The 144,179-nt window shown below is 35.4% G+C and overlaps 7 protein-coding genes, 1 long non-coding RNA gene, 1 other non-coding gene and 1 pseudogene across 9 annotated transcripts; 7 read left to right on the top strand and 3 right to left on the bottom strand.

Moving 5' to 3' along the window:
- The first annotated feature begins 12,447 nt into the window (after positions 1-12,447).
- On the top strand, positions 12,448-14,888 carry LOC107614245 (uncharacterized). Its single transcript, XM_016316470.3, has 4 exons — positions 12,448-12,679; positions 13,508-13,578; positions 14,084-14,170; positions 14,674-14,888. The coding sequence occupies exons 1-4, from the start codon at positions 12,571-12,573 to the stop codon at positions 14,701-14,703; spliced, it is 297 nt and encodes a 98-aa protein (XP_016171956.1). The 5' UTR covers positions 12,448-12,570; the 3' UTR covers positions 14,704-14,888.
- Positions 14,889-15,230: 342 nt separating this feature from the next.
- LOC107613946 (uncharacterized) lies at positions 15,231-19,364 on the bottom strand. The gene is made up of 7 exons (XM_016316146.3): positions 18,720-19,364; positions 17,792-17,869; positions 17,245-17,279; positions 17,087-17,142; positions 16,052-16,147; positions 15,850-15,933; positions 15,231-15,693 (listed from the first exon to the last, which is right to left on the bottom strand). Exons 1-6 carry the CDS (start codon positions 19,173-19,175, stop codon positions 15,878-15,880), a joined length of 777 nt encoding a protein of 258 aa, XP_016171632.1. The 5' UTR covers positions 19,176-19,364; the 3' UTR covers positions 15,231-15,693; positions 15,850-15,877.
- A 29,347-nt stretch (positions 19,365-48,711) lies between these two features.
- Positions 48,712-55,517, top strand: AGD5 (ARF-GAP domain 5). The gene is made up of 10 exons (XM_016315010.2): positions 48,712-49,044; positions 49,894-49,952; positions 50,129-50,219; positions 52,432-52,486; positions 52,591-52,681; positions 52,802-53,027; positions 53,467-53,692; positions 53,820-53,998; positions 54,227-54,531; positions 55,106-55,517. Exons 1-10 carry the CDS (start codon positions 48,994-48,996, stop codon positions 55,260-55,262), a joined length of 1,440 nt encoding a protein of 479 aa, XP_016170496.1. The 5' UTR covers positions 48,712-48,993; the 3' UTR covers positions 55,263-55,517.
- Positions 55,518-56,932: 1,415 nt separating this feature from the next.
- LOC110265803 (uncharacterized) lies at positions 56,933-58,366 on the top strand (annotated as a pseudogene).
- Positions 58,367-64,334: 5,968 nt separating this feature from the next.
- On the top strand, positions 64,335-65,687 carry LOC148547445 (uncharacterized). Its single transcript, XM_088497673.1, has one exon. It carries the CDS (start codon positions 64,335-64,337, stop codon positions 65,685-65,687), a length of 1,353 nt encoding a protein of 450 aa, XP_088353799.1.
- A 5,122-nt stretch (positions 65,688-70,809) lies between these two features.
- On the top strand, positions 70,810-72,248 carry LOC107614198 (cotton fiber-like protein (DUF761)). Its single transcript, XM_016316429.3, has 2 exons — positions 70,810-71,511; positions 71,638-72,248. The coding sequence occupies exons 1-2, from the start codon at positions 70,992-70,994 to the stop codon at positions 72,060-72,062; spliced, it is 945 nt and encodes a 314-aa protein (XP_016171915.1). The 5' UTR covers positions 70,810-70,991; the 3' UTR covers positions 72,063-72,248.
- Positions 72,249-81,264: 9,016 nt separating this feature from the next.
- On the top strand, positions 81,265-81,372 carry LOC148547444 (small nucleolar RNA R71). Its single transcript, XR_015897219.1, has one exon. It is a non-coding gene; the product is annotated as a small nucleolar RNA R71 (small nucleolar RNA).
- Positions 81,373-84,276: 2,904 nt separating this feature from the next.
- On the bottom strand, positions 84,277-86,018 carry LOC148547443 (uncharacterized). The gene is made up of 2 exons (XR_015896708.1): positions 85,613-86,018; positions 84,277-84,932 (listed from the first exon to the last, which is right to left on the bottom strand). It is a non-coding gene; the product is annotated as an uncharacterized LOC148547443 (long non-coding RNA).
- Positions 86,019-93,533: 7,515 nt separating this feature from the next.
- On the bottom strand, positions 93,534-95,662 carry LOC148547442 (uncharacterized). Its single transcript, XM_088495442.1, has 4 exons — positions 95,534-95,662; positions 94,359-95,006; positions 93,948-94,096; positions 93,534-93,696 (listed from the first exon to the last, which is right to left on the bottom strand). Exons 1-4 carry the CDS (start codon positions 95,660-95,662, stop codon positions 93,534-93,536), a joined length of 1,089 nt encoding a protein of 362 aa, XP_088351568.1.
- Positions 95,663-101,818: 6,156 nt separating this feature from the next.
- Positions 101,819-108,586, top strand: LOC148547441 (uncharacterized). The gene is made up of 6 exons (XM_088495441.1): positions 101,819-103,559; positions 103,747-103,893; positions 104,341-104,612; positions 105,189-105,257; positions 105,399-105,819; positions 108,483-108,586. The coding sequence occupies exons 1-6, from the start codon at positions 101,819-101,821 to the stop codon at positions 108,584-108,586; spliced, it is 2,754 nt and encodes a 917-aa protein (XP_088351567.1).
- Positions 108,587-144,179: the final 35,593 nt, after the last annotated feature.

Genomic DNA, 144,179 nt, shown 5'->3' with positions numbered 1-144,179 from the left:
GAAAGGAGTAAGACTGATTGGATGAAGATAGCAGGAAAGCAGAGGTTCAGAGGAACGAAAGTATCTCTATTCACTTATCTGAAATTCTCACCAGTGATTTACATAAGTATTTCTATCCCTATCTTATTAATTATTTTTGAAAACCATATTACTATTTTATATCCGCCTGACTGAGATTTACAAGGTGACCATAGCTTGCTTCATACCAACAATCTCCGTGGGATCGACCCTTACTCACGTAAGGTTTTATTACTTGGACGACCCAGTGCACTTGCTGGTTAGTTGTATCGAAGTTGTGACAAATTATGAATTGAGATTAGAGCACCAAGCCTTTGGAGCCATTACCAGAGATCACAATTTCGTGCACCAGAGTTTCTACACACCATAGATTAAGGTGTGGAGCTCTGTTGTTCTTCATGAATTAATAAAAAGTACTATTGTTTTTCTATTCAACTCAAGTCTATTTCTTCTCCAAGATATTCATTCGCACCCAAGAACATGATGAATGTGATTATTATGTGACACTCATCACCATTCTCACCTATGAATGAGTGATTGACAACCACTTCCGTTCTACATGCAAACAAGCTTGAATGTATATTTCTTGGGTTTCTAATCTCAGATTGGAACCTTCGTGGTATAGGCTAGAATTATTGGCGGCCATTCCTGAGATCTAGAACGTCTAAACCTTGTCTGTGGTATTCTGAGTAGGATCTGGGAAGGAATGACTGTGATGAGCTTCAAACTCGCGATTGTTGGGCGTGTGACAGACGCAAAAGGATCAATGGATCCTATTCCAGCATGATCAAGAACCGACAGATGATTAGCCGTGCGGTGACAGCGCATTTGGAACGTTTTCACTGAGAGGATAGGAAGTAGCCATTGACAACGGTGATGCCCAACATAAAGCTTGCCATGGAAAGGAGTATGAATGATTGGAAGAAGGTAATAGGAAAGCAGAGGTTCAGGAGGAACAAAGCATCTTCATACGCTTATCTGAAATTCCAACCAAAGAATTACATAAGTATCTCTATCTTTATTTTATGTTTTATTTATCTTTTAATTATCAATTCTCCATCACCATCTGAATTTGCCTGACTGAGATTTACAAGGTGACCATAGCTTGCTTCAAGCTGACAGTCTCCGTGGGATCGACCTTTACTCACGTAAGGTTTATTACTTGGACGACCCAGTGCACTTGCTGGTTAGTTGTGCGGAATTGTGACAAAGTGTGATTCACGTTTGAGAGCTCCAAGTCCTTTGGCGCCATTGTTCATGATCACAATTTCGTGCACCACTGTGGTTGCTGCAAAGTGGTTTGGAACTGCGGTTGTGGCTGCCGCTGTGATGGGCCAAGGGAAAAAGGAATTCAATGCGTTTAGTTATGCGAGTCACGATTAATTGAGGTAGGGGCGCTTTCCTTAAACCCATTTTATTTTTGAGAATTGTTATAACTCGATATTAATGCGAAATGTATATTTTTGTGATTTTGTAAGTCTTATGAATTGGTTTGAGTTGTTTTAGACTATTGTAATTATTTGTGTGGTTGAATTATTGATTGTTTGAGGAGATTGAATAATTTGGGTTATTGATTGAATTTTGTTAAAGTGGCGGTTGCCGAAATTGATTTACTTGAGATTTGGAAATGTTTTGATATTGGAAATGAGTTTGATTTATTGAAAAGGATTTGAGACATTGGATTTGGATGGTTGATTTATCGGGAATGATTTTTGAGAATTGAAAATGATTTGATATATTAGAATTGGTTTGATTTTGGAAACAATTTAAAAGAGTTTGAAGAATGTTTGGATGGGACTTGAGAAGGATGGCAGAGTCTGAGTTTTAGAGGGGATGCTGTCGAAATTTTATAAAAATTAGAGATTTTTTTTGGATGGTTATTTAAAAAGACTTGGATTTATGGGTTATATGGTTTGATTTTGAGTTATTAAGAAAATGATTACGTTTTGAGTTTGATTTACTTAGAAAGGAATGAATTATGTTTTGAATTGGGATTGTTGATGAATAGAATGGGAGGATGGGTGATGATGATTGAATTTTGAATGAAGGATGATGAGGATTGATTTTAAAGTTTGATTTTTGAATGAATTTAGAAATGAGATATGAACTGATGATGATAATGAATTAAAAGTAAATGAGACTTGCAAAATTGAGACAAATTATTGACCCTTTGTACATAAGATGTGATCGGGAACTTTAACTCCCCGGGCTCCCCCATGGACATGCATATATATATGAATTTGAGTTTGGGGCTTTGTCTCTCCCCGTGGATGAGCTTGGGATTTTTCCCATGGATAATATTGAGCTTGGAGATGCGCATACAGAGGGACTGTCCAATGGTTAGCTACCAGGACACGTCGGATTGGTTGTATAACCGACAGATGAGCTCATTAGCCGTAGGGCATACATTCATCATATGCATCTATGCGACATTAGTTGGGTGTGATATTGTAATTGATTTGCCTATGTAAATAATTCTGTTTAATTACTAATTGCTATACTTGACATAACTGCTCTTGATTGTGTTTGAATCTCATTACTTGTGTTTGTGACTGAAATTGGTTGGGTTGTGGTGAATTGGATGTTGATTAAGCTATTTGGGCCTGAAGCCGTGATTGATTATGTCATGGGCCGGAGGTCAAGATTGGTTTGTGTTGTGGTTTAGTGAAGTATGAAATATCAAGCTGGTTCAGCATAGACTTAATGAACCTATGTTTGGAACAGGTTGGTCATTGATACTGTTAGAAAACTTTTAAGATTCTTTTATTTGAAAAGAGAGTTTGGATTTTTGGATAATTAACTGATTTCTTTTCAAGAGGTTTTGAACTTTTTATGGTTAAACCATCGATTTTCAAAGGATTCATAAGACAACGATAATTACTGAGCTTGAAAATAATTTTCTTATTAAATATCTTCTTATGACAATTCTGAAACTCCGTGGTGAGACCGTGTGGTTAGATTCTCACCCCCTACAGCTTTATCTTTTCAAGAGACGGATGACGAGGCTCACGAAGAGTTTTATTGCGTTTTACTTATTCGATATTGTTGTTTTAGTTATTATTTGTTTATCCCTCGCCATCAATATTATCTTATATAAGAGGGATAGGAATTGTATGATTTGTATGTATATTATATTCATAAGCTTCTTATGTAAGAACTTTTGTATATATATATATATATATATATATGCTTGTTTGTTTTCAAGATAGAGTATTTTTATGGCTTTTCAAAGAAAACAGCGATACAGTTTCGAGTCAAAGGCTCCTATTTTATTATTAAGTATATGAAGTCGTCGTAATACTTCTTACTATCAGAGTGGCACAGCCAGAAGCGTGACATTCTGATAGTGAGGGTGTTACAGAGGTCAAGTTTAATTGTGTTGTATATTCTTATTTATCATGATTATATTGGTTATAAATGCCTACCATGTATATTTTATTTCGTTAGGAAAGTGCATAGGTTTGGAGGTACGCATACCTAATTAGCCCCTACCATGTCTCAAGACATCGACAATTGGACAACAACATCATTTGTAGTGTCATGCTGCCATGATATAGTCCAATCCATGAGTTAGTATCCCTATTCTATAATGTGCAGTTAGGCAAAGCTATCACTTCAAAATCTCATACAAAAATATTTGGATGGTGAAGTAAAAGGCAATTGTGCAGATATACGGTGATTGGGAGGAGTCATACAATAAGGTGCCGAAGTTGCTGCAAGCATTGCAAAGTTGTTGGCCCAGAACAATATATGATTTCATGTCTGTACCGTGCTATGATGGGTACTTGTTGGTCTGCGACTGCAGCCAATTCGATAAGGTATTCTGGACCTTTTCTGCCTATGTGGAGACTTTCAAGCATTGCAAGCCCTTTGTCTCCATTGATGGCACACATCTGTATGGCAAATATGGTGGTGTGTTGCTTATGTGAGTGGCACAAGACGGTAACAATAATATCCTTCCTGCAACGTTTGCAATTGTTGAGTTTGAGACTACGACTCCTGGTTGTTCTTCCTTACTAACTTGAGACAATATGTGATCCCACAAGAAGACCTGTTGATTGTATCTGATAGATCCCACACGATTAAGGCTCCATTGAGAGCCGATGATAGTGGTTAGCACCCTCCTAGAGTGTTCCATGCTTATTGTGTCAGGCACATGGCTGCGAACTTCATGTCTCATTTCAAATTTGTCGAAGGCAAGCAATATCTCATAAATACTTCTTATATCCCAAGCAAGGTTGGGTACAAATGGTACATGGATTCCTTAAGATGTTTTTCATGTGGATGGCAGACTGGGCTGATAGATTTAACAAGGAAATATGGTTACAACACTGTGATGGCGGTCGCTGGTTTGGATACATGACAATGAACCTCTCCAAGTGCATGAATGCAGTACTTCAGGGTACGCATTATTTATCAATTTCAGCCATCATGCGATGCACTTATGAGAGGCTACAGAAGTTGTTCGTCAGAAAGGGTAGGGAGGCACAAGAACAGCTGGCAGCCGGGAATCAATTTTTCCAATGGCTGGTAGCTACTGTTGAGAAGAACAGGGAGAGAATCTTGAAAATGCGTGTTATGCATTGTGATAGAAGGGCCTCAGTGTTTGTGGTGGAGTAGTTAGAGCCTTTCGAGGATTGATCTCAAGGTTCATTCTGTGTTCGGTTGACGGTGGGCACGTATGACTGTGGCATTTTTCAGTCACTCCATTTTCCATGTCGTCATGCACTGGCCACTTGTGCCACTGCAAGCGTCGAGTGGGGGATATATGTTCATCTAGAGTACAAGCAAGAGGCTGTGTTTAAGGTGTATGATGTAGAGTTTTCGCTGATATCAGATAAGAAGCTATGGCCAAAGTGGTACGGGACACGATTGCGTCCTAATCCAATCATGTGCAGGAAAGCAACCGGCAGTTTCCATAAGGTTTCGTAATGAGATGGATGAGGGAGAGAGCCAAGAGAAACAGTGTGGGTTATGCAGGCAAACGGGGCATACCCGGAGAGGCTGTCCCAATCAACCCACAGACGAAACTTAGTAGTGTCGTATATGTTGCCATATATCGTATGCAATGTTAGTTTCCTACATTTGTTGGGTGTCATTTGCGATTGTTCTTTGTTTAGTTTATTTAAATGTACTTGAATGCAACATCATCCTTACTATTCGAGTTACTTTGTGAATGTAAACTTGAAATGACTTTATAAACTAATAGATGAATGTAGATAAAATTTAAATTCCAACAAGTCAAATAAAGTCTGGACATACAAACTAAATAACATAGATAATACAAGTTACATAAAACATGCATACAAACATAAATAAAGTACAAAATACTGACTGAATAATACAAGCAAGATAAGAACATCATCGGTGCTGATCAAGCGGGTAATGCAAGCGATGTCTGGTGCCACAGGGCAGAGGCTAAGCCTACCGAGGGGGTCTACTAGGTTGTGGGTCCAGAGGAGGCTGTGCATGCGGTGGAAGATCCCATGAGTGTGGTGGAGATGGTGGTGGCAGTGGATGATATAGGGCAAGGTAAGTGCCGTAGTACTACACATGAAAATATGATTGGGTCTGATATTGAGGCTGTCCAAGTGGATAACATGGTGGTGCAGGCATCGGCTGGGATGCTGTCATCAACCGCCTGTAGTCCACCGATGGGGGTGTCGCATACTGGGCACCAGGGCAGACAATCGAACATCTATGATGTATGAGGTGCTAGGCTTTGGTGACAAGTACGATACCCAAGCTGAGGTAGATACGGGAGTAGACGAATGATGATGACTCTGTCTGAGACTATGCTCTCTGCCCGTGCAGAACTGCTCTGCGATACACTACATTTTCTGCTGGTCAATGGTATGAATTTGGAATGCCTCCTCAAACTGTATCTCTTTGACCTTGGAGGCCTCCTGACGACTGCTCGACTCCCCGAGATCCACCAGCTAGGTGGGGAAGCATCCCAATCATCTCGAACTGCCTGTGATTGTGACCCCGGTGGTGGTGGTGGTGAAGGTGGGGGTGGAAGTGGTGACTTGTCGTAGTCGGCTAGTATATCACCGTGCTCATCTTGTCGGTGATACTCAGCCTCCTCCTTAGACTCCATATCCAACTTCTCCCTGCGAGGCCTGACCTTCTCCCTTCGGGGCTCTACAGCTCCTCCACACTCCCTGGCACCCTTCTCTATCCTGGTCGGCCTCTGGGTGTCTACTCGAACCTCCCTGGCACGCCGACAACGATCAGGGATGTCTCGGGCAATGTGAAGAACGTCCCTAGGCTGGCTGACAGTGGGCTGGACGTCATCTGGTAGTTCTAACAGTTTGGGATCATCAAGCATTTCCTAGCCAGATAGATGTCTAACGCGGCAAGCCTGCCAGAACCAAGCCCAATACTCCTGCGTAGGCCGGTAGTCTGTGAATGGCTAAATAGATATCCGATGGCCATCTTGAAATCAAGCCATGTAGCCATCATACCACTGCTGATGACGAGTAGGCCATCACACGTCCTCGCCCTATCCTGTGGTAGTCAGGAACCTGTTAACATTGACCGGGGCCCCAGGCACTGTCTGCTCGCCACCGAACTATGTTTTACCCGATTAACGTGTTGAAATAGACGAAGAGAACAACAGTCATCCATGTCCCCTGCTCTGCCTCCTCTCTCAGCCAGTCCGGGCACAGGGCTTGCAGTGTAAGGTCGTCGTATGGTGTCCACAGGAACTACAACATAAGGTGTAATATAATCATCAGTAATAGTTAATTACACCAAATATCTAATTTATTTAGTTGTAACTAAATAAAAGGCTATTGCTTACCCCATTTAACTATAATCGGTCCAACAATAGACACAATCAGAGGACTCTCTGTTCGTGCTGGTCCATACTCTACTAGGTCATACCTATTAATCTGTGGACATATGCAACAATAATAGTGTATCAATTTATGCAATAGGATCTTCAATTACATATATAAAGAAGAAAAAACCATAAGTAGTAATAGTTACCTCACAGCCATGGGATACGTTAGAACCTGTCTCTCAGGTGGAAACCACTGAGAAAACCTATGGTATATCCAAGAGACTACAAGCGAAATATATCCAGCAATGTCTGTGGTATCTCGATGTGCTGCAGAACATAGGAGTGGTACGTCTATGCAAGCACAGCGGATCCCCAAGACAGACCGTGGCACTTCTGGAAGTCATCCAATAGTGGCAGCCACCGGATATGGACCTGATTGTTTGACTTATCAGTTATCAGGTAACCCCCAATTAGCAACAGTATGTAACACCTCATGTATTGTCGGAGGGTAGCTGAATAAGTGATATCGAGAATATGCCGGAATCGATCCCAAAGCCATGTCAGCTTGATGCGCACTCTACTACTGAGCATGAGGGGGTCTGACACCAAGGAGCTCCTCTATCCACTCCCAGGTCAAGTGCACGTACTATATCTGAAAATCATGAAAGCACCTACCCAATGGCTCCCCATACATGTGTAACCCAAGGTGATATGCAACATCCTACAGGGTGATGGTGCACTCACCCCATGACAGGCGAAAAATGTGGGTCTCTGGACGCCAGCACTCCACGAATGCAGTTATCAGGGAATTGTCAAACACGAAGTCCTGAGCTGCACCGTGTCGCCAAACCAACCTCGATAATGGCGTTCAATGGTGCAAGCGTGTGACTCACTCGTCTAGGGAGAAGTAGGCAAGCAATACTTCTGATAAAAAAAATAAAAAAATGGAATAAGAAATCTATTTTAAAAGTAAACTTTTAAATGTTAAAATAAAAAGATAAAAAAATATACTGAACAAATATTTCACATTTTATAACTTCATTGGGAACATCATAATTAACCTTTAAAAATCAAACGTCAAAAAAACATATCGAACAATTGTAAGTCCCATTAAAACATTGAATAACAGTTAAAAAAAGTTATTTATCATAATCAAAATTAAAATTAAAAGTATATAAATCAAATTAAAGAAATAACAAAATACAATAAATATTTACTTAATAAATTAATTTAACTAATAAATTAAATCATACCTGTCAATTAACACTTACTAACAATACATTCAACCACTTAACAGATACTACATCTATGAAAGTACCGTAATCATTACTATAACTATATGCTTATTTAACTTAGACATAAAAAAAATAACATTAACCTGGAAGTCGATTGCGTCAGTGATATGCCACGTCGCGTTCAAGCGATTGATGTCCTCATCTTGTGCATCTGCGTGCACCGTAATCTCCGAGTACCTCGATAATATGAATAGAAATATCTAGCGGTGAGAGAAAATAAGTAGAAATGGTTCAAAAGTGACTTCAAGTCATGCTGTAAACAAGTTCAATATATAGGCGTGGTTATAACTTGTCTCGTTTACAGTGTAAACGAAATAACATTGTGTATATCTCGTTTATACTGTAAACGAGATAAACATGCATGTTACACATCACGTGTGCAAATGTAATACGTACATGTGATATCATATCTTATCTTGTTTACAGTGTAAATAAAATATATACAGTATTATTTCGTTTACACTGTAGACAAGACAAGTAATAGAGTGTAAATCTATAAAAATGTTATAAATTACCTATATTCTTAAATAATTTTTTTTATTTATTTAAAAAAATTCCGTTAATCTGGGAATGAAATAAAATGAACCAGAATTAGAAAGAATATATGAATTTAATTCTCATACGTATTTCGCATTAAAATATGCTAAATCTTATTATTTTTTGTTAAAAAGTGAAATTATTTAATATCGACGTAAACTAAATATGAAAAATATTAATTATCTGATATTTCTAAAAAGATAGCAATAATATATAAAATAAATGAATGAATATAATTGGAGCACAACACACAAAATTTTACACTGCAATCGCATAAATAATTAGAGGCAAAATGATTATTTTATATTTTTAATTTTGTTAAATTGCAATTTTAAAACAAAGAAAAAAATAGCATAATGTATTTTTGAAAAAAAAAATCCTAACAAAATTAGTATAATTTATTTAAAATAAATTAAAAAATTGTTGTAAAATAAATAAAAAAATAAATATAAAATAGAAAAGTGTAAGTAGAGAATTTTAATATTAATATTCTCTAGTATAAGTATCTCTATATAACTGAAATAATACATTAATATTATATTTACTCTTTTATAGACATATATTATTTATGTAAGTAAAAGTGTATGTAATATTTTACTGTGTTTTTTTTTTTCTGTGTCTCGTGTTATGTTGCTCTATTTATACACCTTGAAACCTTCTCTTTTCCTAACTTCATTAATGTTCAGTCTAACTTTAAAAATTTTGCATCGTCCACCGTTCAAAGTTTGAACTGCCCAAATAGTTTTGATTGGAAGAATAATTCATGGATGTTTAATTGATAGGCATTCATATTGCAACACTTTTCCTTAAATGTTCATTAAAAATATGCTTCGTTAAAATTTTATTAAAGAAAATCTCAATAAAAAAATTTTAGTGAAGAAAAAAGAGTACAATATCCTTGGTGATGAGAACTGCCTCGTTAAAAACTTTGTCAGAAAAAAAACCTAATAGGGACAAAAAAAAACTCGACCAAGAAAAAAAAAGTGCAGCCTTCTCTTGTTGTCGACATTATTTAATATCTTAAAATTGGCGTATCCCAATCTGATGTACGAATTTTTCAAAGGATGATTTTAGAAGTGACTTTGTAAATAAATCTACTAAATTATTACTCGAGCTGATCTATTAGACATCAATAGTCCATTATTTTGAAGGCCACGAGTGAAGAAGAATTTGGGAGAAATATGTTTTGCTTTATCACTTTTGATGTTTCCACCTTTAAGTTGAGCAATACATGTTTTATTATCTTCAAAAGAACTATTTTATGGTCAGTCAATCCACATGATAACAGAATATATTGGATTAAATTCCTCAACAAAAAACACTCGTGACTTGCTTCATGTATCGCTAGTAAGGGTTTAGCAATTAATTGAATGCGTTTAATAAGTGATTCTGTTAACCCATTTTGTGTGTGAACATGAGTTACTAGATGTTCAACACTTATTCCATTAGCCATACAATAAGCATCAAAAGTTTGGGAAGTGAATTCACCAACATTATTAAGGCGAATTGCTTTGATTGGATTTTCTAGAAAATGTGCTTTTAATTATATAATTTGAGCATGTAATCTTGCAAACGACAGGAAGACAATAAGTATATATGTGACCATCTCGGAGATGCATCTATTAGACCATAAAGTATCTAAAGAATTCACATGGTGGATGAATTAGTCCAAATAGAATTAAGCCTAAAAGTGGTCCCTGAAGTTACACTCAAGACTAATAATAGTCCCTGAAATTAATAGTTACCTATATTCATCCCTGAAGTTGTACTCCGAGATTCAGATTCATTTTTTCGGCACATTCGGTCCATCTGACGTCACTGGAAAACTGATCTGGACTCTTTCGTGTCACGCTGGTTAGGTAACAGCTAGCTAACGTGGATTAGTAAACTTTTATGTGCAATTTGGTCCCTAAATCAAAGTTGAAAATCCTAATCCCCCAATTTGATTTAAAAATAACTAGATGACCGATTGTTGGTAGTGTTTTTATTTGTATTGCTTATTTGTCTAAAACTCATTTTTCCTTCATTTAGGCTTCACAAGCTTCAGACCAGCATGATAGAAACAATGGAAATGTGTTAATTTGAAGGACAGTGCAATGAAACTTTAAAGTAGATGTGTATTTAAATTTAGATCACTTTCCACCACAAAATATTATCTATAGAATTATAATCTTTGTAGCTAGCATTGATAAAATGTTTAAATTTGTACATTAAAATTAGACCTACTGCTAATTACCACAAGAATTTTTATTTGAGTACTAATATTTTGATTTGAGTACTAATATTGTGTATGAAAGCTGATAAGAGCCAAATATCCTAAGATCTTATACCCTCTTTTGGTTTATAAATTTTTTCAAGTTGTTAGTTGGACTGAAATATAAAGCTAAATGAAGTTGATTAGTCCAATTCTTGAAGATGATGTGGCTGCAAGGGTAACTGATTTAGAATTAGAATTAGAATGTTGTATTAGAATTTAATCAACTAAATAGTGTGTTTTGCTTGAATTCATATATATATCATTTTTATCCCCCGAGTCATTCTTATCACTGGAAAACAATGCTGAATGAGTATTAACTACTAAATGTTTTGGACCAAGTTAAATAAGTGGCTGAACTAACGTTTTTTTTTTTTTTTTTTTTTTTTTGGTTTCCCACGGTATCCCCCAACCCGACAGGTCAAAGACTAATCCGTCGCGGTACTGAGCTCCATTTAAGGGTTTGCCGCTGGCCAATGGGTTGCTGCATGCACAAGGCGGGATTCGAACCCCCGACACTTACTTAAGCGGACTAGTGAGCTAACCACTAGACCAACCCAACTTGGTTGACTACCAACCCAACTTGGTTGACTACCAACCCAACTTGGTTGACTACCAACGTTTTGTACCCCTGTTTTGAACATCTATTAAAATCTTTTTATTACTTTTAGATGCATAAATATTTTGATCACTTTTGTTTATTTTTTCTTAGTATGGGTATCTTGAGAGAAAGTCTTTGTTATTTTATTTTTGTTGATCTTAATCTTATCATATATTTTTTTTTTAAATTGTTATAATCACTAACTTTTAGTTAGATAGTCTTTGGGTATTGACAGTTGTTTAACATTGATACTGATTTCTAAATCTATTTAATTATGTTAATGTTATAGATGTCTTTAGAAGGAGTTGAGTTTTGAAAGAAAAATTCTTAAAGTAAAGCACTCTATAATTGATGATAAAGTTACATAATTACAGGAAAAAGGTAAGCTTTGGAACTTTTCAACTAGTCTATATTTGATTTTTTCTCCTTTGAAGAGCTTGTCTTTAAATATTGTATATTTTATTATTTATAGTATGTATTTTTGAACAACTTTCTATATATCTCATTTAGTCTAATTTGAAGATGGAGAAAAAAAAGAGAAAAAAGAGAGGATACTGCAAGAATGGTAATCAAATTTGGGAATTAGAATTTTTAATTTTGATTTAGAGATTAAATTCTACCGTAAAAATTTACTAGTCTACGTCTGTTAGCAGTTAGCTGGCCAGCATGTCAAGAAGGAGTCTAGATTAATTTTGTAGTGGCGCTAGATAGATAAAATGTATCGAAAGGACGAATTTGATTTTGGAATATAATTTTAGAGACAAATATAAATAACTATTAATTTCAGAGACTACTATAAATCTTCAATATAATTTTAGGGACGAATGTAAAACTTAACTCACAAAAATATGACTAACATCTTAAAAATTGAAGAAAGCAAATATTCAATAAGCCTAAAATAAAAGTCCTTTGCCCTTAAAATTTTCAGGTCATTTAGCTTTTCTTTTTCTTTTTCCCTTTCCCTTATTTTTATAATAGAATTTCTTAACGGTGGCACCTTCTTGTATCTAGTAGACTCTGTCTCTCTCTCTCTCTCTCTCAGTGTCTGAAGAAGCGAATATTCGATCGGTGGTGAAGCATGGCGGCGTGGACTGCTGCGGCGGCTCGACAAGCCTCCAACATGACTCGCCTTTCCTCTATCAAACCCCATTCTCTCCTTCACCGCCGTGGCATGGCTGGCGGCGGCGGTAACTATTTCCTTTTCTTGAACAATTTTCTCTTGTCTCGTGGTTACAAATCTATTGTTCTATTGCATGTTGAAGAATTTGCTCTTATGTATTTATTTATGTTTGTTGCTGAAAAGTTTTAGTTTTTGTATGAAATCTTGCGTAGGATTTGCATTGTAGGCTTTTAGGTTATGTGCCAATCAATTATTCCAATTTCCAAACATGTTTTATGTATAACTGACTCAATTTTTATTGGATGGTTTATAATAATGTCGGAAAATAAATCACTGCATAAGGGAATGGGAATTCCTTCTATGAAAATAAATAAATGAATAGATACATAGATAGATAAAGTACTTTGTGTATGGATAGCAATCATAGCATCTATAATTTTGTGTTGACATGCAATGCTGCATCTTGATCTTAGTTCTGTCAATGGCATAGTGTCTTCGCACTAATTACTAAGAGTTGGTACCTGTCTTTTGACAAACACACATAAAATGAATCTAAATGAGCAGTGTTTGATTTTTCCAATTCTGTACTATGTTGATTGTTGAATTATATTCATGATGGGGCCCTAATAAGGAACTATGACTGTATGCTATATCTTGTGGGAAAGTGTCTTAATGTAGCAGGGATGTATTAATGTTATTATAACAAGAAGAGTCCACATATTCATGATTTTCATATTGATATTTTCTCAGCCATGGAGCTTAATGTCATAACGTGTTAGAAATGGGTTGATACTGAATATAAACCTCTGATCCAAGTGGAATGACAGATGAAATGAAATACATCCTCCCCATTTTATAATGAATCACTTTCCTATATTACCTTTATATATTGCAGATCCTCATGGGCCTCCAAAGGTGAATATTTGGGAGGACCCAACGAGTCCGTCTAGGTGGAAAGAAGAACATGTGAGTAACTTTCTGTGTTTTTGGATCTGTCTAATATATCTTGGTTAATGATTTTCCTGATTGACCATGTGTTTGATGGCAAATCATGTTATCTGCAAGAATATGCCACTGGAATTTTTTCTTCCTTGCATGTGTACTCTTGATCTGCTTTTTGAATTCGAGCTGAAGCATAAACACTAAGTCAAACATGCTTGACACTACATATATGTGGAGACATGCCAAACTCTTTCACATTGCACACTTTGAAGGGGGAGGAGGAAGAAAGATATATCACTAAGTTGTGTATCAGCCAATTAGCATGTGACGAGATCGGTCTCTCTGCATACAACTCATATTGACATTGAAATCTAAAAGAACTTCTCTCATTCGTATTAAAACACTACCGTTTACTCATGGGATAGAAAAGATCACAAGCTAATATTCAAAGGGGGACTTCATTGTCTCGTTTCCATGATATTTGTGTATGGTAATATTTTAAGTATTTCTGAATCTTCTGCCATTGCAGTTTGTGCTTGTTTCGTTGGCTGGGTGGGGCGCATTCATCTATGGGACTTACAAGTTCTTCACTAGAGGCAAGGGCAACAAAGAAGAGGTACATAATTTTACCTTCATTGGAAGTCCGAATTCAGTTTTGTGACTGCTTCTTACACACTGAATTTGCGGGGCAATTTATCTTCTTTTCATGATTTTACTTGATAAAGTTTCTATGTTTGCTTGTTACATTTAAATCTACAAAAACTTGATGAGAAATTATTATCCTTCTAATTTATAAACAAAGAAACTAATGAGTGCTTTTTATGTTCTCACTCTTTATTTAGAAATCAGGAGAATATTTAGGAAGATGTTCGGGAAGATATATCATTACTGAATTGTAATTGGCATGGCTTCTAAGTTTGGGTTCTCTTTCTTCAATTCATGAAATTACCAACCTAGTTCATGAGGTTCCGAATTTCAGTTAGATATGCTAAATGTGACACGCATGATTAGGCTAAATGCATATTCTACCATTCATATATCATTCACAAATTTTATTTTCGGATTTTCTGTGCATCATACCAACTTGCTTAGGACTCATCTTGTCATGTCTTGCTGCAGAAAGTTGGAGAAGCACCAAACAAGGCTTGAGGTTGTTACTCCATAGAAACGATATACCAATTGCTTAATAAGTTGCTCTACTTAGATTTAGTTATAGGTATTGTGTTAATTTACTTTGTGACGAGACATGCCAGTTTTGGGCATTTGTGGTGGCTTGTACATGTACATGACACATAAAAATGGTTTGGGAATAAATAATAACACCTTTTAGAGAATTATTTACCGTTATGGTATTTCTATTACCATGCAAATTATCATCAAAGGTTTTAGCATTTTGTAGGTTAGAAGCTTGGCTGCTGGATTTGAATTTTAACTTTGATTAAACTCTTTCATAACATGATATTCGTCAACCGTATTGTATGCCCTTTGGTACATACTGGTACATATGAGACGAATTCTTGTAAATTGAAATTGATCTACCTTTGATATTATTTGTGATACACAACTAAACATATGCATTAACACTAGAATATGTTTAACTTATTTTATTATAATGAAGAAAGGGAAGCTATTTTTGTGTAACCAAAATCAAACATATATGCTTTTAATCTCAGAAATGGATGAAAATAAAATCCCATTAAAAAATTTCCAGGATTCCCATCCACAAAAGCATAGTACCTTACACTTAGGTTAGAGCCCTTCCCTTCTTTTCTCTTTTCCAGAATCAAAATTCATAAACACCCATTATGTATAACTTCAATGTTTTACAACTTACAAATAACTGAGAAATTGCTGAGACTGGTAACTTGTAACATGTCATAACAATGAAAAAAAATGCAACTACCTTCCCCTACCAAAAATAACTATGTTCTGTAGTAAGCACATAATATAGAGGTATGACATGAGAAACATCACTGTCAAAATCTTATATTACAATTGCAATGTTCTCACCATACTCCTGTCCTGTCTATCAATATATCTGTAACATTTTTTCCTTGTGTCTTCCAGTACAAAGGAAAATGTATTCTGCAGCCACATCTTTACCTTGACAACTTCAATTCCACCTTGTAATGCTGCAACCTAAGTTGATAAGAAACAGCACCAAAAATTCTTAGCAAATACTAAGACATCTGTGTCATTATTAACTATTCCTCATCCTAATTGGATCCTATAAAGGTGGATTTTGAGCATAGATAACATCCAAGTGTTGTTTTCTCTTTTTCTGTGAATACTTACCAACTTGTTATGGTTGTGATGTGAATACTCAATCTGCGTCTTTGATTTCAGCTTCAACATCAATCGCTCTACTCGAATCTTTCTCTGCAATGACATAAACGATGACACATAACGTCATCAAATCAAGATTGAAGGATAGTAAAAAGAATAGATCATTGGAGTTAGTTACATTGTATTCAATAAATTGTACTTTCAAGGTTACCATTTCTAGAACCGGAGAAATTGTTGAATGCTTGTCCAAATGTTGTAGATTGGTTTGAAAACTTCACGGAGTCCTTCACAAACTCATTGCCAACAACTGATATCAAAGTAAATTCTTCAACAGCGAGAAATATGCACATTTTGATGCTCAAAATAAAATGGTACTCAACAAAAAACTGTACATGATAATAAAGCATTCTAAGGCATTACTTTTGAGGTACCAAACTGAAATGAAATTGTAGCTAATCATGAAGAGAAGGGCATCATTTTCTCCTAAATTAAGGGATAATTTAAAACATTATTTCTGTTAATGAATCATTCTATTTTAAGGTTGCATGTCTTTCAAACATGTATATTTTTTCATGTCATTTGACACGCACATCCCCACCACCATGGGACTAGCACTATATTCGAGACGAAAAGAAAAATCAGATCTCACTCAAGCAGGCAGAAATCAATAGTTGTTAGCAACCAACTCAGCAGTTCAAAATCAGAATCATAGAGAAGAAACACAAATCACAGCCAATACTTCATTGATCATATAAATAAGTTAACAGTGTGCAGACTGATATCTATGAAAAGATGTATAGATATGTAACCAATGGTGAGAGAGTAAATTAGAATGTCTAAAATTACAGAAAAGCACCTACGAATGAGGCTTCATTATCATGCAAGTGATAATAATGTATCCATGCAAAAAGTATAGCAAATAGTATCAACAAAACATAGTCATCAGTCATCACCTATCAAGCACAACACGCTTTCAAATTAGGTTAGGCCCTAACTAGAACATTAACAGTTTTAATTGGTAACAATAGGTTTTGATGCTCTTAAGTGCAAAAAAAGAATCCCAAATTTATGCCTTGAATAAGAAATCATGAATGTCCATTAATACTTAATAGAATTGATAAAAAATTTGTAACAGAAGATGCATCATGTAGTTTGCAACCGAAGCTAGAAATGATTCTGTGCAATACTGACAAATGGCAAGGACTTAAGGACTAACAAGCAAACAACTAAAAAACTAGGCCCTTACCAGAAAAAGGTTGACCACAAAAAGGGCACAACTGCAAATCATCATTTAGAGAGGATCTGAAACATATTAAAGATTACTAAATGAAGGTAGCTAGTGCTATCAATACAAAACAAATAATCTATAAGCACACTTAGCAATATGTATTGAGCAAATCTTACTTGAAAACCTGAAAATCATTTCCACAATTTGGACACTGCATTGAAAAGAGAAAAGAAAAAAGATCAATAAAGGTAAGATCACCTTAGCATTAAAAATTCTCAATATTCCAAGCACTCATAAAAGATGGCAACAAAATATTGGGATCAAAATAATGTAGATGCTGGTCTGATGTGTGTGTGTATATATTAAATAAAAATAAAAAAAATAAACAGTCTATAACTATAGTATTGTACCTGTCACTTCAAAATTTCTTACACTAAAATCAGTCACCAATGTATTTGTGTATAAATATATGCCTGGTTTAATTTAGTTTTAATGTGTATTTGTATTCCAACATGTATTTTATCTTGGTGACTGATTTTAGTGTACACGTAGCATGGTTGAATTTCTTATACTATAAAAATCAAATTCCCAAGAACAAATAACTTCTTTATACATGTAAATGCAATATATCAAAGCAATTGCCAGTCTGCAATATATACCATAAAAAATAAATATCGAGTTAAAAAGCAAAATGATGATAGTGAATTTTAAAAGAAGCCTCACAGCGCCTTGCATTATATCTCGTCCAGCCCACCAGAGGAAGAAACCAATACCTACTACCGGTATGAGAACAGCAAAGATCTGGAGAAAAGGGAAAAACCGAAAATCAAACCACTCGAGTGATCTAATACACTTGCTAATTTTTAAGGAGTAAGTTTATTGAAAGACACTAGGAACCACCAATGAAAAATTATCAAAGTTCTTCTCCAAGAAAAACTAATTTACATAAAGTATTTACAACTTATAGTCTTTTCTATTTTTAATTTCTCTGATATATTGCAGTGAATAATGCTGATATTTTACAGTGTGAAAAATGGATGTGAAAGCAATCACCAAGAGCTGATACTACCTCTGCAAACAGCTAGAATATGATAACTTCAAGTCATATAATCAATTGATTAAGTACCACCAAAATTTAGCTCTTCTCTAATCCGCTATTAATCTTCAACCTTGTTCAACAGTACTTTCTTCTCATAAGGTCATGTGCTAAAAAGAGTTTCAACTTTCAAGAAGTTAATATGCAACCATTGGTTTTCTCAATAACGGTTTAGATGCTACACTAGTACAAATTACTCTCAATACCATTAATCCATTGGTTCTAGCTACAAAATCAGTTCTCTCTAATCTCTATTCAAGGGTAAGGCTGCATAAACCTATTTCATTGTTTGATGGTAGTAAAATCCTTGGACAAATATCGATTAATTATTGAACACAGACCTAAGAAAATGGAGCCTGCCATCAATAGAATAGCTTAAGCATGTGCTAAATCACTCAACACATAGTAGATGAATTACTCAAAAACCAGAAGTAATATAATATACCACATAAATTTGGACTGTTGATACTTTTGTGACAATTATAAGATGATTAAGTTAAACATGATCCGATTAAGTTTAAACCAAACCAAGAGAGAGTAATAAAAAAAAAATACCCAAATTGAAACAATAGCATCCAAAATCCAGCCAAGCTGCCCAGTCATTGAAAGATAAGTTAATCCAATAGCCAAAGCAAGATTACCCAAAATCCTAACATTAGCTCCATCGTCTCTTCCACCACCACCACCACCACCATTGAAGCCAAACCCTTGATTGTTCCTCACTATAACAACCCTCTTGCAACCCTTATTCTCTTCCAACAAAATCCCATTTCGAAACACTGCCCCTCCCAGTAACAAGGATCCCCTCCTCTCTCTGCAAGTTATGTGCTTGTTGTTGAAGTTGTAGCTACCCAGATGAAAAGAACAAAACTTTGAGTCCAACTGAGAGAAAGAGAAAGTGGGTCTCTTCTTGCATGTGGTGGCACCACCATGGAAGAAGCACTTGGGCCTCAAGTGTGAAACTTGGGTCGTGAAATGAACGAGTGTAGTCATGGGGGAAACAAACAACATTTATGGACAGGGAAATGAATCTAGTAGTACTATATTGGAACTTCAAGTGTTCAACTTGGGATTAGACATTGAAACCTGGAACCTTGTAGAGGATATGTGATGAACTCATGTGACATTAGTTTCACACTCATTTGTTTTCCTTCACACACACATACACACAAGAAAAATCCAATGAAGCTTTTGCGCCACATGCCACGTAGGCATCAGAGTTTATCTACTAAATTCCAGAGTAAATAACTTAATTAAATTTTTCTTAAAAAAATTTAAATAATAAATATTTATATTAAAAATAATTTATAATTTATAAATAAATTATTTTATATTTAATTTTTAATATTAAAAATATTCATTTAAAAAAATAATAATAAATTTTTATTATAAAAACAAATATTTAAATAAATTTTTAAAAAATTATAATTTAATTTTAAAAATTATACTAAATATTAATGCTATAATTTTTATAAATTAAAAAAAATATTTATAAATCTATTTAAATTGACCATAAATCGACTAATAATTCTTATTTAGAGTCCTACTTAAAAAAGTAACATTTTTATAATTTTTTAATAAAATTAAATATGCGAAAAAAATAATTTTATTGATTCTCTATTTTGGTAGATTGTAGTAAAATTTAACTTATTGATGAAAAATAGAAAAGCCCCTAATATATACTGCTGATGTTATGCAAAGAAATGGAATATAGTTTAAGTTTTAAATATTTGATTTCCGAGATTTTATGAGAATATGGGGACAAATTATAAAATAAAAAATTATTGGGTGAGATTTCTATTTTTCAAACAATAAAAATTAAAATAAAAATCGTTAGATGACCCTTCTGTCTTACTAAATAAATTAAAATAAAAAAAATTATTGGGTGAATTTTTTTTAAATAAAATAAAAAATCATTGCGTGGTATTTTTTTCTTAAAAAAGTCAAATCAGAAATTGCTGGGTGTAATTTTTATTCTGCACCATAAAATATTAAATGCACCCTTTTGTAGAGTAACACACGAGAACTGCTATCATAAAAAAATTTGTGAACTTATATTAGTAATAGTATGAATGTTATATAATATTTTGTTGAATTTAATTTGTATGTGTAAGATTTTGTTGGGAATAAGTAGTATGACCACAATCCAATCAATCACGTGTTAAATAATTTGTTATTGTTATTATATTAAAATATTAATATAATAACGTCCTTGATTAAATTTAGAGATTTATCATTGTGATAGTAATTACAATATTGAGAGATAAATCTTTTATAATTTAATCTAAATTGTTCTTGGTCATAGGATTATTAAAAATGACATTAATAATCCGGAAAGATCAATATATATAATGATCTTCATTGGATGAAGATTAATAGATCTCATTTATTAAATTATATATATAGATGGTGGATATAGAGATATGACCATTGAACTGACTCACTCTGAGAATTCCTAATGGTTATAATTACCATATATTTGTCAATAGGATATTCTCAAGATGAACATAGTAATAGAGTTTCCTTTAACCTGCGACTGTCATAGAAATTAACAATGTATTTATTATACTTTGATTCCGGACACCTAATACCCTAGGGTGCTAGTTGAATGGATATTGGGTATGATTTAAATATTTGTAGAATTAATGATTAGTCAATAAGGAATCCGTCAACTCTCGGTAAAGAGTTTGAGCTCTATAATTATAATGATTGAGATGAATAAAACCTTGGCCAAGTTGATTGAATGAATGAAGAAATGAGTTTCTTAGGTCATTCACAGTTCATTATAACAATGGTAACAAGTTAGAGTTTGACAATTAAACCATACTCTAAAGGTTAACCAAGAGCTGGAAAGATGGAAGGAATTATACTTTGTTCTTCTTAGGTTCTTAGTAAAAATACATTACTTCAAACTATCGGGTCGTTGAGGAGTGTTGTTAGATGCCAACCTTGATTAGTAAATTTAGTATGACTAATTTACTACCCGCTTAGTATTGAACCTATGGGGTCACACACTAACGAGTATTCTAATCTTTGTTATAGAATTATTTAATTATTATTTTAATTTGATCAAATAAATAATTATATTAATTCAAATGGAATATTATTATATTCTTTGCTAGCATCAAGAATATAATAATAATATGATAATTGAGAATATTAAATGAGATTTGAGAATAATTAGTTATTCTATTTCTGAATTTGAATTATAAATTTGGATGAGACCCAAATTGATTATGTTTTAAATTGTTATGATATGATTCATAAAATTTAAAGGATCCAGATTTGGAATTTAAAGATATGATTTAAATTTGAATTGAGAATCAAATTTAAAATCAGCAACAAACTTCATACTATATATATGTATGCCAAGAGTAGAGATGAGTGACACAGACGAGAATAACAAGAGTTTTATTCCGTTACCTCTACACACATAAACGTATGTGAGCCTGATTCTTGGAGAAGAATTTTATGCCGTGCAAAGAGTTGCAAGAGGTTTCTCAATTTAGATCAGATGTCTATTGGTCAAGGAGTTGACAGTAAAGGTTGGTCTCGGTGTGGATACGCATAGAGTCTTCGTACAATCGAAGAATAAAGTTTTTACTAAAGCGTCTAAAGGTATTTAAATATGATCTATATATTATTGGAATAAAGTTTAAGTACAAAATAGATCTTTAAGGATTACTTTTTTTTTCTTCCGCTGCGTGTTATGAACACATGGTAATCCTTTAGTGGTATCAGAGTTTTGACTTTTTGTGTTTAAATCTTTATTCCTATTTTCTTTAAATTTTGTGAATTAATAAGATTAATTCAAATTATTTTTAAGCATGTGATGTATTTATTTCCATTGAGATGGTTTTCTAATAAATTAATAGTTAATTTATTTCAATGTTAATTATTTAATTACGATTAAATTATCATTTTTTAATATAAAAGTTATATTTATAATCAAATATTTTATTTTATTTTATTTATTTATTAAATTTTATTGTGATTTTGATCACAATAAAAGAAATAAGATGCAAAATATCTTTTGTTTATTTCTTATATATATATAAGTGTATATATAAAAGTCAAATTTGATTTGATAATTTTTTAAGGCTAAACGTTAGTACAAGAAAAATTAAATTTTGATTTGATTGATGTATTTTGAACACTATAATTTTAAAAATTACTTTTTCTAATGTTCTTGATTATAAAGAGCGGCCTGACAACCAGGAGTTTTATTTTCAAGATACTAATCAGTATATACATTTGATGTATTAAGGATTTAATTTTATATTTACCTAAACAACCTAGGAGTATAAAATTTAATCATAAATACTGGTAGAAATTCTCTAACAGTTGAGATAAATCCTAAAAGTTAGGAGTTTGCCAAAAAAATAAATTTATCTCTTGTTTACAAGGAACAACCTGACAATTAGGAGACTTGTACTCAAAGATAGAATTTATTTATGCATATGATGATGTATAAGGAGAATTAATTTTATACTTGAACCTAGACAACTAGGGGTATAAAATATAATTCAGTTAAATAATTGTCTGACAACCAGATAATTATTTGGGATTATAATTGTATGGGATATAATTTAATCATATTTATTTGGAATAGGTATGAGTAACAACTTGACAACTAAGATACTCATTCGCGATTCTAAATAATTTTTTTTCAGAAATATAGATTTCTTGATTTACTTTCATATTTTAAATTTTTTTTAAATATGTCCATCTTTCGTATGGCATACTTTGAAAGTAATAAATTGGCTATACATTGAGAATTGTTCTTATGTATGAAAAGGTTATCATGGACATGATAATCCTATTGAAATAATATTGTCTAATAAATTTGGTTATGGAATAGTTAGAAGTTGTGAAGAATTTGGAATATTGCTTTACTGCAATATGGGTTATTTTGACAACCATGAATTCCAATTTCAAAGACAACTTACTATTTATTATTAAACATCTTGAGAAGATGTATGATGCCCAAAACAAGATAGTATGAATATCAAATATTTTATTTGAACTAGTGGGAGTGTTGGGTAATATATTTTGAATTAAACAACTTTAGAGGTTGAAATGCCATTAGACAAATGGCTTTTGCGAGAATTGTTCTTGCAAGCATTTTTGGAGATTTATTTTGTTACAAACAATTTATAATTGGCCCTAATATGATTAAGGTTTGTGGTCTTTTTTGAAAAATCCAATATGAGTATTGAGGATGCAAATTAAAATTGCTCTTAAGGGTTGGTTTGACCAATAATAAAGATATTGAGTATTTTTATTATAAGAGTTTAAAGTAAAATCTCTAACATCTAATTGATATTCTATTTAAATAGAGAATGAGATTCTCTCAATGCACAAATACTAGTACTCTATATACTCCATCATGTTTAAAGAAACATAGAATTTGATTTAGCTGAGGATCACTGTTTGTTAAATATTTGGATTACGTTTTAAAAATGTTGCTAAATTAACAAATTTCTCACTAAATAATTTTTTTTTTTATCCATATGAGACATGGAAAAGGCATAAGCTGAAATTCAAAAATATTAGTGTTTGGAGATGTCTTATGTGTTAAGAAGATTGTACAACAATAGAATTGATATTAGGTTCAATAAATGAGATTTATTAGTTACCCTAAAGAAATAATGAAATTATTTTTATCACTTTTCTTATGACAAAATGTCTGTGATAAGAGGTTAAATTCCTTTTTAGAAAAGGGATTCCATCTTAAAGAAAGAGTGGGAGTACAATTACTTTTATTAGAATTGTATACCACTCAATAGAGGATATACTTTCTCTTGAAAGTATAAAAGGTTTGATCGTCAAACTAACTTTTCGGAAAAGTAGCCTATTTGTATAATGATACAATTCTATAAAGATAGATCTAATGGTTACTTAGATTTTTTATAATCATGTTCAATAAGGATTGTCCTTAAAATAAAATTATACACTATTGTAGTGGGAGATTTCATGTTTTGAGAAAATATGATATTTATTATGCACTAGGTGTATTTTACAAAAGGTCAAGCAAACATGATCAAGAGCAAAGATGTTTAAGGTCAAAAGAGTTTTGATAAACACAAATGTGCATTGAAAAATTATACACATGATTGATTGGCTCTAGTGCAAGTGGGAGATTATTGTGATAATAGTATGCCCAAGATCTAATCTATCATGATTGGCTCTCGTGCAAGTGGGAGATTGTTGGGAATAAGTAGTATGACCACAATCCAATCAATCACGTGTCACATAATTTGTTATTGTTATTATATTAAAATATTAATATAATAACGTCCTTGATTAAATTTAGAGATTTATCATTGTGATAGTAATTACAATATTGAGAGATAAATCTTTTATAATTTAATCTAAATTGTTCTTGGTCATAGGATTATTAAAAAGGACATTAATAATCCGGAAAGATCAATATATATAATGATCTTCATTGGATGAAGATTAATAGATCTCATTTATTAAATTATATATATAGATGGTGCATATAGAGATATGACCATTGAACTGACTCACTCTGAGAATTCCTAATGGTTATAATTACCATATATTTGTCAATAGGATATTCTCAAGATGAACATAGTAATAGAGTTTCCTTTGACCTGCGACTGTCATAGAAATTAACAATGTATTTATTATACTTTGATTCCGGACACCTAATACCCTAGGGTGCTAGTTGAATGGATATTGGGTATGATTTAAATACTTGTAGAATTAATGATTAGTCAATAAGGAATCCGTCAACTCTCGGTAAAGAGTTTGAGCTCTATGATTATAATGATTGAGATGAATAAAACCTTGGTCAAGTGGATTGAATGAATGAAGAAATGAGTTTCTTAGGTCATTCACAGTTCATTATAACAATGGTAACAAGTTAGAGTTTGACAATTAAACCATACTCTAAAGGTTAACCAAGAGTTGGAAAGATGGAAGGAACTATACTTTGTTCTTCTTAGGTTCTTAGTAAAAATACATTACTTCAAACTATCGGGTCGTTGAGGAGTGTTGTTAGATGCCAACCTTGATTAGTAAATTTAGTATGACTAATTTACTACCCGCTTAGTATTGAACCTATGGGGTCACACACTAACGAGTATTCTAATCTTTGCTATAGAATTATTTAATTATTATTTTGATTTGATCAAATAAATAATTATATTAATTCAAATAGAATATTATTATATTCTTTGCTAGCATCAAGAATATAATAATAATATGATAATTGAGAATATTAAATAAGATTTGAGAATAATTAGTTATTCTATTTCTGAATTTGAATTATAAATTTGGATGAGACCCAAATTGATTATGTTTTAAATTGTTATGATATGATTCATAAAATTTAAAGGATTCAGATTTGGAATTTAAAGATATGATTTAAATTTGAATTGAGAATCAAATTTAAAATCAGCAACAAACTTCATACTATATATATGTATGCCAAGAGTAGAGATGAGTGACACAGACGAGAATAACAAGAGTTTTATTCCGTTACCTCTACACACATAAACGTATGTGAGCCTGATTCTTGGAGAAGAATTTTATGCCGTGCAAAGAGTTGCAAGAGGTTTCTCAATTTAGATCAGATGTCCATTGGTCAAGGAGTTGACAGTAAATGTTGGTCTCGGTGTGGATACGCATAGAGTCTTCGTACAATCGAAGAATAAAGTTTTTACTAAAGCGTTTAAAGGTATTTAGATCTGATCTATATATTATTGGAATAAAGTTTAAGCATAAAATAGATCTTTAAGGATTACTTTTTTTTCTTTCGCTGCGTGTTATGAACACATGGTAATCCTTCAGATTTTATAATTTAGAGTAAAATATGTTTTTTATTTTAATATTTGTGATTTTTTTTAAAAATATTTTTAAAATTTAATTTTATTTAGTTTTATTTTTAATATTTTTTATTTATGTCAATTATTTTTTAGATGTTAACCATCTCTAAAATATTAGGAAAAAAATTGAAATATTTAATGGTAGTTTAACACAAATAAAAAATGTTAAAAATATAATTGAATATTTTTGGTGACTAAAATATAACTGAATATAATTAAATGTCATAAATATTTTTTAAAAAAATTATAGATACTAAAAATAAAAAATATATTTTATCTTATAATTTATTATATATAATGTTTAAATTATATATGTTAATTATATGTTGAAGTAATCCGATCTTACCTAATTTTTATCATATTGGTTTAGGATTGGATTCAAATCTCTTTTAATTTTTTTTTGTGACTAAACAGAAAAAAAAAAAGAAAAAATAGAGACAAAATCAAATTAATTGGCTAGGTTCATATCTAAATCTATTAGATGTTAAAACTTACTTCATAGTTGACTCCAATTCGAGTGAATGTCCGCGTCAGAAGTAGCTGCTTTAGCCATACAATCTGTAACACTATTTGCATTCCTCAGTAACTCTCCAATTCCAATTCATAACCTCCTGTATATGCTTTGCCAAATTCCATTCTGAAATATCTTTACCAAGCATTCTTTGGTTTACCAAGAAAAGAGCTTCTAAACAGTCTGTTTCACAAATAACCTCACGAAATCCACTATCCCAAGCAAGAAGTAAACCTCTCCAAATTGTATACAATTCATCAAAAAGAACACTGCATACTTCGACTTTCCCAGTGCAACCTTTCAACCAACATCCATCAGAATTGCAAATGATACAAGCAAGACCAGCATAGCCAAAAGGAGCAACACAACTAGCATCACAATTCAATTTAACAGAATGAACTGAAAGTGGAACCTAATGCAAACAAAGTAAAGGAGGAGACAAAGATTGATGCATAGCAAAGTAATGTGAAACTCCCTTACTGAACTACGAATCAAACTCACCACTTTACTAGCACTTCAAGAGTCATCTATATTAAATAAGTCATTATTTCGGCTTCTCCAAATCCACCAGATGGTCGAAAAGAAAAGAAAAACATCTTCACTCCTTGCACCTCTGTAGAGCCAATCACGTAAATTCGAGTTATCTAAATACAGGCCTAAAAGGTTCTAGACCTCCTTGGCACTATGGCACTCCCGAAGACAATGAAGAATGGATTCAGAACTATTCTGACACCGCTGACAGGTGCTAGATAAAGCTAAGTCACGACCTAAACAAAACTCTGCCGTAGGAATAGCATTATGAAGACTGAGCCAAATCAAGAACTTGTACTTCTCAAGAATATACAGTCGCCATACCCACAACCAATTATTATGTTCATTCCAGTCAAACTTTCTTTTGGCTAACCAACTATACCCACTCCTAGCTGAGTAGAGTCTAGAAGATGACACACCCCACGACCAAGCCGAATTCTCTCCAACATTCAAATCAAGATTATAAGCATTCAAACGCTGTTTGACATCTTCTGGAATGTTAGAAAAAATCTCTCTTAATTTGACTCACCTATTTGTACCCTTAAATGGAATAAATATGATGTAAAATGTTCACCAAAAAAATATGATGTGAAATTTTGTGAAATCGAATTAAATGCGAGAACATATTTTTAAAAGAAGGAAAATGAAAAAAAAACTAAACATATTTGTTTTCACAACACTTCTAAAATATATATTCTTAAAAAAAACGATGAGGTTATACATATAAGTATTTTTTTGTAAATTAAATTTAATTAAATTAGTATAAATTTGATTAAAAAAATACGCATGTCTATTATATAGTTTTTTGTCTTTACACTTTTTAATCACAGAAATTTTATTACAAAATATAAAAATTTTGTTATAGAACACATAAATTTTTACGAGCAATACAAAAGATTTTACACATAACACATAAATTTGTGGATATAACATAAAAATATTTGCACATAACATAAACTGTATACTAATTTTTTGGTATTGTACACCAAAATTTTTGTGTTATGTATCAAAATTTCTGTACTTAGTATCTTTGCTGAACATATATAGGAGAAGAAGAAAAAAATGATGACGGATAGCGGTAGCGACAACAATGACGACATTAAAGAAACGTGCAGATGTCGTTGACGATAACGAAGGAGGAGAGGAGGAAGAGAAAGAGGAAGAAAAAAAGAAAAGACAAAGAAAAAGCGACAGTGTATGTGTATATATTCGAAGAAAAAACGCACTATAACTTAGTTAAAGACTTGATTTAAAAAAATTTAGACACCTAATTTTATTGCTTAAAATATAGGTAGTTATTAGAAGAATAATTTAATGCCACAATAAAATTATACCATAGATAAGTTTAAAGGTATCTAAATATTGATATTAAATAAGCTTAATTTTAAAAATAAGTCCTAAATAAATTTTATTTTTAGAGCAACCTAAATAAAACTTAAACTACGGTCAATTTCAAATTAAAACATAGTTATCATCCTATATAACAATGGATAGTTTTTGGGTTGTGGTGCGTGAAATTGAACTTCGCAAGTTTCGCACAGATGAACTGGCAAGTGCACTGGATCGTCCAAGTAATACCTCAGGTGAGTGAAGGTCGAATCCCACGGAGATTGTCGGATTGAGCAAGCAATGGCTATCTTGTAAATCTTAGTCAGGCGATTAGAAAAGATGGTTGTTTGTTATGAAGCATAAACGAAATAATAGAGAGCGAAATACCAGATTAATGTAAAAGCAATGATGGATAATTAGTTAAGACTTCGGAGATGCATATTCTTTCCGGATTAACCTTTCTTACTATATACTTCAACAACGAACGATTCATTCAATGACAGCCGTAATTGACTAACTCATGTAGCATCCTCATCAAGTTAGTCTCTTCTAAACCATAGCAGTCCACCATATCCGAGCAACTCATGTAGCATCCTCATCAAGTTAACTAATGGCTTCCCACCATAGTCGAAGGTGAAGACCTAAGCAATCCATTCCCCTTCGCGATCCTACCCAAAATGCCACACACAAGGTCAGATCTTCCGGATCAGGGAACGCTGCTTCTCATACTCTAGCCTTAACACCACAGAAACCTCAGTAACCCATGGTCAACGAGATTATATGTCACATATCCAAAGTCACCCAGGCACGCTCCTGGAATCTGCAGTGCATTCGCTAACTTAGGATGATTATCACGGGTCATCTTCAATTCATGAGATGAAGAACAAAAATGCACAAGAGAATGGAATCAAACGTGTATTGAAATAGAACAATAATAGTATTAATCCATGGGAATCAGCAGAGCTCCTAACCCTTACTTAGGAGGTTTAGTTGCTCATGCTTTTACAGAAAGTAAAACGTGTAAAGGTAAAAGTGAGGCAGAAGGTCCTAAACATGGGTGATCTTCTCCTATATATATTAATCTAATAACTAAGAAGTACAAAAATATGATAGAATAGACTAGAGGTGCAAAATCCATCCTTGGGCCCACTTAGGTTAAGTGCTTGGGCTGAGCTTGGCGTCCAACTTTGAGGAATGGGCGTTGAACGCCCATTAGGAGGTGATTGGCGCTGCCTTGTGTCTTGGTGGGCGTTGAAAACCTAAAAGGGGGGGGGGGTGATTGGCGTTTAACGCCAGCTTTGGGTCTCCTTTGGGGCGTTGAACGCCAGCCAAGGGGTAGCTCCTTGGCGTTCAACGCCCAGTATGGGTAGGCTCCTTCAAAGCAAAGTATAGACCATTATATATTGCTGAAAAGCTCTAAAAGTTAGCTTTCCAAAGCCGTTGAGAATGCGTCATTTGAACTTCTGTAGCTCTAGAAATTCTCATTTGAGTGCACGGAGGTCAAATTCTGACAGCATCTGCTACGCTTTTCTTGCCTCTGAATCAGACTTTGCCAAAGCTCCTCAATTTCAGCCAAAAATTATCTGAAATCACCATAAAACACAACAACTCAAAGTAGAATCCAAAAAATATGAATTTAGCAGTAAAAACTATGAAAACATAATAAAACTTGAACAAAACATAACTAAAATAATATAAAATGATGCCAAAAAGCGTATAAAATATCCGCTCATCAAAACACCAAACTTAAACTGTTGCTTGTCCCCAAGCAACCAAAAATAAAGTAGGATCAGAAAGAAGAGAAGGATACCATGGATCTCAAAGTTTTTCAATGAAGCTCAGTTCCAATTGATGAGCGGGGCTAGTAACCATTTACTTTTGAACAGTTTTGGCATCTCACTGTCCTTTGAAGTTTAGAAGTTTTGGTGTCTTTAGGAATTCAGAATCCGGATGATATTATTGACTCTCTTAGTTTAGTTCTTTTTTATTCTTGAACACAGCTTCTTTTAGAGCCTGGCCGTGACCCTAAGTGTTTTGTTTTCCTGTATTACCACCGGATACATAAACGCCACAGACACTTAACTGGGTGAACCCAATTGGATTGTGATTCAGCTTTGCTAGAATCCCCAGATAATGGTGTCCATAGTTCTTAGGCACACTCTTTTGCTTTTGGGATCACGACTTTAACTGCTCAGTCTCAAATTTTTCACTTGACACCTTCACACCACAAGCATTTAGTTAGGGGAAGGAGCGCATTTGAACTTTTTAGGCCAAGATTTTGTTTCGTTTAGGCTCTCCTAACCATTGATGCTCAAAGCCTTGGACCCCTTGCTCTTGCCTTTTGGTTTAAAGAGCTATTGGCTTTTTCTTTTTCTCTCTTACTCTTGCCTTTTGGTTTAAAGAGCTATTAGGTTTTTCTTTTTCTCTCTTACTCTCTCTTTTTTTCATTTCTTTCTCTTTTTCTTTCTTTTTGTTGCTTTTTCTTACTTCAAGAATCAATAATTGGATTTTTTAGATTACCAATAATACTTCACCTTTTTCATCATTCTTTCAAGAACCAACACACGCTACTCCAACATCAAATATGCACTGTTGATTCATACATTCAGAAAGTAAAAGCAATGACACTACATCAAATAATTGGACCATTCTTATTATATAACTCGAGTTCATGCATCTTACTTCTCTTTTTCGAATAAAGTTTTTCTTTTAAGTGTGGTGAGGGATGCATGGAATATTCCATAGCTTGCGACAAAATAAAGGATGATCATGCACTTAGAAACAGGAAACAAACAATAAAACACAATGGAAAATAGAAAAATAACATAAGCAAAGGGGGATATGGAACGTGACCACCTTAGTGACGGCGGCTACTGCTTCCTCTAGAGAATCCAATGGAGCGCTTGATTTCTTCTATGTCACGCCCCTGTCTCTGTTGCTCCTCCCTCATAGCTCGTTGATCTTCTCTTATTTCATGGAGGATGGTGGAATGCTCTTGGTGTTCCATCATCAGCTGATCCATGTTGGAGCTTAATTCTCCTAGAGAAGTATTCAGTTGAACCCAATAACCTTGGGGAGAAAAATGCATCCCTTAAGGCATCTCAGGGATTTTCTGTTGAGGTAGCTCTATATGCTCTTCATGTGGTCCATGTGCCGTCTCTCTAACATGCTCCATCCTTCTTTTAGTGATTGGCTTGTCCTCTTCAATAGGGACGTCTCTTTCTATGACAATTTCGGCTGAATTGCATAAGTGACATATGAGGTGAGGGAAGCGGAGGCAAGTGCCTTTCCCTTTTTCTTTCTTGAAGTTTCACCAGTCTTTGGTGCCATACTCAGAAGTGGTAGAAGTCAAAAAGAAAAGCTTTTTCAACACCAAACTTAAGAGCTTTGCTCGTTCTCGAGCAAATATAAACAATTATAAAGAAGAGAGTAGAAGAAGAAGAAAAAGGTAGAGATAGAGGGAGGGAAGGGAAGGGGTGAATGATAGGTGGGGTAAGTGTAGAATTTCTGGGACCCACTAGCTGAGAGCGTCTCAAATTTTGAGATCCCTGGCCCTTGTTGGGTGTTGAACACCCAAGGTACTCCCTGTGTGGCATTCAACGCCAAATCTCTATCCCTTGGTGGGCGTTAAACGCCCAGGGACTCCTTCCCTGGCGTTTAACGCCAGACTCCTTGTCCTTTAGTGGGCGTTGAACGCCCAGGGTGCCCCCTCCCTGGCGTTCAGCGCTAGGTCTCTGCTCCCTTTTGGGCGTTGGACGCCCAGGATACCCTCTGAGTGGCGTTCAACGCCTCCTTCCTCTTCCTTGATGGGCATTGGACGCCCATGAAGCTCCCTGTATGGCGTTCAACGCCAGTAAAGGGTCTTCCTAGGGAGTTCTGTTCTTCATCTTTCAACACCTTTGTCTCTGTTCTAAGTACTGCACATGCTCATAAACATTAAAAAGCAAGGAAAATTCTAAAAATAAACTAAAGTAAACTCAACTGCAAATAAATAGAAGAAATAAGAACAGAAGTACTCTACTCATAGTTGGGTTGCCTCCCAATAAGCTCTTCTTTAATGTCATTAGCTTGACACTTGATTGTTGACTTTCTTTCTCTTCTTCCAGTTGGTTACAGAGAGGACTCCAAGGGAAAAGAGGAGAAGATTAGTGCTCTTAGAATTGAATTCCTCCTAACAAGCTTTCTTGTTTTATTGTCATTAGCTTGATTCTCCTTACTTGTTAGGATAGGGGTTGTATTGTTTCTCCATCCCCTATGCATCTTCCTCTTGGGACCTTCCTCCTTGGTGGGTGGTGACTGCCCAATACCAAACTTAAGTTTGATGTCTGGAAAAACTGTATGAGTTTTCACCAAGGGAGGAGGTTTTAGTACTGTACTTTGCATGGAAGTACCTCCTTTATCAGGGGGTAGTGGAGGTTTAAGGACCTTGAAAACCATGTAATCTTTCTGTAACCTTAGTACCAATTCTCCTCTCTTAGCATCAGAGAGGTTTCTTCCAGTAGAGAGAGACTATTGCTCCAAAACCTCAGCAAAAGGAATATTGAATTGCAGCTTCTCATAGCCTTCCAAGGATTGTGAGCAGTGCTCATCCTTGGTCTCCTTTTGGGGCATCTGAGGGTGTGGTACTTCAGGCTTTCTTCCCATAAGAGGGATGTGCAACAATGTGCTTCCAGCCTCTTCTTGATTTAGTTCCTCAACAGTCTGTACCACCTTAGGCTCAGCCTCCTTGGTCCTAATCAGGGTTTTGCACTCTTCTCTTGGATTCACCTCTGTGTCTCTAAGAAGAGTGTTAGGGTGTCTCTGCAGTTTCTAAGAAAGGTTCCTCTGAATGGCTACACTGCACTCCTTAGTAAGTACCACTGTCTCTAATTCCCTCCAATCCCTCTTGTTATTCAGTATTTCTGTCATGAACTTCGCATATGAAGTCATTTGTTCAAGAGTCTCTACAAAGGAGATTTTGATCTTCAGCTTCTTGAAAGCTTCTAAGAATTTGACAAATTGCCTATCCTTTTCTGCTTTTTGGAGTCTTTGAGGGTATGGTAACTTGGCCTTGTGCTCAAGGGCCATGAGTAGTGCAGGTTGAGTGTCTATAATGCCTAAAAAAGGGTTACCAACTTGCTTAGGAGAGGTGTTTCCAGTACTTACACGTGTCTAGTCTCCCTGTATCTGGCGTTCAATGCCTGGGCTATCCCCTTTTGGGCGTTGGACGCCCATGCCATCCCTTTCTAGGCGTTTAACGCCCCTGATGGTACCCTGGGCTGCAGCTTGTTCATCTTCTGCCATTTTTTCCTCTCCCTGCCTCTTACTGTTCTGAGGCTGGGTGTTCAGGGTACTCCCTTATCGGATAGCTTGGCACTCTTCTCTTATTTTTTCAGACAAGAGTTGTTTAGCCTGGTTCAACCGTGCTTCCATATTCTTGCTGGAGGCTCGAGTCTTTTGCACTGCTTCTTGCAAGCTTAGCACTTATTGTGTGAGAAAGTGCAACTGCTGGGTTAACGACTCACTTTGCTTAGGAGGGTCTGAATCAGTGGACACTGTCTTGACCTCTCCCTTCATTGAAATCTCACTAGATGAGTACAGATGCTGATTGCTGGCAACTGTCTCAATGAATTTTTGAGCTTCCTTAATTGTCTTTCTCATGTGGATTGAACCACCAGCAGAATGGTCTAAGGACATCTTAGCCATATCTGTGAGTCCGTAATAGAAGATGTCTAACTTTACCCATTCTGAAAATATTTCAGTAGGGCATTTTCGTAGCATCATCCTGTATCTCTCCCAAGCATCGTAAAGAGACTCATTAGCTGCTTGTTTGAAGCCTTGAATGTCCAGCCTTAATTGGGTTAGCTTCTTTGGTGGAAAGTATTGATTCAAGAACTTATCCACCAGCTGACTCCATGTTTTCAAGCTTGATTTGGGTTGATTATCCAACCACCTCTTTGCTTGGCTTTTCACAGCAAATGGAAAGAGCAACAACTTGTAGACATCCTGGTCTACTCCGCTAGTTCTTACTGTGTCAGCTATCTGCAAGAATTTAACGAGAAATTCTGCGGGCTCCTCTTGTGAAAGTCCCTGAAACTGGCATTTTTTCTGCACTAGAAAGATCAACTCTGGGTTGAGCTCAAAATGAGCTACTCCAATAGGAGGTATACTAATACTCCTTCCATAGAAGTCAGGAGTGGGAGCTGTATAAGACTCCAAAGTTCTTCTGGGTTGTGCCTCTCCCTCTAGATCCATAGTGCATTCTTCCTATTTCTGCATACATAGACAAAAGATAAAGAAAAGTGGGAGTCTCTATGTTAGAGTATAGAGAGCTCCTAGTGAGATACTCAAGAAGAAATAAATATTTTTTTAAATTAAAATTTTGAAATTAAGTAAATAAAAATAAAAAAATTTGAAATTTCGAAAATAAATAAAAAATAGGAAGAGAAAGTAGTTTGGAAATTTTGAAAAAGAAAAAAGGAAAGAAAATAAGACAAAACAAGTAACTAACTAACCAACAAGATTTGAAAATAAAATAAAAGATTTGATTTTGAAAATTTGAAATTTGAAAAGGAAAAATCAAAAGAAGATCTTTGAAATTTAAGATTTGAAAGAGAAATCAAACAACGAAAGATAAGATTTGAAAAGATTTAAAATATTTTGAAAATTGAAACTTGAAATTTGAATTTTAAATTTTAAAATTTTGATTTAAAAAAAATGAATTTGAATTAAGATAAGATAAGATTTTGAAATTTGAATTTAAAATTTGAATTTAAAACAAGATAAGATAACAAAATTTGAAATTCAAAGAAAGATAAAAAGATAAGACAAAGATCTAAAAAGATAACAAGATAAACACTAAAAGATAACTATTAAGACACCAAACTTAAATTTTGAAATTAAATCAAAATAAGATAACAAGAAATTTTGAAATTTGAATTTAAAGCAAGATAAGATAAGATTTTTGAAATTCAAAGAAAGATAAAAAAAAGATAAGATAAATATTTGAAAAAGATTTAAAAAGATAATTAATTAGGACACCAAATTAAAAAATTTTGAAATTAAAAGATAAGATTTTCGAAAATTGAAAGGAAAAACACAAAAAGACACCAAACTTAAAAAATTTTAAGATCAAACTACACTAATTTTGAAAATTTAAAGAGAAAAACACTAAAAAACACCACTTAAAGATTTTGAAATCAAACACATGAAAACAACAAGAATAGTTCGAATATCAAGAAAGAAAAACCAAGAACAAGTTTTCAAAAACTCAAGAAAAGTTAGACTAACACCAGCCCAAAAGACAGAACAATACAAACTAAACTGACACCAAACTTAAATTTTTTCCTGAAATCAAAGCATTAATTTTCGAAAATTTGCAAAGACAAACACAGAAAGACACTAAACTTAGAGATTTTTGAAATCAAAGACTATAATTTTTGAAATTTTGGAAAGGAAAAATATAAAGAGACACCAAACTTAAAGATTTTGAGATCAAACAAAGAAAAATAGCAAGAACAATTTCGAACACAAAGAAAGAACAATTAAGGTAATTTTTCGAAAAACTAAAGGAAAGAAAAATCAAGAAACACAAAAAAGACACCAAACTTAAAGATTGACACAAGACTCAAACAAAAGATAAAGAAAAGAAAAGGTTTTGCAAAGTTTTTGAAAAAGAAAACAAGAAAACAAGTAAAAGAGAAATAAAACCTCAAAAAGTACCTAATCTAAGCAACAAGATAGCCCGGTAGTTTGTCAATCTCGAACAATCCCTAGCAACGGCGCCAAAAACTTGGTACGTGAAATTGAACTCCGCAAGTTTCGCACGGATGAACCGACAAGTGTACCGGGTCGTCCAAGTAATAGCTCAGGTGAGTGAGGGGCGAATCCCACAGAGATTGTCGGATTGAGCAAGCAATGGCTATCTTGTAAATCTTAGTCAGACGATTAAAAAAGATGGTTGTTTGTTAAGAAGAATAAACGAAATAATAGAGAACGAAATACCAGATTAGTGTAAAAGCAATGATGGATAATTAGTTAAGGTTTTGGAGATGCGTATTCTTTTCGGATTAACCTTTCTTACTGTCTACTTCAACAACGAACGATTCATTCAATGGCAGCCGTAATTGACTAACTCATGTAGCATCCTCATTAAGTTAGTCTCTTCTAAACCATAGCAATCCACCATATTCGAGAAACTCATGTAGCATCCTCATCAAGTTAACTCATGGCATCCCACCATAGTCGAAGGTGAAGACCTAAGCAATCCACTCCCCTTCTCGATCCTACTCAAAATGCCACAGACAAGGTCGGATCTTCCGGATCAGGGAACGCTGCTTCTCATACTCTAGCCTTAACGCCACAGAAACCTCAGTAGCTGATAAACCATAATTTTACGGTTTATTTTATATTAAATTGAGTGGATTTTATCAACTATCCTCACACTTATTCATGTAAATTGTATGTTTTTAAGTTTCCTTCCTAATTTTGTGCTATAATTGAAAACATACTTCTTTGGCCTTAAAATTGCTAATTTTTAATATTCTCTTATTACCATTCGATGCCGTGATATGTGTGTTAAGTGTTTTTAGGTTTTATAGGGCAGAAATGGCTTGGAAGATGGAAATGAAGCATGCAAAAGTGGAAGAAACACAAGAATTTGGAGATTTGAGAAGCTGGCCTCGACGTGCACGCATGGCTGACGCGTACGCATGACCGGTGCAGCAGACAAACGACGCGTACGCGTGGATAAGGTATACGCGTGGCAAGTTCAATATCCAGCGACGCGTACACGTGGCTAACGCGTACACGTGACGAGCGTCACGTGCTGCAATTAACAGAATTCGCTGGGGGCAATTTCTAGGCTGTTTTTGACCCAGTTTCAGGCCCGAAAATACATATTAGAGGCTGGAGAGTGGAGCAGAATCAATGATTCATTCACTATTCATTCATTCACACTTTAAGTTTTAGATGTAGGTTTCTAGAGAGAGAGGGAGATGCTCTCTCCTCTCTCTAAGTTTTAGGATTTCTTTTAGTTTTATTTCTTCTCAAATTCAGATTTCCATCTTCCTTTAATTTATTTTCTTTTCTACCTTTTATTGTTCTAGTACCTTAGTTATCTTCTCTTGTTGATTTATTTCACTTTGTTGCCTGTATGTTATGCACTCTTTTTACTCTTGATCTTTATTAATGCAATTTATATTTTCATGTTATTAATGATTTCTTTAATTTGTGTTATTGTTTTCTTGCATTTGTTAGTCGTAGATTTTATTATCTCTTATTAATTTTCTATATTTTTATTTTGTGCCTTCCAAGTGTTTAATAAAATGCTTGGTTGGATTTTAAATTAGATTTTTGTGTTCTTAGCTTGGGTTGATGATTTGGAGACTCTTGAATTGTCAAAGTCTCTTGTTGATTGGTAATTGAAGATTGCCGGTTAGCTTGAACTTCACTAAATCTAGTCTCTCACTATGAGTTGATTAGGACTTGTGAACTCAAGTTGATTGTATGCACTTGAATTTCCTTCATTGGTTAGAGGTTAACTAAGTGAAGACAATTTACATTTACCATCACAATTGACGACGATAATGAGGATAGGACTTCTAATTCTCTTTCCTTGCTAAGAGCTTTCTTAGTTATTAGTTTATTTTCTTGCCATTTTACTTTCTTGTCTCTTATTACAAAACCCCAAAAATATACAAAACCATAACCAATATGAAGTACACTTCCCTGCAATTCCTTTGAGAGATGACCCGAGATTTGAATATTTTGGTTATTTTTATTGGTTTACATTGTGACAAATATATTAAACGTTGACTGAGGTTTAATTGTCGGTTTAGATCTATACTTGCAACGCGGTATTTTTGTGAAATTCTTTACCGACGAAAAACCTCCGTCAGTAACCCACGGTCGACGGGATTATATGTCAAATATCCAAAGTCGCCCAGGCACGCTCTTGGAATCTGCAGTGCATTCTCTAGCTTGTGGTTCAATACTATCCGGGCAGGACTCACACGGAACCCATGTAGAACAAGAATGACTGTCGCGGGTCATCTTTAATTCATGAGATGAAGAATGAAAATGTACAAGAGAATGGAATCAAACGTGTATTGAAATAGAACAGTAATAGTATTAATCCATGGGAATTAGTAGAGCTCCTAACCCTAACTTAGGAGGTTTAGTTGCTCATGCTTTTACAGAAAGTAAAACGTGTAAAGGTAAAAGTGAGGCAGAAGGTCCTAAACATGGGTGATTTTCTCCCATATATACTAATCTAATAACTAAGAAGTACAAAAATATGATAGAATAGACTAGAGGTGCGAAATCCATCCTTGGGCCCACTTAGGTTGAGTGCTTGGGCTGAGCTTGGCATCCAACTTTGAGGAATGGGCGTTGAACGCCCATTAAGGGGTGATTGGCGCTGCCTTGTATCTTGGTGGGCATTGAACGCCCAAAAGGGGGGTGATTGGCATTTAACGCCAGCTTTGGGTCTCCTTTGGGTCATTGAACGCCAGCCAGGGGGTAGCTCCTTGGCGTTCAACGCCCAGTATGGGCAGGCTCCTTCGAAGCAAAGTATATATCATTATATATTGCTGGAAAGCTCTAGAAGTTCACTTTACAACGCCGTTGAGAACGCATCATTTCGATCTTTGTAACTCCAGAAATGCTTGTTTGAGTGCACAGAAATTAGATTCTGACAGCATCTTCTACGCTTTCTTTGCCTCTGAATCAGACTTTGCCAAAGCTGCTCAATTTCAGCCAGAAATTATTTGAAATCATCATAAAATACAACAACACATAGTAGAATCCAAAAAATGTGAATTTAGCACTAAAACCTATGAAAACATAATAAAACTTGAACAAAACATAACTAAAATAATATAAAAATGATGTCAAAAAGCGTATAAAATATCTGCTCATCAGGTTGTTCAAGATCTAGTTTAAGTCCAAAATTTCACCTGGACTCAAAGAATGTTTTGTCGGATTCAGGTTATGTTTTAGGTCATCTGGCGTGGTCAAATTTTTTTTAATAAAAATATATATTTTAGAATAAATTAATAATCTCATATTATACTTTATACTTTAATTAATGTTTTTTTATTATTCGATATTGTTTTGCTTTAAAATAATTTATTTTAGTATAAATATGATATAACATTGTTAAATTTAATTTTTAAAAATAAAATTTTATTATTTTAGTATATAAAATTTAAAAATTTATATATACTAATTGTAAATCCCGTAAAACTAGCGAATAATTAACTAATAAATTAAATTTTAATAAAATAAATTAGAAATGTAAATTTTATAGTAAAATAAGAAAGAGCAAATTAAAATAAGAATTTTGACACTAATTTCAAAGAATTTGGCCCAAAATTGGGCTGAACGGACCGAACTGGGCAAACTGGGTCCAAAATGAGCCCAAGGCCCAATTCAGCCCATTAGCCTTTAAGGAACACAGTTCCCCTTTCTTCCTTCAACCTCATTCACACTGGAAACATTCAGGTAGTGTTTGGTAGAGAGACAGAGACTAAAAGACTGAGACTGAAAGACAAAGACTAAGAGACATAAACTGAAAAAAATTTTAGTATTCTGTTTGGTGTAAATTGGGAGACAGATATTAAAACAAGAATAAAGCTCGAATTTAATTTGCACAAATGGTAAAATTAGAAATAATTAATTGAAATGAGAGTATTTTAGGTATAAAATGTTATTAAAGTTTTATCCTCTGTCTCTAAAAATTTCAGTCCCCTGTGTTCCCACTTTTTAGAGGTACTAAAATACTGAAATTTTGGAGACAGAGACAGAAATTTTAGTACCAGTCTCTGAACCAACAAACATGATATTGAGTCTCAATCTTCCAGTCTCTATTCCAGTACCTCAAAATAAACGCTACCTCAAGGAAGGGGGAAGAACTAATGACAAACCCAAACCCTCACTTCCAGGTTCAAACTCAAATAACTTTTGATCCGGAGCTCCGCTTGCCACACCGTTTACAGCCACGCGTTTGCGGTGATGAGCTCTACAAAGCCCAGAACATTCTGAGGTTAGGAAGTCACATTTTCTTCGAAATTCTTGGGTTTTAGTATTGAGATTTTGTGTAATTTCTGTGTTTAGGATCAAATTAACTTGGTGGACTTGCTGAGTCTTGTCCCAATTTTCTGTTGGTAAGGTGAGAATCCTAGAATACTAGTTAATTCTTTAATTTTGTGTGTTGGGTATTAAATTTTGGATATATATATATATATATATATATATATATGTGGTTATGTGAAATTAGGTGCACATATATTAATTGGAGCTTGATTTGTGAACACTTGAGACTTGGTGGAGGTTGGGCATCATTGTTCTGAAGATCTTAGAACCTTAGGGCTATGTTTGGTGCCTTTGGTGGTGTCCTGGATAATACGTGAAAATCGGCCAAGGTATGGTTTAGGTTTCATGTATTTAATATATAATGTTCTATGAAAACTTAGGCTAGATAACCATAGGATAAATTGGAACGTCTGAGTATGTTTAATGCTTAGTAACCTTGATAAAAATTGTGATATGGATTTGGTGTTTGTTGAATGGATGTCGAATGATGATTTGATGATAATATATATATATATATATATATATATATATATATATGTTGGATAGGTAAAATGAGAATTTTGTTGATGTATTTAAGGTCTGAGTATGTTTAATGCTTAGTAACCTTGATAAAAATTGTGATATGGATTTGGTGTTTGTTGAATGGATGTCGAATGATGATTTGATGATAATATATATATATATGTTGGATAGGTAAAATGAGAATTTTGTTGATGTATTTAAGGTGTTGATACATGATATTGTTGGATTGAGAAATGGTAGGATATGAAGATTGTTGTGTTGTTGAGAAAGGCATGTTGTGTTGGTGGTTATGGATATGGTAAGTTGATTTGGAATTGAGTTTTAAAGAAAATGGAGGTTTTGGAAACTTTGTGTAATTTTGGTTTTGACCGAACTTTGTCGAGCCATAACTCGGCTTCTGAATCTCCAAATGGTTTCAAACTTATTTTATATAAAAATTGGGTCCATGAAGTTTATGCCGTTTGAAGAACGAAAGAAAAATTATTTAAAACAAAAAAGTTATGCGGGTCAGAAGTTTAGTACTCAAATGTGAAATTCTGCAGGTTTCAGACAAGCAAAATTTTTGATAAAATATACGCCCACGCGTACGCGTGACCTGAGATTTTTGCGTATGCAAACCACCCTTTCGCAACCATGCGGTTCTGTTTGACACGCATGCGTACGCAAAATGGGCCAAGATTTACGCCACGCGTACACGTGGCCCGGGTTGGCTGCGTACGCGAAACACCTCGTACGCGACCAAACAATTCTGCCTGGTTTGCATGCGTACGCGTGACCCCTGTTTTAGCAAAAATGGAGTTTTTTGTTTTAAAGCTTAATTTCAAACCTCTAAACCTCTATTTTTATTCCTTTGATCCTAGATTTTGTTAGTAAGCCTAGTTATGAGTTGAAGCTAAGAATAGATGGTAACTTGGGGATGAAGAAAGTTTGAGAAATGATGATTTAGTATGAGGAAGTAGGGTGCAACTATATATATATATATATATATATATATATATATATATATATATATATATATATATTATAAACTGGCTAAAGAAAAGAATAAATGTTACATTTGAGTACTCTTTCTCGAAAGTGCGACCCCAGGAGATGGTGGAAGGTGAGGATCCCCTTCTTTGTTACTCTTGGTATTGGAAATAGCCCCCAGTGAGATGGTGGGAGGTTAGGATCCCCTCCTTTGTTCCTCCTGGGCATATGAGAACGTACCTCCTGGGTAGATGCAAGGGTTATGGTCTCGCCCCACTTGCTCCAGATTGGTTAGTATAGAGGTTCTCCGAGTAGACACAAGGGTTGTGGTCCTACTTGCTCCGGGTTAAGATGAGTTATGTATATAAGTATAATTATATGATGAGTAAGTAATGAATAATTATGAAATGTTAATGAATGAATATGAAATGATTATTTGAGATACGAGTTTTTCTGGGTAAAATACCGTGGCTTGCCACCACGTGTTCCACGTTGAGACTCGATACTCTGTTGATCCTACGTCGTAAGGGTGACTGGGCACGTATAAATTCTCGGGAATGGTAACCCCCTTTGAGTAAAGTTATATATATGAATGATAAATTATGAATGAAAAGAGAAAAAGCTATGCATAGACTAATGGGGATGCGCGACGGGAGACAGTCTAGGGTTTAACAGTCGGACTTGTCAGGTTGGCTTGATAACCGACAGATGAGCCTCATCAGCCATAGGACAGGCATATATCATGTGCATATTGTCTGATTTTCTTGCTTGTGAACTATATGGGATTGCATACGTAGTTATAATCTGCTATCTGTTATAATTGTTATCTGTATTACTTGTGAACTACTTGTGTTTGCCTTGTTTTGCTTGTTTGTCTTTGCAACTCATAGGAGATGGAGGAATGGAGGAAAGGCGGAATAGTTAGTGTACAGGTTAAGTTTAGTTAGGTTGAGAACCTTTAGATGACCACCTATTTATGACTTCTGTTTTTAGTTCTTTATGCTTTATATCTGAGTGTCGGCGTTCTAAGATTGCCTTTGGCATTCCCAAAACCTTATATCTTATATGCGTGGCACCTTTACCATACTGAGAACCCCCGATTCTCATCCCATACTATGTTGTTTTTCAGATGCAGGTCGAGAGGCACCTCGGTAGGCGTCTGGAGCTTCTGCAGCGAAGTGGTTTAACTTTGGGATTTTAATTCTGGTCCTTTGCTATATGTACATAAATTCTCGTCATATATATACATATACCTATTTTATTTTGTACTTTCTAGAGGTTTATGGAGAACTAAGGTTTTAAAACATGTATTTTGGGCTGTATATTCTGTATGTAAATATTCTCCGGCTAGCCTTAGCTTCGCAGGCTGAGTTAGGAGCTTGTTATTTTGTATTCTTAACCCTCGATTCCTACTTTCTGTTTATTTATGCCTTTGAACCTTAGTTTCTACGCGCACGTAATCTTGTTTCCAGAGCGTTGTGTTTTTTATTTTACGAATTTTGTTTTATCCATTTTTCACCTCGTATACTGTGTCATTTTCAATACTATTATATACATTTTTATTTTAGAGGTCGTAATACCACACCACCTCTTCTGTTTTACATCCTAGATATAAAGTTTTGTGTGGTAGGGTGTTACACTAATTTTACTTCGGATCGACTTCGGTTTAACCCAGATTATTTCTTGTAATCGAGTCCGGGTCTAATGAAATTCGGTCAGACCCATAAACACTCCTAAATATTATCAAGGAATAGTAGATTATAAATTGGGTTGAGGTGTTATATATAGGCTGATTTTTTTGGTTATGGAAAAGCTGGGTATACTTTGCCGGGTTATGGGATGAGGATGAGCTATACCAATATGTGGGATAGGTTTTTTGCTCAGAGATGGTGAGAAGAAATCGGACCCAACGATTTACTTTTTGAAATTTTTTTGAGCAAATCGGAGGGTCCGTTTTTCATGTAGAGGAGGAACGAAAATAACATTAAGCAAATCGGACCCTGTGACTTGTACGTGAACAAAATTTTTTTATATAACTTTAAGGTAATCGCATGGTCCGTTTTCTTTGTTAACGAAGTTTTGGATATAGGCTGAGCAACTCGCTGGGTTCGAGTTGTGGAGGAGTAAATTTTTTTTTATTTTCACTAAAAGAAATCGAATGGTCCGTTTTCACTATTATATATAAAATTTGAATTAGGTTTAGAGAAGTCCCTTGGTCCGATTTGTGTGTATATATATACACTTGCGAAGGTATGCAAATCTTAATCCGCCGACCAGATCTAACATTCTTCGTCTTCTGCGAGTGAAGAATGGATGATAGAGTACTTTTAAAAGTGTATTATTTTGGTCAGATTTCGTTGCAAATACCTGAAGGGGTAAAATTTGTTTGTGAAGAATGGATGATAGAGTACTTTTGAAAGTGTATTATTTTTATCCAATTTTGTGTATTATTTTATAGTACTTTACTTTATAATATTATTACAAAAATTTATAAACAAGTAATTTTTAATACTAATCTATTATATTGGAACAAAATTGTAAACAACAATTAATTATACTTAAACAAACTTATCTAAGTATCATTTAGATATGTATTTCTAAATTTTTAAATTTAACTATAATATTTAACTAATTAACTATAACTCTACTATTGTTAAAAAAAATTATAAAAACTATTTTTTTATTTCTAATCCATTATATTTAGCAAAAAATCAGCCACAACAATAACGCAAATTAAAAATATATATTTCTAACTACATATATTTCTAAATTTCTACAATTAACTATAACTACTTAATTATAACTTCTAATATCACTCCAAAAATTTTTAAAGAAGCCTGTTTTATTTTATTTATAACCTATTATATTATAATACATCCAACTCTTCCATAACAAAAAGATCAGCCAATATTATATAAATCAGCCTACATTTACATTTTTTTAAACATTTATTTCTAAACAAAAATCAAAATAATTTATACACTCAGTCATTCTCAGTTCAAGTTCTAACAACAATAAACTTAATTAAATTTCAAAAATAAAAATCAGAACTATGAAAAATAAAACAAAAATTAACAAATAAACTTACATAATCATAATAGTTGAGATATTTTACAATGTGAAGTTCCAGTCGATCAATCTTCCTTGGTTTTAATTTATGGGACATTTTCAAATTTTTGGGAGAAGCCCATGGATAAAAAGCAGCAAGCTTTCAGGTTTCAGAGAGAAAGAAAATAGCATGCAATTCGGTGGGTGGGAAAGTAAGGGGAAAGTGAGGATAAGAAGGGAGCTTGTGGGGTTAAAGGGGCCACCGTCTTGGGGAGCTACGGGCGTGCGACGCGTGGAGCACTCTTCCACAGCTCGGACGGTCCGTCCCACGGTCCGCGTGCATTCTTCTTCTCGCACGGTCCGATTTGGTCAGGACAACTCCCTTGGTCCGATTTGCATGTGAACTGACACTATACGAATGTAAAGCTCTCCTCCTCTCCATAACGCCGTCCAGCACCAACCTTAGTTCCATATTAAAATTAATTTGCGGTTATATATATAATTTAAGTTTTTAATATATTTATTAAAATAAAATATTTAAAAATTTTATTTATAATGATCTTAATTTGCGTTAGTATACTATATTGGGTTTCTCATTTGTTTTTGAGTATTTCCATTCTATCTAAAATAACAGCTCATCAGATATATGATATTACTCTAGATGAGGCCAAACTTTAAACATTTAAACATATAGATTTTTGTGAACTGATCAAGTGGTTCACTTATGCTATAGTTTTTAATCAATTAGATTATGATTTTTATAAATTGTGCTTGAGTAGTGTCCAATTAAACCTTAGCTTCTTAGAGAGGATTGCCGTTATGCCTTGATTAGTGTCTTAAGTTTTCTTGTGTTGTTCAAAATAAATAATAATTTTAAAAGAAGAATGCTAAGGGGTCAGTAACTTTTGTGATTTGTAGTCATCAAATAGCTATTAATAATGGTTTTAATAGTGTAAGATTAGTTTGGAATTTCATCCAATGACTCACTTTTCTTTACTAATTACATACTATTGATTAAAATTTAACAAAATTGCTGACCCCTAAACTTTTCCTTTTTAAAAATGGATACAAGGGAGTCTAAATAAGTGAAAAGGCAAAGATAGTAAGATTGATCAAATGAATCTGGATTTCATTTCCACTATGATTAAAATAATTTACTCAAATGATTAGACAGCAATGCAATATGATGACAATCAATTATATAAAGTTTGATTAGCCTTTCCAAAACATTGAGCCTTCTTTCTTATCATCTCCATCTCCATCTCCATCATCAGTAAAATCAATCAAGCAACAGATAATGGCATGATTAAGAGACTTTTGCAAATAGAGAAATAGGAGGGTGTAGAATAGGCCAATAAAGAGTTCTAGCCATATCTGGATGTCACATGGGCTTTGAGAAATTTAAATCCTATCCTAATCATTGTTATTAAGTGAAAACGGCATTTGGATTTTAGAATATCACGAGACAAGATATAAGATATAAAAAATAAAAATATAAAAATTAATGTTTTTATATTTTGTTAGATAATAAATTAAAATAAATTATAAAAATTTAATTTATTTTTATTTTTTATATAATTTTTTTTAAAATATAGTAATAAAAAAGTTAATTATAAAAAATTAACAAAAATAATAAAAATAAATTATATCTATTGTTAATATTTTTGTATTTTTTCTGTTAAAATAAACATAAAATATTTTAATTTAATATTTTTTAATATAATATTTTTATTAATATTTCATCTGTCAAATATAATTTTATGTCTTTATATTTTTATTTTAATGTCTCATATTAATAAATAAATACAGTCTAATAGATTCCCTGTATTTTCCTTCAATCGGTGCCTTCATATGACAGCAAAGAGCAACAGTTTACAAATAAGTGTATATGATATACATTTATTGGAAAAAATATTTCTGTTTATTTATCTTATATAGATGATAACATCGTAGGCAACACTAAACTCTTCTTATTTATATTGAAACCAAGAGCGACGTGAAAATAGAATAGTTCTTTTTTCATATTTTTAATTAATCATATTAATTACTTTGGAAGAATAATACTTCAATAGTCAACAATGGACGAAAAATGTCGTCCACTTCAAGCACATAACACAGGGGACCCAAATGCAGATTTTTCTTAATTTTTATTTATAATTTGTGTATTTAATATTTATTTAGTCAAACAGCTATTTTGTATTGGGGTTACGTTAACGGCAAATGAAAAATAATAATGCAATAAGCATTAAGCAGCACAAAACATAGAAGAAAGCATAAGCTAATTCATTTTGCAATAATTTAATGAATACATTATGATTTATTTAGGCAAATACTATTCTTATGATATGATTATTCATTTATTCCAATGCTTTTTCTTGTTCTATATTTCTCTTTTGTGTATACCAAACATGGTATACTCCACCAACTCAACCATAGCCATACAGCACATTCCATAACAATGCATAGTATAAAACAATAAATATTTTCTGTAAAAACACAATTTATTATTATTTAGAACTACTACATTTTTAAATACATATTTCTTCGTTCTCTAATAACATTTGGTACCATCAATTAATATTAGTTTATATACTAAACTTTAAATAGCAACGATTTGAACCGAGGAGAAAAGGCAAAACTCAACACAATTTAAATTTGAAATTACTCATATCATCAAAACTTGACCTAATGCAACTACCCGTTAAATTGTGCACAGAAGTGTAGGTTGATATAGTCAGTTACATAATCAATAGGCACCATTGAAAATTCATAAAATATACTTCAATAAACATAGTTACATATTATTAATAGTAATACACAGTTTTAAAGGCGTAGGAGGAAAAGTAACGTAGAAACCAAAATAATAAATAATAATACTAAAACATTTGTTCCAGTATCCTCCATAAATTAGAGAAGCTGTTTCTTTAACATATATTATTGTATCATAAATTTATTTGAACACTTATTTAATATATGAAATCATTTTCTTATATGAATATAGAGTATCATATTTAAATTAAATTCTATCATATCTTTTTTTTTATTCTTATAAGATTATAAAACTTGAAAAATATTTGTATAATTATAGAGTATATTTAACGTGCATTCTAAAAGTTTATTTTTATATAAATCTTAACTATATATTAAATTAGCTAAATGTGTAATTATTAATGTACTAAATGTACAAAATAAATTTATTATATAATATATAATATATAGAAGAAAATTATATGCACACAAAAAAATCATCATCTAATTGTTTGGAGGGTACAAGCAATTGAATAATAATAATAATAATAATAATAATAATAGCAGCATGCAATTATCTCAAAATTATACTTAAAAATAAATGTTTATACAATTGTTCAATCTAAATTTATTTTTTATAATTATTAATATTATTAATATAAAAAATAGTTATTTTTGATAATGTGATATTAAATGATTAAATATACATATAAAATTGTATATTAATAATACATCAAAATTAAATTCTAAAAAATAATACTATATGACTAATAAAATTTATTATATTTGATCAATACTTAACTAATTCTAATACTAAATATTAAATTTTATATTTTAAATTTTAAATTTGAAATTCTAATAGTATAATTAACTAATATTAAGAAAAAAGTGTTGGTGGTCATATTTTTCAATTCTAAAAATAAAATAAAATAGTAAAAGCGTAGTAGTAATAGAAGTCAAGGAGGGCGTCTCAAATGTGATTACTCCATTTTTCTTCATTCCGTATCTCCGTTGTGTTTGTGTTTGTGACTTTGTGTTTGTGTTGAGTTTATTTGGTCACATTTTATTCATAAATCAATCAATCCAACAAAACAAGTAGTGGGAGTTTCAGAGAGAAGAGAGAGAGAAATTACATCAAAAAGACCGAATTGACCTTGGACCTTCATCTTCCTCTCTCTTCCCTTCTAGGCTTCTGCTCCTAACTAACTCCTTCTTCGATTCGCTCAACCTCTTCGTCAACATGAACGAGAAGGCCAACGTAACCAAGGAGCTCAACGCCAAGCATAAGAAGGTTCGTCTTCTCGCATTCGCTCTTTCCTTTTCCTTTTTCTGATTCTGTTTCGGTTTCCGATTTTGATTACCATATCACGATGATGATTATCATCGTGTATTTACTGAAATTGCCTCCGATCAATGATCGCTATTAGTCGGATTCGAAGTTCGAACATCGCTGTTCTATATGTGCATATCGCGAGATTTTGAATGCCAAAGAATTTGATTTTTTTTTTGTTTTTTTTTTTTGTTTGAGCTGCGGAAAAATGAGTTACCAGTGGGTTTTTGTTTTGATCTGCTTGTTCCGATGGTTGGTTTGATTGATCGATTTTTTGTGTTTGAGCATTTTGAGGGATTAGTTATTCGGAGGTTATTCTGTTTTCGTAATTTGGATGCTTTTTTTTTTTTTTCTGATGCAACTTATTCAGGGAAAGGCTATGGAATACGGAGGATCTATTAGAAGTTATGGGGTTTTTTCTTTAATTTTTTTTTTATTTCGGAAGCATTTTCAGTTGTTTGTTTGAGAAGTTATGAGTTTCTAATGCTACGGAGTATTCGATCTATGAGACCTGATTACCTGAAGTGTTGGGTTTGATTCATATGAATTGATGACAATGAACAAAAGGATATCATGGTACTCTTATTTGGTTATTAAAAAAAGTTTTGTTTTATGTTTCTTCTGGGTTTATAGTTGAGATCTTTTTCCTTTTTATCATATTTTTATTTTTTAATTGTACAATGTGCGGATTTAATACTGAGCTTATCCTACATTTAATGTGATTGTGCAAGAATGTTTGGCATTTTCTGTATTTGTTTTCACTTTTCACTCTTGATCCAATGTTTTTCTACTGTTACTCTAAATATGCAGATACTGGAAGGGCTTCTTAAATTACCAGAGAATAGGGAATGTGCCGACTGCAAAGCTAAGTATGTATCTGGTTGGATCTAAAATTCATAGTGAACTTTTCTAGATTTTGTGACAGTAGTAATTCAAACAGAGATCTGAACTGATTCACGATGAAATTACATTTGCGCTATTCGTTTTCAGGCTCTTTTTTCTTCTTCAGTTTTCACTCGAATTTCTATTGTCATCCACTTTGCAGGGGTCCAAGATGGGCTAGCGTAAATCTTGGCATCTTCATATGCATGCAGTGCTCAGGAATACATCGAAGTTTGGGAGTACATATATCAAAGGTAATGTTATGGTTATGGTATGGAGCACTGGTGCGTCGTTTTAACTGTAAAATACATGATTGTGATTAGTGGCACTTTTATGACATTGATGCTACAATGTTTTTTTGATGACGTTTGTCCGAAGCTCAGATAGAGAAGGTTGTTTTAGGTAGTTGGAAGCTAACATAAAACTTAGTCTATTCTTTATGACGTGGATCAGAGATGGTAATGGTATATTGTTAATGCTATCTTGTTTCCTAAAATCATTGTGCTGTATGGCTTGCCTAATAAGACTTGTCCAGTAAAATATACTCAAGGGTTCTTGTATTTTTGAGAACAAATGTGGATAATTTAGTTATTTCTCAAGAGCAAGACATGTCTTGATACTTAGAATATGGCATAAAAAAATGAAAATATTTAATGTTATGTTACAAGGAGTATTAATTTTATGCCTTCAAGAAACTAATCGGGTAGTAGAGAGGGCTAAGGAAATAGATTCTTTGGGATTTTAAGGTCAAACCTAGAAATGAAGTATTAATAATTGTTGATAAGTACCGGGAGAGTGATGCTATAGATGCTATAAGGTTAGGAGACAAATTAATAGGTCTGAAGTTCATAGTGGAATGAGATGCCTTTAATCACAAGTAGGATTAAATGAGCATCACAAAACCCAATTTTGGAAGGATTTAGAAAGGTTTAATCCAGGGCTACAATTGGGGGCAAAGATGTTTTTCTATTATTATTACTTTTTTAAAATGAGATTTAAATGGTCATGTGGTGGTAGTGATTTAGTGAAGCTTAGTGGCTAACTGGCTATGAAGGGTTATGTATGTGTGCTAGTGCTTATTTTGGAAGCAGGACGAGCATCTTATCATAGCATTAGGAATGAATGCATTAGAGACAAGGTTGGGGTATTGTTTATCACAGAAAAGATGATATAATCTCACTTTAGATGATTTGGGCATGTGGAGAAGACTTGTAGAAGTGCTAGTAAGAAATATAACAAGTGGAGGGTAGCTTAATATCTAGAATAGAGGGGACCTAGATAAATTATAGGTTAAACTATGAAAGATATGTAGATTTCAATAGATTGAAAGTGAATTTGATTTATGATATGACATTATAGCGCTGTCTGATTTTTGTAGCTGATCTCACCTAGTTGGAGAAAGCTTAATTGTTGTCAACTCATAATATAAATCATGGGAGGGAAATTTTGTATTATGATGACTCATGGAAATAGAATCTTCGATATCAGTAAGGTGCAGCATGTTTCTGCATTTCGCATGTGTTGTAGGCTTGTAGCAATGTACTGTGTCAAATAGACTCCCTTAATTTAGTGACCTGTTTTGAGAGACCCTTCACTTTTCTGCATGCTTATTTCATATCTTTGCTGGCAACAATGTACAGAAGGTAATTGACTATCATCAATATATTCCTTCTTTGACTGGTAATTTGCATTTTTATGGTAAGAAAGGATGTTTCACTGTTAAAATGTAGGGAGAAAGTTCAGGAACAGAGTTCCAACTACAGAGATGATTACAGAAAATTTTAAAGTAAGCTATAAATGTTCTAGAGAAAAAAGACAAGAATCAGAACTAGACATAGTAGATTTTGCTCAATGATCCCAACCCGTGGAAACATCTCATTCCATATATGATTCTCACGCCTTCTGTAACCCTCCTCTCTTATTGATTCTTGAATATTTGCCTACACCATCTCCTGCTGCCATTTGTCTCTTTCTGTTATGTGTCCCTCTTTCCTATAACTGAATATGCCTCTTCACACACTCTCCACTGCCTCCTTGACCAGGGTTCTATTATTAAGGTGTTGCCACCGCACACCACCCTGTGGAAAAAAGAACTTTAGTTACTGTTCTATATTTGTATGGGAGTACTGAGTGAGCATCTGTAGGAAGTTAATTGTCAAATTACATATTAACCTATGTTAATTTTTGCTGCGGTCCTGACATTATTAATGGAGGTTACTGTTAACTGAAGAGTGCTAGGTTAGTAAATAACTTGTTGCTGCCGAAAGAGTGCAAATTTGGTTTGGTATTTTTCCATTTAAAATAAATTATGTGTGGATTAATTTTGATGTGGTGAATAACCAAAATATGCTCCCTCACCATGATTGTTGCCTTTTGTAGTTTACTAAAAATGAGAAAAGATTTGGTAAAATCTGATCACTTGTGCCAATATTCTATTACACGTCTTTTCAATGGCTTTCCTTGCAGGTTCGTTCTGCAACTCTAGACACATGGCTCCCCGAGCAAGTTGCATTCATTCAGTGTAAGATATATACTGTCACGGGCTTCTAATTGTGTGAATTTTGTTGTGTACATACTTGTGTAATTTACATGTTATATTTGAATCCTTTTATTTGTCCTAAACAGCCATGGGGAACGAGAGGGCAAATAGCTACTGGGAAGCAGAATTACCTCCAAACTATGATAGAGTTGGAATCGAGAATTTCATTCGTGCAAAGTATGAATAATGATAAACTCCTTGAATCTGGCTACACTTTTATATTTATACCATTTGAGGTATATGTGTCCTTGTTTGTGCACCTGGTTTCGAACTTTAAATGGATGCATATATTTGAAGGTATGAAGAGAAAAGATGGGTTGCAAGGGATGGGAAACCAAAATCACCTTCTAGACTGCGAGAAGAGAAAAGTTCTTCACATTGGCAGAGACCTGTGGAAAGAAGTGGGCATGGTTATGCAGCAGCTTCTGAGAATACCGTTGAGGAAAGGAAGAAAACCCAACCTTCAAATCCAAATCCGGCTGCAAGGATTAGTATTCTTACTCCTCCCAAAGCATCTGAACATGTATTATTTCTTCCCTTCGTTTTATCCCCAAAAAAATTATATATATTTTTGCCCCCTTTGGTATTGTTACTGTGAACCTTCTTTTTCTGTTCTTTTTTCCTCCCCTTTATTTTTTAACCTTTGCATTGCATCATATGCAGTATCGTACTTGTATACTCTTTTCTTCTGCAGTCAGTGTCAGCAGTCTCGACTTAAGTTTAGCCCCCCAAAAAAAGGGATACAAGTGGGAGGGAGGGCTTTTTTAATCTTATAGAAACAAGTTTAACATTTTCTTTTTGCTATGACATAAAAATTGTGGTTTTTAAGTAATTAAATAGATGAGTCCAAGTTTTGCCACCTGACTTTTGGTTTTAATATGAAATATTCTTTTGCCATTCTTCTTTAAATTTGGAAATAATTATTGTTTATAGTGGTCTAAAAATAATCAATTTGCAAGCAGGTTGCTCCTGTTAGCAAACCTCAGCATGTTGAGAAAGCAGAACCAGTAGCACCTCAACCACAAGTTGAAACTTCAAAGCAGGTTACAGACACAGCTCAAAATATTCCTGCAAAAGTTGATTATGCTACAGATCTTTTCAACCTGTTATCAATGGATGGCCCTAGTGAAAATGGCTCAGAGGCAACTGGTACTACTACTGAAGATAATAACTGGGCAGGTTTCCAATGTATGTATTAATACACCATTGAACAACAAACGAATTTCTCACAGGATGTTTCTTTCTGAAAGATCTACAGATTCATCTCCTGATCTGTTTAACTTAGGTTGTGATTTTGTTACTATAACTCTTTCAGCTGCTCCAGTGGCTTCAACAACTGAGAAGGCTAGTCCTCCAAAAGCAGTTGAGAGTACTCCTCAATCTGCATCTGGAATTGAGGATCTATTTAAAGATTCACCTTCAGTGACACCAAGCTTAGCTGCAGAAAAACCCCAGAAAGATGTAAAAAATGATATCATGAGCCTCTTTGAGAAGGTATGTGTAATGCTCAATAGGTTTGTTTAGGACTGTGGAGCTACTTCCTTGACCTGGAAATTAGTCTTAGTTGTTAAATATATAAATTCTTCCGCTCTTTTTTGAGCAATTGTTGTCCCTTTGTCTTGTGCATGTGCAAGTAATTTATCTGTTGTAGTCTATTGTCATACATTTATTCTGAGGTATTTTAGCACACTCTTAGCTGACTGGTGAAGTGGATATCTGCAGAGCAATATGGTGTCTCCATTCTCTATGCATCAACAGCAGCTTGCCATGTTAGCGCAGCAACAGTCTCTTCTAATGGCTGCTGCAGCTAAATCAAATGTTGGGGATCCCAAGTACCCTGCTGGTATACAGCAACCTAGGCCCAATGTTCCTATCCAGAATTGGCCAGCTGCTGGTTACTCGATTCCTGGAGTCATGCCCATGGGTGGTCAAGGAGATCTGCAGACACTTATGCAGATAACGGCTCAGACTAGGGGCTTGACTCCACCACAATCAGCTGGGAGCTCTGTTCAGTATCCACCATCTAGGTATGTTACTTGGATATAACTTGACTATTTCCTGATATTGCTTTATATAATCTTGATGGTTGATATTGGTGCCAATCAATTATCTAGATAGTTATAATGAAAGGCTGTTTAGATTCTTTTTTTATTTTTTCTTTTCTTTTTGGCAGAATGCTGTACCAAAATGCAATTCTAAATGCCTAAGACTTTCACAAGCTCCCCTATTATAAAATTTTCATTTCATAGTTGAGGCTAGCACTGGAGAATAATGATAGTGATAATGATAAAACTATCATGATCATTATGAAATGCTAGTTTTACTGTCTCATCTACTGTTTGAATTTATTTTTGAATGTGAAGCTATCACATAGTGTATGGCACGCCCTCTGGTCAATATTTTGCTTCAATAACTTAACACAAATTTACCTGGATCATGTTACAAAATGGGCATTGATCAACAAACGACATTGCCAATGTCTTTTCTATTTCCTTAATATACTGTTTTATAAATCATCTATAGTAGCCTTGTTCGCCAAAATTTTTATAAAAAGAACATGTTTTTCACTGTTCATTCCTTCTATTCTTTTCTTTATTGCAGTTTCTATGGCATGGGGCAAGTTGCTCCAGTTAATGGAACAACGACAATGGGAGTGGGTAAAACTCAATCAACAACTCCAGTGGCATCAACCACTTCACAATCTGCAAAGGATTATGATTTTTCGTCCTTAACTCAAGGGATGTTTGCAAAGCCTTGATTGGTCTTCTGTTGCACAATGACGGGTACGTCACATACCATAGAAGATTAGTTAAAATGACAGGAAATGTAATTTCATTTTCAATTTTCCCCTTGACATATATCCTTGGGTTGTAAACCATTTGTAGAGAGCTAGTTCAGTTTTTTATATCGTATTTTCGGGTGATTGCCTCATTTGTATTGGTAGTTGTATTCAGTTTTCACAATAAACGACATTGAAATTAATTATATATATATATTCCTTCTATTGCTTCTATGTTTTATGTAATGATAAACACATATATTTGGTCTCTCGTGTTACCGTATAAGTTTTATTCCAAAATGTGGTGAATATTCTAATTTTCAGATTGCACTTGATAAGTCAGTGATGTTAATATCTTTGGTAGGGCAAAAAAAAAGAGAAAAAGAATGTTTTAGAAATGCTTGTATAGATATAAATATGCTACATTTCAGTAAAGAAATTGTGGTGTAGTTTTCCAGTAATAATAGGGATTAACTCGCTACTACTATAGGGATTCAAACCATAACCTTTTTTTTTGGTGTATATCAGAATTTAAAACAGTTTAGTTGTAAATACTAAAATTAACAGCGCATGCTCCAAAATCCAAGTCTAGTATTTGAAAATAATAAAAAGAAAAGGTTTTCATCTCAATTTTAAATTTAGTTTAGAAAGTGCTTTTCCCCCATTGTCATTGTTGATGTTGTTTTTGTTTTAAATCCATTAAGTGCAAATCATTGGATATCCCATGGACGAAAACACCAATATCTAATTTGTTGGAATTCACCTTTCAGTGAATAAGATGTCTATGAAATCTGTTGTAAACATGCCACCTATCTTGCATCGAATTCAGAAGTGAGCATAACACTTAAATAAGAGTAATTACCCAAATTAGTCCCCGAGAATTTTAAAATCGGACGTTTTAGTCTCCGAAAAAAATTAATACCCAAATCAGTCCCCATGGTTTATCTCCGACGGCCAAAACAATTCCCAGACCCATTTCTCCATTTTATGCCACCGGAAAAAGCTGAAGTGGCACAGTTACTCTCCAGCGTGTCCAGCAATAAGAAGAGGTGTCATAGAAGGACAAATTAGTCCCCAGCCACCTCATTAAAATGGCGTCGTTTAGGGCTTGGAACCAAACGTACGTTGAGTTTTAGTGGGAGACACAAAGTCAGGCTTCTTCTTCTCAACTTCAATCCCTTTCTATTCATATAGAAACCAAACCCCACACATTCTTCAAACTGTTACAGAGAAGGTGGCTGTCAATCCTTCGCACCTAATCTCCCAGAGCAGCTGAAGAATTCGATCACCAACGCTAGCATTGGGTGACTCTGTTGACGCGCAACAATTGGCGCGCAAGACGGAGGGAAGTGGATGTTACGATCGTTGAACACGCTCATTGAGGAAGGTGAGCTTGTATTCTCTTTCTTATGTTGATTAGATTTATGGAATTTTGAATTAGTTAAGTACAATGCTGAATGTCACCATTATAGAGTATGTTGGATTTTGAGTTTCTGTTCTGTGATAATTATGGAGTATAATGGTTTGGTTGTTATGTTGTGACTGTATAGTGTTTGGTTAGGGTTCAGTTACCAAAATTCTCAAAATAGAGTAGTTTAGGGTTTGATGATTCTGTTTGTTGATTTCAAGTATGTTGTACTTGCAGTTAGATGGAGGATTATGTAGTTCCTGTTTTCCACCATGGTGGACATTTTGTAAGGGATAACCAGGGAGTTCTTCTATATATTGATGGAAAAGTTGACAAATTTCCTAAGATGGATATTGACCTCATATGCTTCTTTGACCTGGAAACTCTGTTCAAAGGTTTAGGCTAGTTAGATTACAAGGCTATGTACTGGTTTGATCCTAAGGCTCCTGACTTGGAGAGGGGGCTGCACCCTATAAAAGGAGATTTGGAGATTAATCATTTGCGTGAAAATAAACAGATGAACCAGGAGACTGACGAGTTTTATCTATATTTCGATCACCCAATAATGGTTACTCCACCAGAGGACATCAATTTGGACTTTGATGCTGATGCAGATGTTGAGGAAGAGTCTAGTGATGACGGGTATGAAACGACAGAGGATGAACCATATAGACCACCCTCAGCAGGATTTGAGGATGAAGATAGTGACTCAGATTGTTTGATTGTGAAGAGAAATACTAGAAAAGTTGGCAAAAAAACAGAGAATGGTGTAGGAATGCAGAGTTCACAGGGGAATATAGGTGCAAGAAGGAAGGCTTTAAAAGAGAATAAGAAAGCTACAGATGGGCCAAGTACAATCAAGACAAATACTAATGGAGCTACTACTTCTAGATCAAAGTATGCAGGCCCAAACATGTCAAGGGCTGCTGTTGCTGCTAGGCCCAACATTAGGGCTCCAAAAAATGCTGGACAAAAAGGTCATGGGTCAACTTCATCTGACCCAACTGCAAATGGGCCAAAAACTGTTAGAACAAGGGCTGGATTGCCAAATTTTGAGGCTGCCAATGCTGCTAAAGCTACTAATAGTAGTAGTGAAGATGAGGCTGAGGAAAATATTGAAGAAGAAGATCCAATTTTTGAGTATGAATCAGAGACATTATTGACTCCGGAAAGCTCTGAAGATGAGAGAGATAGGTATGAATTCCCTCAATTTAATGAAGGTGTTGAATTTGGGGAGGTAAACTTTGAGTTGGGAATGGAGTTTGCCACAATTGAAAGTTTTAAGAATGCTCTTAAGGATCATATAATTTTTGAGGGGAGAAAAATTAGGTACATAAAGAATTATCAAAGGAGGGTTAGATGCAATTGTGAACATGGGGTGGAGAGGATTAAAAAGCCAAGAAAGCCAAAGGAGCAAAGTAATGTTTCAGGTGAGCACAATGTGAATGAAGCTGCTATGACTGAAGAGACTGTGACAACTAAGGCTACCAAAGTTGACGTTGGGGATATGAATGCTGGAACTAAGGATTGTGTTAAAAATGGAACTGGTAGTGCCAAATTGAATCCTTGTCCATGGCTAATTTATTGTGCATGGAATAATCAGCTTAAGAGTTACCAAATCAAGACTTATACCAAATCAAGGCGTCTCGGTAGAAACAATTGCAGCGACAAGTGAGGGTACTACATCAAAGATGTTCCAGTTTATTCCAAATCCTGGTTCAAGCATCCTAGACAGAAGTGAATGATAACAAATGATTATGCTTTTTGATGTAATAGTTTGGTTTGTATTTTGGTAATGAGCTTTCAAGTTGATGGACCTAAACTTGAAATACTCTTAATTTAGAGATTGATGATAGAGTAGTGTGGATGAAACTTTTTTTGTGAATTATGTTTCGGTTCATGTATGGCCGAATTCTGACTTTAGTTTAAGTTGCTACTATGACAGTTATGTTGTTTTTATTAGGTCGAATCTGTGACTTGCATTCTATGATTTGAAGTTGATATTTGATATTAAAGCAATATATTTGCTCTTATAAATAATGGTGTTGTTATTTTTTTCCATTATTCATTTCATGCTACTTATTACTGAACTTATAAGTAATGGTGCCGTTGCTTTTTTTTATTATTATTCATTTTACTACATGACATAGCAATATGATTTTCTGTTTGGATTCATAAAGGTCATCAACCAAACAATTTTGGAAGAAAACTTTAAAACTGATATATTGCATAAATTTTCTTCTTCTCACAAGCATTGAGATCACAAAAAAAGCATACAAATTTACATACAGGTTTCAGTGAACTCTTAATACTAAGATATAACTTACAAAATAGCTATTATTACTGACAAAATCAACACTAACATTGCAAAGAACATGATAACAAGTACTACATTCGTACATTTACTCTTACCCTCAGCTTTTGGGACTACATTTTTCTGAAGCTCTAACAAATCAATTCTATTTTGCAACTCCATCAGTTTGTGTTTCAAACCAGCATCATTGGTATCATACATGGGTGAAATATCAGCAGCAATCTCACCACCACCCATAGTTACATTCTTCACCGAGTCATCATTCTTCAACTTAATGTCAAAAATCTTGTCAACCCATGCAAAGAACTTGCAATAAGATAACTTTTCCTGCTCATCACACAATAATAGCTCTTCAACACAATTCTTATAGAATGTAAATTATTCGAAATCCTACAATTGTTTACCTTATATAGTGGCCATTCAAAAAACAGTCTATCCGAATTTTCGTGAGTCCTTGAAGTGGAGATTATTGCATACAAACCGCATAGACATTTTGGGTGTTGCCCTTTGGGGATTTCAACTTTGCTTAGGCTGCTGATGTCACCGTCTCCGATAACGCTACAATTATGGCCACCGCCGAGTCTCCCACCATGGCGATTCGAAGACGACGAGCTTCCTTTGCTTGGTGTCATTGCAGCTGCTAATAAACTAGGGTTCCAAAAGCTTCAACGAAAAAGACGTTTCTGTTCAAGTACAGAGAGGTTGAGATAGAGGAGAAGAAGCGCGACCTTGTGTTTCTCACTTAAACGCAATGTTTGGTACCAATCCTTAAACGGCACCGTTTTCATAACATGGCTGGGGACTAATTTGTCCTTTTATGACATCTGTTCTTATTGCTGGACACGCTGGAGAGTAACTGTGTCACTTCAGCTTTTTCCGGCGGCATAAAATGGAAAAATGGGTCTGGGGATTGTTTTGGCCGCCGGAGATAAACCATGAGAACTGATTTGTTATTAATTTTTTTCGAGGACTAAAACGTCCAATTTTAAAATCTTCAGAGACTGATTTGGGTAATTACTCCTTAAATAATTTAAGCAATTACCACTTGTATTAGATGTCATGGTTCCTTTGTCGTTGTTGTTAGCATATAAATGCGTCACCAGAACTGGAATATCTGTTTTTTGTCATTAGCATTTCATTGTGTTTCTACACCAACTGATGCTAACTGGTAGCAAAACGCAGAGCAGTATACAGTAAAAAGAAGACATAATACGAGATAGTCTTTGTAACTTATAAGGCAGAAGTCACAGGCCTTTTCATCTTTGAAACGTGTAATGTATCTAACCACTTGACGGTGCCATCTAATTGACCAATTGCCGTGGCTCTCCAATCCATTATCCATCTTTGAACCCTTTGTATAAATCCTATCCATCCTCTTACCAAACTTGGTCGTATTTTCATCGCTCACCAACCATATCAAGCCACATAATCGGACTCCAAATCATGTCTCTCTTGTAGCATACCAAAGTGTCAGGGTAAAAGCTATCAACCACCATTTAAATAAAGAAAATTATATGGTACAGATCTAGATCTGTACAGATTTAAAGATTTGCTTACTTAAACCATACTTTTTAAAGCCACATTTTTCACTTAAAACCGTAACTCTTCACAAAGAAAAGCGTCACCTAATGGAAAAAAGTAAATTAGAAGATTTAAGAGAAGAAATAATTAAGTTATCAAAATTAATAGATCAAAAATTAATGATTTTAACTAATGTTAATTGTAATGACACCGAATTCTTAAAATCAATACAAAATGATTTTTCTCAAAATCTTTATTTTACTATAAGCTTTATTGAAGGACTTCAAAAACCTGAAAAAACTTATTTTTCACACGGAATTTCTAAGAAATGTTATCATGGAAATGATTCCCCACATCTTTATCATACTTTTAACCCACAATTAAATTCTATAGTAGATATGCTTGAAGAAATACTAGTATCCATAAAATTTCAAAGAAATAAGGAAAAAGAAAATCCAAAAGAAGAAAAATTTCAAAATATAATCAACATAACAGATTTAAAAGTAAAACCACCACTAAAATTATGAATATTGAAGAAAAATTAGAAGAAGTTACAATGCTTTTTAAACAATTAAAAATGGCTCAAGAAAATAATATTATGGAACAGGGATTTCAGATAGAAGAAGAAATAGTAAATTCTGAAAATATAGAAAATGAAGAACACATCCTAGATTATTCAAGTGACGAAGAACCAGCAATTCCAATACAAGTAAAAAATGAAGCTGGAACATCTAGGGATAATCAATCTCAATTTAAATGGGAAACAGGTTTTGATAATTATGCTTTTAAAAAGGGGTTTATAAATAAAGATTCAAAATATACAAAAATACCATCAAAATACATTCCTAAAATCCAGGAAATGGAAGGAGAAAGAATGCTCGATTTAGACTGTAAAACGAATGAAAAAGAAATTTTCGAAAACTGGTTGAATTCCTTCTTATTAGAAGCCTTTACTAATCCAAAACTTAATGAATTATCTGGAAGAGACATTTGGAATTACATAGGGTTTCATACTAAAGGAGCTATAAGAGATTATATGACATCAATAGAAAACCAAATAATAGAAGAATTAGCAACAAAAATAACAGCTTATGATAAGATATTATATATAATGATGATTCTATATAAAGAATTTTTTGGAAAAAATATTATAGATCATAAACAAGAAGTCTATAATAAAGAATATCAAGAAGCAAAAAACCATTTAGCTAACATTCACATATATGATCTATGTAATGTGGAGTCTTATATATGTGAATATAGAATACATTATTACAAATTAAAAGAAGAAGATAAAAATCATTATCTTAATATGTATATAACAAAACTTCCATATCCTGCTAACGAATTTATTATGGGAAGATTTATAAGAGAAATAAATAGAGGAACAATTGAAAATAATTTTGGTGGAGCAACCTCTGCAATAAGAGAGGAAATAAAAGAACGTTGTATGCAAGAAGCAACTCAAAAAAGATTTGCAAATATAATTAGAATTTGCTGTCAGGATAATGAAGAGATACCTCAAAAATATGGTCTTAATAAAAATTTTCAAAGAAAAAGAAAATATCAATTTAGAAAAAGAAAATACTATCCAAACTGGAGAAAAAAGAGGTATTTTAGAAAAAGAAATAACAATAAAAATAAGAGACAAAAAAGTGATTATTGCCCAAATAAAAAAGAAAATTGTAAGTGTTGGTATTGCCAAGAAGAAGGACACTATGCAAATGAATGTTCGAAAAAGAAGGATAAAAAGGATCTTACTAAACAAATAGAAATTGCTAAGTCTTGTTTCATGGAACCTTTAGAAGAATCTGATGATAACTTAGACTATATTTTTGAATATGTCTCAGAAACAGACTCAGAGACTGAGTAATAATGCTACATTTATTACTATAAAAATAACAGAAAAATTTATAAATGCTTTCATAGATTCTGGAGCAACACAATGCTTTGCTAGTTCAAATACAAAACTTGATTGGAAAAAATTAAAGAAACCATTAAGGGTTAGAATAGCTGACAAATCAATACATAAAATTGACCAAAAAGCAGAGATGGTTGAAATTTTTATTCAAAATTATAGGTTCATTGTTCCATCTATATACATGTTAGATTCTGGAATGGATTTTATCATAGGAAATAACTTTTTAAAGCTATATCATCCATTCATTCAAGAACTAACATATATAGTTTTAAAAGCTCCACACGATTCTTCAATAAATCAAAAATCAAAACGTATAAAAATACCGACTACTACTATAGATAAGATCTTAAAATTTAAAATATTTTCTATATTGGAGACATGTTATTTAAATTTATACTTTCAAATAAATATCCCAAAAAATAATCTTGAAATAAAGATAGAAGAACTTTTGAATGAAATTTGTGCTGAAAATCCTTTAGATATTAAAAATACAAATAACGAATTAGTAAGTATTAAATTAAAAGATCCGACAAAAGAGATAAATGTTCCAAATAAAATCCCTTATTCCGCAAGAGATAAAGAAGAGTTTTCATTAGAATGTAGAGATCTTTTGGAAAAAGGAATTATAAGATTAAGTAAAAGTCCTCATGCGGCTCCAGCCTTTTATGTCGAAAACAATAATGAAATTAAAAGGGGAAAACGAAGAATGGTTATTAACTATAAGAAGATGAATGAAGCAACTATTGGTGATGCTCATAAACTTCCAAGAAAATATTCAATTTTAGAAAAAATCAAAGGAGCAACTTGGTTTTCATCTCTTGATGCAAAATCAGGATATTGGCAACTTCGTTTAGACGAAGAAACAAAGAAATTAACTGCTTTTACTTGTCCAACAAAAGAATCAACAAGTGTGTTGCTCTATGAATGGAATGTATTGCCATTCGGATTAAAACAAGCTCCAGGTATTTATCAAAGATTTATGGAAGAAAATCTAAAAGAGTTAAATGAATTTGTTTTAGTATACATTGATGATATACTAATTTTTACAAAACAGGATAGAGAAGATCATCTTCAAAAATTATTAATAGTTTTAGAAAGATGTAAAGAAAAAGGATTAGTTCTTAGCAAAAAGAAAGCAAGAATAGCAAAACAAGAAATAGAGTTTCTTGGATTAATTCTATCCACTCAAGGAAAACTAAAACTTCAGCCAAATGTCCTAGAAAAGGTAAATTTATTTCCTAATAAAATAGAAGATAGAAAACAATTACAAAGATTTTTAGGGTGTATAAATTATATTTCTGATCAAGGATTCTTAAAGAATATAACAGAATACACTAAAAGCTTATTTCCAAAAATAAGTACTAAAAAAGAATGGAAATGGGATGAAAAAGATAGTATGCAAATTCAAAAGATTAAAGAATTATGTGAAAAACTTCCAGAACTTTATATTCCAGAAGAAAATGACTACTTAATAGTAGAAACAGATGCTTCAGACATAACCTGGTCAGGATGTCTAAAAGCTAAGAAAGCTATAAAAAGTTTGGAGCAAGGAAAAGAATCACTAGATTCTAAAAATTCCCCAAAGGAATTACTTTGCAGGTATATTTCAGGGACTTTTACTCCAACAGAACAGAGATATACCACTCATGAAAAGGAAACTCTAGCAGCAATTAAATCTCTTAAGAAATGGAAAATTGATTTACTACCCAGAGAATTTACATTAAGGACAGATTCAAGCTACCTAACAGGTTTCATACGATATAATTTAAAAGTTGATTATAATCATGGACGATTGGTAAGATGGCAATTATTTTTGTTACAATATCCAATAAAAATTGAATATATTAAGGGTGACAAAAATGTTATTGCAGATACATTAACAAGAGAATGGAGTTCGTCTACAACGCATTAGATCAAGAAATTCAGAAATACGAACAAGAACTCGAAAAATGCAAGCATTGTCAGCAAATAAGGACACAGATCCAATCCCTCAAGAAGGCCGTCGAAGCAATGAAATCAACACAACAACCAAAACCATCAGAGCTCAGCCAGCTAAGCGTGGTGGACAAATCAGGTGAAGAAAAAATTCCAGAAAATAAAACAATTGCTGAAATTATCAAAAAATCTACCCAAGATAAAAAATATTATGTAATTTATAATGGCCCCATGAAAGGAGTATATGATGCCTGGGAAAAAGCAGCACCATTTACACATCAATCAAGGATAATTCATAAAGGAGGGTTTTTAACACTGGAAGAAGCAAAGGAATCTTTCAGGGAATATGAAGCTCTTCATCCAGAGCAAACCCTAAAAAGAGCAGATAAAGCTCCAATTCAAACCCAGAGAACAGGGATAATAAGAAATATTCCTACAAGGGCTGAAATCAAAGAAAAGAAAAGGGTCTGTAGATCAAATCTCAGAGAAACCCTTGATATAGTCCTGAACTGGACTGAGGAAAAAAGAGCAATTTTAGGATATTATCCTATTGCCAAAGAACAGCTAACAAAGCTGGTTATATTTCCAGATGCATCCCCATCGGACACCTATCAGTTTTTCCAGTATGGATTAATTGATACAATTTTAATTTTTAATGATCTAAAAATTATTAGTGAGTTTCCTGCAGGATTCGTTGATGCAGTGAAGAGATTTAAAAATATGATTGACAACGTAAATCCAAGGGATATATCCCTAAAATTTACGAACAGTCAACCTATTTTTAATGAAGAAGAAGAATGCTTGGTTCCAGCACACCAAGTAATATTCATGTCCGTCTTCCCAGGAAATTTTCAACCAATTGATCAAGTTCAAGATTTAACAATCTACAGTCATGAAGGAAGGCTAGCCAGCACACTAGCAAGGGTCTTCGAAAGAACTCAAAAGATAACAAGGAAATCTCACACAAGAATTAATTATAAAAGCAGAAATACTTTGCTTGTGTCTAGTAAAAGGAATGAAATTGAAGAAAGAGAGATGAGACTCTTAGTGGAATTTGAATCAGCATTCTACAACTTGTCTGAACTCTTAGAAAAGCTCCCTGAAGGGATAAAGAGGAATCTCTGCTATCTGATAAAAGAGAGAGAAGACCACAAGTGCCAGCTATGCGTCTCAGAGTTATCTGAAGAAAGCAATAATAAAACGGAATCAACCCACATGATAAAGGAAGAAGACAACGCATCTGAAGGACACATAATGAAAGAGGAAGACATCACATCTGAAGCATCTCTCAACATTATTGCATAGTGACGTAAGCGCTTAGGTCATAGAGCACCAACAATGTAGCTGGTGCAAGATAATAAACAATGACGTAAGCAATGACGTCATAAGAAGGGTAAGGATGGGAATTGTCCATCAGACCCAACCATTATAAATAGGTTGCTTAGGCAATTGTACAAGGCATCAGAAAATAGAAAGCAGGAGGCAAAGAGTACTCAAATGCTAGGAGAGCAAGGAGGAAGCTGCCGAGGCGATTCTATGATCTGAAGAAGAATTCCCATTAGGGAAAAAATAGTTCTAAACTCCCCTCTGGAGTTAGTATTTACAATCTCCCCTCTGGAGATAAAAACACCTTATGTAAAATATATTAAATAAAGGAAGTTTTTCTCCAGAAAGGTATGTATTCATTCTAGTCTTTCAATTATGAATTATTTAGAAAGTTTAGAATTAACAGAAGAATCTGATTATTATAGATTAACTGCTTTATTAGATAATGAAAAACAGGCTGTTTTAAAAACAGAATTAAATCTCAAATCAAACGAAAATTTTAATAAACAAAACCTTTTAAAAGAAGTTTTTAATAGAAAAAATATAATATACTATGGAAAAATTCAACTTGAAGCCCCTATAAAGATAAAATCCGCCAATGGAGAACTTGAAATAGCTTTGATAAATGATGAAGAATTAAGTAAACAGATTAAGGATCAACAAAAAAGATCTAAAATTGGATGGATTCATATTAGTACTATACAAGTCTTAATCAAATCTACATATATGAAAGGAATTAATTCACCAATAAGCTTAGCAATCTGTGACAAAAGAATTACTGATGACCCAATAGATCAAATAATTGGAATTGTTCATGGAAACTTGGCAAATGTAAATGTTAAATTTAATGCCCATCTGGGATATGCTATACCTTTATCAACTGAAAATCTTGGAAGATCTATAAGTCTGGCTTATAAATTTCACAGAAAGAATCTAATGGAACAAGATGATGAACCATTTTCAATTACATATGCAATAAATTATGCTTTAACAAATAGCCATCATAGTATAATATTTAAAAACAGAGAAAGAATTTATGTCGATGAATTATTTCAGAAAATTGTAAAAACAGAAATACCAAAATATAAAGCTATTGAAAACCCAGTTCTATTAATAAAAGAACCGTCAGGAAAATTAGTTTCATCGAATTTTCAAATTAGAGAATCTAAAATTAATAGCCCTTTAAGTCTATCTAAGTTGAAGATTAAAGAAGAAAATTCTGAAATAAAAGAATTAACAAAAAAGGTCGAAAAATTAAATGAAACCCTAAACACTAAATTATGACAATAAATAAAGAAGAAATATATGTAACCTATCAAGACAAGAAACAAGAGCTTTTTGAAAGAGAAAATCGTTTGAATTATTTACAGTTTTCTGAAATAAATCAAAGAGCATTTGAAGCTCTAAAAATAATCTATGACAAGTTAAAAAGAGAAGTTGAAGAGCTAGAAAAATTAATAGAATCTCTAGAAAATAGTGATGAATCAATGATAGAGTTTGCAGAAATTTTAAAATAAATAATGAAGCATAAAAAGATTGAAAAACCAGAAAATAAAATAAAAAGAAAAAAGGGCAGAAAAATTAAAAAGTAAAATAAAAGAGTATAAAAGGGAATTAAATAACCTTCAGATCAAAATTGATGACCTTATAATAAAAAGGATAGAAATAAGAATAAATATAAACAAGTTGGAATTAAACTTAAAAAATTTTATAAATGCCTGGAAAACCATATTATGACTTAAAAGAATTAAAGCTGTTGAAGGAAAAAATGGAAAATGAAGTTGAAAAATTAAGAAGGTATTTAGAAACAACAGAAAGTGTAGAAATAAAAGAAGTTTTTGAGATTTAAGAAATTATATTAAAGAAAAAGACAAACAGATAAAAGATTTTATATACAATAATCCATGCAAAAAAGAATATTATAAACTAAAACAAGATTGAAAACTATAAAAATAAAATTACAATATACAAGGACTAGTAAAAGATTGCAAAATTGACAATATACAAGGACTAGTAAAAGATTGCAAAATTGGTATCAGAGCCAAGTTAACGATTAAGGGTAACACTTTCTCCTTAAGCAACACTTTTATTGATACACTTTTAAACCAAATAAAAACAAAAATCTGTAAATCTGTACCAAAGTGCATCTGTACACTAGATGGACCCTTTAAATAATTGCTATCCAAAATTTGTTCAATTCTAAACACCGGTAACGATATATTTTCCTATTGATGAACATTAGCTAGTTAATGAGTTCACACGTGCCACGATTATGTATATTGTATACCTACATGTGATTGCAATGTGATCATCTATCAAAGTCCATATGTTACGATAAAAATTATTAAATTACAATTTCACTACGAATGCAAACAACGTTCCAAAGTGCTAGATCCTAGAGTGCTTTTTTATAATCTATACTTTATGCACATTATAATTGTCTTTATAGCGAGGCCTATTCCGTCTTGCACTTGTTCCTGTCTTCTGTACTCTTCTTCGTTCACATTTTCAATATTTACCAAGTCAATAATACGATAAACATTACATGACTTTGCTTCCTTACAATCAAATCCACAACCATAATTAGGTTTCACGATTAATTGGAGTGTGTCATTAGAACTCGTAGTAGAGATTTCGGCTTATAATAATGCACCAAAAAATTCTAACCATTCGGTTAAGGTTGGTGCTAGCTTGATATTACACAGCTCAAATCAAATGCAGCCACATATATATAAATAAGTGTGCTTTATTTGTCACATTATATCAAGTTGATCATTGTCCTATTTTAGATAGCGAAAAGTGATAAGTCATTAGCCTTGCGCCATTCTTTTTATTTATTTATTTTTTATGGTTGGCGGATAGAGAAGTTTGTCACCATCATGAAGGTACTGTTCGTATCTAACTATATATCATTTTTGACCGTACAAATATATTTTATGGATGTGAAGCACTCACCATGCACTTTTTTTTTTCAATGTAAAGGATTAAATTAATTAGGAATTTAGGATTAGCTTTCGTCATTGAGAACATTGCGTGTTCAAAAACTTGATTGATTTGATCCTTCAACCCATTGCAAGCTAACTAGGGAAATAAACTTTTGAGATTATTAACACTATAGAAATTCAAAATACACATTTTTCTTCTTTTTTTTTTTTAATTTAAATTTGTAAAAAAATGACACTTTTTAGATGTTTAAACGGCATTTTTCTTTTATTTATAAAACATATTATTTTCTCTGTTATAAGATTATTAAAATAGTATAAGAAGAAAAGTGTACATTGTATATACAAAGAAAAGAATGTCATTTAGATTAAAAAAAAAAAGTCTCCTTTTCTCTAGTTTGTATATATGTAAAATTTGGAAGACATTATTAGGTTTAATTTACTCTTTTTCATAGTAAAAAATTAATAGTTATAAAAATTTAAACTATTGAAACTAGTAAATATTAATAATTAAGTTAGATATACTAAAATTAACTAACAAAATTAGTTATGAGTGTAGGATATATATTAAAATATAAAATATATATTAAAAATGAGTTAATATGTGTGTGTATGGTTAATTTGATAAATAATTCATAGTTAACTACCAGCTTAATTTTTAATGTATTTTTATATTTTAATATATTTTATATGAGCAGTTGGTCTAGTAATTTATTTGTTTATGTATATATAACATGGTTCATGTAAAATTTTGACGACATTATTAGGTTTACTCTTTTTATAGTGTACGTCTATGTTGTACTAAACGAAACAAGATGTTACACAGTTTTTTTTTTCGATAAATGAAAAGAAAAATTTGGCATAAATTATGATGATTGTTAGTTGAATGAAATATTAGAGCTGAAGTATTTATCAATTGTAATTAATAATGTATCACATTATATTCATTGCATTGATATGTTGATTCAATGTTTCAATATAACGAAACTCCTACTTTGTTTGGTAGCTGGTATCCAAAATTGATACCGCTACATGAACAATTGGATATGAATGGTCATTAATTTAAGAGTTCCACTAAAAAAATTAATTAAGAGAGTAATTAATTAGAATTAATTAGTTAAAAAATAAGTCTATTAAAAAAATAATAACTTTATTATTCTTATTTTTAGATTTTCAAAATTAAAAATAAAAGAGAATTGGCTTGAATTAATATTTGTACTTGGTTTTTTAAATTTTTTTTAATTTAATTAGTGAAGGGAGAATAAGGGTTTTACACTTTTCATATAGACATGGTCAAAGGTCTTCACATTTTCATCTTCATCTCATCCCTTTTTTCATGGTCGGACAGGTCGGTTTGGCGGTGGACTTTTGTGTAGGACACTCCCTGTTTGGCATGTGATGTGGGCGAGCCTCCCCATAAGCTGCGGGAATCCACAATTCCAGATTCCACTATCCATATTCCGGGATAAACGGTCATATTTTATAGCCGTTGTGCCTTCTATTTTCATTATTCAAATGCTTATTATCACTGTCACTGACACCAACCTGGCCCAAAAGCGTGATTATTAAAACTGCAAATAGGATTAACGAACACTAATCACTTTATAGCTGTACGGTACTAACAATTAAATTAAGTAAAGCGAATACTTAACGGAATCTTTCTACAAGTGTGCTATGTAATGAGGATGATGATGTATTGATATGTGTGTTATAAGATTTTTGCTGTGTTCTATGTGACACCACACACCAGTGCCTCTTATACTTTGTCACGTCTCTTGCCATGCAATAATGCCGACTTCATGCATCTCACTTTAATGTTCCTCTGTGGATTTAAAACAAGTTATACAGCATAGTTAATATTTCACTGTAAATTAAAACTATAATTAATGAATCTGACTAACTCATTTCGACCTAGTTGAAATTAGTACTAATTGAAGAGAACGAATTTCACCAGAAGGAGTATTTCTTATTTTTTACTGATGTAATAGTAAAGAACAACGGTGGGCAGCCACATTACATTTACATATACCAATGTTTTGAAGGTGCAGTGTCCTTTTCATCGAACGGTCCACATGTCATGAGAACCCACGCTGCTCAGTGGCCCCAACCCTCTACTGTCTACCCAAAAAGGTCATAGCCTCATAGGGCATAGGGCATACGGCATACGGCATAGGGTGCACCTATAAGTACCCTCTCTTCTCTCTCCTTCTTATTTTCTCTTTTCTTTCTCTCCCAACGTTCCAATTTCCTCTGTACTAGCAAACCACCCCAGCGGACCAGGTAAGTCCGAGTCCCCCCTTTACGCGCACAGCACAAGCACTCAAAAAAAGCGACACAAAAAATGGGTTTTCTTTTCGTGAAAACGGTTGTAATCTCCACCGGAATAGTGTCCATGGCAATGGGGCTGAAGCTCACAGTTCCACTCCTCACCGAAGCCGTACCTTCCATCTCCACCTTCTTCTTCACTTGTCTCACTCCTCCTTACCTCTACCTTCTCCTCAACTTCATCATCCTCTCCATCTTCGCCACCTCTAAGCTCACCCACCACCACAACCACTCTCCGCCGGACTCGCCTCCCGAGACCCTCCTCTACCACGCACCCGAACCACTCAAGATCTCGCAAAATGACTACAGCGGCGTCGTTTCGGAAGAATTCCTCTACGAGCCACCGAAAACCAACGAAACCGTCACCAACGACGAGAACTTACCGTTGAAAACGACGGTTACAGTATCCGAAGAAGCCGTTGGCATGCAGAAGAAGGACTCCTCGGATCTCGATTTGGCGTTCTCCGATGAGAACCAGAAACCGCCGGTATCCGCCAGGTTCAGCCACCGGAAAGCCGCTAAAGCAAGTCCAGAAGGTCCGTTTTCTCTCTCTCTTGGTCTGTTTCTATTTCTGTTTGTTTGAAATTTGAAATTGAAAATTAAAAATGTTTTAAATGAAATTTGTTAGTGCTGTTGTGACGGTTATAACTAATTACTGACAGGAGGGAAGGTGGTTGCGTTGGGAGTAGCGAAGCCGAAGAGGCAGGACACACTGGAGAGCACATGGAGGACCATAACGGAAGGTCGGCCCATGCCGTTGACCAGGCATCTCAAGAAATCTGACACGTGGGAGCAGGCTCGCCGGAGCGCCGCTCCGTTGACGGATCTCAACGGCGGCGAAGGAGGTAAGACGCCTCCTCCTACGAAGATGAAGAAGGCCGAGACATTCGGCGGGAGGGAGAACAACGTTTCTCCGGCTGGTGGCAGCAGCAGCGCTGGCAGGCTGAGGAAGGAGCCATCACTGAGTCAGGATGAGTTGAATCGGCGAGTTGAAGCGTTCATTCACAAGTTCAATGAAGAGATGAGGCTGCAGAGGCAGGAATCGCTGAGGCAGTACCGTGCGATGGTAAATGGCGGAGTTCACTGAGATTCAGAGACTGCCATTGCTGTTGTTTTTACAGATTTGCCCTTCGAATTAGGGAATAGGAGTTTTTACCCTTTTTGTTTTTTGTAAAGCAATGGAAGAAAAGAAATGGATACGTTTTTGTAATGTTTTATAATTGCCAAAAAGAAGATTGTTTTTGATATCACAGATTCACATTTCATATTAGGAGAAGTACAGAGAATCAAATTAGACTCTGTCAAGATTTGAAAACAACAATTAATTATTAATTTTAAATTAAAAAATAAAATTTAAGTAATTAGCATTAAACAGAATTTGAAATATAAGGATTAGGAAAATAGTAATCTTTCATAAAGGTTTTCATTCCTTTTCATCGCAGTTTCGGAAGTGCTCTGTTTCCATTGCGTAGACCGCCGCATCACCACTTTTACAGTATGTTGCGCACGTCGCCACTCTCTCATCACACCACCGGTTGATCTGTGTCACTTGCACCCACGCTGCTCGCCTGTCGCATCTTCGCGGCTCGCATGACCAACGCTAAGCCCGTGTTTGCTCTACAGCGGCCTCCACCTCGACGATCCTTTGCGCAGTGCCGGTGCCCTCCGTAATTAATTTCCGTCACCGCAATGCGCTTTCTGCATGCGCTATTTCTTTTTCTGTAGGATCACCGTAGCGCCCTTCCCTCGTGATTCACAAATGGCAGTCATTAGACTCCGTTTGGTTAGTGGGTGGTAAAACATAAGACATAGACATAAAGACATAAAATGACACATAAATTTTTAAACATGTTTGGTATTCAAGTACATGACCCTGCATTCAAATTACAATTCTAATAAAATGACACTATTAATCCTATTACCATTATCACCTCTCTACCTCTATCACCATCACCATTATCATGTTAACTCAGATTATCACCATTAATAATTTTTAATGCAATTACAAATTCAATTCAACAAATCAACAAACTAACACAAAATCACTCTAACAATAAGATTAATCAAAATTTAAATAAAAAATAAATAAAAAGAACGGAGAACTCTCTCTCCAATTATCTTCTTCTCATCTTGTATGCAAAAAGCACAATCTAGTTACAGTCACAAACAAAAAAAATTGAAATTGAAATTAAAACAGAGAATTATTCTCATCACAAAAAAAAAAAAGACTCAAAGAACTAGAAAGAAAAAATAACAGGAATAGAACCAGAGCAAGATAGATGACCACATGGTGGAAGAGAGGCAGACACGTGAAAGAGAGACGGAGGCAGATCTGGAAAGAAAGGTGCGAGTTAGATTTGAAAGTGTCTGAATATCAAACATTGGAGGAAGTCTCGACAACAATAGTGAGGCAGAGAACAGTGGCAATGCATGAATGAGGGATACGATAGTGGCGACGACAACGAGAAAGGAGGAGAGCGACGGTGACTGCAACAACACGTGAAGGAGGAGACAACAATGGCGGAGGCGGCGTGACGAAGGAACGTGACAGTGGTTGCGACAACGTGTGAAGGAGGAGATGACAGCAGTGGCGACCATGGCGAAGAAGTGCAATGGAGAGAGACGATGGTAGAATGAAGGAAGAGTAGGAGAAGAAGATGAAAGTGTACGATGGAAAGAGGTGAATCCGAGAAAGAGAAAGGAGAAGTTGAGGGTAAGGGAAAAAGGATCAAATTGGAATTAAAGAAAAAAAAGAAGGGATAATATTGAAAAAGTTTGTGTCTTATCATTTGTGTCTTAGTGTCTTAGATTAAAGAAGAGACACTAAAGACATGTATTTTATGTGTTTCTGTGTGCCACCGTATCCATAAAAAATTTGTGTCTAATGAACCAAACGGTGGACATGTACTACAGTATACATATATGACAAAACAAACACTGCCTTACTTCTCCTTAAATGATGATTTCATTTATCAGTTCTCTTGAATCAATGTCCCCAATATACACTACATTGAAAACTTATGCACCAAATAATAAAGCATCATTTTTTTTGTTATTATCTGAATTCTAAATGCAAATGCTACTACACAATTCGAAGTTCTAACACCTAGACAATGATAGGTTTTAACTTGTAACTAGCTTGTGTTTACCAATTAAGAGTATGGACTATAAAAAAAAGTCTACATATGTGGTGATCAATTTGAATAATACCCAAAAATCTTCCAAAAAACTTACCCTAGACAATGTAACCATATGATCCAACAACCCTGGACATGACACTGGCACCAGCACTAGCACCTCCATCGCCAGCCTCACGCTGCAAAGTCTTAACAAGCCCAAAATCTGTTACATGAGGCCTAAACTCATGATCAAGCAATATTTTTGGTGACTGAAATAAACTAAACAAAGAAAAATAAAATAAAGGATCTGCTTAAATAGAGGGATAGTCCTTTTTAAGACTACTCTTAAACTCCTCCCAAGGTGAAGGAAGCTCTACATGAGAAAGTTGTAACTTCATCGCCATCTTTGCCATAGTATCTGCCATCGTATTTGCATCTCTCATAATCAAACGAAAGTCAAACACGCCAATTCAAATGCATGATATCTTTTATTTTGAGCACAAATGGATCAATAAACCCAAAACCATCTTGGTGATTAGTAACAAGATTAAATGCTTCCACACAATCCCTCACAAATAACATCTCGTTGACCCACATCCCAAACTAAGAGATATCCTCTCCAAATAGCAAACAATTCCCCTTGAAGAATACTATTATTCTCAATCATTCCCAAATACTCCCTTTGCCAACTCCCATTACAATCTCTAATAACACAAGCAAAACCAACACTATCACCCGAACCAAGATAACTAGCATCACAATTAATCAAGCAATATGTTATTGCTCTTCACATCCCTAGGAACTCTAGCAGGCACACAATTGATCTAAAAATCATTGGTGCGCAGAAATCGTGACGGTTCTATTCCTTGGTAACGGCGCTAAAAACTCAATATGCACGTTCATAATCGTAGTTCTTTGTCACAACTTCGCACAACTAACCAGCAAGTGCACTGGGTCGTCCAAGTAATAAACCTTAGGTGAGTAAGGGTCGATCCCACGGAGATTGTCGGCTTGAAGAAAACTATGGTCACCTTGTAAATCTCAGTCAAGTAGATTCAATTGATTATAGAGATTTAATAATTAAAAGATAAATAAAATATAAAGTAAAGATAGTGATCCCCTGAACCTCTGCTTTCCTATTGTCTTCATCCAATCATTCATACTCCTTTCTATGGCAAGCTGTATGTTAGGCATCACCGTTGTCAATGGTTACATCCTTTCCTCTCAGTGAAAATGGTCCAATGCGCTGTCACTGCATGGCTAATCATCTGTCGGTTCTCGATCATACTGGAATAGGATCCATTGATCCTTTTGCGTCTATCACTACGCCCAGCACTCGCGAGTTTGGAGCTCGTCGCAGCCATCCCTTCCCAGATCCTACTCGGAATACCACAGACAAGGTTTAGACTTTCCGGATCTCAAGAATGGCCGTCCATGGATTCTAACTTATACCACGAAGACTCTGATTAAGGAATCCCAGAGATACTCATTCAATCTAAGGTAGAACGGAAGTGGTTGTCAGGCACGCGTTCATAGGTTGGGAATAATGATGACTGTCACGATCATCACATTCATATTGAAGTGCGAAAGAATATCTTAGAATCGGAATAAGCTTGAATTGAATAGAAAAACAATAGTACTTTGTATTAATTCATGAGGAACAGCAGAGCTCTACACCTTAATCTATGGTGTGTAGAAACTCTACCGTTGAAAATACATAAGTGATAATGGAGTTCATTGGTCTCGGCCCCAGAGGGGAACCGGAGTAACCAAGACTAAAATTGATCCGAAGATGTAAATACAATAGTAAAAAGTCCTATTTATGCTAAACTAGTTACTAGGGTTTACAGAAATAAGTAAATGATGCAGAAATCCACTTTCGGGGCCCACTTGGTGTGTGCTTGGGCTGAGCATTGAGCTTTACACGTGTAGAGGCTTCTCTTGGAGTTGAACGCCAGTTTATAACCTGTTTCTGGCGTTTAACTCCATTTTGCAACCTGTTTCTGGCGTTTAACTCCAGAATGCAACATGGAACTGGCATTGAATGCCAGTTTGAGCCATCTAAACTCGGGCAAAGTATGGACTATTATATATTGCTGGAAAGTCCTGGATGTCTACTTTTCAACGCAATTGAGAGTGCACTATTTGGAGTTTTGTAGCTCCAGAAATTCCACTTTGAGTGCAGGAAGGTCAGAATCCAACAACATTTGCAGTCCTTCTTCAACCTCTGAATCTGATTTTTGCTCAAGTCCCTCAATTGCAGCCAGAAAATACCTGAAATCACAGAAAAACACACAAACTCATAGTAAAGTCCAGAAATGTGACTTTTATTTAAAAATTAATAAAAATATACTAAAAACTAACTAAATCATACTAAAAACTATGTAAAAACAATGCCAAAAAGCGTATAAATTATCCGCTCATCACAACACCAAACTTAAATTGTTGCTTGTCCCCAAGCAACTAAAAATCAAATAGGATAAAAAGAAGAGAATATACTATAAATTCCAAAATATCAATGAAACTTAGCTCCAACTAGATGAGTGGGACTAGTAGCTTTTTGCCTCTTGAATAGTTTTGGCATCTCACTTTATCCATTGAAGTTCAGAATGATTGGCATCTATAGGAACTCAGAATTCAGATAGTGTTATTGATTCTCCTAGTTCAGCATGTTGATTTTTGAACACAGCTACTTTATGAGTCTTGGCCGTGGCCCTAAGCACTTTGTTTTCCAGTATTACCACCGGATACATAAATGTCACAGACACATAATTGGGTGAACCTTTTCAGATTGTGACTCAGCTTTGCTAAAGTCCTCAATTAGAGGTGTCCAGGGTTCTTAAGCACACTCTTTTTTTGCTTTGGACCTTGACTTTAACCGCTCAGTCTCAAGTTTTCACTTGACACCTTCACGCCACAAGCACATGGTTAGGGACAGCTTGGTTTAGCCGCTTAGGCCAGGATTTTATTCCTTTAGGCCCTCCTATCCACTGATGCTCAAAGCCTTGGATCCTTTTTATTACCCTTGCCTTTTGGTTTTAAGGGCTATTGGCTTTTTGCTTGCCTTTTCTTTTTCTTTCTCTTTTTTTTTTTGCTATTTTTTTTCTGCAAGCTTTTGTATTCACTGCTTTTTCTTGCTTCAAGAATCATTTTTATGATTTTTTAGATTATCAAATAACATTTCTCCTTTTTCCTTATTCTTCAAGAGCCAACATATTTAACATTCATAAACATCAAATTCAAAAGACATATGCACTGTTCAAGCATTCATTCAGAAAATAAAAAGTATTGTCACCACATCAAAATAATTAAACTAGTTTCAAGGATGAATTCGAAACCCTGTACTTCTTGTTCTTTTGTTTTTAAAACAGTTTTCATTTAAGAGAGGTGATGGAGTCATAGGACATTCATAGCTTTAAGACATAGACACTTAGATACTAGTGATCATATAGTAAAGGCACAAACATAAATAAAACATAAAGCTCAAAAATCGAAAAATAGTAAAATAAATAGACAAGGAGATTAAGGAATGAGTCCACCTTAGTGAGGGTGGCGTCTTCCTCTTCTTGAAGCACCAATGGTGCTTTTGAGCTCCTCTATGTCTCTTCCTTGTCTTTGTTGCTCCTCCCTCATAGCTCTTTGATCTTCTCTAATTTCATGGAGGATGATGGAATGCTCTTGGTGCTCCACCCTTAGTTGTCCCATATTGGAACTTAATTTTCCTAGGGAGGTGTTGATTTTCTCCCAATAGTTTTGTGGAGGAAAGTGCATCCCTTGAGGCATCTCAGGGATTTCATGGTGAGGAATTTTCTCATACTCTTGTTGAGGTCCATGATCTCTTGTTTGCTCCATCCTTTTCTTAGTGATGGGCTTGTCCTTTTCAATGAGGATGTCTCCCTCTAAGTCAATTCCAGCCGAATTGCAGAGGTGGCATATGAGGTGAGGAAAGGCTAACCTTGCCTAAGTGGAGGACTTGTCAGCCACCTTGTAAAGTTCTTGAGGTATAATCTCATGAACTTCCACCTCCTCTCCAATCATGATACTATGGATCATGATGGTCCGGTCTATAGTAACTTTAGACCGGTTACTAGTAGGAATAATTGAGCGTTGAATGAACTCTAGCCATTCCCTAGCCACTGGTTTGAGGTCATGCCTTCTTAATTGAACCGGCTTGCCTCTTGAGTCAATTTTCCATTGAGCTCCTTCCTCACATATGTCTATGAGGACTTGGTCCAACCTTTGATCAAAGTTGACCCTTCTTGTGTAGGGGCGTGCGTTCTCTTCCACCATTGGCAAGTTGAACTCTAGCCTTACATTTTCCGGACTGAAATCTAAGTATTTCCCCCGAACCATGGTGAGCCAATGCTTTGGATTCGGGTTCACACTTTGATCATGGTTCCTAGTGATCCATGCGTTTGCATAGAATTCTTGAACCATTAGGATCCCGACTTGTTGAATGGGGTTGGTGAGAGCTTCCCAACCTCTTCTTTGGATCTCAAGTCGGATCTCCGGATACTCATTCTTTTTTATCTTGAAAGGAACCTCAGGGATCACTTTCTTCTTGGCCACAACTTCATAGAAGTGGTCTTGATGGACCTTTGAGATGAATCTCTCCATCTCCCATGACTCAGAGGTGGAAGCAATTGCCTTCCCTTTCCTCTTTCTAGAGGTTTCTCTGGCCTTAGGTGCCATAAATGGTTATGGAAAAATAAAAAGCTATACTTTTACCACACCAAACTTAAATGTTTGCTCGTCCCCGAGCAAAATAAGAAAGAAAGTAGTAGAAGAAGAAGAAAATGGAGGAGATGGGGGAAGAAGATGTATTCAGCCAAGGAGAAGAAGAGAGGGTTGTGTTGTGTGAAAATGAAGAAGGAGTGAGGGGTTTATATAGGAGTGAGGGGGGGGGTGTAGGGTTCGACCATTAGGGTTGGGTTTGGGAGGGAAATTAGTTTGAATTTTGAAGGTAGGTGGGGTTTATGGGGAAGAGAGGATGGATGTGAGTGGTGAAGAGGTGATGGGAAAGAGTGATTGAGGTGATTGGTGAAGGGTATTTGGGGAAGAGAGTTACGAAAATGTGTGAAGAGGAGAGAAGAAAAAGTGGGGATCCTGTGGGGTCCACAGATCAAGTGGGGTCAAGGACTTAACATCGCTGCTCCAATTAGGCGTGTAAAATGCCCTTGCTTTGCAATCTTGGTGTTTAACGCCAGACTGCTGCCTGTTTTTGGCGTTAAACGCCCAAATGTAGCCTGTTTCTGGCGTTTAACGTCAGGCAGATGCTTGTTTCTGGCGTTAAACGCCAGACAGATGCTTGTTTCTGGCGTTTAAATGCCAGACTGCTCTCCTCCAGGGTGTGCTGTTTTTAATGCTATTTTTTATTCTGTTTTTTATTTTTCAGTAGTTTTTGTGACTTCACATGATCATCAACCTAATAAAACACGAAATAAAAAAAAGAAAATAAAATAGATATGATTAAATAACATTGGGTTGCCTCCCAACAAGCGCTTCTTTAATGTCAATAGCTTGACAGTGAGCTCTCATGGAGCCTCACAGATAATCAGAGCAAGGTTGGAACCTCCCAACACCAAACTTAGAGTTTGACTGTGGGGGCTTTGGTTGACTCTGCAGTGAGAGAAGCTTTTCATGCTTCCTCTGCATGGTTGCAAAAGGAGATCCTTAATTCTTAAACACAAGGTTGTCCTCATTCAGTTGGAGGACCAATTCTCCTCTGTCCACATCAATCACAGCTCTTGCTGTGGCTAGGAAGGGTCTTCCAAGGATGATGGATTCATCCTCATCCTTCCCAGTGTCTAGGATTATGAAATCAGCAGGGATGTAAAGGCCTTCAACCTTTACTAACACGTCCTCTACTTGTCCATAAGCCTGTTTTCTTGAGTTGTCTGCCATCTCCAATGAGATTCTGGCAGCTTGCACCTCAAAGATCCCAAGTTTCTCCATTATAGAGAGTGGCATTAAGTTTATTCCTGACCCCAGGTCACACGGAGCCTTCTCAAAGGTCATGGTGCCTATGGTACATGGTATTAAGAATTTACCAGGATCCTATTTCTTTTGAGGTAATTTCTGCCTATCCAATGCATTCAGTTCATTGGTGAGCAAGGGAGGTTCATCTTCCCAAGTCTCATTACCAAATAATTTGACATTTAGCTTCATGATTGCACCAAGGTACTTAGCAACTTGCTCTTCAGTAATTTTTTCATCCTCTTCAGAGGACAAATACTCATTAGAGCTCATGAAGGGCAGAAGGAGGTTCAATGGAATCTCTATGGTCTCTAATTGAGCCTCAGATTCCTTTGGTTCCTCGAAGGGAAACTCCTTATTGGTCACTGGACGTCCCAGGAGGTCTTCCTCACTAGGATTCACGTCCTCCTCCTCCCTTGTAGGTTCGGCCATGATGGTTAAATCAATGGCCTTGCACTCTCTCTTTGGATTTTCTTCTGTATTGCTTGGGAGAGTACTAGGAGGAGTTTTAGTGACTCTTTTACTCAGTTGGCCTACTTGTGCCTCCAAATTTCTAATGGAGGACCTTGTTTCATTCATGAAACTTACAGTGGCCTTAGATAGATCAGAGACTATATTTGCTAAGCTAGATGGATTCTGCTCAGAATTCTCTGTCTGTTGCTGAGTGGATGATGGAAAAGGCTTGCTATTGCTAAACCTGTTTCTTCCACCATTATTAAAGCCTTGTTGAGGCTTTTGTTGATCCTTCCATGAGAAATTTAGATGATTTCTCCATGAGAGATTATAGGTGTTTCCATAGGGTTCACCCATGTAATTCACCTCTGCTATTGCAGGGTTCTCAGGATCATAAGCTTCTTCTTCAGAAGATGCCTCTTTAGTACTGTTGGATGATTCCTTCAATCCATTCAGACTCTGAGAGATCATATTGACTTGCTGAGTCAATATTTTGTTCTGAGCCAATATGGCATTCAGAGTATCAATTTCAAGAACTCCCTTCCTCTGAGGTGTCCCATTACTCACAGAATTCCTTTCAGAAGTGTACATGAACTGGTTATTTGCAACCATGTCAATGAGTTCTTGAGCTTCTGCAGGCGTTTTCTTTAGGTGAATGGATCCACCTGCAGAATGGTCCAATGACATCTTTGATAATTCAGACAGACCATCATAGGATATATCCAGGATGGTCCATTCTGAAAGCATGTCAGAAGGACACTTTTTGGTCAGTTCCTTGTATCTCTCGCAAGCTTCATAGAGGGATTCACCTTCCTTTTGTTTGAAGGTCTGAACATCCACTCTAAGCTTGCTAAGCTTTTGAGGAGGAAAGAACTTGGCTAAGAAAGTCGTGACCAACTTATCCTAAGAGTTCAGGCTATCTTTAGGTTGAGAGTCCAACCATATTCTAGCTCTGTCTCTTACAGCAAACGGGAAAAGCATGAGCCTGTAGACCTCGGGATCAACCCCATTGGTCTTAACAGTATCACAGATCTGCAAGAATTCAATTAAGAACTGAAAGGGATCTTCGGATGGAAGTCCATAAAACTTGCAATTCTGTTGCATCAGAGAAACTAGTTGAGGTTTCAGCTCAAAATTGTTTGCTCCAATGGCAGGGATTGAGATGCTTCTTCCATGTAAATTGGAATTAGGTGTAGTAAAGTCACCAAGCATCTTCCTTGCATTGTTATTATTTTCGGCCATGTCTCCTTTTTTTTTTAAAATTTCTGTCAGATTTTCTCCAAAGAGTTGTGCTTTAACTTCCCTTAGCTTCCTCTTAAGAGTTCTTTCAGGTTCGGGATCAGCTTCAACAAGAATGTCCTTATCCTTGTTCCTGCTCATATGAAAAAGAAGAGAACAGAAAATATGAAATCCTCTATGTCACAGTATAGAGATTCCTTTATGTGAGTAGAAGAAGATATGAATAGAAGAAGGAGAATCCAAACACAAGGGTGAGAAGTAGGTTCGAATTCTTGGGTGAAAGAGGGGTATTAGTAAATAAATAAATAAATAGAAGGAGGTGAGGGAGAAGAATTTTCGAAAATTAGATAAAATAAAATAAAAGTATTTTTGTTTTTAATTTAGAATTAAAATAAAAAATTCGAAAATTAAGAAAGGAAAAATTAAACCAAATTAAATTAAATTTAAAACAATTAGTTAATTTAAAAAGAAATTTTGAAAAAGATGAAGGTGATATTCGAAAATTAGAGATATAATTAGTTAGGTAGTTTTGAAAAAAAGATAAGAATCAAACAAAAAGATAGGATTAGTTTGAAAAAGATTTGAAAATCAATTTTTAAAAAGATAAGAAGTTAGAAAAGATTTTGAAATTGATTTTGAAAAAGATATGATTGAAACTTAATTTGAAAAAAGATTTGAAAAAGAAATTTGAAAAGATTTGAATTTTGAAATCAAAGTTGATTACTTAACTAACAAGAAACTAAAAAGATATGATTCTAGAGTTTAAAGATTGAACCTTTCTTATTAGGCAAGTAACAAACTTAAAAATTTTGAATCAATCACATTAATTGTTAGTAAAGATTTTGAAAGTTTAGAACCAAATAAGAAAAAAAATTTGAAAATCAATCATAAAGTTTTCGAAAATATGAAGGAAAAATTGAAAAAGATTTGATTTTTAAAAAAGATTTGAAAAAGATAGAATTTTTAAATTGAAAATTTGATTTGACTCATAAGAAACAACTAAATTTTAAAAAGTTTTGAAAAAGTCAACTCAAATTTTCGAAAATTTATGAGTGAAAAAGGGAAAGATATTTTTTTATTTTTGAATTTTAATAAAGAAAGAGAAAAACATCAAAAAGACTCAAGATATAAAAATTTTGGATCTAAACAAAGGAAACATGCAAGAACACTTTGAATGCAAAGATGAACACCAAGAACACTTTGAAGATCATGATGAACATCAAGTATGTATTTTTGAAAAATTTTCAATAAAAGAAAACATGCAAGACACCAAACTTAGAAATTTTTAATATTCAGACACTAAGAAATTGAAAATGCATGTGAAAAACAAGAAAAGACACAAAACAAGAAAATATGAAGATCAAACAAGAAGACTTGTCAAGAACAACTTGAAGACCATGAAGAACAAGAAAGAAACTCAATGCATATGTTCTTCAAAAATTTAAGAAAAGTTAAAAGCATGCAATTGACACCAAACTTACAATTAGACACTAGACTCAAACAAGAAACATCAAATTATTTTTGATTTTATGATTTTGTAAATTTTTTTGGTTTTTTTTTTCGAAAATAAGAAATAAAAAGTTTTAAAAATAAAATAAAATTACCAAATCTGAGCAACAAGATGAACCGTCAGTTGTCCAAACTTGAACAATCCCCGGCAACGGCGCCAAAAACTTGGTGCGCAGAAATCGTGACGGTTCCATTCCTTGGTAACGGCGCTAAAAACTCAATACGCACGTTCATAATCGTAGTTCTTTGTCACAACTTCGCACAACTAACCAGCAAGTGCACTGGGTCGTCCAAGTAATAAACCTTACGTGAGTAAGGGTCGATCTCACGAAGATTGTCGACTTGAAGCAAACTATGGTCACCTTGTAAATCTCAGTCAGGCGGATTCAATTGATTATAGAGATTTAATAATTAAAAGATAAATAAAATATAAAGTAAAGATAGTGATACTTATGTAATTCATTGGTGAGAATTTCAGATAAGCGTATAGAGATGCGTTCGTTCCTCCTGAACCTCTGCTTTTCTATTGTCTTCATCCAATCATTCATACTCCTTTCTATGGCAAGCTGTATGTTAGGCATCACCGTTGTCAATGGCTACATCCTTTCCTCTCAGTGAAAATGGTCCAATGCGCTGTCACTGCATGGCTAATCATCTGTCGGTTCTCGATCATACTGGAATAGGATCCATTGATCCTTTTGCGTCTGTCACTACGCCCAACACTCGCGAGTTTGAAGCTCGTCGCAACCATCCCTTTCCAGATCCTACTCGGAATACCACAGACAAGGTTTAGACTTTTCGGATCTCAAGAATGGCCGTCCATGGATTCTAACTTATACCACGAAGAATCTGATTAAGGAATCCCAGAGATACTCATTCAATCTAAGGTAGAACGGAAGTGGTTGTCAGGCACGCGTTCATAGGTTGGGAATGATAATGAATGTCACGATCATCACATTCATATTGAAGTGTGAATGAATATCTTAGAATTGGAATAAGCTTGAATTGAATAGAAAAACAACAGTACTTTGTATTAATTCATGAGGAACAGCAGAGCTCCACACCTTAATCTATGGTGTGTAGAAACTCTACCGTTGAAAATACATAAGTGATAATGGAGTTCATTGGTCTCGGCCCCAGAGGGGAACCGGAGTAACAAAGACTAAAATTGATTCGAAGATGTAAATACAATAGTAAAAAGTCCTATTTATGCTAAACTAGTTACTAAGGTTTATAGAATTGAGTAAATGATGCAGAAATCCACTTCCGGAGCCCACTTGGTGTGTGCTTGGGCTGAGCATTGAGCTTTACACGTGTAGAGGCTTCTCTTGGAGTTGAACGCCAGTTTATAACCTGTTTCTGGTGTTTAACTCCAATTTGTAACCTGTTTCTGGCGTTTAACTCCAGAATGCAGCATGGAACTGGCGTTGAACGCCAGTTTGCGTCGTCTAAACTCGGGCAAAGTATGGACTATTATATATTTCTGGAAAGCTCTAGATGTCTACTTTCCAACGCAATTGAGAGCGCACCATTTGGAGTTCTGTAGCTCCAGAAATTCCACTTTGAGTGCAGGAAGGTCAGAATCCAACAGCATCTGCAGTCCTTCTTCAACTTCTGAATATGATTTTTGCTCAAGTTCCTCAATTTCAGCCAGAAAATACCTGAAATCACAGAAAAACACACAAACTCATAGTAAAGTCCAGAAATGTTATTTTTATTTAAAAACTAATAAAAATATACTAAAAACTAACTAAATCATACTAAAAATTATGTAAAAACAATGCCAAAAAGCGTATAAATTATCCGTTCATCAATCATCTTAATTATGTAAAAACAATGCCAAAAAGCGTATAAATTATCCGTTCATCAATCATCTTAATGGAAAAGTTAAAAAACTAATTATAGTTATTTTTATTGTTTGATATACATCAATCCTTAGATGGACATCCACATCTAGGTTTGTATGTCCTTAAGATCCATATATCATTACACGCACAAATCAATTTGTATATCCTTCACCTAAAGAAGAAAATTAAAAAATGTATATACAAACATGTTTACTATGTAACTTAAGTTGGTGTCGTGAATATAACCACTTTCTATTTGCAGATCTTCTTCTTTTCAAGTAGATTATTGAAGCATGATCTTGATTCAGAAGTTTTGGGTGCTCATAATGAACAAATTTCATGCTAACAATTAAATTCAACTCATATATCAATCCTCCTAAAATTACCTAAAATTAGCAAAAGAACCATCTTGTATGAAAGTGAAACCCTGAGACATACACCCAAGACAAGCCAAGAACAATCTTTGTTTATCAAAATCATGAATTACCACTAACCTGTGAATGCGGCGACGACGGCGTAGGAGGGACACCCTGCGGGACGCGTCTCGGAGGCGAGACTGGGAGCGTCGCTGGTAAAGGCTGTGCAGGGCAAACAGCAACGGCGCTTGCTAGTGCTTCGACGATGGGAGACTTCCACCGCGGCGTAAACGGAGGCAGAGCAACACTATGCGTCGTCGGAAATCACCTTGGTGGAGTGGATGTGTCTTCAACGAACCGGCAAAGGTGACAAGCAACGGTGGTGGCGGTGCGGAGCTGATTCCCGGAAGCAATTGGGATGGTTGCTGTTGGACTCACCGGCGGCGCTGACCAGAGTTGACACCGACGATCGAAGAAGACTCCGAAGATGATGGGTTCGACGACGCTGAAGGGGGGGGGGGGGGGAGTGGGTGGATGTGGCTGCACGGTGAAATTAGGTGTAAATTAGGTTAACTAGAGTAATGGGAGTAACTAAGTTTAACTTTGGATAATTGGGGATGTGGTTTTTTGAATGAAATAAGTTTTGGGATTCGCCGAATAAAAATTAACAGAAGTTGACTGGACCCCTCTTAATTAGTAATGGAATTATTCATAATTTGCTATGAAGAGAATAGGCTCAATAAATGCTTAACAAGTAGTGAAAAGAAACGTTGAAAATGTTGGAGATATTCTCAAATTTCATCCGTTAGTGTTAGCTCGATCTTTTTAAGTGTCTATCGATCTTCAACAAAGTTTTCTTCTAATCTATTCTGATAATAACATGAAACTTTGAGTATAATGTAATCCAAGGCATAATAGGGATTTTCTAACAATTAGCTGATTACGTGTTGGTTTCGGAGATGTGAGGGATGGATTACTGCGTTCTGTTTCTCCGATTGCTAAGATTGGGTTTTTAAATTTGAGAGACATTTTGATCCAGAGTGAAACTATACAGAGATACAGAGACACTTTATATATATATATATATATATATATATATATATATATATATATATATATTATTTTTTATTATGTAATAAATTTATATTTTAATTATTTATTTTATTAATATTTTTATTTAATCAATTTAATATTATATTCTCAATTTTTTGTATTTTTTAAATTAGTTTTTGTATAATTATTTTTATATCTATTTTTAAAAAATTTATTTATTTTTTAATATTAGAGTAATACTTAAAGTGGTCCTTGAATTTGCAGTCGAGTCTTAATGTCATCTCTGAATTTAAAATTGTTCAAATTTGTCCCTGAACTTATCAACAGTCGTCCCTGAGATATTTTCTGATGACAAAATTATGACGTAGTTGTATAGAGGCTACGCTAGAAACCATGCTGGACTGGTAAAGCATCGCCGTTTCATTTTTGGCATTCAAATAGAACATAAAACGACATCGTTTGGGGTATTTTGAGGGGTTTTAACATGTTAGAGTTAAAACCCCTTAAAATACCCAAAAATAGGTCGTTTATGTTCTATTTAGGCGTAAAAAATGAAACGACAACATTTTTCCAGTCCAGTTTGACTTTCAGCGTGGCCTTCGTCCAACCACGTCATTATTCCGTCATTGAAAAGTATCTCAGGGATGACCATTGTTAAGTTTATGGACAAATTTGGGACAATTTTAAATTCAAGGACGACATTGATGCTCGACTGTCAGTTCAAGGATTACTTTAGTATTAAGGGCCCGTTTGAGAAGCTTCAAAAGTAACGTTTTGAGCTTTTGACTTATGAAAAGTAGTAGCATTAATGTCTGATGCAATTTTCAAAACAAATTGCAGTTTTCTAAAAAGTTATTTAGGAGCTTATAGAAAAGTTTAAAAAAAATGACATCTCTCATAATAAATTTTTTTTATCACATTTCTTTTAAAATAAACACTTTTAGAATTAAAAATTCAAATACAAAATAACTTATTTATAAACTACTTTTAATATAGTCATTTATTGTTTAAGCTATTTTTTCAAAAGGAGCTTAATTAAGCTGTTTACCCAAATTGGACCTAACTCTAATATTAAAAAACTATGGTAATTTTAATTTTATTTTTTTAATTTTTTGGCACAGTTAAGCCACAACTAGTAGACTCTTGTTAACGAAATTGTTATCAGAAATTTAATGTTGTCAGAAATCAAAAAATTATTTTATTAAAAAGTAAATGGTCTAAATGAAATAAAATATCACAAATGTAGAATACAATAAAGTAGACAAACAAAAATGCATAAAATCCTAAAGATCCCGGTAATCTTCGTCGTCGTTATCGGCCTCGTGGTACCCTTGCTGAGGCGGCGGAGGAGGTGCTGCCGTCGGTGCCCCATCAGCAGTGTCACCGTTGGAACCAGCATCGCTGATGCCTCCAGCGCGCATCTGCTTGCTGTGCTACTCCATCTGCTGTCGCAACCGATCGAGATGCTCTATCTTCTCCGTTAGGTCCGAGCTGATGGCAACGCGTGCAAGTATTTCTCGATACCTCTACTCAGTTTGCTCCGCCTATTGGTGAAGCTCCTATGTTAGCTTCTGCACCTCCCTCCTTAAGGTCGACAACTTCCTGGGGATCAACAGGGCTGGTGGCAGAGGCAGAGGCAGAGGAAGCCGCCAACGTGGAGGAGCAGAGGCCATTGGCGAAGAACGACCCCAATCCGAAGCGATGATTCTTGTGGGATTCACAGGCGGTCTCGCGCCAAATCCTATTGGGATCCACCATTGAGGTCTCAGAGCCAGCTTCGCCAGCCCACCAGGCGACTGAGATTGCTAGGTCGCGGCCTCCAACCTCTGCATGTACTCTTCCTGTGTCACACACATTAGTTGTGATTAAAATAATAATTAAATGATTGACTTTAAACCAATTAAAGTTGAAACTTAGGATTAATTTAAACTCACATAATGGGCTGCAAATTGCTCGTCAGCAAATCTCTCCTTGTTTGCCTTCAAAGTATGGGTATACTTGAAGGTCTCCTTCAGTGTCGCCTCACGGTACAGCGACTCAAACTACAAATTAATGTATCAACCAAGCAATACAATAAACAAACAAATTAAACAATGACAAACAAATATAAGTATGAACAAAAAATACAGGAGATCTTAATTCTAATTTCGAAAACATAATCTGTGCTTGTGCCTGTCGACCCTTGTTGACAAATAATGCGTTAAGGCGGTGGTAGGTAGACTTAACAATAGCACAAACCGAAAGATTACGAGTTCCCTTGAGCATAGATTGATAGACTCAGAAAGATTGGTTGTCATGTGACCGTATCAACGACCCTCGTGTGGTGTTGTAGCCATTTTGGCAACTCTAACCCTCTAATCCAAGTCATCATTGCCGGAGACGTGATCGGATCCTCGCCGTTGATTAACTCAAGGTAGTACTGCGCCTGCTCTTGAGTCTTCAAGTATGCCACGTTGACCAGGTTCCTTTTGGCTTCCTTGCTCTTGAAATTTGTTGCAAAGTTAGAGGCAATATGTCTGACACAGTAAACATTGTTTTCCATCCACACCCATCTCGCTCCAATGTTTCCTTTATTGTTGCATGCCTATTAGAGATAAGTAGAATCCACGGTTGAGTCGCTACATGCCTCTTTAGGTTAGTAAGAAAAAGTACCACAAATTTGTATTCTCCCTTTCGACAAGCGCAAAAGCTATGGGCAGTATATTGTTGTTTCCATCCTGTGCTATTCCCATTAATAAGGTGCCCGTGTACTTACCATACAAGTGTGCTCTATCAATTGAAACCAGTGGTTTGCAGTGCTTGAATGCTTCAACACACGATAGGAATGACCAAAATACCTAATGAAACATAACACTGTCACGGTCCAGCGTGTTGCTGACGTAGTACGGTCGCATTTGTAGGTCAACAATTGTACCTGAGACGAGTACGCTTAGTTATTAAAATAGAGTAACAAACACAAACAACGTCAAAAACCACACAACGCGACGTATATTTTATACTTGGAATGAAAGTTTACAGCGCGTTAAAATATGTCTGTAGTTGATTGTATGAGTCATCCCAATCTCTATAAATTCTGGCAATTTCCTTCTGCTTTACTAGCCAAACCTTCTTGTAAGACACCTTGTATTCGTAAGCTGACTCTACCGATCCCTACAACACCTTTATGCAAATAGTCGCGTCTGCTTAAACCATGGGGAATATATGTTGGCGTATGACATTAATATCAAGTTGAGCATGATCTCGCGACATCGCAGTTGCCAAACAACTGTGAGGCCCTAGGTATTTTCGGATTTTCCAAAATCTCGAAGCCCTAGTATTTGCAACCCTTACCATCCAACGACATTGGTCACCAAACTGTTTGCATCGACATTCATATCGAGTTTGATCTGACTTTACCACTTTGTATTCTGCACTTCTATGAATGTTGTAGTTTTTAACAACAAGCATCATTGTTTCTCTATTTAGAAACTTCAACCCAATCTCCATCTTCATTTCACCCGTCAAAGCATAGTTGCTCGATATGTCTTATGCGGTAGTCGAGTTCATTGCACCAAGACTCAGAGAAAGATAGTGGCCTGGAGTGTTACTAGAAACACCTTCCACCCCTGTCACACCTACCGGTTCGGCCCGAGTTGGGAGAACCCTTTCGCTATAAAGCGGTTGGATTTCAGGAACAACTTCTGCTTTCTCACCACGATTATCCTCAATCTCATCTTCATCAGACGTGCCTGCCAATCCGTCAGCAATACCTTCCGGGGATGCAACACGGATGGTGAGGGAGGGACGTCTATGATGATTTTTTGTATTTTGTTCCAGCGTCACAAAGGCGTTAAAAGTGGGACTACGAGCCCTACCAATTTTCGAAAAGGGAATGGCTTCAACCGTACTGAAATTTTAAATTTTTTCTACATTATTCAAACTAGATGAGCTACCACCAACATCTTGAAAATTCATACAATGTTCCACGAAATAGATGCTTGCAATGCTATGATGAAAAGAAAACATCATCGAAACATGTTGGTCGGATTTAATCTGCAGTTTCTGATAAGAAAATGAATTGGCTAACGTAACTGGCATCCTGTAAGCCAACTTACTGATCTCTTTTTTTTCAATCATCCCAGTATTCATCGTAATCAAATTTTTCAGTTGTTGCAAAGATGTTTGCGAAGGAATCATTATCCAAAGTGGATCATCACAAATAAATGTTACACCCTCATATGTATGAAAAGTTTCTCCATTTGGATATACGATCACATATATGTGGTCAGATGCCATATTAACAACAAAATTAGAGGAGAACAAAATTTTGGAAGATAAGTTTCAGGGTGAGAAAGAGAGGTAGAAGAAGAGTGAATTGAAGTTGTGACAAGACATCCAGTAGTAGCAGCGTTTATATAGCCTAATTTTGGTTCCATTTTGTTTGCGGTACATACTTAATTGGCTCATTTCGTTTGTAGTACACCAGAATTTGGTGCTCATTTCGTGTGTGCCCTACTTGAAATCTCCATTTTGTGTCTAGCATACCCAGTTTGAAAGGAGACCTGACAAGCTCCACTTCGTGTCCGCCCAGCCTGCGTTGAAAGCTGCATTTGGTGGGTGATGCAGGTGAATTGGAGGCTCCATTTTGCTGGCACCTTTCTTGGAATGGAATGCAATTCTATTTCGTGTGTGCTGCTCTTAAAATGGTCATGTGCATTTTATTCTAAATTTTCATCCATGTGTATTCTGGGAATTAATCATTTTCTTATACTTATTTAAATAAAAAAAAACGTAATTTTACCTTTATTTTATCCTAACTTTTAAATGTTTTATTTTATTTTTTTATTCTTTTTTCTTTTCAAAACTATCATTTTCTTTCTATTATATTCTTCTAATTGATTTTGAAGACATATACCTAATAAATAGCACTCAGGTGGTAAGAAAAAGGGATGACAAAAGAGTTCTTGAATTAGAAGACAAAATTTTAATTTTAATTTTTATTAATTTTGATTTTTTATATTTTATTTAAATTCAAGAAAACTTTTTATTAATATTTATGTTTTAAAATTAATAATTAACTTAATAATAAAGAATATAAATATAATAATTTACTCATTTTTCAGTAACAACATTTGTCACTTATTTGCTAACCAGACATGCAAAACATGTGTTTATTCTTGAATTTTACAACCAAAGTCTGTGAAATAAACATGTTGCTTTCAAAATCCTCTGGAAATACTAAAAAATATAAATCTTTTATTTTTAATCCAAATTAAAGATTATCGTGAATTTTCTTTTTATTTTTGGATCTTTGACTATCATGAATTTTAATTTCTGATGGAAGATGACTGATTAGTGCATTTATTTATTTTTGTCTTGTTCCTCAAGTAGTCAGCAAGCTCCATTCTTCCGCCAAAAAAAGAAAGAGAAAAAAAAAAAGAGGTAACTAAATGCAAACAGAAACTACAAGGACTATTTGCCCCTTTTGCAAGATGATAAAGCGGTATATTTATAGCATAAGCAGCCATATTTTCTTAATTTCGGAGAGATTAAAGAAGGTTCCACATAACTCTATTGTAGGTGGTCAAGTATTTTTTTTCTCAAGATTAACTATTTTATTTAACTGGATAAAATAGACATTGTCTATAAATAGGACAACTATACATAAATTGGGAATCTCTTAAAAATTCTTTTACGAACTAAAACATCAAAAGACTAAGAAAAGAAGATGAAATACCAACAAACTAAGAAAAGGAGATGAAACACTGCAACCAACAAAAAATTTAAAATATGTGGGCTTGCATGTCTTGAAGAAAATTGCTAGCTGAAGTTAGGATTTGTTCTATTTCTTCAATGTCATTTTTGAAGATAAATCGATTTTTTTATTTTCAAATTTGCCAACACATAACCGCTAACATCTGGAAGTCACAGTCGTTGTTTCTCTGTCTCTTGAGCTTGCCGACACTTTCCAACCACGTTCGCCATAAGGAAAAAGACCCGTCTCCACAAACCAACCCAGATAATGAACTTCTAGCCCAGACCTCCTTCAATTTTGGCAAAAGAATAAACAGTGACTAATAGTTTCGGGGATGAGATTGCAACGCCTACATAGCGGAGAAATTGTATGGATGCGGCGGTGGAGGTTCTCTAATATCGGGAGCTTCTCGTGCAAACATCGCCAGATGAAGAACTTGATTTTTGGGAGTAGGGGCATTTTCCAGAGCTCCATCCATATTTTTTTGTGCTGCATCAAATCGGGGTAGTAATCAATTGGAGGGTGATAAAAAAAGGTAGGCAATTTGGTAGCCTGAGCTGACTTCGTATTTTTCGCTTTTGGTTCTAGCCCAAAATAAAAAATCACCACCTTCCTCAATTTTTATTAACGAAATACGGTTAGCCATATCTAAAGAGAAAATACTGTTGATTAATTCCAGGTTCCATTGTTTGCTAGGCATGATTAGCTCATTCACCCATGCTACTTCAAGAATTTGATTACTGATAACTAAGCTGTACGAGACAAAGAAAGGTTGGGATGCAGTTACCCACGAGTCCTGGAAAATGCGAATGTTGTTCCCGTTGCCCACCTTCCAACATATGCCTTTTCTAGAATTTTGCGGCCCTCCATAAGGCTTCTCCAACCCCAAGAAGGTTGGTTTCCTATCTCTGCTCTCATAATATTGTTGTAGCGGTAGTACTTGCCTTTGTAAATTTTGGATAATAATGATTGAGGTTGTGTAGCTAGTTTCCAGCATTGTTTAGCTAGTAGCGCTAGGTTCTGAGCTCGCAGGTCTTTGAAACCAAGGCCACCCTCCTTCTTTGGTTTAGAAATTGTGTCCTAACTAATCCACGCTATCTTTCTCTCTGTGCCTTTTTGTCCCCACCAAAATTAGGTGAGAATACTGTGAATCTTGCAGATTAAAGTATCTGGAAGCCTAAAGCAAGAGAGTGTGTAAATAGGGATGGCCTCCCCGACTACCTTAATTAGCACATGTCTACCTGACGTAGATAATAAGTGTCGTTTCTAGCCCTAGATCTTTTTCCTCACTTTCTCTTTAATAGCCGCCCCAAATGTCTCCTTCTTCAACCGATTAACCGTTGAAGGGAGCCCCAAATACTTGTCCTGTGCTCCTATGTGTCTAATATTGAATCTGTTAGCCAAGGCAGTTCTCTTTTCCTCCGGGGTATTGTTGCTAAAAAATATAGCTAATTTAGTTAAGTTTACTTTTTGACCACTAAAGCTTTCATATAAAGTAAGGATCTCTAGGATATTAGAACAGCTGTGCTTCGAGGCCTAACTAAATAGGATAGAGTCGTCCGCAAAAAGTAGATGATTGATGGGAGGGCATCTTCTATTGATCTGGATGCCAGAGATGAGACGATTTTGCTTTGCCTTGTTCAATAGAAAGGATAAACCTTCTGCACAAAATAAAAAAAAAGATACGGTGCTAAAGGGTCTCTTTGTCGGACTCTATTTGGCTTAAAAAAACCAAAGGGTTGACCTTCAACAATAACAGAGTAAGAAACTGTAATCACCATCTCCTGAATCCAATCTATCCATCTAGGAACAAATCCTAACTTTCGAATCATGAACTATAAAAAAATGTCATTCCATTCTATCATAAGCTTTACTCATATCAAGCTTTACGGCCATTTCAGTATTCAAGCCCGTCCTCTTGGTTTTCAAATAGTGCATGCATTCATGAGCTATAAGTATATTATCACTAATGAGTGATCCTTTTAAGAAAGCACTTTGATTAGGACTAATTAGTTTATTCATGATACTCTGTAGCCTATGAACAATCACTTTAGAAATAAATTTATAAACCACTGAAGATAAACTAATCGGCCTGACCTGTGTCATGTTTATAGCATTCGGAACCTTTGGGATTAAACAAATCTGGGTGTGGTTGAAATCTCTGAGTATTCTACCTCTAATAAAGAAGCTTCTCATTGCTCGAAACACATCCCCAGCCACGATGACCCAATAATAATGGAAGAACTTCGCTATGAACCCATCATCACCCGGTGCACTTTCAAAGTGCGCACTAAACACAGCCCGTTTGACTTCTTCTAGGGAAACTGGCCGTAAAAGTCTCCTATTCATGGCTGGAGTTACTTTGGCAATAAAGTCTTCAAATTCCAATTTCGGATCAATTGAGTTGGAAGAAGAAAAAACGTCTCTAAAATAGTCTTCTGCAACTAAGGCTATATCAGCTCGAGAGGTAGCAAAGCTCCCATCATTCCGTTCCAATTTCCAGATTTTATTACGTTGTATCCGGGATTGAAATGATTGGTGGAAGAATTTAGTGTTCTTATCCTTCTTCAGCCATTTTATACGAGACTTCTCTTTCCAGTAACTCTCCTCCCTACCATAAGTGTCTTCTAGCTTGTTTTCCAATGCCTCAACCTCAAATCCTCCATTAATCACTGCCTCTCTAAGCTCTTCTATCTTTTTGAGGATCTCCTCTATTTCAGCTTTAGAGTTGGATTTGGATACTTGCTAACATTTCATAAGACGATGTCTGCAAAGTTTCAATTTTTGAGCTAGAACAAATATCACAGAACCTTCAAAGTAGGGGTTCCAGGCCTTAGTAATATCTCTGTTGGAACTTAAATCTACATTTAGATCTCTCAATCTGAGGAATGGTGTCCAATAATAAAGGGGCATGATCAGATCTATTTTCCTATAGCCTAATCACCGTATTAGAAGGAAACATGTGCAGCCAGCTGTTGCTTGCCAAAACATGGTCTAACCTTTCCAAAATCTGCTCTTCTCCCCTCCTTTTATTGGACCAAGTGAAATTTCTACCCACCATAACTAGATCCATCAAGCTGCTTCCATCAATAAAGTTATTAAAATCTGAAATTGAGGACCAAGATTTCAGCCCTCCGCCCCTTTTCTCCTCCTGGCATTGAAATCTCCCATCACAATCATTTCATTTTGCATTTGCTGTATAAGAGTTGACAGATCCTGGAATTGATAAGCTCTGAGTTGTTCATTTGTGTTTAGATGAATACCAATCATGCCCCAACTATGTCTGTAGACAAGTCTTTGATCGTGGCAGCAATATAATACTCTTTCTCCGAGAGGATTTGCACCTCCACACCTTCTTTCCAAGTCAAGACTAAACCTCCCGCTACCCCAACCGGGCTCATAATTCTCCAAGACTTAAACCTGCATGCCCACAGCTTCCTTTCCACCATTCAAGGTTGATTCTTAGTTTCACAAATGAATATAACCTCAGGAGAGTGGGATTGACAAATCCCTTTAAGGTTTTGGACTGTCAGGGGTCTCCCTAAACCTCGACAGTTCCAACTTAAGATCTTCACGAGAGTTTGGATGCCAATTGATGGCTGGCACCCTCCATCTCCTTGTTACCACCAGAGACTTCCTCTAAATAGGGCTTCTTTAAGCTGCTACTATTTTCCTTACGACTATTCCCTCTTTTATATCCAACATAGGCCTCCGAGTGGATTCCCATTTGCCTAGAAAGTTGTTTGATACTTTGCTTTCCTTCTCTGTCCTCCTTAGCCTCACCCCTAGTAATCATATTCTCTTCTGTATTCATTGGGATGGGTCTTTTCTGCAGAACATCACTAGTAACCGTACCCGCTGGAATCTTCACGGTGTCGGCGAAGATGCCATTTCCTTCCTCTTCAGTCATTAAACTAGAAATGGTAGTCTTTCTTGCCTGGTTCTTGTCCCCTTTTATATTTAAATCAGCAAAACCCTCCAGCAGCCAAGAGGGAGCTGGTTTCTTCCTTGATTGAAGGGTAAAAGAACCAAAAACTCTGGCATAAGATGAGTTTGAATTCTTATTACTCTCAATTCTCCTTCTTACTTGATTTGCCTTCACACATTCTCCAATAGCTTCTTCTCTCACAACGTCACTTGTAGATTCATCCAACAGCTGTTGACAATGCTTGGAATCATGTCCTAGAAGCGCGCAATAGGTGCAATATGTTCCCAGCCTTTCGTATCGAAGACCTGCTTCGATCAATTTTTGATTTAGTCCAGTAATCTTCATTGAATCCCTCAGCCCCCTATCCTATTCCATCTCTACCTTGGCTTTAATGATTCGAGTATCTTTCCCTGTCACCTCATATAATCCAACGTCAACAACGTTCCTAATCTTCATACCCAGTTTACGTCCAACTTCAATGGTTTTAAACTGTTCTGGCAAGCCCCAGATTTAGACCCAAATTGGAAAAGTAGAAATAAGATTTTTGTCTTCCTTCGGATCCTCCTTCCATCGCTCAACATGGAGGATACAGTTCTTAAATAGCTAAGGAGATCCTCGTTTTACTCGAGCAACGTCCATGTCCTTATCAAAAAAGAACTGAAATTGATTCTTGCCTTTTCCTATGACTCTCAATCCTTCTGGTCTGCCCCATATTGCAGTCATGGCCCTTTCCATTGTGCCTGTTGAAAAGGTGCGATCAGCAAATATTCTCCCGTTCAAACTCCTTATACATGTGTGCAAACCCTCGGAGATGTCTTCCTCCTCAAGCACTACAACCTCCTCTGTATTCTCCTTATCTCCCTCCCCTTTATGTTGTTGATTGCCTTCTAATGCATCCATGCTGACAGAATAGATAATGAAGGTGCGTTTGGTGTATTGTGATAGGTCAATTGGAAATTGTGTTTGTGAACCCTATTGGGCGATGTTTTTTAGAAACCCTAGCAGAGCACGAAGAGACTCCAATGAGCACTTTTAAGATAAAATATAACATTTAAAAGTTCAAGATTATCATCATCACCATATATTGATTATATTCATTAATAATCACCACATTATGAACCAATGTACCCAAAACTAGCTAGGTATAACCACACAAAAAAGGAACTTATTCGAATATTATGTCATGTGATTTGCCTTTTTTTAATAAAAAAAATCATATTTACTCTTTTGTTTAAAATTTATTTTTTTTACTATTTTAGGTATTATTTTTTTTATTTTGCAATCAAAAAGTATTTCGTAGTCAACAACCGTGTAATAGAAGAAGAGAATTATAGCGCATTCGCTGTCAACACAATAGCAGCAAAACATATTTCGAATAAGAGTGTAAGTACTGCCTGCAAAATTGTTGGAACCATTATATAACAACGCAGACATCTCTTGCATGTTTTACCAAATTCATTTGCAAAATTTTTTACCAAGTTGAATAGAGAGAGACTAGAGAGAAAGAAGGAAAGAAAGAGAAAAAGAAAGAGAAGAGGAAAAAGAAGGTGTTGGCGTGATGATACAAAATAACGACATCAACAATTTGAATTAATGCAAACATATTGTGGGTTATATTGATGACCAGGTTAGAACTTAATTTTTTTTTGTTTATTACATAATAATTGTTAGTTAGTTAGATAATAGTTATAAGCTTAGGACAACTTTAATATATTAGGTAATATATGTTTATAAATATATAGATTTGGGAGTTTGTTAAATTTAAAGTAGAAATGGATAGATTTAGGTTATATACTGTATATTAGTATGAAATGAGATAATATTGATTTAGTAGATTTTTAAAGATGTTTTAAATAATAGATGTCATTGGTTAAAATTTAATGTAGAATTTTTTGTATTTAGGCTGATTGTTATACTTTATTTTGATTGAGATGAATTGTGATTTATGGTTGATAGAATTTTAGAGATATTTTACATAATTGGTATTATTTTTAGTTGTGGTCTAAATTAAATTCAATGTCGACATAACATAGAGTTGGCCGGTCCTATTTATGAGGAGGAATAGGGACTCAGGAGTAGAGTATCCTTCTGATGCATTGCTGCCTTATTTGGAGGAGGTTGGTTTCGGCCAAGTAGTTTAAATTAGAGATTTTTACTTCGACAACTCACTCCAGTTGGCCTTTGTCGAGAAATAGTGGTGTCCAAAGACCCATTTATTCTACATGTCGTGGAATGAGTGTACAATCATCTTTCAAGATGTTGCTTATCACATTGGATTACAGACGCATAAAAAGCCAATAGGAGGTTATAGTCATGATTTTAGAGTTATTACGGTCGAGGCACGTGGGATTTGGAGAGAACCCCAAATTCTTATCGGGGATTCAATTTTTTCCACTCGACTAAGTTCTGCTGCACAATTTGTTGGGATTGCACGTGAGGAAGAAGAATTACTGCCAATATCCGCTAACTTAACGCAAAAATCTATCACTTGTTTAGTCACAATCTTTCCATGGCAATCGAACATAGCTCACACGTGATCATCATTCTTTAGTCAGAATATCAAATACCGAATATTCCTCATGGTGTCTAGTGAAACACATTGATATCTAATTTTTTGAACATGTTTAATTCCAAGCATTTCGATGTTGACTAAAATCAAATTTTCAAGCTTTGTCAATGAATGCAACCATCAAGTATGCATGACAATAGAATTACCGCATTCAAAATGTGCACTATCATCTTTGCGTGATATTGTTGCATTCGGATAAACAACAACTACCATACGCTTGCTAGCCATTTTAAAAAATTTGTGTTTGAGAGAAAGAAAGAAATAATAGATGAAAGGTGAAAGTTATTGGAAGGGAGGATATATATATATAGCAATCGTTTGCGAGAAATTCAAATACAATTTCGCACGCATCACATGCGCTATAGCTTTATCACATTATTATGCGCCAGCGACTGCACTATAGTAACATTTACTACTATAGTGCTGGCAGTGTGTGCGTTATAGTTTCTTTTTTTTTTTTTTGCAATCAGCGCCTGTGTTATTGTTGCTGTCAAATAGTCACAAAATACTTAAAACGGTAAAAAAAATTCAAAAACTTGATTAAAAGAATAAATATGATTTTTTATTATTTAAAAAAACATGTGATTTTATGAAAAAAGAGAGTGAAAAGTAAGCGAGCTAAGCAAAGCGAATTGATCCATTCCTTTATATAGTAAGGGCTTATTTGGGTGAGTTTTTAAAAAAAGATATTTTTTTGAGTTATCTTTTTTTAAAAGATCTTATAGAGAAGTAAAAGTAATTTTATGTTTGGATATCTCATGTAAAAAGGTCTTTTTATCTATCAATTATGTTTGGGTATAACAGTATAAAAGTACTTTTTTGTTCATTTATTACATGAAAAACATCTTTTTTTTTTTAAGGAAAAAAGATCTTTTAAAAAAAGATGTAAATTACAGCTTCTCAAAAAAGATCTTTTTTTGATTTTACTAGTGCTTTTACTTTTACTACTAGAAATTTACCAAACACGTTAACAAATAAAAAAAGATCTTTTTTCATTGAAAAAAGATCTTTTTTAACAAAATAATGGCGCCCAAACATGCACTAAGTGACGAATACATACATTACAACACAATGAAATCTAAAAATTTGTTTTGGAGCATTTATTTAATTACTTTAGGTGCTGGATGGAAAAATACTACTAAAAAAATTATTTTTAATGAGTTTTTATTGTCTTTAGTGACAATAAAAATAGTTACTAATATATTTATCGACAATCAGACAATAGTTATTTTATGCTTTATTGTTAGGGACGGATCTAGAAATTTTAATATGGAGGGGTCAAATTTTAAACAAATTTTTTAATTATCTTTATTATATTTTTCATTCCATAAAGATAATTTAGACAATTTATAATTATTGAGTTGGTTTTTCAAAAGGTTTATCAATATATATATATATATATATATTAATTTCAATCTGCCTTTAATTTACTCCTTCCCCTTTCCATCCTAGATCCTCCTCGGGCCATCTGGTATCAGAGCCTGATGGGGAAGTAGGAATGTTAATATTATCATTAAGCTATCTCTGAGGTTCATGGATCTGGAAATTATGTTTACTGTTCATGTTCTTATTAATTTGTATATATATCAAAAACAACCACTCTTTAAATCTGGAAGTACAGGCTGTTTACTTTTATCACTTAAAAGAACTGTAGCAGTAAGACCCTTATTGATGGGCAGTAAGGCTAATTTGACGATGTTCTTGAAAATGATAAGATCTAAACGTAAGAACTCCTGGTGACTATGGATTTAGGGATTGCAAAAAAAAAAAAGAGTTAAAACCCCAGATTCAAAAATTTGAGTGATAGTTTAGTGATAATATTTATATTCCTCCTGAACCAAAGGAGGGCAATGATATCAGATTTTATGAAAATATGTCTAAACTCTTCCGCTCTCTTTCTAGACGCCTTTCTTTTTCTCCATCTTCCTCCACCACCTCTCCAATCCATTCTTCCTCCAATCCCCTTACCGAGAAAGTGGCTAGACCTGATGAACTTTCTCCCAAACACAATATCTTCGAAGAGGAAGTTTGCTTCGAAGATATCAATCAAGCCATCGACAATTGGGAGATACCCAAAATCCCCCAAGATGAGCTTTATGTCCCTGATGACAACAAAAGAAAATCAGACTATATCATCAAAACCGCTGAAAATAATATTCCTTTAGGACCAGATTCCGGTGAGGAATTCCATCTCCTAACCAAACAATCTGTCAGAGAACATGCACGTCACTACAAATATCTTCACATAGGATGTGTCCAGGTTGCAGTCAAACCTCTCATCAGAGAAGGCTTGAATGCTTCCATCCTTATGTGTCTTAGAGATATTAGACACAATGATTTCCAAGACTCCCTTATCGGAACAGTTGAAACAAGTCTTGGATATGGTCCAGTTTATTTCAACTGTTTTCCAAACAAAACGGTCAGCCTGTTAGATACCAACATCCTTGATTCTCTCTTCCTAAACATCCGAATTCATGGTCTTAACATGAAGGAAGGATCCATTCCAGCCGCTTTAATCTATAGGATTCAATACAAGGTCATGAACACTTGTAATTCTAGGGTCCTTCTTAAATCCCAAGATCGTGAAACTACTTTGTTTGTCACCGACATGACAAAGGCCAACGTCATGATTCCGAGGCTCATAAGGTGGGATGAAATTGATCTCCCCCAGTCATGGTCTAGTGATAGAGCTATCCCTACACAACCTAGACAAGCACCTCTCCTAAGAGAAATAAAACAGGATGAATCTGGGAAAGTAGAAATTTTCTTCGATAGAAGAAACTCTTTTTCCTCCAGATCTGAAGCAGGGACATCTAATGATTTTGCTTCAGCAAGAAGGTCTTTTTCTGTAACTTCTCAATCACAGTTTTCAAAATTTTCAAAACCCGTACATTCTGAAATCAATATTTCGGGATTACAAAATAATTCAAACATTTCTCAACCAGTTTATCAAACCGATGATAAGCATTCAGATGATGATATTGAGATAGAATCTTCCATTCAATCTCCAACATACTCATCTATGCATGGTGCTCAATATTCTTCTGTGAATAATGCCCAATGAGTAGCACAGAATTTATTATAGATAGGGAAGCATTACGTAAAAACCTTGAATCTGAGGAATATGACCTCCATAGAGAATGGTATTTACGTACGCACACAGCTGCTCAAATTGCATCATTCAAAGAAAAATATTACAGTTTTCTAAAAGAGGTTGAGATGCATATTCCTTTCTTTGAATGGTTTCATGCTTATTCCATCAAAAACAATCTGGTTTATCCTTTCAAAAACAAAGAAAACTTGCTTTCAGCAAATGTTATTTCAACTTGGAAAGTTAAAGATGGGAATTTAGTTAGATCTGAGTTTCCTCCAAAAGGACCTTTTGTTATTTCAAACACAGAAGGACATAACCCTGTTATGGCTTCTCCTTTTAAAACAAAAAATATTGATGAAGCTGTCGCCCCAAAAGATATTAAAAACCTTATTGAACAATCTAATTACACCAATAGGTTTTTACAATGTCTGGGTGACAACCTTTCATCTTCGGGATCTACTTTTTCTTTCAAAAATGCTTCTGACGCCACTACTTCTAAAAGTATTGAAAAACTCCTTTTTAAACCTTTTAAAATGAGTAGTAAAGCGAAGCAAAGTCTTAAAACTTTCATTTTAAAACAACAATCCGATGATTCAGAAGTTATTCAAAAAATTGACCAACTTTTAAACCGTTTCTCTACCGTCCCTGAAACTCCAAACTCTGGTGAGTCTACTTCTCGTGTTCAAACACGCTCATCCAAAGCCGTTAATGCCCTTTGTCATGAGTCTAACGACTCCTCCTCCGAAGAAAGTGATGATTCCCACAAATCATCCCTCAAAATCAGCCCTATTTTGACAAACTCCCTAACCAAGTGGAAGGGTTTAACCAAACCCTCTGCGTATGGTTACAATCGTGTTTCCGCTCCCGACCTAGCTCTCGAAGAAAGAGAACTAGGTTTTGTCAGCTTCAATGCCAATAATGTCTATGAATGGAACATAGATGGTAAAACTGAATATAACATCATGAGTATGCTTCAGCATATGACTATGGTAGGCACAGCCTATCAAGCTGCCCATGAAACTTCTGAAGAAGCAATAGCCAATATTATTGTTTCTGGTTTCAGTGGCCAACTCAAAGGATGGTGGGATAACTACCTTTCGGATAACCAAAAACACTCAATCTTCTCTGCCATAAAAGTCAATGATCAGAACGAACCGATCATTGGTGATGACGGGGAACCCATCCCCGATGCTGTTAATACCCTAATCTTTACCATAGCAAGCCATTTCATTGGTGATCCATCTCTCTGGAAAGATCGTTCGGCTGAACTACTTTCCAATCTCAGATGCAAAACTTTGTCTGATTTTCGGTGGTATAAAGACACCTTTCTTACCAGGGTTTACACCAGAGAAGATAGTCAACAACCTTTTTGGAAAGAAAAGTTCCTTGCTGGACTCCCAAAATCTCTTGGAGATAAAGTAAGGGACAAAATACGTAGCTTAACCCCGGATGGGATAATACCCTATGACGAGTTAAGTTATGGTCAACTAGTTTCTTTTATCCAGAAGGTTGCTCTAAAGATTTGTCAAGATGACAAAATCCAAAGGCAACTTGCTCGAGAAAAAACCCAAAATCGTATTGATCTGGGAACTTTCTGTGAACAATTCGGTCTTCCTGCTTGTCATCCAAGAAAATCCAAAAGACCATCCAATCGAAAAGTTTTTATTAAACCTAATCCTGAAAAGAATTTTAGAAGGTCTAGAAAAGGTTTTCAAAATCCTAAAAATGAAAAGAATTTCCAAAAGAATTTCCAAAATTACCCACAAAAGAACCCCATTATTTGCTATACATGTAAAAAACCTGGACATATTAGCAAATACTGCCGGTTAAAAAGAAAGATTAATAATCTAAACCTTGATCCTCTGATTGAGGAACAGTAATAATCTGATGTTAGAAAGTTCAGAAAATGATTCTGACCGAGAATCTTCGGATGATATCAATAACATCGAAATCGATGACATTGAATCATCCTCAGATTCAGATGTCAAGCAAATTGGTGTTTTATCCAAAGATCAAGATCTCCTATTTGATGCTATTGAGGGTATTGACAATCCTGAACAAAAGAAAGACTTTCTTTTGAAACTAAAAAAATCTTTACAAAAGGAGAAAAAACCCAAAAATCTGGTCCTTAGCAATAAATATGATGTTAAACCTATTTTCAAAAAATTAGAAAAATAAGTTATTCGTCCCATAACTATTCAGGACCTCCAGTCTGAGGTCAACAATCTCAAAAGAGAAATCCAGGAAATCAGGAGACATCAAGACAATCATCAACTTATTCTCTCCCAATTAATGCAAGTGGGAGAATCTGGTGATGAACTTGATCAAACAGAGTGTTCTAAGGAACAAGAAAATAAAATCTCTGACGACAACGAGGGAAAAAAAATTCTGAGAATAATCAATGTATTCTCTTTTATGAAACATCGTGTTCATATCCGAATTGTCGTTAAAGATTTTGTTTTTGACACCATTGCACTCTTTGACTCAGGTGCAGATTCAAACTGTATTAAGGAAGGTCTGATCCCCACAAAATATTTTGAAAAGTCTACTGAACGCCTTAGCTCAATAACGGGCGAAAGGCTAAGTATCAATTTCAAACTAACAGGTGTTTTTGTTGAAAAAGGAAATCTCAGAATTCCCACCGAATTTATTATTGCAAAAGATATCAAAAATGATGTAGTCTTGGGGACACCTTTCATAATCCTTTTGTTTCCTTACCTAGCAGATTTTCCAGGTCTTACCTCTTTTGTGGGAGGACAGGTAACCTTTTTTGAGTTCCTAGATTCACCAAAACAAAAATCTTTAAACCTAATTGAATCCAAGACAAAACAGATTTGTTTTTTGAAAGAAGAAATCTCTTTTAAAACCCTTGAATCTCAACTCTCTCAACCAAAGATTCAAGACAAAATCAAAAACCTTTTTAACCAAATTGAGAAGTCTATTTGTTCAGATTTGCCTCATGCTTTCTGGAATAGGAAAGAACACGTCGTTGATCTTCCTTATGAAAAGAATTTCAAAGAATAAAAAATCCCTACAAAAGCCCGCCCAATTCAAATGAATGAGCAGCTTTTGCAGCATTGTCAAAAGGAAATAAAAGATCTTTTGGATAAAGGTTTAATTCGTCCTAGCAAGAGTCCTTGGTCTTGCTCTGCTTTTTATGTTAATAAGCAAGCTGAAATAGAACGAGGAACTCCTAGGCTTGTCATCAATTACAAACCACTGAATGAAGCCTTACAATGGATTCGTTATCCTATCCCAAACAAAAAAGATTTGCTTAGTAGGTTAAATTCTGCAAACATTTTCTCAAAATTTGATATGAAATCCGGTTTTTGGCAGATTCAAATCACCGAATCAGACCGATACAAAACAGCATTTACAGTTCCATTTGGACAGTATGAATGGAATGTAATGCCTTTTGGTCTGAAAAATGCCCCATCTGAATTTCAAAAAATTATGAATGATATTTTCAATCCATATTCAGATTTTGCAATCGTTTACATTGATGATGTTCTAATTTTTTCCCAAACTTTACATGAACATTTCAAGCATGTTAAAACTTTCATGTACATCATCCAAAAAAATGGTCTTGCTGTCTCTAAGTCAAAAATTGTTCTCTTTCAAACAAAAATCCGTTTTCTTGGTCATATAATCTTCCAAGGCACTATAACTCCAATTGAAAGATCAATTTTGTTTGCAGAAAAGTTTCCAGATTATATCCTTGATAAACCTCAGCTCCAGAGGTTCCTAGGTTGTCTCAATTATGTTTCGGATTTCATCCCAAATCTTAACAACCTCATTAAGCCTCTCCATGATAGGCTTAAGAAAAATCCTCCACCTTGGACAGAAAAACATTCTGATATTATCAGGTTCCTTAAAACCAAAGTCCGCAATCTTCCTTGTCTTTACTTACCGGTTCCTCATGCATTCAAAATAGTGGAAACAGATGCATCAGATTTAGGATATGGCGGTATCCTAAAACAAAAACTGCATGATAAAGAATGTATCATTGCATTTACATCCAAACATTGGAATAGTACTCAACAAAAATATTCCACTATCAAAAAAGAAATTTTAGCCATTATTTTATGCATCACAAAATTTCAATCTGACTTACTCAATCAAAAATTTTTAGTCCGAGTTGATTGTAAATCAGCTAAAGATGTTTTACAAAATGATGTTAAAAATCTTGCATCAAAACAAGTTTTTGCCAGGTGGCAAGCTATTTTAAGCGTCTTTGATTTTGATATTGAGCATATCAAGGGCAACTCAAACTCTCTCCCTGACTTTCTCACACGTGAATATTTGCAGGGAGATAAACAGAAAGAAGATGCCTAAAAAGGCAACCTTGGCCTCAGCAAGAGGCAGAGGCATTCGCCTAGCCCTACTAGGGCCAATCAGAAGATCTGGGTCTAGTACCCCAACAGAGTCATCTACCCAACAACCTACTCAACAATCTGGGTCATTTATCCAACAACTCACCCAAACCCAACAAGCTGGGCCATCTACCCAACAACCCACCCAAAAATCTTTTGAACCACTAAAAATTATAATTTTTTTTATAATTTTATTTTTAGCATAATAGCTATATAAAAGAAACATAACAATATCAATAGTATATTATGAAATTATAAAATATTAATAATTTATAGTGTGTTTAGTTAAAAAATTATCACATATCTTATTAATTAAAATTAATTCTTTTAAAATTTTTGAAAATTTTAAAAGGAAATTATAAACTATTAATTATGTGAAAGACACAGTATCCTTATAGAATATCTTCATAAAAAAAAATTTAACAGCGTAAATTTAGAAGAAAAATAGGTATTTTTTATAAGAAAAGAACATCTAAGATACACAATGTGATTACCAAAACATAATTATGTAAGTTATTATTAATATTTTATATAATAATATAAATGTTAAATATGTTAATATTAAAAAATAAATATTGTTTTTAAAAAATAGAGATATAAATGTTTATATAAAAACTAATTTGAAAAGTACAAAGACTTGAGGATATGATATTAAATTAGTTAAGTAAAAAATATTAGTAAGCTAAATAATTGAGACATAAATTCATCACATAGTAAAGTATTGGGAGGGGGGCATACCACTACTCGTCACTACAAGAAAAATATTGAGTACCGTCGGATTTAGCGTCGTAGAGTAGCAATGGATTTACCAGCAGTAATCACGTTGAATTCGTAAGGTTTTTTAATTATCGGCAGATTCTATTTTCGGACAGTAAATCCACTAATAATTTTTTTGAGGGAAAATAAATTAAATTGGCGCGTCCTTCACAATCGGGTTTACCGTTGAATTAATCTGACGGTAACTCAATTTAGTGAAAAAATGTGTTTTGGTAACCTGCAATGGTTTACCGTCGGAATTTTTCGACGGTAAATCTGACGGTAAAGGTGGCATAAATTCAAATCACGAACCCCTTCCTCCTCATTTGAACCCTCACCACCATCACCACCATCCCTTTCTCTCGCGTGTTCTAGTCGCTGTCGCCAAGACCACCGTCGTCGCCACCCTCTCTCTGTCGCCGTCAACCCCCACCACCAATGCCTCCTTCTTTCCCTCCCTCTCAGCGCCACCGCGGTTCTTTCCTCCTTCTTCTTTCGCCCTTCTCAGCCCATAGCCTGCAGCTCCCTGCTCCGACGGCTCACGACCTCCACCTCTAACACCGGCAACAACTCGGTGTCATCGCCTTCCTCCCTCCTTCTTCGTTGCTTTCTGCACCCTGCATTCAAGGTTCTTTGTTTGAACTTTTTTTTAAATCCAGTTAGTTAGTTTTAGTTCATTATATTAGTTTAATTAGTTTAGTTAGTTTAATTTTCTATTTTAGTCAATTTAGGTGGTTAGAATAGGATAGTTTAGATTAGATTTATAGATTCTGAATTGTTGCCGAAAGTGTTTGGAACATTTCTGAGTTTGCTGATTGAATTAATGGACAAATTGCTATTGAGTTTATTTGGTTAATTGTTTGATTGTGCTCATTCATTGTGTTAATTGTTGTTTTGTTGTTTTGCTATTTTGAATTAATCAGACTACTATATAATGAATTTTTTTTCAACGCTGCTGACTTTTTTTGTGTCATTGATGTTGAATTTTGTGAATTGGTGTTGAACATATTACTTGTTAATGCTAAGTTATGTTGTTTATGATTTTAGATGCCAAATGTTTGTAGATATTCCTAAAAAAGCTTTTTATTGAAAATTTTGGTCAATCTCTTGAAATCATTGCTTGTTCTTCTCTTATTTTGACTATTTGCATTGATGAAATTTGATTTATTTTTCCATTGATCAATGTTTTTGAATTTTGAATGTTTGAGGTTTCTTACCTAAGATTGCAAGTTTGATACATTTTAACCTATGCAATTTGATTTGTTTAATTTTATGTTAATTTAGTTTAGGTTTGATTAGAATTTTAATTTTAATTTTCAATCAGTTTCAAAGTTAGTTCAGTTTAGTTTTCTAATCTTAGTGAATTTAGGTTGATTAAGTTATGTTAGATTCAATACACATTAGGTTTTGAATTTTTGAAGTATTTGAAATAGTCTAATTATGTTAATTACTGCGTTGATGACTATTTTGTTTAGATTGTTTGATAATTTGATACTTGCAGACATGTCGACAGGTAAAGGTGTTACGGATCAGGCTGTTGGTCGTGGTTGTAGCCGTGTTGTCGGGGTAGAGGGAAGGTTTCTTCTGGCACCCCCAGACTTCTAGCTCCTCTTCCTCTACTCTGACCAACCTGGTGACGCCACAGGTTGCGGGTTTAGCAGACTATCCGTTCATCATGGTCCCTTATCCTAACTACGTGCCTCTATCTACGGTGACGACGCTGCCTCCTACCGCTTAGCAACCCGCATCCACGTCGACGTCACCTCTAGTGACGGAGCCCGCGGCCCCGGAGTCCAGCCACGGTAGTGAGCCAGCAGCTGATGCCCCACCACCACCTCTCATCATACGGTTGAAGATTTGGCCTGATGGTGGTACGAGGTAAGTATCAAGTTGAGTCTCATGTATTTTCTGTCTATAGTTATCACTGAAAGTGCCTAAAAATTTATTCTAGTTTAGCGGATTTAGGTTTGAATGTTGTTAGTGTTTTTTAAGTTTCAATGATTATAGTTAACTTTGTTGCTAAAATTTCCTGATAATTAATTCGCCTCTCATGGATTTAGGTTGATTCTTGTTTGGGGTTGTTAGGTTTGCGCCAAACAACAACGTGCGTATTTAAGAGATGACCAATGTCACCAAGGTGATGTACGACCATCCCTGGCCCAGCTACATAAAGATCTCCGCTGAGACCAGGAGCGATGCTTTTAGAAATGGGCGGTAATTAATATTTTTTTATGTTCAAACCTTTTTAGCTAATTTATATCTTCTATATTGCTTAACTAATTTTAAAGTTTCTTTGTTGCAGCTACACTTTAGGTGGGATGTTGAGCACGACCTTACCATCAGGAAGATATTCGACCAATGGGTCGGCGGCTCCAGCAGATGCTGGATGATGTTCGTCAGGGCGGGACCAGCGGACGCAGTGGCTCTGACCAGACATAAAGAAGGCTCTGTTTGTTTATTGGGAGACCGATGAGGGGTACCGGTATCGACATCTCACCAATAGAGCTAACAAGGCCTCGGCCAAGTCATCCAAGTATACTGGCGGCTCAGCGACCTTCATGAATACGAAGGCCATGCTGGTATGTAAAGTGACTTTAATTATGTTAATAACTTAATTATATTCTTCTGCATATCAATACTTGGCATCCTAATCATATTGTTTCAATGCAACATGTGTAGTCGAAGTTGTTAGATCGTGACGCAACGTTGGCAGAGACATGCAAGTACACTCACACGCTGTAGGAGAACAAAGAGACATTTGTTTATCAGCGGTCTTAGGACCATTATGTGAGTAAACACACATCTGATTATCTTCTGCTATAAAAGCATTAGAGATTAACTGTATATATGTCGAAGTACTAATTACAATAACTTGTGTTAATTACACAAGAGTCCTACACACAGAAACTAGAGAATGTGACTCAACAGTCTCAGCAAGGTGGGGAGAACGCGGCCGATGGCTCTGCAGCTGTAGTCGTTGATCCCAATGCGGTTTGGCGCGAGACCGCCTCAGTACCGTACAAGAACCGTGTATACGAGATGGGGTCATTCTTTGCCAGCAGCCTCCGCACATCCACGTTGAGGTCGTCGTCTGGCTCCGCCACCAGTCGAGTCGTCGTGCTCGAGGAAGGCGTAGATTTGAGGCTGCATGTGTAAGAGCTCCAACGCAGCCTTCAACAGCAGGCTCAGGTGCTTAACGATTATCGGGAGAGGTATCAGGAGATCTTCAACCGCGTGACGTCTACGAATGAGCTCAGGCTGGAGTGGAGGGAGTCGCTAGAGCGGATGCAACATATGGAGGATCAAATGGAGGTGTACCAGACCCAGATGCACACCGCTGGCATCGACCTTGTGGTGGCAGCAGTGCTGCTGGTGGCATACAGACATCACCGGCTTTTGCGCCGCCAACTCAGGGCCACGGGACTAACGACGATGACTACCTATATCTGTAGATATTAGTTTTTCGTTTTATTGTTTCATGTATTTATTTGATGTACTTGACTTTTAATTTATTCGAACAATGTATTATTTATTTTAAATACTAGTTTTTCATTATTTATGAATGGATCACTAATTGTGTAAACAAAATTTAAATTTAAAATTATAATTGACCATTTATTTCAAATTTAAAAAAATAAAAAAATTTCATTACCGTTGAAAAATTAATGTTGGAATAATTCGATGGTAATAGTGCACGAAACAACATTTTTTGGCACCAACAATACTGTAGACATCCAGGGCTTTCCATCAATATATAATAGTCCATACTTTGTTCAAGGATAGACGACGTAAACTGGCATTCAACGCCAGTTCCATGTTGCATTATGGCGTTAAACGCTAGAAACAGGTTACAAGTTGGAGTTAAACGCCAGAAACAGGTTACAACCTGGCGTTTAACTCTAGAAATATCAAGGGAATATTTTCAGCATTTAATTTGTAATCAACAAGCTGTGTTTTTAACCATAAAAGCTGAGAACAACAAGAAGAAGCAGTAATATACTCAGCCTCTACAGTAGATAAGGCCACTGTTGGTTGCTTTTTACTTGACCAAACATTCAATGACTTTCCAAGGAAGCAACATAGGCCTGAAGTACTCCTTCTATCAACTCTATCACCAGCAAAATCTGCATCACAATAACCAATTACAGAAGAATCATCAATCTTAGGATACCAAAGACCAAAATTGGATGTGCCATGAATATATCTAACGATCCTTTTAACTGCAGAAAGATGTGACTCTTTAGGTTTGGATTGGAACCTAGAACACAATCCAACACTTTGCACAATATCGGGCCTAGAGGAAGTTAAGTACATAAGAGAACCAATCATTCCTCTATACCTAGTCTCATCAACATCTTTCTCAGTTTCTCCCTTATCTAATTTAGAACTAGGATGCATGGGAGTTCCCATGGGTTTGGCATTTTCCATACCAAATTTCTTAACTAATTTCTTGGCATACTTTTCTTGATGAATGAAAATACCTTTTCCAGTTTGTTTAATTTGCAGCCCAAGGAAGAAATTAAGTTCACCAATCATACTCATGTCAAATTCACTTGTCATGAGTTTTCCAAATTTAGAACAAAGGGATTCATTGGCTGATCCAAAAATAATGTCATCAACATATATTTGGACTAGAATAAAAGAAACATTAGAGTTCTTGATAAATAGAGTTGTGTCAGTGGTGCCTCTTTGAAAATCATTTTTCAAAAGAAAAGAGCTAAGTCTCTCATACCAAACTCTAGGAGCTTGTCTTAAACCATAGAGAGCTTTCGATAATTTGAAAATATGATCAAAATGCTCTTTATTTTCAAAACCAGGAGGCTGCTCCACATACACTTCTCTATCTATCACTAAAGCTCAAGTCTCAGCCCCAACACACACCAAGTGGGCCCCAGAAGTGGATTTCTGCACTATCTATCTTAGTTTACTCATTTTCTGTAAACCTAGGTTACTAGTTTAGTATTTAAATAACTTTTAGAGATTTATTTTGTACCTCATGACATTTTTAGATCTGAACTTTGTACTCTTTGACGGCATGAGTCTCTAAACTCCATTGTTGGGGGTGAGGAGCTCTGCTATTCAAACACGCTTGTTTCAATCTAAGATGTTCATTCGCACTTCAATATGATGGATGTGATGATCCGTGACACTCATCACCATTCTCGACCTATGAATGCGTGCCTGACAACCACCTCCGTTCTACCTTCGATTGAATGAGTATCTCTTGGATTCCTTAATCAGAATCTTCGTGGTATAAGCTAGAATCCATTGGCAGCATTCTTGAGAATCTGGAAAGTCTAAACCTTGTCTGTGGTATTCCGAGTAGGATTCAGGGATTGAATGACTGTGACGAGCTTCAAACTCACAAGGGTTGAGTGTAGTGACAGACACAAAAGGATCAATGGATCCTATTCCAGCATGAGTGAGAACCGACAGATGATTAGCCGTGCGGTGACAGCGCACCTGGACCATTTTCACTGAGAGGACGGATGGTAGCCATTGACAACGGTGATCCACCAACACACAGCTTGCCATAGGAGAAAACTTGCGTGCGTGAAGAAGAAGACAGGGGAAAAGTAAAGATTTAGAAGACAAAGCATCTCCAAAACTCCAACATATTCTCCATTACTGCATAACAAGTATTTAATTCATGCTCTTTTATCTTTCGCAATCCAAACTGATAATTATAATTGATATCCTGACTAAGAATTACAAGATAACCATAGATTGCTTCAAGCCAACAATCTCTGTGGGATTCGACCCTTACTCACGTAAGGTATTACTTGGACGACCCAGTGCACTTGCTGGTTAGTGGTACGAGTTGTGAAAAGTGTGATTTACAATTCGTGCACCAAGTTTTTGGCGCCGTTGCCGGGGATTGTTCGAGTTTGAACAACTGACGGTTTATTTTGTTGCTTAGATTAGGAAAAATTTATCTTTTTAGTTTAGAGTCACTAAAATTGCGTCTTCTATTATTATTATTTTTTGTTGAAATTTTTTTTAAATCCTTATTTTCTCTTTTTAAATTTTTCGAAAATTTTTATAAACTAATAATTGAGTTTTTCCGTTTGAGTTTAGTTTCATATTTTAAGTTTGGTGTCAATTGCATGTTTTTATTTTCTTTTAATTTTTCAAATTTGTGTTCATTGTTCTTTCTTAATCTTCAAGTTGTTCTTGTTTATTTTCCTTGTTTGATCTTTAGTTTTTCTTGTTTTGTGATTTTTCTTGTTTTTCTTGTGCATTTTCGAATTATTAGTATCCAAAATATAAAAATTTTTATACATTAAATATTTTTTTAAAAAAACACTTTAAATTTATAGCTCAATTGGCTAGAGCGTTGTGCTTATGTTCTTGGTAATTGGCTATCTTCCTTTTAAAACTTTTTCAAAAATAATTTTTCTTTGATTAAATCTTGTGTCAATTTTTAAGTTTGGTGTTCTCTTGTTAATTTTCCTTTAGTTTTCAAAACTTTCATTGTGGTTTGCTAAAAATTTTAAGTTTTGTGTTCTCTCTCCATGTTCTTGTTGTTCTTGTGAGTCTTCAAGGTGTTCTTAAGTCTTCCTTGTGTTTTGTTCTTAAAATTTTTAAGTTTGGTGTTCCTTGGTGTTTTCCCTCCAAAATTTTCGAAAATAAGGAGCATTAGATCTAAAAATTTTAAGTTGTGTGTCTTTTGTGTGTTTTTCTCTTTCATCATAAAATTCAAAAATAAAAAAAATATCTTTTCTAACTATTTTTAAGCAAATATTTCGAAATTTTTCATAAAAATTTATATTTCAATTTCAAAATTTTATCTTATCATATCTTAGTTGTCAATTTTTTTTTAAAAAAAATCATATCTTTTTCAAATCATATCCTTTTTAAATTTTTTTTAAAAAATCATATCTTTTTCAAAACCTCCTAACCACTTTTTCTCTCTCTTCATTTTTCGAAAATCCTCACCCATTTTTCATTTTATTTCATTTTAATTCTTTATTTCTGTTTTCAAAAAAAATAAAAAAATATATATTTTAATACTATTTGAATCTCCAGTTGACAACATCTCCTTTTCTCCATCATGGACCTAAGTGGAAATGAACAGTCCAGAAGGACTCTGGGGTCATATGCTAACCCCACTACTGTTCATATGGGAGTAGTATCTGTATACCCTCCATCGGAGTCAGTAGTTTTGAGTTGAATCTCAGCTCATTATCATGGTGCAGCAAAGTTGCCAGTATTCCGGTCTTCCACAGGAAGAACCTACAGAGTTTCTGGCACAGTTTTTACAAATTGCTGACACAGTACATGATAAGAAAGTAGATCAGGATGTCTACAGATTATTACTGTTTCCATTTGCTGTAAAAGACCAAGCTAAGAGGTGGTTAAATAACCAACCTAAGGCTAGCATAAGGACATGGAAACAGCTGTCAAAAAAATTCCTGAATCAATATTTCCCTCCAAAACGGATGACACAGCTAAGGCTGAACATCCAAAGCTTTAAACAAGGAGATAATGAATCTCTTTATGATGCCTGGGAGAGATACAGAGAGATGCTAAGAAAATGCCCCTCTGAAATATTTTCAGAGTGGGTGCAGTTAGACATCTTCTATTATGGGCTTACAGAGAAAGCTCAGATGTCTTTGGACAACTCAGCTGGTGGATCTATACATATGAGAAAGACAATTGAAGAAGCTCAAGAGCTCATTGATACAGTTGCTAGAAATCAACATCTGTACCTAAGTAGTGAGTCTTCCATGAAAGAAGAGGCTAAAATAGTAACTGCTGAACTCAGTCCTGCAGAACAAGTTACTGAATTCAATCAGCAATTAGATTTTCTAACAAAATAGCTAGCCGATTTCAAGGAGATACTACAAGACACAAGAATGGCTAATATGAATATGGAAGTACAGTTGAAGCAAACAAAACAGCAGTTATCAAAACAAATAACAGAAGAATGCCAAGCAGTTCAATTAAGAAGTGGAAAAATATTAAATACCTCACTTCAAAGCAGCAGGAAGCCAAGAAATGAACAAACTGCTACCCAAAATCCCTCTGAGGACAATAAGAGCCCAGAGAGGAATAATTCTGGCGCTCAAACGCTAGAAAAGGGTGAAGAGCTGGCGTTAAACGCCCAACCCATGCTCAGTTCTGGCGTTCAAACGCCACAAACAAGCAAGGAGTTGGCGTTAAACGCCCAATGGAAGCTCAGTTCTGGCATTCAAACGCCAGCAACAGGTAAGGAGTTGGTGTCCAATGCCTATCCAGCTTCCAACCCTGGCATTCAAACGCTAGTGAGGTATCAGACACACACACGTGCTGATAACAACCCCTCTAAAAAGGCTTCTCCAACCACCTCTGTAGGAAATAAACCTGCAGCAACCAAGGTTGAGGAATACAAAGCCAAGATACCTTATCCTCAAAAACTTCGCCAAGCGGAGCAGGATAAGCAATTTGCCCGCTTTGTAGACTATCTCAGGACTCTTAAAATAAAGATTCCGTTTGCAGAGGCACTTGAGCAAATACCCTCTTATGCCAAGTTCATGAAAGAGATCTTGAGTCATCAGAAGGATTGGAGAGAAACTGAAAGAGTTCTCCTCACTGAAGAATGCAGTGCAGTCATTCTGAAAAGCTTCCCAGAAAAGCTTAAAGATCCCGGGAGCTTTATGATACCATGCATATTAGAGGGAAGTTGCACCAAGACAGCTTTATGTGATCTTGGGGCAAGCATCAACCTAATCCCTGCATCCACTATCAGAAAGCTTGGCTTGACTGAAGAGGTCAAACCAACCAGGATCTGTCTTCAACTTGCTGATGGCTCCATTAAATACCCATCAGGCATAATTGAGGACATGATTGTCAAGGTTGGGCCATTTGCCTTCCCTACTGACTTTGTAGTGCTGAAAATGGAGGAGCACAAGAGTGCAACTCTCATTCTAGGAAGACCATTCCTAGCAACTAGACGAACTCTCATTGATGTTCAAAAAGGGGAGATAACCCTGAGAGTCAATGAGGATGAGTTTAAGTTGAATGTTGTCAAAGCTATGCAACATCCAGACACATCAGACGACTGCCTGAGCATTGATATTATTAACTCCCTGGTGGAAGAGGTCAATATGACTGAGAGTCTCGAATCAGAGCTAGAGGACATTTTTAAAGATGTTCAGCCTGATCTGGAGGAACAAGAAGAAATAAAAGAACCTCTGAAAACTCCTCAGGAAGAGGAGAAACCTCCTAAACTCGAGCTCAAACCACTACCACCATCCCTGAAATATGCATTTCTGGGAGAAGGTGACACTTTTCCTGTAATCATAAGCTCTTCTTTAGAGCTACAGGAAGAGAAAGCACTAATTCAGGTGCTAAGGACACACAAGACAACTCTTGGGTGGTCTATAAGTGATCTTAAGGGCATTAGCCCAACCAGATGCATGCACAAGATCCTATTGGAGGATGATGCTAAGCCAGTGGTTCAACCACAGAGGCGGCTAAATCCCGCAATGAAGGAGGTGGTGCAGAAAGAGGTCACTAAGTTACTAGAGGCTGGGATTATTTATCCTATTTCTGATAGCCCCTGGTTGAGCCCTGTCCATGATGTCCCTAAGAAGGGAGGTATGACAGTGGTTCATAATGAAAAAAATGAACTGGTTCCTACAAGAACAGTTATAGGGTGGCGTATGTGTATTGACTACAGAAGGCTCAATACAGCCATCAGGAAGGATCACTTCCCTTTACCATTCATAGACCAGATGCTAGAAAGACTAGCAGGTCATGAATACTACTGCTTTTTGGATGGCTATTTAGGTTACAACCAAATTGCAGTAGATCCTCAGGACCAAGAGAAAACAGCATTCACATGTCCATCTGGAGTATTTGCATACAGAAGAATGCCTTTTGGTCTGTGTAATGCACCTGCAACCTTTCAGAGGTACATGCTCTCTATCTTCTCTGATATGGTAGAGAAATTTTTGAAAGTCTTCATGGATGACTTCTCAGTATTTGGAGACTCATTTAGCTCCTGTCTTAACCATCTAGCACTTGTTCTGAAAAGATGCCAAGAGACTAACCTGGTTTTAAATTGGGAAAAATGTCACTTTATGGTGACTGAAGGAATTGTCCTTGGGCATAAAATTTCAAACAAGGGAATAGATATGGATCAAGCTAAGGTAGAGGTAATTGAAAAATTACCACCACCCACCAATGTTAAGGCAATCAGAAGCTTTCTAGGGCATGCAGGATTCTATAGGAGGTTTATAAAGGATTTTTCAAAAATCACAAAACCTCTGAGCAATCTGCTAGCTGCTGACACGCTATTTGTGTTTGACACAGAGTGTCTGCAGGCGTTTGAAACCCTGAAAGCTAAGCTGGTCACAGCACCAGTTATTTCTGCACAAGATTGGACATTACTTTTGGAACTAATGTGTGATGCCAGTGATCATGCCATTGGTGCAGTATTGGGACAGAGGCATAACAAGCTTCTGCATGTCATTTATTATGCTAGCCGTGTTTTAAATGATAACCAGAAAAATTACACAACCATAGAAAAAGAGCTGCTTGTAGTGGTTTATGCCATTGACAAGTTTAGATCATACTTAGTAGGATCAAAAGTGATTGTGTACACTGACCATGCTGATCTTAAATATCTACTCACAAAGCAGGATTCAAAGCCCAGGCTCATAAGATGGGTGTTGCTTTTGTAAGAGTTTGATATAGAAATAAGAGACAAAAAAGGGACAGAGAATCAAGTAGCTGATCACCTGTCCCGGATAGAACCAGTAGCAGGAGCATCCCTCCCTCCTACTGAGATCTCTGAAACCTTTCCGGATAAGCAATTGTTTTCTATTCAGGAAGCTCTGTGGTTTGCAGACATTGCAAACTATAAGACTCAATGTTCTCCTTCTGTAACCATGGAGAGGAAGCATGAAAAGCTTCTCTCAATACAGAGTCAAACAAAATCCCCACATTCAAACTCTAAGTTTGGTGTTGGGAGGCCACAACCAAACTCTAAGTTTGGTGTTGAGAGGCCACAACTAAACTTTAAGTTTGGTGTTGAGAGGCTCCAACCTTTCTCTGGTTATCTGTGAGGCTCCATGAGAGCTCACTGTCAAGCTATTGACATTAAAGAAGCGCTTGTTGGGAGGCAACCCAATGTTATTTAATTATATCTATTTATTTTCCATTGCTATTTTATGTTTTCTTTAGGTTGATGATCATGTGAAGTCACAAAAACTACTAAAAAATCAAAAACAAAATGAAAAATAGCACACCCTGGAGGAAGAGCATTCTGGCGTTTAAACGCCAGAAACAAGCATCTGTCTGGCGTTTAACGCCAGAAACAAGCATCAACCTGGCGTTAAACGCTAGAAATAGGCTACATTTGGGTGTTTAATGCCAAATACAGGCAGCAGTCTAGCGTTAAACGCCAGTATTGCAGACAAAGGGCGTTTTGCACGCCTAATTAGAGCAGGGATGCTAAGTCCTTGACCCCTCAGGATCTGTGGACCCCACAGGATCCCCACCTTTTCTTCTCTCCTCTTCACACCTTTTCATAACTCTCTTCCTCAAAATAACCTCCACCAATCACCTCCATTACTCCTCCAAAACCATCATACAACCCACCTACACCCACCCACTCAAATTCAAACCATCACTCCTTCCCTTTCACACATCACAACCACCACTTCTCCCCCTTAGCCGAATACACCTTCTCCCTCAATCTCCTCCATTTTCTTCTTCTTATACTACTTCCTTTCTTCTTTTGCTCGGGGACGAGCAAACCTTTTAAGTTTGGTGTGGTAAAAGCATTTGCTTTTTGTTTTTCCATGACCATTAATGGAACCTAAGGCCAGAGAAACCTCAGGGGATGCACTTTCCTCCACAAAACTATTGGGAGCAAATCAACACCTCCCTAGGAGAATTAAGTTCCAACATGGGACAACTAAGGATGGAACACCAAGAGTACTCCATCATTCTCCATGAGATTAGAGAAGATCAAAGAGCTATGAGGGAGGAGCAACAAAGACAAGGAAGAGACATAGAGGAGCTCAAGAGCACCATTGGTTCTTCAAGAAGAGGAAGACGCCACCCTCACTAAGGTGGACCCGTTCTTTAATCTCCTTGTTCTTATTTTTCTGTTTTTTGTTTACTATGCTTTATGTTTATTTATGTTTGTGTCTTTATTGCATGATCATTAGTGTCTAGTGTCTATGTCTTAAAGATATGAATGTCCTATGAATCTATCACCTTTCTTAAATGAAAAATGTTTTCTGAAAAGAAAAAAGAAGTACATGAATTTTGAATTTTAAAATAGTTTAATTATTTTGATGTGGTGGCCACACTTTTTGTTTTCTGAATGAATGCTTGAACAATGCATATGTCTTTTGAATTTGTTGTTTATGAATGTTAAAATTGTTGGCTCTTGAAAGAATGATGAAAAAGGAGAAATGTTATTTGATAATCTGAAAAATCATAAAAATGATTCTTGAAGCAAGAAAAAGTAGTGAAGAACAAAGCTTGCAAAAAAAAATGCGAAAAAAAAGAGAGCAAGAAAAAGAAAAAGCAAGCAGAAAAAGCCAAAAGCTCTTTAAACCAAAAGGCAAGAGCAAAAAGCCAATAGCCCTTAAAACCAAAAGGCAAGGGTAATAAAAAGGATCCAAGGCTTTGAGCATCAGTGGATAGGAGGGCCTAAAGGAATAAAATCCTGGCCTAAGCGGCTAAATCAAGCTGTCCCTAACCATGTGCTTGTGGCGTGAAGGTGTCAAGTGAAACTTGAGACTGAGCGGTTAAAGTCGAGGTCCAAAGAAAAAACAGAGTGTGCTTAAGAACCCTGGACACCTCTAATTGGGGACTTTAGCAAAGCTGAGTCACAATCTGAAAAGGTTCACCCAGTTATGTGTCTGTGGCATGTATGTATCCGGTGGTAATACTGGAAAACAGAGTGCTTAGGGCCACAGCCAAGACTCATAAAGTAGCTGTGTTCAAGAATCAACATACTGAACTAGGAGAATCAATAACACTATCTGAATTCTGAGTTCCTATAGATGCCAATCATTCTGAACTTCAAAGGATAGAGTGAGATGCCAAAACTGTTCAGAAGCAAAAAGCTAATAGCCCCGCTCATCTAATTAAGACTGATCTTCATAGATGTTTTTGAAATTCATTGTATATTCACTTCTTTTTATCCTACTTTGTTTTTAGTTTCTTGGGGACAAGCAACAGTTTAAGTTTGGTGTTGTGATGAGCGGATATTTTATACGCTTTTTAGGGTTAATTTCATGTAGTTTTTAGTATGTTTTAGTTAGTTTTTAGTATATTTTTATTATTTTCTAAGCAAAATTCATATTTCTGGACTTTACTATGAGTTTGTGTATTTTTCTGTAATTTCAGGTATTTTCTGGCTGAAATTGAGGGAGCTGAGCAAAAATCTGATTCAGGCTGAAAAAGGACTGCTAATGCTGTTGGATTCTGACCACCCTGCGCTCGGAATGGATTTTCTGGAGCTACAGAAGTCCAATTGGCGCACTCTCAATTGCGTTGAAAAGTAGACATCCAAGGCTTTCCAGCAATATATAATAGTTCATACTTTGTTCAAGGATAGACGATGTAAACTGGCATTCAACGCCAGTTCCATGTTACATTCTGGCGTTAAACGTCAGAAACAGGTTACAAGTTGGAGTTAAACACCCGAAACAGGTTACAACCTGGCGTTTAACTCTAGAAACAGCCTAGGCACATGTAAAGCTCAAGTCTCAGCCCCAACACACACCAAGTGGGCCCCAGAAGTGGATTTCTGCACTATCTATCTTAGTTTACTCATTTTCTGTAAACCTAGGTTACTAGTTTAGTATTTAAACAACTTTTAGAGATTTATTTTGTACCTCATGATATTTTTAGATCTAAACTTTGTACTCTTTGATGGCATGAGTCTCTAAACTCCATTGTTGGGGGTGAGGAGCTCTGCTGTGTCTCGATGAATTAATGCAATTATTTATATTTTCTATTCAAACACACTTGTTTCAATCTAAGATGTTCATTCGCACTTCAATATGATGGATGTGATGATCCGTGACACTCATCACCATTCTCGACCTATGAATACGTGCCTGACAACCACCTCCGTTCTACCTTCGATTGAATGAGTATCTCTTGGATTCCTTAATCAGAATCTTCGTGGTATAAGCTAGAATCCATTGGCAGCATTCTTGAGAATCTGGAAAGTCTAAACCTTGTCTGTGGTATTCCGAGTAGGATTCAGGGATTGAATGACTGTGACGAGCTTCAAACTCACAAGGGTTGGGTGTAGTGACAGACACAAAAGGATCAATGGATCCTATTCCAACATGAGTGAGAACCGACAGATGATTAGCCGTGCGGTGACAGCGCACCTGGACCATTTTCACTGAGAGGATGGATGGTAGCCATTGACAACGGTGATCCACCAACACACAGCTTGCCATAGGAGGAAACTTGCGTGCGTGAAGAAGAAGACAGGGGAAAAGTAGAGATTTAGAAGACAAAGCATCTCCAAAACTCCAACATATTCTCCATTACTGCATAACAAGTATTTAATTCATGCTCTTTTATCTTTCGTAATCCAAACTGATAATTATAATTGATATCCTGACTAAGAATTACAAGATAACCATAGATTGCTTCAAGCCAACAATCTCTGTGGGATTCGACCCTTACTCACGTAAGGTATTACTTGGACGACCCAGTGCACTTGCTGGTTAGTGGTACGAGTTGTGAAAAGTGTGATTTACAATTCGTGCACCATTTATACTGTCTGATTATTTTTTATGGTAAATCCAATGATAATTAAATTACTGTCAGATTTTATTTCTTTTTCCGATGGTACTCAACTTTTTTCTTGTAGTGCGCCCTCTCTATATCCATCCATGTTATTGTTGCTAAAAAGTGAGCTAAAATAATAAATAATAAATCTATAAAAGTGAGCTAAAAGGGTTGAAATATTTAAAATTTATAATTTAGAAATTTACCAGTAAAAATTTAACTTAGAAAATTAATTGGAGCGCGAAAATATAATTAATTGCGAAAAAACGCGTACCGGCATTATAATTAACTGTACATGCTTAAGTGTGTCCAGTTCTGCGTATGAGAAAATTAAAACTGTAAAAATAATTAGAAAAATATTTAAAATAAAAATTAGAACACTTATCTTAAAAATTTTAGCCCTAAGTAGGGTTAATGAGAAAAAGGACAAAAATACCCCTTACACACTTAAGTAAAAACACATGACACACCCTTTATCCCAAATTCAATTCATTTTTTCCCGTTAGAGAGAGAGAGAGACTCAAGCAAGAGGTGAAGAGGGAAGAGCCTAGCTAACACTATTCACCATCCCACTCAAATCCAATTTTCTCTCAAACTGAAACTTTGATCGAAGATCTGTTTGTGACCACGCGTTCATCTCATCTTCCTCTTCAATTCTATATAACTTTTGTGGTGAGTACTTGCTAGAACTTTGACCCAATTTCATTTTTTCTTAAATTTACGTTTTTGGTTAGTGGGTGTTGAACATTGTAATTTTGATACTTTTGGGGAAGTTTAAGTACAATCTCTAGCGAGGTTTTGACCCAAGATTATATAGTACAAAGTAAAGAAACTCAATCCTTCCATTATTTCCAATTTTGAGTAAAAACTATAATGTAAATGCTTGATAATTGATGTAATTAGATTGAATGTAATAGCTTGGATGCTTGGCTTGATTGGGGAGCACTCAGTGGAGGCTTGGGTATGCTAATTAAAGCTTGGATTTGATCATAAAGGAAATTCAAGGGTTTTGGAACCACCGTCACCAAAGGTATAGATTTTAGTTTTGGGTAAACATTTTGTAACGTTATGTGAAAACCTAGGTTAGATGACCCTATGATATTGTTGAATAATTAATGTGGTTGGTATTGATGGTTTAGTGAGAATCGTTAATGTTGGATAAGGGTTTGAATGTTGGTATGTTGAATTGATGTGGTTTGATTGATTATTGATGGTTGGATGAGAAATTGGGCCGGAGGCCGTAATTGGGTAAGTTTTGGTAAGCTTGTTGGTATTGATATGTGGTGATGTGTCATTGATGAATGAGATTTTGTTGAAATTGAAAATGAAAAAATGAGATGAAATTGGAAGTGGTTAATTGATAATTAGTTGTTTTTAGTTTTAAATGGAGATTTAGGCTTGGTAATGAATTGAGTGTTTGGGTGAGATTTGATTTATGTTGGTTTTTAAAGGAGGTAAATTTGAGAAAATGGTAAAACAGAGTTATGCAGAATTTAGCACTCGGAGTTTAGATTTGGGTGAAACTTATCTTGAAATAAAACTGGAAATGAATACTTTAAAACTACCAACGAACAGAGAAAAAATGAATTTTTTAGCAAAAGTCATGAAAGATTGAAAATTAGTATTGAAAACTGAAAAATTGCAGATTCTGCAAAACTTGGGCTGGCCCAGGTTCCGCGCGTATGCACCATGCATGCGTATGCATCACTTTGAGCACCCAAGGGGGCAGTGGCACGTTCTATGCGTACACACGAGTGACGCGTATGCATGACCCTGGACTCGCGCGTACGCACAAGGGCCACATACGCACGATATTGAATTTTTGCGAACACCCGATTCAAGTTCCCCGCGTATGCACGAGGTGTGCATATACACGACTACCCTGTTTTGGCCAAAATGATGACTTTGAACTATCTAGCCTTCCCAGTTTGTTTATAACCCCTTTTAACCTCCGCATGGATTCGAATGAATAATTGTTAAACTTTGAATACACTGGGGAGGAATATAGTGGATTAAATTAAATTATTCTTAGATAAACTCTTAGTTAACCGGATGAGAATGTTGTGAGGATGGTGGTTCATCCTGCACACGGTGAGGACAGTGGTTAGTCTCGCTCACGAGATAATGAGAATGATTAAGTGATAAATTAATGGGGTTAATATACATTATAACCTTTGAAATTGATGGAGTTGGTGATATGATTAAATGTGATATGAATATTGGATTGGCAAGGATGAAGGCTTTGTTTGCTTGCATAATTATTATTGAGCCCAATCTCGTGAGGATGGCGATACATAATGCTCACTTGAGATATGGTGCATTAAAGCCTAGTGGGGACGGCGATACTTAATGCCCACTTGAGACAATGAGTACGACTCAGTGAGGACAGCGATACGTAACGCTTACTTGAGACCGGAAGGGTGATCCCATGAGGACGGCGATATAGAACGCTCATGGAAGGGACGTTTTCTGAGATAGGGATGGCGATACGTAATGTCTATGTCTGAGATGTTGTCAGGTACGGGCAACCAACCGACACGTGAGCTCATGGCCTGTTTAGGACTAGACATGCATCATGTGTATCTAATTGCTATGTTTCAGTTGGTTTGGCTTGTCTATTTGAATCTTTCTGTTTAACTGCTAATTGTAATATTTGTTGTACTTGCTCTTTGACTGTATTTGTCTTGAATTGATTATTAATTGTGATTTTTACTACTGAACTGAGACATTGTTACTCCTCAATCTGTGCCTTTTTCTCGCAGTTTCTTTTGCGCCTTCTTCCCATAGTTTCATCTGCGCCTCCTTCTCACAGTTTCATCTGCATTCTTTTACCGCACTCTATGTGCTCTCTAAAGATCACTCTTATCGCACTCTACGCACCCTCTGAAGATCACTCTTACTACACTTTACGCGCTCTCTGAAGATTGTTGCTTGCTCTCTCTCCCTCAAGACACAGCATCTCTTTCTCTATTTTTGCCGCCGACAGCCCTAGCTCTGCTGCGTCTCTCCCTTTCCTAATCTTCCTCTGCATCGCACGTGCTTTCTAAAGATCTCTTTCTATGTTTGTGCTACCGGCAGCTCTAGCTCCACTGCATGCATCTCCCTCTGTGTCACAACATCGCACGCGTCTTCCTCAATCATTTCATCAGAACTTATCCAAGCTGTGGATTATTGACATCTTTCATCCACTAGTTCGCGGGGGCGTATTAAATCGCTTGTTCTTATCTTATCTTTATCTTAACTTTATTTGTTGTTATCTTTCGTAGGCAATGCTTTGTATATATTTAGTTTTACCTTCATAATTTTCAATCAATCATCAATTTCAATCAATCGAGAAATACAAACACAATAAATTTTTTTCATCGTTTCTTTTCTCATTCTTTCATAGTTTTATTACTGATCACGTGACAACAACGAAGAAGAAGATGATGGGGTCGTGAACAGCGGTGATAACGACGGTAATAGGATCATGAACAGCAGGGATAACGATAGTATTAGGGTTGTGATGACAGCAGCAATGAGGCGGTCCTATGGTCATGAACAGCAACGGTGGCGACGGTCTTGGGGTCGTGAACAGCAACAACTGGCGGAGAACAGAATCGTGAAAAAAATACGGCAACAACTGCATTCACGTTATTTACTATATGTGTTGTTTTTTTATACTTTCTCATAAAATATTTATATTGTGCAATTTTCTTACACATAATAATCTGGTTAGAAAAAAGTATTCATATGAATAAAATATATGCTTGTCATCATAATAATTGTCGTCATTTTCTTGTAAATATGGGTGACGAGCGGCAGAAGTTAGACCAATTAAGAGATTATAATATAATAGAATAGCGTTGCGAGTATAGCTCTTAACCAGCAAAAATCCGCCTCATCAATTTAGAAAGGTTGTCACAAAAAGTTAAAATAAAAATACTGGAAGTATGAGTCCTAGGTCGTCTCCCAACGAGTTGCGAGAAAGGGTACTAATTTATTAATTAGGAGTTTCCGAGAGAGTTTGAGAGTTGAATAACGAGCAATTAAATAATTGTAAATTAAAGCAATAAAAACTAAGAATGATTATTAATATTCTAGATAAAAAGCCTTGACTGGGGGAATGATTAATTGGAAGTTCTATCCTTGTTGGGATCTCTTAAGTGTAGTATCAAAAGGGTTGTTGTTTTCACTTAGTTAACCCTTACTAAATAAAAGAAAGTTAAGTGATTGAGCTAACTCTTATTCGCAAATCCTAGTCCTCTCCCTTGGGAAGGTCTAGTGTTAGTAAATACAGAACTAGCCAACAACTTCCAGTTTAATCAGCACTTAAGCCTTCCAACTCAAGTGTCTCCTTTTAATCAACCCCCATGTCAAGTATGGAATCTACTCCATTGACATGAATTAAGCACTCATAAAAATATAAGAAGAAGACATGATAAAATAGGAATTCAAAATTAATTAAAAATAAAAGTAATCCTTTGCATCAATAATTCATGAAAATAATCCAATTACCACTCTAAACAAGAATTAAGAATATGGACTAAATAAAAGAGTAAGTAAGGAAACAAACTAGAATAGTGTCTTCAACGGAGGTAATGACTCTTCAGTATCCAAAAGCAAAAGTAATAAACTAGGAATGTAAAGAGAAATTAGAGGAAGAGTAATTCTCTCTCTAGATTCAGATTTAAAAAACCTAAAAACTATCCTAATGAGAATATGTGAATGTGTATCTCCGTCCCTTGAGTCTCTGCACGTTCCTTGGCTTTATTCTGTGTTTTTGGGCCGAAAATTGGGTCAAAACACGGCCCAAAATCGCCCTCAACGTTTTCTGTTAATTCTGCAGATCGCGAAGGTCACGCGTACGCGTCAGTCACGCGTGCGCGTCATTCGGCATTTTTCCTTGTCATGCGTATGCGTCGTCTACGCGTGCACGTCATCTGTGCAGACTCCAATCCACGCATTCGCGTCAGGCACGCGCACATGTCACTGCAATTTTCTCCATTTTGCACGCTCGCATGAGCCATGCGTGCGCGTCGGTACTCGCTGGTCATCTCTTTGGTTTCTTGTGTTTCTTCTATTTTTGCAAGCTTCCTCTCCATTTTCTAAGCCATTCCTGCTCTATAAAGCCTGAAACACTTATCACACGGATCACGACATCGAATGGTATAAAGGATAATTAAAATATACTAATTAAAGATCTCTAGGAAGCAAGTTTTCAATCATAAAACAATACTAGGAAGGAATTATAAAATCATGCAAATCATATGAATAAGTGGGTGAAGACTTGATAAAAACCACTCAATTAAACACAAGATAAACCATAAAATAGTGGTTTATCAACCTCCACACACTTAAACATTAGCATGTCCTCATGCTTAGCTTAAGGAGATAAAATAAATGAGTAGGGAAAAGTAAGACTCATGCAATGCAACCTATGTATATGAATATAACTATATGCTAAAATGATTTTGCCTGCCTGGCTAAAAATAGATAAGTTCTTCAAGACAAATTTAAATCAAATATTACTAATTAAAATTCATACAGTAAAAGTAATTAAACTTGTGAGAAGACAGCTCATGAAAGCAGGAAACATAGAATCAAGCATTGAACCCTCACTGATGGTGTATATGCACTCTAGTCACTCTAGTGTATAGGGTAATCACTCTGCTCTTCTCTAATCATGCTTTCTAAACCTTGTTCTTCACCTAACCAATCAACAAGTATTTAATGTACCAATACAAACATTATGAGGTCTTTTTAAGGTTGTAATGGGGCCAAGGTAAAGGTGAGGGTATATATATGGCTAAGTGAGCTATAAATTGAATCCTTGATTAACCTAAGCTCTTACCTATACATACACTCTATACTTTTAAATTCATGCCTAGTTACCCAAAGTTTTCCCACTTTTGTATTACATACTCATGCATCAACTCTTCTTTTAACTTGTATCACATGTGCATTGATTTTTCATTAAGCTTAACATTGGGGTAATTTTATCCCCTTATTCATTTATTTAATCACTTAATTACTTGAATATTTTTGGATTTTTTTTGAAGCACAAAAATAAACATAACATTGCCAATGCACATGGATTTTTAATTTTTCTAGTTTCACATGAGTAGGTACCCAAATTTCTAATATTTTATCATGACACATTCCCTTATTAACCTATGTTCCCACAATTTTCCCACACTTAATTGACACACAATTTCTATCTTAAGCTAACCAAAGATTCAATTTGGGATATTACTTGTTTTTCCGCTTAAGGCTAGTAATGTGGTAAAATATAGAACAAAGGGGATTTAAAAGGCTCAAAGTGGCTAACAAAGGTAAATGGAAGGGTAGGCTATTTGGGATAAGTGAGTTATTAATCAAATAATGGCCTCAATCATATGCATGCATATAACACATTAAACATTGGACATATAAGATGGAATAAAATATAGATTACAATCATAGAGAAGCAAACACACAAGAATAAAAATTTTTATGGTTAAATAATGTAACCATATAATTAAGCTCAAATCTCACAGGTTGTGTGTTCTTAATTTTAAACTATGTTCCAAATACAATCTTCAAACAAGTTTTAAGGAAAAGTTTTGATTTAAATTAGTGAAATTTTTCAAAATAGAGTCTTTGAAAAGAAACTTATTATTTTTCAACCAAATAGAACATGCATGCAATTACCTATTACTATGCTATCTATCTTATCCTAATAAAAGAAAAATAAATAAATATCCTATTTTATTGGTGTTAAGAAAGAGAAATTACCTCTGGAAGTCAGGTACTAACCGACCTCCCCACACTTAAAGCTTGGCACCGTCCTCGGTGCCATCAGTCAGGAACAAAGGGGGGCTGGTAGCAGCATCTCCACAATCGGGACCGTCATGGCTCGCTGTGCTGGTAAATGAAGTGGAGTCCGGGGTATCTGGGTTTTCTTCAGGTGGGCGGTTACCAACAAGTAGCTCCTTGAGGTATGTAAATCTGCGCTTGTTACGGCGCTCCCTTTGCTTTGCTTTCCGGTCAAGCCGGTCCAATTTCTCAAGTATCTGATGGAGCAGTTGGTTTGTTGACGGTGCTTGTGATGTGGTAGGAGAAGGGATATCTTCCGTTGGTTCTGTGCTCTGGTTGATAGTGGCTGCTGGAGGTTTGATATACTTCCCGTTAGGGATGTACTGATCATCTCGTGGAATCATGGCCTTGGTGTCCCCAGCTCTGTAGGAGACTCTGACTGCTGAGACTAGATCTAAAACCAAGGTGGAAAAAGGTATGTTACCCGCAATCTGTACGTGTCCCATAGCATGCCGAATGTGTCTTGGTAAGTTGAGATGCTGGTCTGTAAGGATACACCAGAGTAAAACAGCCATGTCTGCAGTGAAGGAGGACTCGTGAGTGCTCGGAAAGATGTAATGGGACATGATCTATGCCCATACTCGAGCTTCCAAGGTGAGTGCTGAAGCCAATATGCTCTTAGGTCGAGATCGATAGTATCCATAGATCCAGTTGCTGCCAGGTTGTGCTATAACTCTGAGAACTGCGTCCCAGTCAAATTGGTATGTCTGGTGCTTGAAAGAGGTTTTTTGGAATACGTCTAATCCTTCTGGAGTAGGGGGAAGATCTAAAACTCGTTGAATGGCCTCTTCAGTTATAGGGACCTACTTCTGACGGACATAGACATATGGCATGGTTGGCATGTGAAAATTGGAGTAGAATTCAACTACCCATGAAAGGTTAACCTGCCGTGGCTGTCTCCGTAGGAATTTCCATTGTCTTTGTTCAATTCGGGGCTCAACAAATTCAGCAATGTTGGTCGGGAGGATCTGCTCACAGTAGCGGTTAGTGAACCGTGCAGTGTCCTTTGCTGGAAAGGCTTTCTCTTTTTCATCGACCTTAATGATCCTCTTGATTCTTTTTGTTGAGGGTTTTACTGCTGTTGAAGATGGCTCTGCAGCTAGTGTTCTTTTTGTTCCTTTCCTTGCCGGTTGTTTGGGAGTAGCTTTCTCTTTACCTTTTTTGGTGGCCATCCTGAAAAGGGAAAAAGTAAGTAACTTTAAAACTAAGGGTTAGAGCAAGGAAGAGGATGGTACAAGTGATAATCAATGCACGGTAAAGAAGGATGTCGTTAACACATGGTCACGAATCCATGTGAAAAGTTCATCAATGGAAATATAGCAAGTGCATGTGATGGCAAGTAAATGCAAGATGTTTATTGGCATGCTGGCAAAGGCATGAGTAGCATAGATCAAGTATTAAATGTCCAAGTTTGATTACCAACTCTTTCAAACTAACAATCTGTTTGTATTGACAATTATTTTTAATGAATTATATATAAAAAGGGGTTTTGTGAAAAACATGCATTATAGTAGAAGAATATAATAATTAAATATGCACAATGCCATACGGACTTTTTCACAAACACTTAGCATGCATGGTAAATATGTTATGGAAAGTATTGAATTTGAACATGAAAATAACCCTAAAATAATTAATAATTTTCAAACAACTTTTAAACAATCCACAAGCAATTATAGAAGAAAATAATCATCCAATTAAATTTCTAACACCAATTAAAATAATGTAAAAAGAAAAAAAAAAGAAAAAGAAAACATATATAATGAAAGGAAAAAAAGAAGAAGAAAACATAAATAAAAATAATGATGGAAAGGTAAGAAGGGAAGAAGGAAAGAAAAGAACCTTGATGATGATGATAAAAGAAGAAGGGAGAAAGTAAAAAGTGAGAAAGAGTAAAGAAGGATAAAGGAAGAAGAAAGAAATAAGAAGGGGGAAGAAAAATTAGGATTTGGGGAATAAAAGATAAGATATCTGGCGCTGATTTGGATAAGCTGTGCGGCGCAGGCGACGCGGACGGGTGGTTTGTGATAATTTCAGGTGACGCGGACGCGTGGGTCACGCGTTCGCGTGAAGTGATTTAGGCTATTGGCGCGAGTGCAGCCTTGCGCACGCGCAACTTTCTGTTTTGTTCGCGTGTTGCAAAAATTTTTGGTGACGCGCACGCGTGAATGACCTCTTTTTGAAAAATGACACGGACGCGTAAGGCACGTATTCGCGTGATAGGGTTTGTGCTTCCAGCATCATTACAGCCCACTCCATCATAACTCTCTACCATATACCTCTTTACGTTGATTTTGCAGGGTCACGCGTGCTCATGGGCGACGCGCACGTGTGGGAGGTTATTTTTCAAATGACGCAGACGCGTGGGTCATGCGTTCGCGTGGGCATGCTTGTGCCTAAGGCACGCCTCCAGCCACACTCCCACGTGACTCTTTGCTTCTTTTCTTCTTGGTTTGAAATCAGCGACGCTTGTGCGTCGCGTGCATTCATTTTTTTTATGCAAAATGCAAATGCAAATGCAAACTATATGCAGATATTATGAGAAGAGTCATTAACAAAAGCAAAATAGAATAAAGTAAAATAAAACTAAGACTGAAACGGAATGATCATACCATGGTGGGTTGTCTCCCACCTAGCACTTTGCTTTTACGTCCTTAAGTTAGATGTTCTTCAGGTTCATTATGCTTCTGTTGGTGGGTCTTCCAAGAGGAAAACCTCTAGTTCTTTCTGATCCTTAATCTTCTCTCCATGATAAAGCTTTAGGCGATGTCCATTGACCTTGATGAATTTAGAGCTTGAAGGATGACGCAGGTGAAAAACACCGTATGGCTCTGCCTTTTCTACTCTATAGGGACCTTCCCATCTTGATCTCAGTTTACCTAGCATAAGCCTCAGTCTGGAGTTATAAAGAAGAACTAACTCCCCTTGTCTGAACTTTCTCTTTTTTATGTGCTTATCATGGACAGCCTTCATCTTCTCTTTGTATCATCTGGAGTTGTCATATGCTTCTAGGCGAAGGTTTTCTAATTCTGCTAGTTGCAGCTTTCTTTCAGCACCAGCTTCTTCAAAATTCATGTTGCACTCCCTTACAGCCCAGAAAGTCTTGTGTTCTACCTCTACTGGAAGGTGGCAAGCCTTTCCGTATACTAAGCGGAAGGGGCTCATCCCAATGGGTGTTTTGTATGCTGTTCTATATGCCCAGAGTACATCTTGTAGCCTAGCACTCCAGTCCTTCCTATGAGGTTTTACTATCTTCTCTAGAATGCGTTTAATCTCCCTGTTAGACACTTCTGCTTGTCTATTGGTCTTGGGATGATAAGCTGTTGCTACTTTATGAACAATCCCATGCTTCTTCAGTAATCCTGTTAGTCTCCTGTTATAAAAATGAGTGCCTGGATCGCTCACGATTTCTCGTGGTGATCCAAAGCGACAAATAATATGGTTTCTAATAAAGGAAACAACAGTGCTAGCATCATCAATACGGGTAGGGATTGCTTCCACCCATTTAGAAACATAATCTACAACTAATAGTATATAAAGGTAACCATTAGAGTTTGGAAATGGACCCATGAAGTCAATGCCCCAAACATAAAAAATTTCACAGAAAAGCATAATCTATTGAGGCATCTCATCTCTCTTGGATATATTACCAAATCTTTGGCATGGGAAACAAGATTTACAAAATTCAGCAGCATCTTTAAAAAGAGTAGGCCACCAGAATTCATAGTCTAAAATTTTTCTAGCTGTTCTTTGAGGGCCAAAATGTCCTCCACTCTCAGAAGAGTGGCAGGCCTTTAAAATGGACTGGAATTCTGATTGGGCCACACATCTTCTAATTACCTGGTCAGCACCACACCTCCATAGATATGGGTCATCCCATATATAATTTTTAGACTCGCTTTTCAGCTTGTCCCTTTGATGCTTAGTAAAATTGGGAGGGAAAGTATGGCTAACTAGATAATAAGCTATAGGTGCATACCAAGGAACTACTTCGGATATTGCTTGCAATCTATCAAATGGGAAAGTATCATTGATAGGAGTGGAGTCATCCTTAATGTGCTCAAGGCGACTCAAGTGGTCTACCATTAAATTCTGGTTACCACTCCTATCCTTAATTTCTAAATTAAATTCTTGCAGCAGCAGTATCCAACGTATCAATCTTGGTTTAGACTCTTTTTTAGCTAATAGATACTTTAGAGTTTCATGGTCTGAGTACACTACCACCTTAGTACCAAGTAAATAGGCTCGAAATTTATCCAGAGCAAAAACAATAGCTAGAAGCTCTTTCTCAGTAGTAGTGTAATTAGACTGAGCAGCATCTAAGGTCTTAGATGCATAAGCAATTACGAAGGGGTCCTTACCTTCGCGCTGAGCCAACGCCGCTCCTACTGCATGGTTGGAGGCATCACACATAATTTCAAATGGCTGGCTCCAGTTTGGTCCTCTCACAATTGGAGCTTGAGTCAGGGTGATCTTCAGCTTATCAAATGCTTGCATGCAATCCTCACTGAACTCGAACTCAATATATTTCTGCAACAGTCTGGATAAAGGTAATGCTACCTTATTGAAGTCCTTAATGAATCTCCTGTAAAAACCTGCATGGCCAAGGAACGAACAGACTTCCCTCACGGAGGAGGGGTAAGGTAAACTAGAAATGACATCCACCTTTGCTGGATCTACAGAAATACCAGTATTAGAAACATGTCCTAGAACAATCCCTTGTTTTACCATAAAGTGACATTTTTCAAAATTCAATACAAGGTTTGAACTAACACACCTGTCTAATACTCTATCTAAACTATCCAAGCAAAGGTTAAACGAATCACCATATATGCTAAAATCATCCATAAATACTTCCATATAGTTCTCAATAAGATCTGAAAAGATACTCATCATGCATCTTTGGAAAGTAGCCAGTGCATTACATAAGCTAAAAGGCATCCTTTTGTATGCATACGTTCCAAAGGGACATGTAAAAGTAGTCTTCTCCTGATCTTTAGGAGCTATATGAATTTGAAAATAGCCTGTATAACCATTTAAAAAGTAGTAATGGGATTTACCTGACAGGCGATCAAGCATCTGATCAATAAATGGCAAGGGGTAGTGATCCTTGCGAGTAGCTTGGTTGAGACGCCTATAGTCAATGCAAACTCTCCATGAATTCTGCACTCTAGTTGTCAGGAGCTCTCCATGCTCATTCTTTACTATTGTGACTCCAGACTTCTTGGGCACCACTTGTACTGGACTGACCCATTCACTGTCTGAGATAGGGTAAATGATATCTGCTTCAGGTAGCCTTGTCACTTCTTTCTTGACAACTTCTAAGATGGTGGGATTCAATCTTCTTTGGGGTTGACGGACAGGCTTTGCTCCTTCTTCTAAATATATTCTGTGCTCACAAATTTGAGGGCTGATGCCTACTATATCCGCCAAGCTCAATCTAATTGCTTTTTTGTGCTTTCTCAGTACACCGAGCAGTTGCTCCTCTTGTTGAGAAGTGAGTTCCCTTGCAATGATAACTGGGAACTTCTGATTATCCTCAAGGTAAGCATACTTGAGGTGTGGAGGAAGGGGTTTCAATTCCAATTTCTGCTCATGGCTAGGCTCTGGATCATCCGGGGCTAGTGATAATGGCAAAGTGTCTTCATTATGTTCAGAGGGTGTTCCCACACTTGGACCTTGCTCCATGTGTTTCTCTTCTACTTCTTCTTGGTGAACTTCAGCTATAGTTTCATCAATGATGTCGCACTGGAATATAGAATGATCTTTCGGAGGGTGCTTCATAGCTTTATTTAAATTGAAACTCACTGTTCTGCCATCTATTTCAAAGGAGTAAGTTCCTGAGAATGCATCCAGCTTGAATTTTGAAGTTTTCAGGAATGGTCTTTCAAGCAGGATTGATGATGGTCTTCCTGAGTCATTAGGGGGCATTTCCAGGATATAGAAGTCAATGGGAAATGTGAGCCCCTTAATGCTCACTAATACATCTTCAGCAATTCCAACTACTGTAATAATGCTTTTATCTGCCAACACAAAACGAGCTGTCAACCTTTTTAAGGGAGGAAGCCTTAAAGTATCATATATAGACAATAGCATTATACTAACACATGCTCCTAAGTCACACATGCAATCAGAAAATATTACACCTCCAATGGTACAATTTACCATACATGGACCTGGATCACTACATTTTTCAGGTATACCTCCCATTAAAGCAGATATAGAACTACCTAAAGGAATAGTTTCTAATTCATAAATTTTATCCTTATGAATGCATAAATCTTTCAGAAACTTTAAATATTTAGGTACTTGCTGAATGACATCAAAAAGGGGAACAGTTACCTCAACCTTTTTGAAAATTTCTACCATTTTGGGATCAAGTTCCATTTGCTTTTTGGACTTCCTTGCAAGGTGTGGGAATGGGATAGGGATGGAGCCACTTGCAGCCTCTTCATCCTTTGGTGCTCCATTCCTTGGCTGAGCTATTTCTTCTTCAACCTTGTCTTGTACTTGATCTTCCTCTTTAGCATCTTCCATTTCAGCATCTTCCACTTCCATTGAGTCTTCAATTTGGGTGTGTTCTATTGGGCTTAGCTCCTCCTGATTTCTCTCTGGCAGTGTGGTTCCGGACCTTAAAGTGATGGCATTGATGCCACCCTTGGGATTAGGTAAGGGTTGAGAAGAAATTCCACTGGAGCTTAAAGGTTGGTTAGTGGAAGTAGGTAATGAATCTATCCGGGTGGCGAGAGCTTGTAAGGTAGCATTCAGACTATTTAGAGTAGAGTTCAGTGTAGTCTGCATGTTTTGTTGTCCTTGTGCAAGAGAATGAAGCATCTCGTCATTTGATGAGGAAGTAGGACAAGTGATATGTGGGACTTGTTGTTGGTTATGCTGGGGTACTTGTGACTGTCTTAGGTGAAGAGCTCTGTAAGGTTGGTTCTGATTCTGTTGTCTGTTGTTGTTATTCCACCTCTGGTTTTCATTGTTATCTCTGCCTCCTCTGTTATAGTTGTCCCTCCAGCCATGGTTGGAGTTATCTCTCCAACTTTGGTTGGAGTTGTCTTGCCATCCTTGGTTATAGTTTCCACCTTGGTTGTAGTTGCCACCTTGTTAATTGTATCCTTGATTCGGGCGATCATAGAAGTTATGAGTAGCTGCCACAGTGTTGTCTTCTTGTTGGAGCTATGGGCATTCATCAGTATAATGACTATAGTCATCACATATTCCGCATACTCTTTGTGGAACTAACTGTTGGTTTTGTTGTGGTGGGGAAGGCTGAGTTTGTTATTGATTTAACTGCATTTGCTTCAGTAGGTTAGTCATTTCACATATACTCTGTGTAAGAGCAGAGGTCTCAGTGCTTTGGAAACTTCTGCAACAGCTTTGTTTGTGCATAATTGGTGGATTGCTCATAGTCTTATTATTTAAAGTAAGAATTTAGGTGTAAAATTGTGTAAGGTCGATGTGTGATGGATGATAGCAGGGTATAGAATTATGTTGCTATGATATTGCATATTTTAGGACTGATTTTTAAGTGTAGAATGGTTGATATTTGAATGGTGAATCAATGAAATAGAAGTTAGAAGGTTTTTGTGAAAATTGGTTTTTGGACGAACTTTAGCGAGCCATAACTTGGATTCTGGACCCTTGAATGATTTCAAACTTTTTTCATATGAAAATTAGGTTCGTGAAATTTTTTACGTTATTCGAAGAACAAACGAAAAATTTTTTAAAACAAAAAAAAAGTTATGCCCGTTGGAAGTTTGGAGTGCAAAGCTGAAATTTCTACAGCATTCAGCATTTTTGTTGTTCTGCATAAGCTTGCGTATGCGACCACCTACACGCGACGCGACCAACCTTTTCGGGTTGGGTATCTTGCGTACGTGAGCAAGGTGCTTGCGTACGCGAGGAAGGAAAAAGTACGCCCACGCATACGCGTGGCCCCTGTTTCAGCAAAAATGGATCTTGTGTTTTAAAGCTCAAATTTAAACCTCTAAACCTCTATTTTCATTCTTTTAACCCCTAAAGTTTAGTTTTAAGTGTAGTGATGAGATTAGGCTATGGAAAGAAAGGTTACTGGGAAGGAAAGGAAGGTCTAGAGTAGCTGAACTGAGGTGTTAATGATGAGATTGGGATGACTGTGTGTGTGGCCGGAATGGTCGAGATGTGTATGGCCGGAATGGTCGAGAGGGCAAGATTTGGGTGCGATTCCGCTTGCTCGTTAACTTGAAATGTTTACGGATGGCAAGTTGAGGACGGAAGCTCCCTCTCTTGTCGTGATGAGGGTGTGGGAAAAGTGAAAAGACAATCTCCTTCGTATTATTTACCCCACATTCTTCTCTGGTTGCAAGGTAGAAAGGCACACTCCTTCGATGTGGAAAGGCACTCTCATTCATATATCCTCCAAGAGAAGGTGGAAAGGCACACTCCTTCGATGTGGAAAGGCACTCTCCTTCGTTTATGATCCTACTGGAGATGCGCAACCTAGAGACAAATGTCTGGGTTAGCTACCAGATGTGTTAGGTTCTGGTAAAGTAACCGACACGTGAGCTCACGGCCAGTAAGAAAGGAATTCATCATATGCATTTGTCAGTTTTGCTTGAGTTTGCATTTCTTGGGATTGCCTAATTGATAATCTATGCTTACCTGCTATATTTACTACCAGCTGTAATTGTATTCTAATTGTGTTTGTCTTTGCTTGTATTATTTGTCTGTGCATTGGTGAATCTAGAGAGTTGGAGGAGGTAGGAGGTGAATTGTAAAGTTAGAGTTTCATGAGACAGTGAGTGAATTTTAATTTGAGAGATTAAGTTAGAACCTTAAGAACCATAGATATCTACCCCTATTTATGGTTTCTATTTTAGTTCTTTAAGATTTATAATCTGAGTGCCGGGACCTTATTTATTATATATGTGGGCACATTAACCATACTGAGAACTCCCGGTTCTCATCCCATTCAATATTATTATTTTTCAGATGCAGGTTGAGAAGCACCACTCTGTATTCTGGAGACTCTGATGAAGCAAAGAACTCTTGGGACTCAGAGTTGTATTTTTACTTATATATATATATATATATATATATATATATATATATATATATAGATTCTCCACCTTGTATTTTATATTTGTCCCTCTTAGAGGTTGACTCGGAGAAACAGGTTATCGTTTTTTGCTTTGGGTCATTTTGGGATCCTCTATATATATATATATATATATATATATATATATATATATATATATATATATATATATATATTGTTCTGGCTGGTCTATCTTCGCGAACTGAGTTGGAAGTTTTGTTAATTATATCTTTGACACTCCCTTTTTATATTTCATACAAATATATCTTACGTTTCTTCGTATGCAAGTTTCCATTTACGTGAGTGTTATGACTTTCGCTTTGAACTTTCCTTCAAAGGCTCCTAGATATAAAACTTTTCAACTATTATTATATATATTTTTACTTTTAGAGGTCGTAATACCTCACCACCTCTGTCTTATGACTTAAACACAAGATTCTTGGTAGGGTGTTACACATTGCAAAGGCTAATGGGCACGCATCTGCTTGAGACTGTCAACAGGTTCAAATTTAGGAATAAGAGTAATGGGAATCTCATCAATCTCCTCAACTTTGGAAGGATTATAAAATATGCTTTTTTACATAGTCCAATTTCTACTGATAGAAAATCGCCAGAAAACCATTTTTTCTTGGTACTTTTAACCCACCCATGCTGAAGATGTAATCCTTAATGCCCTAGTTCGAGAAATCACACCCAATTTGATACAATTCACCATTCCTCAAATTGGAAAAGGCATTATTAAGAACAAAGAGAGTATCAGAAAGACCATCTAGATAAAGGTTAGAGTAGAAGGAAGTAACCATAGCATCAAAATGAACCCTGTCCGAGATCCAATTACCACTTTCGTCCTAAAGAGAATCCACTTTATTTCTTCTGCATCTAGTCATAGTAGTACCATGAAAATATTTTGTATTGTGATCATCAAACTCAATCCACTTGCATCTAGATTTTTGAAACCAAATAAGCTCATTCTGAGCCAAAATTTTTTCATATTCACCCCAAAGCTTCTTCTGAAGATCTTAAAAAAATTAATTGTTGCTTCTTTAGAGGTTGTTAGTGACACCTTGTAATTTTCTAAGAATTTTAGCCTTTCTTCTATGAATATACCCAAAGACCTTGTAGTTCCAATCTTTAAGGGAGTTTTTGAAACCCTCAACATATGAATTCCAAGAACTCTGAGCATTCCAATGATCTGTAACCATATTATCGAAATTGGTATGATCAAGCCAGGCAGCAATGAACCTAAAAAGTCTCTTTCCCCTATTAGGAGGAATGGTAGAGTAGAGACACAAACATAAAGGAGAGTGATCAGCCTTCAATGAAGGAGATTTTTTATGCTTACTTCCAGACAATAGATTTGCCAGTCAATGTTACACAAACTCCTATCAAGTCGCTCCACTAAATTTTCTCTTTTCCAAGTAAAGGGCCAACCTGAGAAACCCAAATCCATCAGACCACAATCAGAAGCATAAGAGTTAAAATCAGGGTAAACTCCACTATTGTTATTAGCAGACCCTTCTCTTTTTTCGTGATCAAACAAAATAGCATTAAAATCACCCATGGTGCACCAAGGTAAACTGATATTGTCATATGGGGACTATTCCATAAGCTTCGATGAGTAACTCTTTGGGGACTGCCATAGACATCCGTGAGAACCCAAGGAATATAATCTTTTCCTTCAATCTTCATGTGAGAAAATCTTTAACTAGTGTGGAAAAGGATTTCCCCCAGCTCCTTGACAATTTCAGGAGATAATATTCATGGGAACTGAAAAGAGAAAAAGCATGGATAAAACTTAGAGCATAATCACCTACTAATGGAAGTAGAGCCCATGGCCAAAATGGCTCTACCTTCTATGCCTTGTCCATCCCTCTTCACAGATTGATATCCAAGATCGCCTTCCGGTGGTCTGTTTGATGAGGACCTTTCCTTTAAAATATTTGGTTCCTTCACATGTGGGGCTTTGGAAGTAGATGACTGGGTCATTGACGATGGCACCATCTCCTTTGAGATTGTGTTAAGCCTCTTCTCCACTTCAAATACTTTACACTACTAATGAACCATTGCTTTCATGTTGTCAAGAACGATCATCTCCATAGCTTGAAGGTCCTAATTTTTTGTTAAGTTCATTACGGGTTTCACTGCCATAAGGATAGAATCAAGAAATAAAGGAGTTTTTCTCATTATTTTTTTGCTTTGGTTTAAACCCTTTCTTTGGTAAAATAGGGCCAATCCTAATTGAGGAATTCTTCTTTTGGCCTTGTGGATTTTTTCCAGCTCCACTGTGAAGGACCTTTCTTTGGTTAACTTTTGAAGAACTTAGATCAATGATGGACTTTTCTTGTTTGGTTGAGCTAGTTGCTATATGTTCTTGTGGCTTTTGTGGCCTATGTTGCATGGCATCACAAAACCGTGGCTTTTAAAAGGTTTACTCCTTCATCAATCGGTCTCGCACCATCCTCAGCAAGAATAACAAATCTTGAGCCAATATCCTTATTTGGATTTGTGATCAAATCATATTATTCTTATTAGGGGAAGGATCTCTAGCACGTGGACCATCTTTATTGCTTTGCAAGAATTTCTCTTGTTTTCTTCGAATAGGCCTCCTTACCATCATCCACGAACCGAAGTCCAGTGGATCTTGATTGGTGCGGGAATCACGTTGATAATTTTTAGAATTATGCCCAATGATCAATTCAACATTCATTCCCTCAATTGTATTTGTCCCCTCTTCCTTATCCCCGTCGGACACTCCCTCTTCCAGCGATGGCGCCGTGACATTCACCGATTTGATGCATTGTTCGGTTTTATGACCGTATATTCCACAAGTAAAACATATGAGATGCAACCCTTCGTACTCTATATTTAGAGTAATTCCAAGAACATATATTCTAGGACAAGCTTCTTTGACATGTCAATTTCAACACATATTCTGGAAAACCTTTCTCTTGAGTGGATAGATGTTGCACGATCAATCTTTACCATAGTCCCAATAGCCGGACCAACCCTCCACAAAAATTTTTTATTATAGAGCTCAATAGACAAATCTGGAATACGAATCCAAACAACAATCTTCTTCACACTATTTTCTGACGTGGTAAAAAAAGGCCTCCAGCTCTGGACAATCAGATAATGTCTTGCAATCATCGATGGTCCTTCAAGTAGTGTGACAGAGGAAAATCGTCAGTTTAGAATTTCACAAAAATAATCTCGTCAAAGTATAGATCCAAACCAATAATCAACCCTCAATCAAAGTTTAATTTGTTTGTTACAAGTGCAAACCAATAAAAACTGAGAGTATTTAAACCTCGGGTAGTCTCTCAAGAAATTGCAGGGAAGTGTGCATATTATTGGTTATGAAATATTTTGGGATTTTTGTAATAAGAGACAAGAAATGTAAATAAAAAGAAAGCAAAGCTAACAACTAAGATAATATAAGTGCTGAAAGACACTCATGACAAGGATCAAGAGTCAAGGCTTCCTATCTAGATCATTGACCACAACATGGTAATTACAAAGGGTTAATACCACTTAGTTTTCTTCTAACATCGGAGGGTAATGTCAAGTGGACATAATTGATTCTAAAATCAACTAACAACCCTAAATTATCAATTGCACTGGACATCAATGATATCAAGGCACCTAAGTGCTCAATCACAAGCCAAGAGTATAAAAATCTACTCTAAAATCCAACCAAGTATTTTATCAAACACTTGGAAGGCATAAAATGAAAGCATATGAAAATAGCAAGAAATATAAAATCTAAAGCTACCAAATGCAAGACAACAATAATAACAACTCAATTAAACATCAATAACAAAGAAACATCAAATTACATTAATAGAAAATCCAAATCCAACAATAGTGCATAAACATAAAAGTGACAAAATAAAGGAAATAACATGTAAACTAAAAGAACCAAGATGTAGCAACAAGAAATCGCAAGAAAAACTAAATCAAGACAAGAATTAAAATTTAAATCTAAGAGGAATTTAATCTAATCTACCCTAATTCTAGGGAGAGGAGAGAGATTCTCTCTCTAGAATATAACCTAAAGTATGTTTTTGAACTAAACCTAATTGCTCTCCCCTTCATCCTTCTTGAATTTGGCCTCAAATAGCTTCAAAAATGAGTTGGATTGGACTTTGGCAGGTCCAGAAATCGCTCCTAGTGCGTTTCCATTAATGAGTCACGTGATCACATTCGTGCGTACGCATGGTTGTAAAAAATACAATCGTGCATACACATCAAATATTGTGCGTAAGCATGGCTCTAAAAGCCGCAGTTGTGCGTATGCATGAATGCTTGTGCATATGCATGGCTGTAAAATACTCCAAACTTCATTTCTTCATTAATTCTTCACTTTTATATGATTTTTCCTCACTCCTTCAACCATACTTGCCTTGAAAACCTGAAATCACTTCATCAAACACATCAAGGCATTGAATAGAATTAAAGTGAAATAAAATTAGCAAATTAAAGGCCTAAAAAACATGTTTTTAATCTTAAGCATAATTTAGGAAGAATTCGCAAAATCATGCTATTTTAGGTAATAAGTGTAGGAAAAGTTGATGAAATCCATCAAATTAATACAAAATAAACCATAAAATTGTGGTTTATCATAGTGCATACAAAGAGTCTTCTTCATATAAAAAGTGAACTAAAAAATAGTCACGATCCATATCAATAATGTTAATCTTACCCTTTTTTTATTCAATCTTTTTGCAGACTTGCTCCATGTATCCCAAACTTACTCTTTTCTCATGGACTTTGATTATAAGATCCGCATGTCAAAGCTTGTACCACTCATCAAATTCCTCCTTAGAAATTGAAATGACGGGACATGAATCAAAAGCCTCGTTTTCTTTGAGAGGATCAGCTTCCTCTCTATACCACCGATCTTCTGGACTAGCAGAGTCTTTATTAATATGATTTAACTGATCAATATCTTCCATGTTTTCCTTCCCTATTCCTAAAGTAGATAACAGAAAATTCTTATAAGAAATCATGTTCTTCAATTTAGGACATGGATCATCAGTAGTGGCCTCCATATTTTCTCAGATTGGTTGAGACTCCGTTAGACCAAATTATATTTCTGAAAAGAAATTCTAGCAAAATTCTCTAGAGACATATGAACAAACTAACCTAATATCACATTAATTCATAATATTGTTCTCATTGTATTCTATATTTTAATATTTTTAACAACTTTATTAATGATTTAGTTCAAATATATCAAGTTGCAATTCGCTATCTCGAGTTTTAATTCAATAACTTGTTAAATGGGTAAAATAATTGATCGAAGTCAAAGTTTTAATCCAACAATTAGTTTTTTCCTTTATTTTTAATTAAAATTTATTTAAATAAAAAACGGATTAACTTTTCTTAAATACTCATATTTATATTTGAGTAATTTTTTACATCCAAACAATTTTACATTCAAGTTCATCCAAGTAATTTGAGTTATGCGTTTCTTTTTTCCGTTTTCTTCCCCATTGCGCTTCTTCTTCACTCCAGATGTTACATCTTCTTCTTCTTCTCCTTTTTTTTTTATTAATTTTCAATTTCGTTACCGTCGTCATCAGCAACACCTCTTTCTCTTTCTCCTCCTCCTATTGGAATTTCGTCTCCTCCTTCCTTTTCATCATTCTCCTCCATCATCATCATCATCACCATCATCATCGTTATCGTCATTATCTTTTTCTAATACGTATCATCGTTATCGTTATCATTGAATTCGAATTTATATAAGGGATAATTTTCGGTTCATTTGGTATTATACAATGGTTTCATCTTGAGCTAATTTTCGGTCCATTCGAGACGCAAGTGTTTTTGAATTCGAATTTATATAATGGACAATTTTTGGTTCATTTAGTATTATACAGTTGTTTCGTTTTTATAATATTTTCGGTTCATTCGAGACGCATGTGTTTCTGAATTCGAATTTATATAATTCACCATTTTCGGTTCATTTGGTATTATACAATGGTTTCGTTTTGATAATATTTTTGGTTCATTTGATCACCACAGAGAATCAGAAACAATAAAGATGTTAGCAAAATGTTAGTGTTGTTAGTGATGACGATAATAATGATGGAGGAGGAAGAAGAAAAAGAAAGAGAAGATAAAAAAAATTCAAATAAAAAAGAAATAGGAGGAGGAAAAGGAAGAGGAGGAGATGGATGTGGTAGTATGGTGGTAGTAACCATGACGATAATAGAAAAAAGATAAAGAAAAAAGAGGAAGAGAAAGAGAGAGGAAGAAGAGGAGAAGAAAGAAGAAGAAAAAGACAAAATCCTGCAATGCAAACTAAATGACTTAAATATAAAATTGTTTGAATGTATAGCAAAACTCTTTATATTTTTATGATATATAATTGATTCGGACATTTATTATACTTAAATAGATCAAACCAAACATTTGCACCCTAAAAGTAAAAAACAAAACAAAACACTTAACTGATAGATAAACTTCGAAAAAATATTTTGATTATTAACCGTTGGCTTTTATTGTACT

Source organism: Arachis ipaensis, chromosome B8, assembly GCF_059453495.1.
Source record: "Arachis ipaensis isolate K30076 ecotype BB chromosome B8, ASM5945349v1, whole genome shotgun sequence".
NCBI classification, from domain to species: domain Eukaryota; kingdom Viridiplantae; phylum Streptophyta; class Magnoliopsida; order Fabales; family Fabaceae; genus Arachis; species Arachis ipaensis.
This window is presented reverse-complemented; position numbering and strand designations above follow the sequence as displayed.

What these genes read in the sequence shown, in the direction of transcription:
- LOC148547445 (XM_088497673.1), top strand. Translation starts at nt 64,335, where the DNA reads ATGGAGTTCGTCTACAACGCATTAGATCAAGAAATTCAGAAATACGAA.
- LOC107613946 (XM_016316146.3), bottom strand. Translation starts at nt 19,175, where the DNA reads ATGTTGTTTGTTTCCCCCATGACTACACTCGTTCATTTCACGACCCAA. An exon ending in ATGCTATTGTTTCAATTTGG is followed by an intron (nt 17,870 to 18,719) that starts GTATTTTTTTTT and finishes CCTTTTCTCCAG; the next exon opens with ATCTTTGCTGTTCTCATACC. An exon ending in GAGATATAATGCAAGGCGCT is followed by an intron (nt 17,280 to 17,791) that starts GTGAGGCTTCTT and finishes TTTTCAATGCAG; the next exon opens with TGTCCAAATTGTGGAAATGA.
- LOC148547441 (XM_088495441.1), top strand. Translation starts at nt 101,819, where the DNA reads ATGAGTAGCACAGAATTTATTATAGATAGGGAAGCATTACGTAAAAAC. An exon ending in CCTCTTTTGTGGGAGGACAG is followed by an intron (nt 104,613 to 105,188) that starts GTAACCTTTTTT and finishes GGTTTTTGGCAG; the next exon opens with ATTCAAATCACCGAATCAGA. An exon ending in TTGGACAGTATGAATGGAAT is followed by an intron (nt 105,258 to 105,398) that starts GTAATGCCTTTT and finishes GAACATTTCAAG; the next exon opens with CATGTTAAAACTTTCATGTA.
- LOC107614245 (XM_016316470.3), top strand. Translation starts at nt 12,571, where the DNA reads ATGGCGGCGTGGACTGCTGCGGCGGCTCGACAAGCCTCCAACATGACT. An exon ending in CTAGGTGGAAAGAAGAACAT is followed by an intron (nt 13,579 to 14,083) that starts GTGAGTAACTTT and finishes CTGCCATTGCAG; the next exon opens with TTTGTGCTTGTTTCGTTGGC. An exon ending in GCAAGGGCAACAAAGAAGAG is followed by an intron (nt 14,171 to 14,673) that starts GTACATAATTTT and finishes GTCTTGCTGCAG; the next exon opens with AAAGTTGGAGAAGCACCAAA.
- LOC107614198 (XM_016316429.3), top strand. Translation starts at nt 70,992, where the DNA reads ATGGGTTTTCTTTTCGTGAAAACGGTTGTAATCTCCACCGGAATAGTG. An exon ending in CGCTAAAGCAAGTCCAGAAG is followed by an intron (nt 71,512 to 71,637) that starts GTCCGTTTTCTC and finishes AATTACTGACAG; the next exon opens with GAGGGAAGGTGGTTGCGTTG.
- AGD5 (XM_016315010.2), top strand. Translation starts at nt 48,994, where the DNA reads ATGAACGAGAAGGCCAACGTAACCAAGGAGCTCAACGCCAAGCATAAG. An exon ending in GCAAGTTGCATTCATTCAGT is followed by an intron (nt 52,487 to 52,590) that starts GTAAGATATATA and finishes TGTCCTAAACAG; the next exon opens with CCATGGGGAACGAGAGGGCA. An exon ending in GAGAATTTCATTCGTGCAAA is followed by an intron (nt 52,682 to 52,801) that starts GTATGAATAATG and finishes ATATATTTGAAG; the next exon opens with GTATGAAGAGAAAAGATGGG.
- LOC148547442 (XM_088495442.1), bottom strand. Translation starts at nt 95,662, where the DNA reads ATGAGCCCGGTTGGGGTAGCGGGAGGTTTAGTCTTGACTTGGAAAGAA. An exon ending in ATGCTATAAACATGACACAG is followed by an intron (nt 94,097 to 94,358) that starts GTCAGGCCGATT and finishes ATTTTTTTATAG; the next exon opens with TTCATGATTCGAAAGTTAGG. An exon ending in CAAAGAGACCCTTTAGCACC is followed by an intron (nt 93,697 to 93,947) that starts GTATCTTTTTTT and finishes TATATTTTTTAG; the next exon opens with CAACAATACCCCGGAGGAAA.